The 144179-nt window shown below is 43.7% G+C and overlaps 6 protein-coding genes across 6 annotated transcripts in view; all 6 read left to right on the forward strand.

Moving 5' to 3' along the window:
* The first annotated feature begins 5066 nt into the window (after nucleotides 1-5066).
* On the forward strand, nucleotides 5067-21759 carry LOC311310682 (apolipoprotein B-100-like). The gene is made up of 28 exons (XM_084440202.1): nucleotides 5067-5184; nucleotides 5432-5470; nucleotides 5669-5781; nucleotides 5882-6027; nucleotides 7279-7426; nucleotides 7766-7918; nucleotides 8021-8145; nucleotides 8238-8323; nucleotides 9306-9756; nucleotides 9886-10000; nucleotides 10855-11001; nucleotides 11227-11438; nucleotides 11581-11776; nucleotides 11889-12068; nucleotides 12181-12384; nucleotides 12490-12648; nucleotides 12756-12958; nucleotides 13050-13232; nucleotides 13349-13464; nucleotides 13611-13818; nucleotides 13919-14091; nucleotides 14235-14398; nucleotides 14890-14999; nucleotides 15318-15691; nucleotides 15933-20036; nucleotides 20142-20253; nucleotides 20448-20637; nucleotides 20739-21759. Exons 1-28 carry the CDS (start codon nucleotides 5133-5135, stop codon nucleotides 21552-21554), a joined length of 9279 nt encoding a protein of 3092 aa, XP_084296328.1. The 5' UTR covers nucleotides 5067-5132; the 3' UTR covers nucleotides 21555-21759.
* A 6047-nt stretch (nucleotides 21760-27806) lies between these two features.
* On the forward strand, nucleotides 27807-44588 carry LOC311310639 (apolipoprotein B-100-like). The gene is made up of 28 exons (XM_084440149.1): nucleotides 27807-27882; nucleotides 28859-28897; nucleotides 29064-29176; nucleotides 29277-29422; nucleotides 30744-30891; nucleotides 31290-31442; nucleotides 31545-31669; nucleotides 31762-31847; nucleotides 32135-32585; nucleotides 32715-32829; nucleotides 33684-33830; nucleotides 34056-34267; nucleotides 34410-34605; nucleotides 34718-34897; nucleotides 35010-35213; nucleotides 35319-35477; nucleotides 35585-35787; nucleotides 35879-36061; nucleotides 36178-36293; nucleotides 36440-36647; nucleotides 36748-36920; nucleotides 37064-37227; nucleotides 37719-37828; nucleotides 38147-38520; nucleotides 38762-42865; nucleotides 42971-43082; nucleotides 43277-43466; nucleotides 43568-44588. The coding sequence occupies exons 1-28, from the start codon at nucleotides 27831-27833 to the stop codon at nucleotides 44381-44383; spliced, it is 9279 nt and encodes a 3092-aa protein (XP_084296275.1). The 5' UTR covers nucleotides 27807-27830; the 3' UTR covers nucleotides 44384-44588.
* A 6147-nt stretch (nucleotides 44589-50735) lies between these two features.
* LOC311310640 (apolipoprotein B-100-like) lies at nucleotides 50736-67320 on the forward strand (the record flags this gene model as incomplete). The annotated part of the gene is made up of 28 exons (XM_084440150.1): nucleotides 50736-50787; nucleotides 51970-52082; nucleotides 52183-52328; nucleotides 53583-53730; nucleotides 54076-54228; nucleotides 54331-54455; nucleotides 54548-54633; nucleotides 54921-55371; nucleotides 55501-55615; nucleotides 56481-56627; nucleotides 56718-56929; nucleotides 57072-57267; nucleotides 57380-57559; nucleotides 57672-57875; nucleotides 57981-58139; nucleotides 58247-58449; nucleotides 58541-58723; nucleotides 58840-58970; nucleotides 59062-59272; nucleotides 59373-59545; nucleotides 59694-59857; nucleotides 60337-60446; nucleotides 60770-61143; nucleotides 61385-64566; nucleotides 65116-65803; nucleotides 65909-66020; nucleotides 66214-66403; nucleotides 66505-67320. The coding sequence occupies 28 exons, from the start codon at nucleotides 50736-50738 to the stop codon at nucleotides 67318-67320; spliced, it is 9024 nt and encodes a 3007-aa protein (XP_084296276.1).
* Nucleotides 67321-75094: 7774 nt separating this feature from the next.
* On the forward strand, nucleotides 75095-92459 carry LOC311310641 (apolipoprotein B-100-like; the record flags this gene model as incomplete). The annotated part of the gene is made up of 28 exons (XM_084440151.1): nucleotides 75095-75146; nucleotides 76329-76441; nucleotides 76542-76687; nucleotides 77932-78079; nucleotides 78421-78573; nucleotides 78676-78800; nucleotides 78893-78978; nucleotides 80056-80506; nucleotides 80636-80750; nucleotides 81615-81761; nucleotides 81852-82063; nucleotides 82206-82401; nucleotides 82514-82693; nucleotides 82806-83009; nucleotides 83115-83273; nucleotides 83381-83583; nucleotides 83675-83857; nucleotides 83974-84104; nucleotides 84196-84406; nucleotides 84507-84679; nucleotides 84828-84991; nucleotides 85471-85580; nucleotides 85904-86277; nucleotides 86519-89709; nucleotides 90259-90946; nucleotides 91052-91163; nucleotides 91356-91545; nucleotides 91647-92459. 28 exons carry the CDS (start codon nucleotides 75095-75097, stop codon nucleotides 92457-92459), a joined length of 9030 nt encoding a protein of 3009 aa, XP_084296277.1.
* A 6885-nt stretch (nucleotides 92460-99344) lies between these two features.
* Nucleotides 99345-114499, forward strand: LOC311310642 (apolipoprotein B-100-like; the record flags this gene model as incomplete). Its single annotated transcript, XM_084440152.1, has 28 exons — nucleotides 99345-99399; nucleotides 99902-100014; nucleotides 100133-100278; nucleotides 100466-100613; nucleotides 100782-100934; nucleotides 101261-101385; nucleotides 101548-101633; nucleotides 101765-102215; nucleotides 102335-102449; nucleotides 102542-102688; nucleotides 102808-103019; nucleotides 103145-103340; nucleotides 103427-103606; nucleotides 103720-103923; nucleotides 104017-104187; nucleotides 104316-104518; nucleotides 104610-104792; nucleotides 104909-105039; nucleotides 105131-105341; nucleotides 105442-105614; nucleotides 105739-105902; nucleotides 105989-106098; nucleotides 106201-106574; nucleotides 106710-112739; nucleotides 112839-112950; nucleotides 113079-113102; nucleotides 113207-113393; nucleotides 113507-114499. 28 exons carry the CDS (start codon nucleotides 99345-99347, stop codon nucleotides 114497-114499), a joined length of 11397 nt encoding a protein of 3798 aa, XP_084296278.1.
* Nucleotides 114500-125179: 10680 nt separating this feature from the next.
* LOC311310681 (apolipoprotein B-100-like) overlaps nucleotides 125180-144179 on the forward strand; it is a 21210-nt gene continuing 2210 nt past the window's right edge. The window contains exons 1-25 of the mRNA XM_084440201.1: nucleotides 125180-125287; nucleotides 126119-126163; nucleotides 126800-126912; nucleotides 127032-127177; nucleotides 127668-127812; nucleotides 128320-128472; nucleotides 129409-129533; nucleotides 129888-129970; nucleotides 130104-130554; nucleotides 130910-131027; nucleotides 131140-131286; nucleotides 131878-132089; nucleotides 132203-132422; nucleotides 132529-132708; nucleotides 132834-133037; nucleotides 133517-133684; nucleotides 133783-133988; nucleotides 134609-134797; nucleotides 136969-137099; nucleotides 137986-138187; nucleotides 138523-138695; nucleotides 138938-139116; nucleotides 139250-139365; nucleotides 139572-139945; nucleotides 140222-144179. The exon at nucleotides 140222-144179 is cut by the window's right edge and continues 739 nt beyond it. Coding sequence (XP_084296327.1) covers nucleotides 125233-125287; nucleotides 126119-126163; nucleotides 126800-126912; nucleotides 127032-127177; nucleotides 127668-127812; nucleotides 128320-128472; nucleotides 129409-129533; nucleotides 129888-129970; nucleotides 130104-130554; nucleotides 130910-131027; nucleotides 131140-131286; nucleotides 131878-132089; nucleotides 132203-132422; nucleotides 132529-132708; nucleotides 132834-133037; nucleotides 133517-133684; nucleotides 133783-133988; nucleotides 134609-134797; nucleotides 136969-137099; nucleotides 137986-138187; nucleotides 138523-138695; nucleotides 138938-139116; nucleotides 139250-139365; nucleotides 139572-139945; nucleotides 140222-144179 — 8093 coding nt within the window. The 5' untranslated portion in view covers nucleotides 125180-125232. The remainder of the gene's footprint in view (nucleotides 125288-126118; nucleotides 126164-126799; nucleotides 126913-127031; nucleotides 127178-127667; nucleotides 127813-128319; nucleotides 128473-129408; nucleotides 129534-129887; nucleotides 129971-130103; nucleotides 130555-130909; nucleotides 131028-131139; nucleotides 131287-131877; nucleotides 132090-132202; nucleotides 132423-132528; nucleotides 132709-132833; nucleotides 133038-133516; nucleotides 133685-133782; nucleotides 133989-134608; nucleotides 134798-136968; nucleotides 137100-137985; nucleotides 138188-138522; nucleotides 138696-138937; nucleotides 139117-139249; nucleotides 139366-139571; nucleotides 139946-140221) is intronic.

Raw genomic sequence — 144179 nt, forward strand, 5'->3', positions numbered from 1 at the left:
CTTCATAGACTTATTTTCGGTATTTGTAACTCACTGTTGCTTGTAGAATGTGATTTTTGCAAGCTAGCGCCAAAAGGAAGTGGGTGTGTACAGCATGTGGGTTGTTTTGGTATAAACATGATGCTGATTGGCCTTGAGTTGATCAAACCATTTTTACAATCAGGCTACTTACTTACTCCTCTTGGTTCTTTGAGGACCATGAGGCTGTGACTATCTGCTTCCATTTGGTTGTGAACCGGGAGGAGAGGATCTACTGGTCAATATGTGTGTGTGTGTGTGTGTGTGTGTGTGTGTGTGTGTGTGTGTGTGTGTGTGTGTGTGTGTGTGTGTGTGTGTGTGTGTATTTGTGTGTTCTGTTCTGCATTGAACATCATACAGTATCATGCTCTCTCCCACTCTCTCTGTCTCTCTCCCACTCCCTCTCTCTCTCTCTCACTCCATCTCTCTCTCACTCCCTCTCCCTCCCTCTCTCTCACTCCCTCTTTCTCTCTCTCCCACTCCCTCTCTCTCTCTCACTCCCTCTCTCCCACTCCCTCTCTCTTTCTCTCTCTCTCTCTCACTCCCTCTCTCTCCCTCTCCCTCCCTCTCTCTCTCACTCCCTCTTTCTCTCTCTCCCACTCCCTCTCTCTCTCTCACTCCCTCTCTCCCACTCCCTCTCTCTTTCTCTCTCTCTCCCCCTATCTCTCTCTCCATCTCGCTCTGTCTCTCTCTCCCTCTCTCTCTCTCTCTCTCTCTCTAGGGATGCAGACATGGGGACAGGACTGTTTACAGGGGACTGGCCCACAACAGAGGTCTGGTTGGACAGCTGATACACCAGAAAGAGGCAAAGGAAAAATAAGACAGCTTAAATAAATTCTTGATCATAATCAATAAAGATTTAAATTACATTTATATTTTCAAATTGGTCATGTGTGTTTTCGGACTGTTGGACCAAGAGTGGGTTAAATGCATAGACAGAGGAAGTTGGGCAGACCAGCATTATGAGAAAATAACCAAATCATATGCATGCAAAGGATGGTAACAGTATTTCCAACCATGCAGACAGTTCTATACATCCAGCTGCTTCCATAAATCACCCACCTGCACATTGAACAGACAAGATAACATAAAATATCTCTCATCATCATTTTATATCCTATATCACCAAATAAAAATATAGAGATAAAATCCCACCCTGAACCCATTGCTAACATAAAAAGAACTGACACAGCATTGCCCCACTTACCCTGCATAGTATGGTGTCTAGAGCAATATGAATAGAGGCTTTAGTTAATCATTATAATCAACTTCACTATTAAGAAATCACATCCTTCATTAAAACCATTCCAAAAGCTTTGTTTTGCTCAACATGATAATAATCTGAATGGAATTGTAAAACATAGTTTGTGGTACAATATCTACATGTATTTATGTATGTTCTGCACAGAGAGAGCTGCGTAACCTGCACATTTTACCCAACATGCACCAGCACACAGATCAGAAAATTTTGACAAGGATGGTGCAACGGGATTCATCAAAACTCTTTACTCAAATACTGTAAAATGATATTGATAGAACATACTGTATATTTACTAAATGTATTTATCTTACATTGTTTAACAAGATGTATGATGTTTATCATGCACCCTTTGAGGGGGGAATGCACTTTAGATTCTAACCCGTCAACAATTCTTTTTGATGGAATCTAAGGAGAAAATCAGAAAAGAGTCGTTTTAGAGCATGACAGAATTACGATGGTGTCATTCTTTCTTTTCTCCAGGTCATGAGAAGTGAAACTGATCCCTATACCTGAGAAGTGCTTGCATAATGTCATCATATCTCATAATAACGTTTATCTTTTTAGAGCAGCTGATAAAACAATGGCCTTTACTCGGCATGATTTATATGGCCAGAGGGGTCAGCCATTGTGCTCTGTTGTGGAGAGGACTGGACATGCCTGTCTGCTAGTGCCACCCTGTATCAGTATGGGTCATATCAATTGGAGGGCAGCTGTTTGATTGTGTCACAGTGAGTGATACTGTCGTTTCATCAGTGAACTCTTTGGCACTTCTTTGCAACTGTTAAAAATAATTGATTATCCAGCTGACCACCTAGCTAGTCAAATAACACATGACACAACCTTCTGGGTTCAGCAAGCCTGCTTTCTGTCCCCAGAGTTAAAACAAAACATGAAGAAGCAGTGTTCAGCTTTTATGCTCCACATATCTGGAACAAACTTCCAGAAAACTGCAGGTCTGCTGCAACTCTCAGTTTTTTTTAAATCAAGATTGAAGACTTTTCTTTTTGCTGCTGCTTTTTATTAAATCAAATAATTATTAATTCATACACTGCACTGTAACGTTTATTCTTGTATTTTATTTTTCCTGCATTTTGTTTTAAATGTCTTTTTTTTTACATTTCGTTTTATATGACCTTTTATGTGTTTCTTGCACTTTGTCTTGATGTCTCATGTAAAGCACTTTGAATTGCCTTGTTGCTGAAATGTGCTCTACAAATAAACTTGCCTTGACTTACATAATATACTGAACTGCAATATACTGAACTGCCTTACTGCTCTGTATGGAAATGTGTTAGTGTACATTGATGTCTAACAGATTGGTTCCCAGACGATTCTGGAGTAAAACAAGGATGTGTTTTATCTCCTATCCTCTTCTCCATGTACATAAACCATCGATCTCTGGCAGTCAAGGCCTTAGGCAATGGCATCTTTATAGATAATGAAAAAATATCCATCCTTCTATATGCAGATGATATTGTTTTAATTCCTGAAACTGAAAGAGTTACAAGCGATGCTCTAGCTGGTTTCAAGATTGGACATTTTACATAAATGTTGACAAAACAAAGGTGATGCATTTTAGAAATCCATCAGCGCCCCTAACTATGGTATGTTCAGCTTTTCCTGTGGACTGTTTCCACTGGAGGTTGTTAATGAGTATAAATATTTGGGGCTGATCATAACACAGTTCTGACATTATAACCAAACCGTCAAGCATCTAGCAATGCAGACAGAGCAGTGGGTGCAGTCACAGCCAAATGTAAATGAAGGAATGAAGTTGTGCAATAGTCAAGGTGTTTTCTTCTCTTCTTTTCACTGGGGCAAGTGCAATGTGGGTTGTGTGCAATAGTCTATGTATGTGCAATGTGTTGTGTATGTGCAATGTGTTGTGTATGTACAATGTGTTGTGAGTAATATGTGTAATGGGTTTTGTATGTGCAATATGTTGTGGACAACGTGTTGTGTGTAGTATATGTATGTGAGACATGTGATGTGTTGTGTGTAGTATATGTATGTGAGACATGTGATGTGTTGTCCTCCTCTGTTTCTATGTATAGAGTTGATTTGTGCAGCAAACGAGTCCAAGACAAATTTCCCTGAGGGGACAATAAAGTATATTCTATTCTATTCTATTCTAAATCTATGGGCGGCTTTCCCTTGAAATGTTATACTAAACTGTTTGAGTCCTGACATGCTGCTGCTATCTGGGGCTACAAAAACGATTCTTGTATTAATGCTGTTTTTAACCGGGCTTGTTGTTTTTATAAATGTTCTTAGCCGGTAGACAAACATCCAGGAGCTTGCTTGATCGCCTCGTTGAGAGGGGTCAGGGAAGAATTTTTACAGCTCACTTATCTGGCCTCTGGGTGATACTGTTTTTTTTGCTTCCCTCTGGAATATGTAGAGAGTGGGTCGTATGCCCACCTCCCTTGTTCTCTGTAAAGCGCATTGTGTTGCCTCTGGGTATGAAATGCGCTATACAAATAAAGCTTTGATTGATTGATTGATTGATTGATTGATTGATCTACGTTGCCACCAAATCTTTAGTCTGCAGTTGCTTAGCGTGGCGTGTGTTGTGCTGCAGTTTACGCTAGATCATGTGACTTCAGCTGCATCTCACCCAGAGGAGGTATTATGGTACCACACACACACACCGAACACAGAGAGACTCAGGAAGAGCTTCTTTCCGCAGGCCATCTGGCACCTGAATGACCCTAGCTAGTGTACAGTATACAGTACAGTGTCACCATATCTACAGTAGTGTACTTATCTACCACACATGTAAATGCAAATGTAAACACAGATGACAACATATCTCACGACCGGATTTCCACTGATCTATGCTGTAGTTATAGCATAATAGCAAAATACATCCATGCTTGTAATTACCTGTAACTTTGAGCACATCACAGAGCCGTGATCTCAGAACAGAACATTTCACTGTGATTGTGCACAAAGATATGAATCTGGCCAATGCTCTTGTTGGCATATGCCTAAGAGGATGGCCCTAAGGCCTGTGTGCGTGTGTGGGTGCGTGTGTGTGGGTGTGTGTGTGTGTGCGTGGGTGTGTGTGTGTGTGTGTGTGTGTGTGTGTGTGTGTGTGTGTGTGTGTGCATGCTGCATGCATGCATGCATGGATGGATGTTTGACTGTACTTTGCAATTCATTACATCTTTCTTCTAGACACTGACTCCCTAATGATGAATGATGTCATAATACTGTATCCCGATGACAAAATACATTTTAAGACCTAAATGATTTAACCACTACAATCTGCTTTGAAACCTCTCAAGTATTAGTTTTTTTTTTCCATCCAAAGGTCAATGACCTTTCTCAAAGGTCAATGACCTTTCTCTGAGCGCAAGCATTAATCTCCTCTGTATCTTGTTCGAGAAAAAAGAGAGCTAAGACTGTACAACAGAGGTTCCCTCAGCAACACACGATCAGTCCTTTTAAAGCAAAAGCAGGACTAAACATTTTGTCTGCAGCTCATTTCATGGCAATTTGATAGGAACGATTGTGGAATTGCATTTATCGATTTTTATAACACAGTTATAACAATTACGATTAGTATATTTCTTTTTAAGAAGAATCCTCCATTTTGTCTTAGCTGCACAAAAACGTCTAGTTCTGAAATCCAGCCGCTGTGCTCCTCAGTGACCTTACTGCACCGCTTGCCTTTGTCCCTCCACACAGGCCGGACAGGTGGACTTTGGAGTTGGGGCAGTGCTTTTCTCCGGGACTCCTACTCTCCTCCCCACGGGCAGCGCTGAGAGGTATAAAATCCCACCGCTGGACCTGAGGAATATGTCCTGTCTGAGTACTCGCCAGAGGAGAGAGCTACAGCGAACCCATCATGGGGGACACCAAGCTCGGCCTTTTGCTTCTCAGCACCCTTGTCTTGGCTTGTGAGTACCACTCTGACCTCTGCTACCTTAAGAGGAAATCTTCAGTTTTACGTTATTTTATATCATATATCACCGAATAATATTTTGTAGTCTTTGATTGCAAGATGTAGGCGTATTTCACCTTGAGAATCTGAATTTACAGTGTAGTAATGTTATGTGTTAGTGTAATGTGTATCAGATTTATTCTACGATTTATACATTTTGAATTGCATTGCTTTGGTCTCTGATTATGCTTTTCTCCTCTCAGATGCTCAAGAAGAGCACAAAGATCAACCAACATGCTTGTGTAAGTTGTAACACATCTTAGTTACCTTAGTAGTAAGTTGTAACACATTTTAGTTACCTTAGTAGTACAAGGCATTCCAGAAACATTATTTACATAAAATATACAGGGAGTATACATCAGTGTCCGAAAAGTAGATGGGTGGCTTAGGTGGATCATTTTCACAATTTGAACACAGTTATCCTTGTGATTCTCCTCTAGTGGCACAAAGGTACAAGGCCTTCCATAAGTATGAATACCAGTATGAGGCCGAGTCCCTGAATGCCATCAACGGAGCTTCCCAGCTCAGGACTGGACCTAAGGGCTCTTGCAAGGTACAGTAGATGCCTCACAGGCCGTTCACCTGAATATAACCTTAGCTGGCACCAACATAGTCATCAGGCAACAGTCTAAAATCTGTGCCTTCCTCTACAGGTGGAGATCGAAGTCCCTCAGAGTTGCAGTTACATCCTGCGCACCACAGGCTGTAGCCTGAGTGAGGTGGTCGACACGGACGCAGAGGGCCACCCTGTGTTTGGACCTGCTGCCGGCTCCGATGCCTTCGCTGCTGCCATGGAGAAGTATGCATCTCTGTCACTTCCTGTTTTGCACCTAAGCCCTGCCTATACTGTCAGTCTTGTGCAGACACATCGTAATACATTTCCAACATAGCCTATAGAGTGATGAGGTCTGAAGTCACTCGCTGGCATTGTGGGGTGTTGTCCAAAATCCCTATGGACAAAATGAGTGGGATTTGTGAAAAATTCTGAAAATAAGGTATGTGTTTAACAGACACTCCCAGAAAAGAGTTTTGTTCTAAAAGTTTAAATACATCATTGGCGATGGGTTTTGTGAATTTTGAAGCCCTTAATGTAATTGGCCCTGAAGTTGATGTTGCTAGGGATAAGCCAACCATATTTGAAGCTGGACTACATGAGTCAAATGTCTTTCGGACATGCCACAATTTTTACTGTGCTACACTGAAGCTATGAAAATGCATAAAAATGAAATTCACATTCATGATAATTAAATCTGTCCATGGATAAAAAAAAATCCAGCAGATATCTCAGTTACAACAAGATTGAGCTAGCAAGGCAGTTTTGTGTTTATTAATTACAGGACTACAGGGTATTCAGTTATTCAGTTCGGGAAATCCCCACGATATCTAGGACTAGCTCAGGCTATGAAAAAATGGCGGCCATTCGACTATTGTAGTCTAGTTTCAATAATAATCTAGTTAGCATAACTCAACAACATCGACCTCAGAATCAACTAAGGGCTTCAAAATTCACAAAACTCATCTTCAATGATGTATTTGAACTTTTTGAACAAAAGGTACTCTATTCTGGGAGTCTCTGTTAAACACAACTTATTTTCAGCATTTTTCGCAAATCATATTCATTTTTCCATAGGGATTTTGGACTACACCCCACAATGGTAAAGCCTATAAAAAATAAAGTCTATAAAATGACATCACCTCACCACTCTACTCTCTATGGAAGAGCATTAGGGCCAACAACTGAGTTTATTATTTTTTTAAGCTTCTGAGTTTAAAGTCAGAATTTCTGACTTTAAAGTCAGAATTTCTGAGAAAAAAGTCAGAAATAACTTCTGAGATTAAAGTCAGAATTTCTGAGATTAAAGTCAGAATTTCTGAGAAAAAAACTCAGAATTTCTGATTTTAAATTTTAAAAAAAAAGAAAAAAAAGGGCAGTTGGCCCTTATGCTCTTCCATAACTCTCTCAGTCTTGTGTGGGCCCATCATAATACAATTCCAGAAGTAAACTGCATTTCCTGAAGTAAATGACAATTCTCTTCCCGCTCTTGTCCAGGTATCCTCTGAAGGTTGTGGTTGAGGGAGTGTACGATGTGAAACTGTATCCTGAGGAGGACGAGTCCATCACCATCCTGAACATCAAGAGAGGAATCGTCTCTGCCCTCGCTGTGCCCCTGCTGGAGGAGGACAAGAACAAGGAGCTGGTACGTCCATCGGATTCATCAAGCCAGTTGTCTGTTCTCCATCCACCCTCCTATACGTCCATCTCCCTTTGCCCTCTGACCTCTACTGTCCTCGTTTTTATTTGCCCTTACTGTTGTTGTACTTTTTACTGTATATATGCTTTATACACGACTTTGAGTGTCCTGAAAGACATCTTTAAATAAAATGTTTTTTTATTATTATTATTATTATTATTATTATTATTATTATTTATAGTCCATACTTATCTCATCTAATGTGCCTAATGACCACTAATTCTAAAAGTGAACATCGGTCAGAATATCACTGACCTCTGACCTTTTCTGTTAACCCTCCTTCAGCCCACCATCCACGGCATGTGCAAGACCATCTCCTCTGTCAACGCTAGGGAGGACATCGCCACTGAAATCATCCTCTCCAGAGACCTCTCAAAATGCGACAGCTTCATCCCCCAGAGGGATCACACCAGCCCCCTGGCTCTCATCTCTGGCATGGTGAGACTACCAGACAGCAATACCTATTGGCTGCATTGTGAAATTCAACTCAACCCCTCACTATAATCCAAAACAATATCAATTGCATTTGTCCTCCTACAGCACTACCCTCTTGCCCAGCTGGTCAGGAGCTCCCAGACCTGCAACTACAAGTTTGACAATGATAAGAAGCACATGACCTCTGGCACCTGCACTGAGAAGCACATCCTGGTGCCTTTCTCTCACAAGTGAGTCCCATCCGCCCCAATATCCCACTAAATGCTTTCAAAGAAGTGACATTCAGTATACCATGTATATACCATCTGTCGTCTTCCTACAGAGGAGAATATGGGGTTACCAACACTGGCAAACAGACTCTGACTCTGCTGGAGGTGTCCGCCTACAATGACAGAGTCTTCGACCGCAGTAAGTATGATCTCAGAAGTCATGTCATTATTGGGATAGATAGTAGATCTCTCTCGGGAGTTCTCAGACGACCCCTTCATCCAGTCGCCCCGATCCTCCATACATCAGACTTGTTTGCCGGCTCCTGCATCTTCCTTAAGTATGTCCACATATGTTGGTGTGGGACAACTTCGTGACCGATGCACGTGTCTTGGCTCCTACAGCACCATAAAGATACTTGTTGGTAACATGCTCGCTCTTGTTGATGTTAAGTACTACACATAGCATTCTGGTGCAGCAGCCATCTAGGGACATCTGCAGGGTGGGCTTAAGGGTCCAGCATTCACAGCTATATAGGACCGTTGCGTTGAAGAAGCTGAGTTTGATTTGTCAGGGGAGGTTGGAGTTCCACACACTGACCATGCCGTTCAGGCCCCTCCAAGCAAACGATTCCTCACTTTAAGGTCTTGCACTGACAAGTTGACCCATGAGTCCAGGTATTTGAAGTCATTGACTTCCCTCAGAGCAACGCCTCCTGTTGCTGTTAGAGGTGGATGGTCCGGGAGGATGGAAGCCAACCTTGGCACACTCGACCACACTACGTGGTCGGAGAGCAGGCTGATGTCATACGTGTAGTCCAGGTCAGTTAGGTGGGGTGTCGTCTCGACCTCCTACTGTAGGTGTTATAGTGAGGCCGAGTGCCTGCTCCCGTCCACTGATGGCCTTCCTGAGTCCAGCACTATGATGAAGAGGAAGGGGGAGAGGGCGTCCCCTTGCAACACCCCAGCCAGGATGTCCAATTCCTCACTGTTGCCATCTGGGGTCGCCATCTTGACTCTTGTACCTGTGTACATGGTCTCTATGGCCCGATTGGAAGGGACACCGTAGGCCTTAAGTATCTTGATCATCGCGCCTCTGTGTATCGAGTCAAATGCCTTTTTGAAATCGATGACAGAAAAGTATGATTTACATCATGCCTAACCTGCTCTTTGCCTTTCTGCAGATGAGGCCAACCTCAAGGGTCTGACCATGGAGGCTGCTGAAGACATGGATGCCGTCCAGGACAAGGGTGCTGCTCTGGACATCCTGAGAGAACTGGCCACTCTGTCCCAGACCAACAATGGAGAGAAGAGGGCCCACCTCTTCCAGAAGCTTGTGAGCATGGTCCGTAGAATGAAGTCTGAGACCCTGAGCCCTGCAATCCCAGAAGCCCTGGAGGTTTCCGGACCCCTGACATACCAGGTTCTGGCCCAGTGCGGCACCCCAGAGTGCAGCAGCGCTATCATGCAGATCCTCCGGACCTTTGATGACTCTGCCATTGAGGTTGATGCCGCGGTGTTCGCCATGGGCCTGCTGCCCCACCCCTCTGCCCTCCTGGTCAAGGACATGCTGGCTATGGCTCAGTACAAGCAGAGCAGGCCCATCATGTATGCCCTGAGCAACGCTGTCAAAAGGTGAGTGAACAACTCCCTAAAACAAATTATGAAGTAATTTCTGAAAGGACATCTATTGTATTAGAATCGTTGGACTATGAGTTCCTTGATTGTTTTTCTGATTTCAAATGTCATTGTGTTCTTCACCAGTTTCTATAAGGCTGAAGGAAAAGTGACCCCTGAGATCTACAGTGTTGCTGAGTTCATGGTCACCCAGTTGGGTGACTGCTCTGGTGACAAGGAACAGACCTTCATGACCCTGAGGGTGAGCAGCTGATCGTTGGCTTTTTTATAGGGCTGTCAATTAATTAAAAATGTTAATTGAGTTAATGACAATAATAAGCTGTGATTAATCATGATTAATCACAAGTTTAAAATACTAGTATTTACTTGTATTTTGGGGGGAAGATGAAACAAATAGCCTATATGGTGTTCGGAAAAAAAAAAGCAAAACAAAGTAGGTAGTAGCCTAACATCCTAACCAATTTTGAAATCGGGTTGCATCACACACATAAGGAGAATCTTAACAGATATTCTTCTCGCAAATCTCAAACAAGCATTACCGTGCATTACCGTGCCCGAAGGAGCAACAAACCACTGTCTCGCTTGTAAAGTACTGACGGTGCTAATCTAAATATCAAACAACTTTGATATTATCGGGTCGGCCCTGATGGGTCTGCGAGCCGACCGGAAGGTTTAAGATTAGATCTGTAAACCCCTCACATTACAAGATCATCTGGGCCGAACATCGGTAACGACCAACGGTCCAGACCAGATCTCTCCTCCTGAAGTGTGAGCTCGGCATTAGTGGAGGAATCAAGAGTTGTTGTTTTTACTTAACTTGCTTCGGTGGAAAGACATCACTGCAATATGCAATACGTTTTTTTTTAAATCTAAACTTCCATCTTGAAGCTTTTTGAAACTAAATTCACCATGCCGAATGTGAACGTCTTATATTAATTATATATTATTAAATTAACACATTTAAAGTTTCCACATTAATCACGAGCGTTAACGCGTTAACGTTGACAGCCCTACTTTTGTCACTGTAACTTCCCCCTGTGTGTTCCATCACTGGGACAGGATGATAATAAATTGACTTTTTGCTCCACTTCCCAGGTTATTGGTAACATGGCTGCTGCCATGGGAGCTGCCAGCCCGGCCCTGAGGACCGCTGTGATCCAGTGTGTGAACCAGCCCGCCGCCTCCCCGGAGGTCCAGCAGGCGGCCATCCAGGCCTACAAACTGACCCCTGTCCCTGAGGAGGTGAGTTAAACTAAAAGAAAAATCAACAAACGAGAACACAACTTTTGTTCTTACCATTCCTACATCACCAAATGATTCCCGAGCGCGGCACCGCTGCTGCTCACCGCTCCCCCAGGGGATCGGTCAAATGCGGAGAACAAATTTCACACACTCAGGTGTGTGATAATCAGTGGAACTTAGTCTTAGTCTTAGTCCTAACTATTCTATTTTATTTCCTTGTCACAGGGGAGAAAGGTGCTCATGCAGGTGCTTTTGGATGGTGCTAGCCCCCTGCAGAAGCGTGTTGCTTCCTATCTGGTGCTGATGAAGGACCCCCAGCCAAGTGAACTGGCTCAACTGGCCGCAGCCCTGCCCATTGAGGAGAACCAGCAGGCTAAGAGCTTTGTCATCTCCCATTTGACCAACATCCTGGCCTCCACCACACCTGAAACCCTACAGTATGTGAAAATGCTACAGTGTACCTATCGAAATATATAATACAGTAACAAACTCCAGCTACTCTATCTTAGCCTTTCTTATTTTATTGTTTCTTTGCCATCATTACTTTGCTCAAACAATCCATCCTTCCTTCTCTTACAGGCTGAGACAGAAGATCCTTGATGCTCTGCAGGGCAATGAGGCTGGAACCGTCATGGACGCCACCAAGTTCTCCCGCAACTACCAGATCGGATCTGTGAAAGGCAACATGATTTTTGAGGGCACCAGCTACCTTCCCCAGGAAGTCATGCTCGAGATGACCCTGAAGGCATTCGGCTTTGATATTGACATAATGGAGGTAAAAAAACGAAATAAAAAAGTGGTTTAGCATTCCCTGCTCCCTTTCTTTAGGGAGTTTTAGCAACTTTTTGACTTTAATATCAACAATACTTTCTCTGTTTACTTTTAAGGTTGGCATTGAGGGCAAAGGACTGGAGCCTACCGTGGAGACCCTGTTTGGCGAGGATGGCTTCTTTCCTGACATAGCATTGAAGACAATCTACTTTGTTTCTGATAAGATGCCCCAGATGGTCAATGAGGTTTTGAAGACCGTGCTTCCCACTCTGAAGGCTGACAGGCAGAAGAGACAAGTATTGAAAATCAGTCTGTCCTCATTCTGGTTCCTTATCAAATGACCCTAATTATTGCAAGAAACATATCAATGTAACTAACTGACTTGTGTACTGATATGCTCCGTTGTAGGCCTCTCAGAATCTCATGAGGGAAATCGGTAACAACGTCAACAAACTGGTGAAGAACCTGAAGGCTCAGGAATCCCCTGAGGCTATGGTTTACCTGAGACTGCTGGGAAATGAGCTGGGATACCTCAAGCCCAAAGACATGGAGGAGATGGCCTTCTCTGCTGGTCTCATGATGGACAACTTGATCAAGATGTTCCGCAATGGTGTATGTACAATTCCTCCAATATCCCAGAACAACTACGATTGTGGCAATTTTACCATGACAAAACCATGTGTCTGTGAATTAACTCTATCTAATTTCTACTTGTAGCTGATGACCAAGGAGGAAAATGAAATCTTTGTTCACTACATGTTCATGGACAACGAATTCTTCCTGCCAACTGCCACTGGTGTGCCTCTGAGGATTGCCCTGTCTGGTACCTTCACCCCTGGTGTCAAGGGAGGCATGGCTCTGAATGGCCCTGATATGGTAATTTCAAACATAATTCGGTGAATTTGGTGAAAGCACTTATCGCTGTCATTTTATACAACATATTCTATTTGTTTGACACATTGTGCCTGGTTTCTTTCCTACAGGCGTTCTCCTTCATGCCCTCTGCTGGAGTTGAGTTTGTGACCCAGGTTGGCTCTCACATCCCTGAGTACGTCATGTCTGGACTGGAGATGCACACTAACCTGTACCATGAGAGTGGCCTCAGAGCTAAGATCGCCATGTCTGGAAGCGAGGTCAAGCTGACCATCCCTGCTCCCCAGAGCCCTACCAAGCTCATCAGCGTCACGTAAGTCTCAATACCAATCTGAGAAAACTGATGGAAACCAACGTCAACCAATAACAGCATGAATTCAAACCTTTCTCTACCTCATTTACAGCAACTCCCTGGTGGCCGTGACCTCTGCTGAGGTGAAGACCATCCCCCCTATGGTGGAGGATAGAGTAGATGTTTCTGAGTGCTCCCCTGTCATCGCTGGAATGAAGTACTGCTCTGTCCTGCAATACACTGATGCTAGCTCTCACGCTACTGCCCCCTACTTCCCCTTCACTGGTGACAGCAAGTAAGTACTAGAAATGACCAATCCACATGATTTCTAAACACATACTGCATTCATAATATTTTCCTCATTTGAATGAGAAAATGTCTGTATTCTAAATCGAAACCAATACTTCTAAGGTTTGCTGTGGAGCTCCACCCCACTGGAGATGTGTCTGAATACTCTGCCACCATCGCCTACGAACTCCTCATGGAGGAGAAGGTTGACAATGTGAAGATGGTCCTGAAGGCAGAAGGTATAACTTAAAATCATGCCTTCAAATGAGGAAATAAAATACTTTTACAGATGTTTTATCACAGGACTATGAAATAGGAATACAATCAGACTCCTGAATACATTAAATTTTTTCACTGAACCCTTTCATTTTTAATCCGGAAACAGGTATGCCCACAGAGGCCACAGCGACCGTGAAGTACAACCGCAGGAAGAACGTCCTCACCACTGACATCCAGATCCCCGACTATGACCTGGAGGCTGGACTCAGACTGGGCATTGTCGATGGCAACACCAAGGGCCACGGAACCCACTCCATCTCCATTGACCTCATCAACAAGAACATCCCTCAGCTGTCTCTGGTTGGCCGTGCCAAGTAAGCTGACTGTGCAGTCCAACACCTTTCTGCAGTCCTTTGGATCAGTTTGTGTTTCGTTATCACCCAGAATAGAAGCTCATGGTTTTCTTTCCTCCAGAATTCAGGCCATGAAGGATGCTATGCTACAGGTCCAGCTGCTTGTCCCTTCACTTCACACTGATGCCACGGTCACAGCCAATCTGAAGGGTGATGAGGCACTGGAACTGGTGCTCCAGAGTGACATCAAGCTCCCAGTGACCACCTCAGTGCAGAAGATCTCCCTGAAATATGGTAGAACTTTCACATTCACTCCATCTACTAACTTATTTCCCTGATGTGAACTATCAACTTCATTATACAAATCAGAAGTAATATACACAGCAACATTCCTCTTGGGTTCATTTTATTTAAATTTGAATTCTATAATTTTCTAGATGACAGCAAGATTGAAGCTGAGGTCAAGTCTGACATGAACTCACAGATCCAGAAGACTCTTCCTCAGGCTGAGGCAATTGAGAAGTTGGTCAATGGTGTCCTTGATATGGAGGTGGGGGAGGCTGACAGAAAGGTCCGTCATATCCTCACCAAGTCTGTGGAGGTAAATATAAAATCTAGTATTTAACAATCCCTTGCTTTCAATGACTACTTTATTTATTATTAAAAAGATTTATGCTTAAGATTAAAAGATTTAAGATGTATGCCCGGATGAAGTAAATGGACAGCACTTATATAGCGCTTTTCCACCTTAGCGGCACTCAAAGTGCTTTACAATGGCCTCTCATTCACCCATTCAAAGCGGTAGCTGCCATGCAAGGTGCTAACCTGCTCATTGGGAGCAATTTGGGGTTAGGTGTCTTGCTCAAGGACACTTCAACATGTGGACAGTCAGAGCTGGGATTCAAACCACTGACCCTTCGAACACTGAACGACCCGCTCTACTAACTGAGCTACAGCCGCCCGTCATAGACTGAAAGCTTGGCTATTAGGCTTTTAAATGATACTTGCATGGACTTAAGTGTGCGGAACCTTTTTGTCTCTATTATTAAAAAGATTGAAATATATGTTAAACAAGTAGTATTTCTTAAACAGGCAACCAACGACTACTTGGAGAGATACGCCGCTGATGTCCCTTACTTGCAGAACCTGAGAATACCTGCGATGCCGGAGCTTTCTCTGCCTGAGAACCTGTTCCTGAACGCGTAAGTTACATTTATGAAAAAATTAGAAAAATGCTGACTTGGTGGGTGCTCCCTCACCTAAGAATAACCCATGAACCTAAATGTAATAAAAATATAAGCAGTAGCTTCTTTTTGAATGGTTTATATTTAAAAGCTTTTATATATTCATTAAAAGGATTGTGAGGTTTAATGGACATATTGCATGATATTGTTATGTATCCCTCTCTTTATACAAGCAAACAATAAGCATAACAGCATAATGTATCAATGTAGCTGTACACATGTTCAGAAATCAAATTCATTTATAATTGACGATATTGTTCTAACATTATCTTTCAGTGAGGCCAAAGCTGCCTATTACTTCAACGATGCCCGCATCACCTTTGCACTTCCCCTGCCTCTTGGAGGAAAATCAACAGATGAGCTGAACTTCCCCCTTGCCCTGACTACCCCACACCTGTCTCTGCCCCAGTTTGGCCTTGAGCTTCCCTCCATGCAGATCCCCATCCCTGAGCTCGACATCCCTGAGACCCTTACAGTGTTTGTGCCTCTCTTTGGCAAAGCTGAGGTTTCCACCAAGGTGCACTGCAACCTGTATGATCTGGAGGCTTCTGTATCTGCTGGCAAAGATGCCGTTGAGACACCAAGCTACTCGGCCAAGTTTGATGTGACTGGCAGCTCCCAGGTGGACATTCTCTCCATCCGGATTAAAGGTACTAATAAAGTATGCAAAGGACATGGTTGAACACATCATTTAGTTGGTCTTGTGCTAATGATGTATCCAAGAAGAACTTGATCAAGAAGAATGGTCTGTCTTTTTTCATGTGCATAAATAGCTGAGTGATTGAGCTTTGATTCTATTTTTGTGTGAGACATTATACAGTATAATTATTCATCTTTCATTTTTGTCTGAATGTGAATTAATGTATTAGTTTACTTTTCTCTTCTGTATAGGCTCTGGACTGCTTGCTAGCTCCCCTGACAACTCCATCAAGGCCGAGATAATGAGCTCTGTGGCGCATACGCTTATTGATGCCAGCATCAGTATTACGGAAGTTGCAACACTGGGAGACACGATCAATGTGAAATCCAGCGGCAATATTAAAGCAACAAGTCCCATTGGCCTGAATGTAGATCTTCAGGCTCAGAATACCATCACAGCAAAGGTAGCCTATAGGGAGCTGTCTGTTGTGTCCAACACCAATGCATTTGAAGACGTCTTGACCCAGGTTGCTGAACTTTCCTTCAAGGAGAACCAGCTGTCCCTGAAATGTGACACAAATGTACTTGCTCTTGGCATGAATATCCGCAACCAAGCTGAGGCCTCTGCTGGTGCTGGAGGAGTCACTCTGAAGATGGAGACCAATTCTGACCATGCTGAGGATCACATCTACTCTCTAGTCACTGCCTCCGTGGATTTCGATGGCCTGGCTGTGAACACTGCCTCTATGAATGTGAACAATAACTTCAAATTGCTGGGTGCCAGCCTGGTCAATGAAGCTCAGTTGAAGGCAGAGCCCTACAAGATGGACCTCACGGGAAGCCTGAAAGCCACCTACAATGAGGAGGAGATCAAGCACACCTATGAGATCAACTATGCTGACCTGACTGCCAATGCTAAGTGCAGCACCACTGGGAAGCTGCTTGGAAGTCACATGAGCCATAACACAGAGCTCGAAGTTGTTGGTCTTGCTGCCAGGATCCACAGTAATGCCCGCTTCAACTCCCAGCCACTCCGCTTCGACCACGCCATCCGTGCCAGTGTCATTCCCTTCGACTTCAACCTTGATGCCATCTTCAGTGCTGATGGTGACCTGACCCTGTACGGAATGCATGGCGCTCAGCTCTATGGTAAATTACTCCTGAAAGCACAGCCCTTGGCTTTGGCCAGCTCCCACGAATACAGAGCCTCAGTCACCCAACAGTTGGATAATGGCTTTTCTCTGGAGACCACAGTTGACAACAAGATGGACACACTTATTACTCCCCAGGAGCAGACGGCTACATTTAGGTTGAAGTCCAAGGTGAACAACCATGCCCTCAACCAGGCAGTGAGTGCCTACAACAATGCTGAAAGGCTTGGACTGGAAGTGTCTGGCACGCTCCTCACTGACCTCCTGAACACAGAAGCCAGTGAAAACCAGGAATTTACCATCTCTAGTTTCCTGAAGTACGATAAGAACACAGAGAGACATATGATTCAGCTACCATTGATTAACAGTTTGTCAGTAATCCTGGAAAGCATCAAGATTACTGTTGTGAGCATGGCAGAAGCACTTCAGAACTACCTCAACAATGAGGATATCAAGGCTAAGCTTGAGGAATTTTATGGAATTTCGACAGATTTTATTGTCAATTTGGAAGCCAAAATTGATGAAATTATTCAGGTGGCCATCAGCTACCTGAGAAATACTGAGATGAAGCAGGTGATTGTGCATCTGAACGAATATCTTGATTCAGTGGTCCAGAAAATGAAGTCTTTCAACTACAATACCAATGTGGATGATGCCAACCAGATGATCAGTGAATATATCACTTACCTGAATGAGATGATAAAGACAATTGAAATCACCCTTCCAGAGATCTCTTTCCCTGCCCTCCCCACTGTCCCTGTTGAGAAGCTCCTGGAGATTCCTATCCTTCAGATCCCTGGGTACCACCTGCCAACCATCAGCAGTGAGGTCTTAGTCCCATGCTTCGGTAAACTGTATGGTGAGATCAAAGTCAACACTCCCATCTACAGCATCAAGACCTCAGCTGAGCTTAAGAATGCAACTCAAAATGCGATGATGCCTCAGTTTACTGCTGCCCTAACCTCACAGGCCACATCTCCCAGCTTTGAGATCCTCAACTACAACATGGACTCAACTGTGCGTGTTGCTATCCCTAAAATGAGCCGTGTGATTGTTGCAGAGACCCTGAAGTTCACCCATTCTGCTGCTGCAGTTGACCACCAGGCATCGGTTACCCTCTATGGCCTGTCTGCCCAGGCCTTAGCTAAGACCACAGTGAAGGTCACTACTTATCCCTACACTGCTGACTTTGTTAACAATGCCTTTTTCGCTATGAATGGTGGGATGACTGCCTCTCTTGATACAACCTACAACCACCGAATTAACATCCCAATTATTGATTTCACCAGTGAGGCCTCTCTGACACAGAAGGCTGTTCTTCGCCAAGAGACCTTCACAGTTATACTAAATATTGGAAACGAGGGCTCTGCCAAGATCAACTCTCAGGAGAGCACCCACAAGAGCGACTTGCAGTTTAATATCAATCCCAGCACTATCAAGTTGATATTCGCTGGTGTCACAGACATAGATGTTGTGAAGATGAAGCAAACATTGTCTGTTGATGGCGTCATACCCAGTTACATCAAATTTGATGCCCGTTCTGAGGCAGAGGGCCCAGCCATCAAGAGCAGCTTGGTGGTGGCATCTGGACATGTTAGTCTGAGTGACATGAGGGTTCAGATGAAGGTAAACCACGACACAGAGCTTGTTGGTGATATCAGTGGAGTCCTGTCTAACGCAATCAATGTTCTGATTCGTCCTGCGGAGGTTGTCTTCGACTTCCAGAATAAGGGAACTACCAAGATTAGCATCCCGTATACCCTGAATGCCAAGATTGATCTCCAGAATGACTACTCTGCCACCATCAACCCTGATGTTCAACACATCAACACAATGGCACTTGCTCGCTTCAACCAGTACAAATATTCCTACAACTTCACCATTGACAACAATGAGAAGGAGGCCAGTATCCACGCTGCTGTGGATGGTGAAGTTTATGTTGAGTTCCTGACCAAGCCAATTGACATCCCCGAGATCGACCTGCCCTTCATAGACTTCCACACCCCAGCTATCAATGATCTGAACCTGTATGAGTATACTGGCATGAAGCACATCTTGACCACCCCTGAGCAGAATGTTGGTGTGGATGCCAAGATTGCGTACCAGAAGAGCAACTTTGCCCCCATTCTTGTCATGGGTCTAATCCGAATCCCTTCACTGGGCAACATGATCACGGAACTGTCATTCAAGTCTGCCATCTTTAATCTGAATGCCAATGCTGGACTCACTGCTGAGGATGACCTTGTTTTCCGCCTAGGTGCAACCTCTACTTCTGTGTTTGAAGCCCTGAAGGCCAAGCTTGATGGCACCACCAGCCTGACCACCAAGAGAGGGCTGAAGTTGGCCACTGCTCTGTCCCTGGAGAACCCCCACATTGAGGGAAAACATAGCAGCTCAATCAGCCTGAACACAGACAACATGGAGGCTGATGTCTCTGTGTCTACAGTTGCTAAAGTCGCCCTGCCCAGCCTCAACCTTGAGGTCAACCAACAGTTTGTTGCTGACACCAAGAGCAAGGTAAATGCTGCTTCCACCTTGAAGCTGAAGGGTGATTTCAACCTGCCCTTGATCAATGCAGTTGGTAAGGCAGCGGCTGACCACAGCCTGAAGCTGGATGGAACCCTTGACTACATCTCCATGGAGACTTTCACCAAGAGCAACCTTGATGGCACAATGCTGGACCACTGCCTCATTCTGGCCACTCTGGACAATGAGGCTAACATGTACTTGAATGCTGATGGTCTGCGCTCCACTTCTAAGATCATTGCCAATGCTAAACTCAACAATGATGAGACCAAGATCCTTGATTTTGATGTGGATGAGAACCTGGCTGTGGAGGCTTCCCTGAGTCGTGTGTATGCAATTCTGAAGTTCACCAGCAACAACAAGGTCAACTTGCACCCCTTCACCACCTATGGAAGGCATGTTGCACAGGCCACCATTGACTTGGCACCAACCTCGCTGACTGCCAATTATGAGATCAACATGATTCAGCCAACCTTATTGATGTACATTTCCTACTTTGAGAAGACAATTGTTGAGTTGTCAGCCTTCAAACAGAAGATGTCTTCCACTGCCAAGATTGTCACTCCTATGTACACCACAAGCATGGCAGTTGACTTTGAGAGAGCTGTCCCTGACATGAAAGTGACACTTAAATCCTCTACTACCTCTCCCATTGTCTTCCTGGATTATGACATGGATGGTGAGTAAAATCCCAATTTAACTGACATTCTTTGTTATAAAATAGCCACACACCTGCTAATGCATCTTTGAAAAATAACATGATTTTCATAATTTCCTTCCGAAGGATCCATCAGCCTCACTGAGATTGAGGATGTCCTGAGCATGACTGGCAAGTTTATCCTGACTCTCTCTGATCTGACCATGGATATTCAGCAAGTTCTTACTGAACCTTTGAGGTAATACATCAATGCATTTTACAGTGCAGCATTTACAGTATACCTATTTTTTGTTTTCGCTTGAGTGTGATTTTTTTTTCTCCTTTGTACATACAGTATCAGGAAAAAAAAGTGCATGAAGTAGAATCTTCATCATACAAATTAGTACAGTATTCACGGTTTGATGGACATCCACACATTTTGCATCTTTTCAGTGTCTCCCAACGCAACACCCTGAACGTGGACATCACCAGCCCCACCTTCACTGACATGAACGTCCGCTACACTGCCCATAGAAATGGATTCAGCGCTTCCATCTCTACTCCATCCACTGGGTTCCTGGGTCTCCAGCTCCAGGGCAGAACTCCAGCTCAGCTGAACGCTAGACTCTACAGCCGTTACGCTGTGAGTACCTTTTAAATGTCACATCACCACAGACCCGGTCTCTGATTCAATTTCATCTTGTTTTTGCTTTGTGCTCACTGTATTTCTCCTCTATCCTACAGTCTGCCCCTGAGGATGATGTTGAAATCCTGATCATCAGAACGTCTCTTCAGGATGCTGACATGATGAACCTCCATGTTGCCTACAATATGGAAGCCACCGATGACATGCTTCAGGGCCTTAAGGAGAGACTGCCTGCCATCACATCCACCCTGACCAACTTTGACGACAAGCATTCGATCACTAAAAATGTCAAGGAACTGACGGGGTTTACTGTCTCATTTATTGGAGAGGTCTACAACTATTTCATCAACTCCCATATCAGACAGAGTTTTGTGATCATCCAATCCATCATTAACGCATACTACAGAGAAGTTAGGAACATACTGGATGATTCATTCAATTACCTGAAAGACATCCAATTCAAGCTGCCGGGCTCAGAGGAAATGACCAATCTCCTTGAAGTACTCAAGAAGGTAAACACAGGCATTGCTAACTTGCTTTTGAAGATCACCCACGCGATGTCTGCCAACCTGAAGGTGAACATCAATATTCTGGTTGAGATGATCAACAACATCGAGATCAATATGCCAACTGGTGAAGTTATGACTGGAGGCCAGATCCTGGAACAGGTGATCACCAACCTGAAAAACATCTATAACAGGCTTCTGGATCTGCTGTGGGATCAGAAGAGCCTACATGTAGACATGAGTGTCCTGAATATTGAACTTGAGTACATCGTGGACATGGTTATGTCTGTAGTAAGCCAGTTCAACAACACCATGTCTGGTTTCCTGCAGCAGGCTTCTGTGGAGGCCCAAGCTCATGGAAAAGTGAGCGGAAGAAAGCTTGAGATCAACCTACCCTTCCGCCAGTGAGTTGCCCTCATAAACTAAGACCCTAGTCTGTTAAACACTGCCACCTGTCCTATCACTTCCAACTGTACTCTTTTGGGAGTAACAAATGAACACTTACGTTTCTGCATGTCTATAGTAGTCAAGTTAACATCCACCTTGTTTTAAAAGTTGTTTTGTTGTTTTTATGTGAATGACTTCTTGTGTATACCAACCAAAAATGCTAACTTTATTGAGTCCCACTTCCCTTTGTCTTCAACAAACAAGATGTAAGAAGTGATGAGTATCAATAAAGCCCATATATCATACTGTACAGTGTGTGATTAATATGTTTTATTATCTAACATACTTTATCAATAACAATGGGAAAAAAACAAACATACATTTTGTCATTTTTTTACAGACCGCTGGGACAGACATATAGCCCTTTACACACACAGTTCCCTGTACATTACTGTGATATAATATCCGGGGCCGTGAGTGATTTTAGCCATTCATGAGTCAAGTTCCACGACAGTCCCGCGTTGCGTCTTTACAAACACGACAGTCAAGAGAGAGGACATTAAGGCACAGTCCAGCAGATGGGCTAGGCTAAGCAATCGCGAAGCTTATTGTTACAAAAATAATAGAATATTATAGAATATATAACTACAGTAAAATAGAATTACTTCCTAAATTATATGGTTCATATTAAAACATAATTTTTATGGCATAAGGCACCATTTATTTTAACAGCCACAGGACAGAAGCCCAAGTCCGTCAAAGAAAATTAAGCTAGGCTAGTATTATTCTTACAATTTGAAAGTATATGTATATATATTTTTAAAAATAATTTTTAATCATATGTTGTTTATTTAATAGGCTACATTTTGCAATCTGGAGAAATGCAGAACGCATTTGCCATGATCAGGTATAAATGTGCTTTTTAAACATTGGATTATTACATATAGGCCCCCAATAAAGATGATTGTTATACATTTTAATGATGTACCTAATGGCAGTACATGCAATTAAATCATCATTTGGATGCATGGATGCTTAATTTCCATGGTATAGGGAAACTATAGATCGGAGCCGACTTACTGGGCCTATAGACATACATAAGAAAATACATAAGAATAATCAGCCTATTTAAAGGCCTTAGAGGAAACTAGACCAAGCCCAGCCTGGTTTATGGGCTGAGGCCAGCTTGTTTCTCCTCAGGACTGGTTAGTAGGATGGAACCAGCTAGCCATGCTGCAAATAACTGTGAACTGAAATGACATGTAATCTAACATCTGTTAAATTAAGATCTCTTGTCTCCTGGTCACATCAGCTCCAATGCTTCCAATGCTAATCCAGCACAATAAGACCATGATAGCCATTTAGCTCATGAGCTCATAACTAGCAGCAGCTTCCATAATATTAACTGTAGCTGTCGATGGCTAAAGCAGTGATGCAGTGATGATTCCTGTAACTAGATATTTTGCTGCTGTTGGTTCAACTTCTGTTTCTCGGGCATAAACGGATACAAAATCAAACTCGCATTAGCAGCAAAACAGCTAACATTACAGAAATCATTGTAACGTTAGTTGCAGATGTCCAGCCAGCTCTTCCTACCTCTGTGTTTGTTAAACCATCACAATAACACCCTGATAGCCAGCGATTGTATTTATTGATTTATAACACAGGTCTTATAGCAGTTCCCGTGTACGAATGAATAATTATTTGATTTAATAAAAAGCAGCGGCAAAAAGAAAAGTATTCAGTCTTGATTTAAAAGAACTGAGAGTTGCAGCAGACCTGCAGTTTTCTGGAAGTTTGTTCCAGATATGTGGAGCATAAAAACTGAACGCTGCTTCTCCATGTTTTGTTTTAACTCTGGGGACAGAAAGCAGTCCTGTGCCAGATGACCTGAGAGGTCTGGATGGTTCATAACGTAGCAGCAGATCAGAAATATATTTTGTTCCTAAACCATTCAGTGCTTTATAAACCAAAAGCAACATTTTAACGTCAATTCTTTGCCAAGGATAGGGAGGTGAATAACACACAGGAGATTTTTCTTATTCTTTTTTAATTTAACCTTTATTTAACCAGGCAAGCATTTAAGAACAAGTTCTTATTTACAAAGGCGGCCTGGCAAAAATCAAAAGCCTCTTTAGGGAAGGGGGTTAGGGGGGTTAGGGGGGTTCGAATCCGGCCCACGCCCTTTGCTGCATGTCTCTCTCTCTCTCTCTCTCCCACCTTTCCTGTCTGTCACCTACACTGTCCTCTCGTAATAAAGCCTTAAAATATCTTTATAAAAGAGGGATCATAAATGTACAGGGCCATACAAACCCCTGATATCCCAGGAGACCAGAATAATTTGATATTCCTCAAGTGTCAATACTTATTAATAAATTGGTTAATGGGGTGCAGTTGTAGATACATTCTTGTTATTGAACCAGTTAAATCATTATTATTTTTCAGTAATTATGAAATAATGATGTTACCAAACGTGGGGAGACGGATTCTGCGTTTCCTCACATGGTTCATGAAGACTTTGGAACAGGAGGGTGATGTCGGAGGAAAGTCCATGGGGCCATGTTCAATGAAGGGAAAACAGAACAGAATGAAATGTCCTGCCAAAAATCTACATCAGCTATGACTTGTTCTACTAAAGTGTTTTTCCTGTTTGAGTGTTCAGCTGTATGTGTCTAATTAAGGGTCAACAGAGAAATAAACTGAGGTCAGCATAATGTTGAGGATGGCATTATGTGTTCAATTCAAACATACACATTCTGCAACTTATCTGTATCCTAGATGTGTGTCTGCCTACTGCATGTCTTCATTGAGGAGAACCATAGGTCTACTGAAATACTTATTGTGGAAATTACTCATTGAGGCACAAAAAATCTTTAAAGTCAAAGGTGGTCATACTGGGTAAAATGTATTTTCTTTTCATTTCTTATAATGGTTTTATTGATATCTGATTTTTTATATTGTACCCCAGACCCCAGGAAGAATAGTCGCTACTGAGGCAGTGACTAATGGGCATCTGAAATAAAGAATAAAGAATAAAGGAACAATTATGCATCAAAATACATTTTGTAGAAATCAATATAGTGATAACAGGGCCAACGTGGCATAATGGCCTACTATTCAAGCTGGAGTATTTTGAAAATAGGATCAGTAGGTCTTATGGTTTAATTAAAACAATCGAATACTTTTAATGAATCATTCCAAATCAGGCTGAAGCTAAAATAAGAGCTGAATAACTTAATTAGGTCATTGAGCTACATTACATGGACATTTTTGTTTTAGCTTCAACCTTATTTTAACCTGAACCTTACAGGATTTTAAATGTATTTCTTGACTTTTTATGGTGTTATTTCGAACATAGTGAGAAGATATAACTACTGCTTTTACTTTACATTTTTCCATTTCAATATTATTCCATTAGGCCCCTATACATTTACATTCAAATGTTATGCATTTTCTGCATTTAACATTACATTTACAGTCATTCGAAAGACTATTCTATCCCAGACGACGGCATTCAATGTAGTCAAGTGTACTACTACTCACCAGAACTCGTCTTTTTAAACAGGCATCTAAGAGCCTAACCTTGTGCTGAGCTAAACGTGTGCTAGGAGGTCGGGTCAGGGCAGTAACCTACTTCTTGAGGTGAGTTTTCAGCCTGCGGCGAAAGATGGGCAATGACTCCAGTGTCCTGGTGTCAGTGGACACATAACTTACAGGATGAGTTAAAAACTTTGGAGACCACATGATCTTTGTTTGACAATGTACAGTATTTATGAACATTAGCCTAAATCTTGTAATATGTGGAAAATAATGCTGACTAAAGCGGAATTGCACCACAATTTAAAGAAAATAAAAGAAATGTCTATACTCTGATAGTAGCCTACTTCATTTCTGTAAGAAAGACTTCAGTCTGGACCTCATGATGGAATAGGCCTACAGTGAAATTTGGCCAACTAGCTATGCTGTTTTATTGCCATCTGGTGGTTGTATGTTCTCGTGGACAATTAAACAGGATTTTCAATTTCAATTTCAATTTTCAAGAGCCGGAGATTATCATGGGAACACAAGTTAATTTGTTAAATCTTACATTGTTTAACAAGATGTATGATGTTTGTCATGCACCTTTTGAGGGGGGAATGCACTTTAGATTCTAACCCGTCAACAATTGTTTTTAATGGAATCAAAGCAGAAAATCAGAAAAGAGTCGTTTTAGAGCATGACAGAATTACGATGGTGTCATTCTTTCTTTTCTCCAGGTCATGAGAAGTGAAACTGATCCCTATACCTGAGAAGTGCTTGCATAATGTCATCATATCTCATAATAACGTTTATCTTTTTAGAGCAGCTGATAAAACAATGGCCTTTACTCGGCATGATTTATATGGCCAGAGGGGTCAGCCATTGTGCTCTGTTGTGGAGAGGACTGGACATGCCTGTCTGCTAGTGCCACCCTGTATCAGTATGGGTCATATCAATTGGAGGGCAGCTGTTTGATTGTGTCACAGTGAGTGATACTGTCGTTTCATCAGTGAACTCTTTGGCACTTCTTTGCAACTGTTAAAAATAATTGATTATCCAGCTGACCACCTAGCTAGTCAAATAACACATGACACAACCTTCTGGGTTCAGCAAGCCTGCTTTCTGTCCCCAGAGTTAAAACAAAACATGAAGAAGCAGTGTTCAGCTTTTATGCTCCACATATCTGGAACAAACTTCCAGAAAAACTGCAGGTCTGCTGCAACTCTCAGTTCTTTAAAAATCAAGATTGAAGACTTTTCTTTTTGCAGCTGCTTTTTATTAAATCAAATAATTATTAATTCATACACTGCACTGTAATGTTTATTCTTGTATTTTATTTTTCCTGCAATTTGTTTTAAATGTCATTTTTTTACATTTCGTTTTATATGACCTTTTATGTGTTTCTTGCACTTTGTCTTGATGTCTCATGTAAAGCACTTTGAATTGCCTTGTTGCTGAAATGTGCTCTAAAAATAAACTTGCCTTGACTTACGTAATATACTGAACTGCAATATACTGAACTGCCTTACTGCTCTGTATGGAAATGTGTTCGTGTACATTGATGTCTAACAGATTGGTTCCCAGACGATTCTGGAGTAAAACAAGGATGTGTTTTATCTCCTATCCTCTTCTCCATGTACATAAACCATCGATCTCTGGCAGTCAAGGCCTTAGGCAATGGCATCTTTATAGATAATGAAAAAATATCCATCCTTCTATATGCAGATGATATTGTTTTAATTCCTGAAACTGAAAGAGTTACAAGCGATGCTCTAGCTGGTGTCAAGATTGGACATTTTACATAAATGTTGACAAAACAAAGGTGGTGCATTTTAGAAATCCATCAGCACCCCTAACTATGGTATGTTCAGCTTTTCCTGTGGACTGTTTCCACTGGAGGTTGTTAATGAGTATAAATATTTGGGGCTGATCATAACACAGTTCTGACATTATAACCAAACCGTCAAGCATCTAGCAATGCAGACAGAGCAGTGGGTGCAGTCACAGCCAAATGTAAATCTATGGGCGGCTTTCCCTTGAAATGTTATACTAAAGTGTTTGAGTCCTGACATCCTGCTGCTATCTGGGGCTACAAAAACGATTCTTGTATTAATGCTGTTTTTAACCGGGCTTGTTGTTTTTATAAATGTTCTTAGCCGGTAGACAAACATCCAGGAGCTTGCTCGATCGCCTCGTTGAGAGGGGTCAGGGAAGAATTTTTACAGCTCACTTATCCGGCCCCTGGGTGATACTTTTTTTTTTCTTATGACCTTTGTCTGAGCGCAAGCATTAATCTCCTCTGTATCTTGTTCGAGAAAAAAGAGAGCTAAAACTGTACAACAGAGGTTCCCTCAGCAACACACGATCAGTCCTTTTAAAGCAAAAGCAGTACTAAACATTTTGTCTGCAGCTCATTTCATGGCAATTTGATAGGAACGTTTGTGGAATTGCATTTATCGATTTTTATAACACAGTTATAACAATTACGATTAGTATATTTCTTTTTAAGAAGAATCCTCCATTTTGTCTTAGCTGCACAAAAACGTCTAGTTCTGAAATCCAGCCGCTGTGCTCCTCAGTGACCTTACTGCACTGCGGGCCTTTGTCCCTCCACACAGGCCGGACAGGTGGACTTTGGAGTTGGGGCAGTGCTTTTCTCCGGGACTCCTACTCTCCTCCCCATGGGCAGCGCTGAGAGGTATAAAATCCCACCGCTGGACCTGAGGAATCTGTCCTGCCTGAGTACTCGCCAGAGGAGAGAGCTTCAGTGAACCCATCATGGGGGACACCAAGCTCGGCCTTTTGCTTCTCAGCACCCTTGTCTTGGCTTGTGAGTTACACTCTGACCTCTGCTACCTTAAAGGACAATGCTCGTTTTTGACAACCTGGACCTTATTTACGACATATTATAAGACGTTTGACTCACCGAGATCACTTTGGTGTAGTTCAGAGGCATGTAGAAGAAATTTAAAATCCAGCGCGAGCCAGTATATCCATGTAATGGCGGTGGTCGGGGCACTTAGAATGCAGTTTCTAAAAATCAATTTTCTGCCGCGAAACGGTTGTTTTCATCAATCTGTCTTGATGAATCGCTAGTTGTGCTTACATAGAGCATATAGGCCTGTTGTGGTTTTTCACATGCCTCTGTAATATGATGTATATGATGTAATGCTCCAGCACTAATGCGCACAGCGCGCAATCGTTGCTCCAGCACGCTGTGCGCATGCGTGCTGGAGCAAGTGAGGAAGCTATTTCGTGTCTAAAGACGTTTCTAAAGATCATATTACAGAGGCATGTGAAAAACCACAACAGGCCTATATGCTCTATGTAAGCACAGCTAGCGATTCATCAAGACAGATTAATGAAAACAACCGTTTTGCGGCAGAAAATAGATTTTTTAGAAACTGCATTCTAAGTGCCCCGACCACCGCCATTACATGGATATACTGGCTCGCGCTGGATTTTAAATTTCTTCTACATGGCTCCGAACTACACCAAAGTGATCTCGGTGAGTCAAACGTCTTATAATATGTCATAAATAAGGTCCAGGTTGTCAAAAACGAGCATTGTCCTTTAAGAGGAAATCTTCAGTTTTACGTTATTTTATATCATATATCACCGAATAATATTTTGTAGTCTTTGATTGCAAGATGAAGGCGTATTTCACCTTGATGTTTTCATTTGAGAATCTGAATTTACAGTGTAGTAATGTTATGTGTTAGTGTAATGTGTATCAGATTTATTCTACGATTTATACATTTTGAATTGCATTGCTTTGGTCTCTGATTATGCTTTTCTCCTCTCAGATGCTCAGGAAGAGCACAAAGATCAACCAACATGCTTGTGTAAGTTGTAACACATTTTAGTTACCTTAGTAGTACAAGGCATTCCAGAAACATTATTTACATAAAATATACAGGGAGTATACATCAGTGTCTGAAATGTAGATGGGTGGCTTAGGTGGATAATTTTCACAATTTGAACACAGTTATCCTTGTGATTCTCCTCTAGTGGCACAAAGGTACAAGGCCTTCCGTAAGTATGAATACCAGTATGAGGCCGAGTCCCTGAATGCCATCAACGGAGCTTCCCAGCTCAGGACTGGACCTAAGGGCTCTTGCAAGGTACAGTAGATGCCTCACAGGCCGTTCACCTGAATATAACCTTAGCTGGCACCAACATAGTCATCAGGCAACAGTCTAAAATCTGTGCCTTCCTCTACAGGTGGAGATCGAAGTCCCTCAGAGTTGCAGTTACATCCTGCGCACCACAGGCTGTAGCCTGAGTGAGGTGGTCGACACGGACGCAGAGGGCCACCCTGTGTTTGGACCTGCTGCCGGCTCCGATGCCTTCGCTGCTGCCATGGAGAAGTATGCATCTCTGTCACTTCCTGTTTTGCACCTAAACCCTGCCTATTCTGTCAGTCTTGTGCAGACACATCGTAATATATCGTGCCTATAGAGTGGGGAGGTCTGACGTCACTTGCTGGCATTGTGGGGTGTTGTCCAAAATCCCTATGGACAAAATGAGTGGGATTTGTGAACAATTCTGAAAATAAGGTATGTATTTAACAGACACTCCCAGAAAAGAGTTTTGTTCTAAAAGTTCAAATACATCATTGGCGATGGGTTTTGTGGATTTTGAAGCCTTTAATGTAATTGGCCCTGAAGTTGATGTTGCTAGGGATAAGCCAACCATATTTGAAGCTGGACTACATGAGTCAAATGTCTTTCGGACATGCCACAATTTTTACTGTGCTACACTGTAGCTATGAAAATGCATAAAAATGAAATTCACGTTCATGATAATTAAATCTGTCCATGGATTTAAAAAAATCCAGCAGATATCTTAGTTACAACAAGATTGAGCTAGCAAGGCAGTTTTGTGTTTATTAATTACAGGACTACAGGGTATTCAGTTATTCAGTTTGGGAAATCCCTACGATATCTAGGACTAGCTCAGGCTATGAAAAAATGGCGGCCATTCGACTATTGTAGTCTAGTTTCAATAATAATCTAGTTAGCATAACTCAACAACATCGACCTCAGAATCAACTAAGGGCTTCAAAATTCACAAAACTCATCTTCAATGATGTATTTGAAGTTTTTGAACAAAAGGTACTCTATTCTGGGAGTCTCTGTTAAACACAACTTATTTTCAGCATTTTTCGCAAATCATATTAATTTTTCCATAGGGATTTTGGACTACACCCCACAATGGTAAAGCCTATAAAAAACATAAAGTCTATAAAATGACATCACCTCACCACTCTACTCTCTACGGAAGAGCATTAGGGCCAACAACTGAGTTTTTTTTTTTTTTAAGCTTCTGAGTTTAAAGTCAGAATTTCTGACTTTAAAGTCAGAATTTCTGAAGAAAAAGTCAGAAATAACTTCTGAGATTAAAGTCAGAATTTCTGAGATTAAAGTCAGAATTTCTGAGAAAAAACCTCAGGATTTCTGATTTTAAAGTCAGAATGTCTGAGAAAAAAGTCAGAAATAACTTCTGAGAAAAAAGTAAGAATTCCTGACTTTAAACTCAGAAGCTTAAAAAAAAACAAAAAAACTGGGCTGTTGGCCCTAATGCTCTTCCATAACTCTCTCAGTCTTGTGTGGGCCCATCATAATACAATTCCAGAAGTAAACTGCATTTCCTGAAGTAAATGACAATTCTCTTCCCACTCTTGTCCAGGTATCCTCTGAAGGTTGTGGTTGAGGGAGTGTACGATGTGAAACTGTATCCTGAGGAGGACGAGTCCATCACCATCCTGAACATCAAGAGAGGAATCGTCTCTGCCCTCGCTGTGCCCCTGCTGGAGGAGGACAAGAACAAGGAGCTGGTACGTCCATCGGATTCATCAAATAAATCTTTATTGCACCACACTGTTTTGTTTCTTTCCAATTGTCTGTTCTCCATCCACCCTCCTATACGTCCGTCTCCCTTTGCCCTCTGACCTCTACTGTCCTCGTTTTTATTTGCCTTACTGTTGTTGTACTTTTTACTGTATATATTATCATGCTTTATACACGACTTTGAGTGTCCTGAAAGACATCTTTAAATACAATGTTTTATTATTATTATTATTATTATTATTATTATTATTATTATTATTATTATTATTTATAGTCCATACTTATCTCATCTAATGTGCCTAATGACCACTAATTCTAAAAGTGAACATCGGTCAAAATATCACTGACCCTTGACCTCTGACCTTTTCTGTTAACCCTCCTTCAGCCCACCATCCATGGCATGTGCAAGACCATCTCCTCTGTCAACGCTAGGGAGGCCATCGCCACTGAAATCATCCTCTCCAGAGACCTCTCAAAATGCGACAGCTTCATCCCCCAGAGGGATCACACCAGCCCCCTGGCTCTCATCTCTGGCATGGTTAGACTACCAGACAGCAATACCTATTGGCTGCATTGTGAAATTCAACTCCACCCCTCACTATAATCCAAAACAATATCAATTGCATTTTCCCTCCTACAGCACTACCCTCTAGCCCAGCTGGTCAGGAGCTCCCAGACCTGCAACTACAAGTTTGACAATAATAAGAAGCACATGACCTCTGCCACCTGCACTGAGAAGCACATCCTGGTGCCTTTCTCTCACAAGTGAGTCCCATCCGCCCCAATATCCCACTAAATGCTTTCAAAGAAGTGCCATTCAGTATACCATGTATTTACCATCTGTCGTCTTCCTACAGAGGAGAATATGGGGTTACCAACACTGGCAAACAGACTCTGACTCTGCTGGAGGTGTCCGCCTACAATGACAGAGTCTTCGACCGCAGTAAGTATGATCTCAGAAGTCATGTCATTATTGGGATAGATAGTAGAAGGCGTCCCCTTGCAACACCCCAGTCAGGATGTCCAACTCCTCACTGTTGCCATCTAGGGTCGCCATCTTGACTCTTGTACCTGTGTACATGGTCTCTATGGCCCGATTGGAAGGGACACCGTAGGCCTTAAGTATCTTGATCATCGCGCCTCTGTGTATCGAGTCAAATGCCTTTTTGAAATCGATGACAGAAAAGTATGATTTACATCATGCCTAACCTGCTCTTTGCCTTTCTGCAGATGAGGCCAACCTCAAGGGTCTGACCATGGAGGCTGCTGAAGACATGGATGCCGTCCAGGACAAGGATGCTGCTCTGGACATCCTGAGAGAACTGGCCACTCTGTCCCAGACCAACAACGGAGAGAAGAGGGCCCACCTCTTCCAGAAGCTTGTGAGCATGGTCCGTAGAATGAAGTCTGAGACCCTGAGCCCTGCAATCCCAGAAGCCCTGGAGGTTTCCGGACCCCTGGCATACCAGGTTCTGGCCCAGTGTGGCACCCCAGAGTGCAGCAGCGCTATCATGCAGATCCTCCGGACCTTTGATGACTCTGCCATTGAGGTTGATGCCGCGGTGTTCGCCATGGGCCTGCTGCCCCACCCCTCTGCCCTCCTGGTCAAGGACATGCTGGCTATGGCTCAGTACAAGCAGAGCAGGCCCATCATGTATGCCCTGAGCAACGCTGTCAAAAGGTGAGTGAACAACTCCCTAAAACAAATTATGAAGTAATTTCTGAAAGGACATCTATTGTATTAGAATCGTTGGACTATGAGTTCCTTGATTGTTTTTCTGATTTCAAATGTCATTGTGTTCTTCACCAGTTTCTATAAGGCTGAAGGAAAAGTGACCCCTGAGATCTACAGTGTTGCTGAGTTCATGGTCACCCAGTTGGGTGACTGCTCTGGTGACAAGGAACAGACCTTCATGACCCTGAGGGTGAGCAGCTGATCGTTGGCTTTTTTATAGGGCTGTCAATTAATTAAAAATGTTAATTGAGTTAATGACAATAATAAGCTGTGATTAATCATGATTAATCACAAGTTTAAAATACTAGTATTTACTTGTATTTTCGGGGGAAGATGAAACAAATAGCCTATATGGTGTTCGGAAAAAAAAAAGCAAAACAAAGTAGGTAGTAGCCTAACATCCTAACCAATTTTGAAATCGGGTTGCATCACACACATAAGGAGAATCTTAACAGATATTCTTCTCGCAAATCTCAAACAAGCATTACCGTGCATTACCGTGCCCGAAGGAGCAACAAACCACTGTCTCGCTTGTAAAGTACTGACGGTGCTAATCTAAATATCAAACAACTTTGATATTATCGGGTCGGCCCTGATGGGTCTGCGAGCCGACCGGAAGGTTTAAGATTAGATCTGTAAACCCCTCACATTACAAGATCATCTGGGCCGAACATCGGTACCGACCAACGGTCCAGACCAGATCTCTCCTCCTGAAGTGTGAGCTCGGCATTAGTGGAGGAATCAAGAGTTGTTGTTTTTACTTAACTTGCTTCGGTGGAAAGACATCACTGCAATATGCAATACGTTTTTTTTTAAATCTAAACTTCCATCTTGAAGCTTTTTGAAACTAAATTCACCATGCCGAATGTGAACGTCTTATATTAATTATATATTATTAAATTAACACATTTAAAGTTTCCACATTAATCACGAGCGTTAACGCGTTAACGTTGACAGCCCTACTTTTGTCACTGTAACTTCCCCCTGTGTGTTCCATCACTGGGACAGGATGATAATAAATTGACTTTTTGCTCCACTTCCCAGGTTATTGGTAACATGGCTGCTGCCATGGGAGCTGCCAGCCCGGCCCTGAGGACCGCTGTGATCCAGTGTGTGAACCAGCCCGCCGCCTCCCCGGAGGTCCAGCAGGCGGCCATCCAGGCCTACAAACTGACCCCTGTCCCTGAGGAGGTGAGTTAAACTAAAAGAAAAATCAACAAACGAGAACACAACTTTTGTTCTTACCATTCCTACATCACCAAATGATTCCCGAGCGCGGCACCGCTGCTGCTCACCGCTCCCCCAGGGGATCGGTCAAATGCGGAGAACAAATTTCACACACTCAGGTGTGTGATAATCAGTGGAACTTAGTCTTAGTCTTAGTCCTAACTATTCTATTTTATTTCCTTGTCACAGGGGAGAAAGGTGCTCATGCAGGTGCTTTTGGATGGTGCTAGCCCCCTGCAGAAGCGTGTTGCTTCCTATCTGGTGCTGATGAAGGACCCCCAGCCAAGTGAACTGGCTCAACTGGCCGCAGCCCTGCCCATTGAGGAGAACCAGCAGGCTAAGAGCTTTGTCATCTCCCATTTGACCAACATCCTGGCCTCCACCACACCTGAAACCCTACAGTATGTGAAAATGCTACAGTGTACCTATCGAAATATATAATACAGTAACAAACTCCAGCTACTCTATCTTAGCCTTTCTTATTTTATTGTTTCTTTGCCATCATTACTTTGCTCAAACAATCCATCCTTCCTTCTCTTACAGGCTGAGACAGAAGATCCTTGATGCTCTGCAGGGCAATGAGGTTGGAACCGTCATGGACGCCACCAAGTTCTCCCGCAACTACCAGATCGGATCTGTGAAAGGCAACATGATTTTTGAGGGCACCAGCTACCTTCCCCAGGAAGTCATGCTCGAGATGACCCTGAAGGCATTCGGCTTTGATATTGACATAATGGAGGTAAAAAAACGAAATAAAAAAGTGGTTTAGCATTCCCTGCTCCCTTTCTTTAGGGAGTTTTAGCAACTTTTTGACTTTAATATCAACAATACTTTCTCTGTTTACTTTTAAGGTTGGCATTGAGGGCAAAGGACTGGAGCCTACCGTGGAGACCCTGTTTGGCAAGGATGGCTTCTTTCCTGACATAGCATTGAAGACAATCTACTTTGTTTCTGATAAGATGCCCCAGATGGTCAATGAGGTTTTGAAGACCGTGCTTCCCACTCTGAAGGCTGACAGGCAGAAGAGACAAGTATTGAAAATCATTCTGTCCTCATTCTGGTTCCTTATCAAATGACCCTAATTATTGCAAGAAACAGATCAATGTAACTAACTGACTTGTGTACTGATATGCTCCGTTGTAGGCCTCTCAGAATCTCATGAGGGAAATCGGTAACAACGTCAACAAACTGGTGAAGAACCTGAAGGCTCAGGAATCCCCTGAGGCTATGGTTTACCTGAGACTGCTGGGAAATGAGCTGGGATACCTCAAGACCAAAGACATGGAGGAGATGGCCTTCTCTGCTGGTCTCATGATGGACAACTTGATCAAGATGTTCCGCAATGGTGTATGTACAATTCCTCCAATATCCCAGAACAACTACGATTGTGGCAATTTTACCATGACAAAACCATGTGTCTGTGAATTAACTCTATCTTATTTCTACTTGTAGCTGATGACCAAGGAGGAAAATGAAATCTTTGTTCACTACATGTTCATGGACAACGAATTCTTCCTGCCAACTGCCACTGGTGTGCCTCTGAGGATTGCCCTGTCTGGTACCTTCACCCCTGGTGTCAAGGGAGGCATGGCTCTGAATGGCCCTGATAGGGTAATTTCAAACATAATTTGGTGAATTTGGTGAAAGCACTTATCGCTGTCATTTTTTACAACATATTCTATTTGTTTGACACATTGTGCCTGGTTTCTTTCCTACAGGCGTTCTCCTTCATGCCCTCTGCTGGAGTTGAGTTTGTGACCCAGGTTGGCTCTCACATCCCTGAGTACGTCATGTCTGGACTGGAGATGCACACTAACCTGTACCATGAGAGTGGCCTCAGAGCTAAGATCGCCATGTCTGGAAGCGAGGTCAAGCTGACCATCCCTGCTCCCCAGAGCCCTACCAAGCTCATCAGCGTCACGTAAGTCTCAATACCAATCTGAGAAAATGGGTGGAAACCAACATTAACCAATAACAGCATGAACTCAAACCTTTCTCTACCTCATTTACAGCAACTCCCTGGTAGCCGTGACCTCTGCTGAGGTGAAGACCATCCCCCCTATGGTGGAGGATAGAGTAGATGTTTCTGAGTGCTCCCCTGTCATCGCTGGAATGAAGTACTGCACTGTCCTGCAATACACTGATGCTAGCTCTCACGCTACTGCCCCATACTTCCCCTTCACTGGTGACAGCAAGTAAGTACTAGAAATGACCAATCCACATGATTTCCAAACACATACTGCATTCATAATATTTTCCTCATTTGAATGAGAAAATGTCTGTATTCTAAATCGAAACCAATACTTCTAAGGTTTGCTGTGGAGCTCCACCCCACTGGAGATGTGTCTGAATACTCTGCCACCATCGCCTACGAACTCCTCATGGAGGAGAAGGTTGACAATGTGAAGATGGTCCTGAAGGCAGAAGGTATAACTTAAAATCATGCCTTCAAATGAGGAAATAAAATACTTTTACAGATGTTTTATCACAGGACTATGAAATAGGAATACAATCAGACTCCTGAATACATTGAATTTTTTCACTGAACCCTTTAATTTTTAATCCGGAAACAGGTATGCCCACAGAGGCCACAGCGACCGTGAAGTACAACCGCAGGAAGAACGTCCTCACCACTGACATCCAGATCCCCGACTATGACCTGGAGGCTGGACTCAGACTGGGCATTGTCGATGGCAACACCAAGGGCCACGGAACACACTCCATCTCCATTGACCTCATCAACAAGAACATCCCTCAGCTGTCTCTGGTTGGCCGTGCCAAGTAAGCTGACTGTGCAGTCCAACACCTTTCTGCAGTCCTTTGGATCAGTTTGTGTTTCGTTATCACCCAGAATAGAAGCTCATGGTTTTCTTTCCTCCAGAATTCAGGCCATGAAGGACGCTATGCTGCAGGTGCAGCTGCTTGTCCCTTCACTTCACACTGATGCCACGGTCACAGCCAATCTGAAGGGTGATGAGGCACTGGAACTGGTGCTCCAGAGTGACATCAAGCTCCCAGTGACCACCTCAGTGCAGAAGATCTCCCTGAAATATGGTAGAACTTTCACATTCACTCCATCTACTAACTTATTTCCCTGATGTGAACTATCAACTTCATTATACAAATCAGAAGTAATATACACAGCAACATTCCTCTTGGGTTCATTTTATTTAAATTTGAATTCTATAATTTTCTAGATGACAGCAAGATTGAAGCTGAGGTCAAGTCTGACATGAACTCACAGATCCAAAAGACTCTTCCTCAGGCTGAGGCAATTGAGAAGTTGGTCAATGGTGTCCTTGATATGGAGGTGGGGGAGGCGGACAGAAAGGTCCGTCATATCCTCACCAAGTCTGTGGAGGTAAATATAAAATGTAGTATTTAACAATCCCTTGCTTTCAATGACTACTTTATTTATTATTAAAAAGATTTATGCTTAAGATTAAAAGATTTAAGATGTATGCCCGGATGAAGTAAATGGACAGCACTTATATAGCGCTTTTCCACCTTAGCGGCACTCAAAGTGCTTTACAATGGCCTCTCATTCACCCATTCAAAGCGGTAGCTGCCATGCAAGGTGCTAACCTGCTCATTGGGAGCAATTTGGGGTTAGGTGTCTTGCTCAAGGACACTTCAACATGTGGACAGTCAGAGCTGGGATTCAAACCACTGACCCTTCGAACACTGAACGACCCGCTCTACCAACTGAGCTACAGCCGCCCGTCATAGACTGAAAGCTTGGCTATTAGGCTTTTAAATGATACTTGCATGGACTTAAGTGTGCGGAACCTTTTTGTCTCTATTATTAAAAAGATTGAAATATGTGTTAAACAAGTAGTATTTCTTAAACAGGCAACCAACGACTACTTGGAGAGATACGCCGCTGATGTCCCTTACTTGCAGAACCTGAGAATACCTGCGATGCCGGAGCTTTCTCTGCCTGAGAACCTGTTCCTGAACGCGTAAGTTACATTTATGAAAAAATTAGAAAAATGCTGACTTGGTGGGTGCTCCCTCACCTAAGAATAACCCATGAACCTAAATGTAATAAAAATATAAGCAGTAGCTTCTTTTTGAATGGTTTATATTTAAAAGCTTTTATATATTCATTAAAAGGATTGTGAGGTTTAATGGACATATTGCATGATATTGTTATGTATCCCTCTCTTTATACAAGCAAACAATAAGCATAACAGCATAATGTATCAATGTAGCTGTACACATGTTCAGAAATCAAATTCATTTATAATTGACGATATTGTTCTAACATTATCTTGCAGTGAGGCCAAAGCTGCCTATTACTTCAACGATGCCCGCATCACCTTTGCACTTCCCCTGCCTCTTGGAGGAAAATTAACAGAGGAGCTGAACTTCCCCCTTGCCCTGACCACCCCACACCTGTCTCTGCCCCAGTTTGGCCTTGAGCTTCCCTCCATGCAGATCCCCATCCCTGAGCTCGACATCCCTGAGACCGTTACAGTGTTTGTGCCTCTCTTTGGCAAAGCTGAGGTTTCCACCAAGGTGCACTGCAACCTGTATGATCTGGAGGCTTCTGTATCTGCTGGCAAAGATGCTGTTGAGACACCAAGCTACTCGGCCAAGTTTGATGTGACTGGCAGCTCCCAGGTGGACATTCTCTCCATCCGGATTAAAGGTACTAATAAAGTATGCAAAGGACATGGTTGAACACATCATTTAGTTGGTCTTGTGCTTATGATGTATCCAAGAAGAACTTGATCAAGAAGAATGGTCTGTCTTTTTTCATGTGCATAAATAGCTGAGTGAGTGAGCTTTGATTCTATTTTTGTGTGAGACATTATACAGTATAATTATTCATCTTTCATTTTTGTCTGAATGTGAATTAATGTATTAGTTTACTTTTCTCTTCTGTATAGGCTCTGGACTGCTTGCTAGCTCCCCTGACAACTCCATCAAGGCCGAGATAATGAGCTCTGTGGCGCATACGCTTATTGATGCCAGCATCAGTATTACGGAAGTTGCAACACTGGGAGACACGATCAATGTGAAATCCAGCGGCAATATTAAAGCAACAAGTCCCATTGGCCTGAATGTAGATCTTCAGGCTCAGAATACCATCACAGCAAAGGTAGCCTATAGGGAGCTGTCTGTTGTGTCCAACACCAATGCATTTGAAGACGTCTTGACCCAGGTTGCTGAACTTTCCTTCAAGGAGAACCAGCTGTCCCTGAAATGTGACACAAATGTACTTGCTCTTGGCATGAATATCCGCAACCAGGCTGAGGCCTCTGCTGGTGCTGGAGGAGTCACTCTGAAGATGGAGACCAATTCTGACCATGCTGAGGATCACATCTACTCTCTAGTCACTGCCTCCGTGGATTTCGATGGCCTGGCTGTGAACACTGCCTCTATGAATGTGAACAATAACTTCAAATTGCTGGGTGCCAGCCTGGTCAATGAAGCTCAGTTGAAGGCAGAGCCCTACAAGATGGACCTCACGGGAAGCCTGAAGGCCACCTACAATGAGGAGGAGATCAAGCACACCTATGAGATCAACTATGCTGACCTGACTGCCAACGCTAAGTGCAGCACCACTGGGAAGCTGCTTGGAAGTCACATGAGCCATAACACAGAGCTCGAAGTTGTTGGTCTTGCTGCCAGGATCCACAGTAATGCCCGCTTCAACTCCCAGCCACTCCGCTTCGACCACGCCATCCGTGCCAGTGTCATTCCCTTCGACTTCAACCTTGATGCCATCTTCAGTGCTGATGGTGACCTGACCCTGTACGGAATGCATGGCGCTCAGCTCTATGGTAAATTACTCCTGAAAGCACAGCCCTTGGCTTTGGCCAGCTCCCACGAATACAGAGCCTCAGTCACCCAACAGTTGGATAATGGCTTTTCTCTGGAGACCACAGTTGACAACAAGATGGACACACTTATTACTCCCCAGGAGCAGACGGCTACATTTAGGTTGAAGTCCAAGGTGAACAACCATGCCCTCAACCAGGCAGTGAGTGCCTACAACAATGCTGAAAGGCTTGGACTGGAAGTGTCTGGCACGCTCCTCACTGACCTCCTGAACACAGAAGCCAGTGAAAACCAGGAATTTACCATCTCTAGTTTCCTGAAGTACGATAAGAACACAGAGAGACATATGATTCAGCTACCATTGATTAACAGTTTGTCAGTAATCCTGGAAAGCATCAAGATTACTGTTGTGAGCATGGCAGAAGCACTTCAGAACTACCTCAACAATGAGGATATCAAGGCTAAGCTTGAGGAATTTTATGGAATTTCGACAGATTTTATTGTCAATTTGGAAGCCAAAATTGATGAAATTATTCAGGTGGCCATCAGCTACCTGAGAAATACTGAGATGAAGCAGGTGATTGTGCATCTGAACGAATATCTTGATTCAGTGGTCCAGAAAATGAAGTCTTTCAACTACAATACCAATGTGGATGATGCCAACCAGATGATCAGTGAATATATCACTTACCTGAATGAGATGATAAAGACAATTGAAATCACCCTTCCAGAGATCTCTTTCCCTGCCCTCCCCACTGTCCCTGTTGAGAAGCTCCTGGAGATTCCTATCCTTCAGATCCCTGGGTACCACCTGCCAACCATCAGCAGTGAGGTCTTAGTCCCATGCTTCGGTAAACTGTATGGTGAGATCAAAGTCAACACTCCCATCTACAGCATCAAGACCTCAGCTGAGCTTAAGAATGCAACTCAAAATGCGATGATGCCTCAGTTTACTGCTGCCCTAACCTCACAGGCCACATCTCCCAGCTTTGAGATCCTCAACTACAACATGGACTCAACTGTGCGTGTTGCTATCCCTAAAATGAGCCGTGTGATTGTTGCAGAGACCCTGAAGTTCACCCATTCTGCTGCTGCAGTTGACCACCAGGCATCGGTTACCCTCTATGGCCTGTCTGCCCAGGCCTTAGCTAAGACCACAGTGAAGGTCACTACTTATCCCTACACTGCTGACTTTGTTAACAATGCCTTTTTCGCTATGAATGGTGGGATGACTGCCTCTCTTGATACAACCTACAACCACCGAATTAACATCCCAATTATTGATTTCACCAGTGAGGCCTCTCTGACACAGAAGGCTGTTCTTCGCCAAGAGACCTTCACAGTTATACTAAATATTGGAAACGAGGGCTCTGCCAAGATCAACTCTCAGGAGAGCACCCACAAGAGCGACTTGCAGTTTAATATCAATCCCAGCACTATCAAGTTGATATTCGCTGGTGTCACAGACATAGATGTTGTGAAGATGAAGCAAACATTGTCTGTTGATGGCGTCATACCCAGTTACATCAAATTTGATGCCCGTTCTGAGGCAGAGGGCCCAGCCATCAAGAGCAGCTTGGTGGTGGCATCTGGACATGTTAGTCTGAGTGACATGAGGGTTCAGATGAAGGTAAACCACGACACAGAGCTTGTTGGTGATATCAGTGGAGTCCTGTCTAACGCAATCAATGTTCTGATTCGTCCTGCGGAGGTTGTCTTCGACTTCCAGAATAAGGGAACTACCAAGATTAGCATCCCGTATACCTTGAATGCCAAGATTGATCTCCAGAATGACTACTCTGCCACCATCAACCCTGATGTTCAACACATCAACACAATGGCACTTGCTCGCTTCAACCAGTACAAATATTCCTACAACTTCACCATTGACAACAATGAGAAGGAGGCCAGTATCCACGCTGCTGTGGATGGTGAAGTTTATGTTGAGTTCCTGACCAAGCCAATTGACATCCCCGAGATCGACCTGCCCTTCATAGACTTCCACACCCCAGCTATCAATGATCTGAACCTGTATGAGTATACTGGCATGAAGCACATCTTGACCACCCCTGAGCAGAATGTTGGTGTGGATGCCAAGATTGCGTACCAGAAGAGCAACTTTGCCCCCATTCTTGTCATGGGTCTAATCCGAATCCCTTCACTGGGCAACATGATCACGGAACTGTCATTCAAGTCTGCCATCTTTAATCTGAATGCCAATGCTGGACTCACTGCTGAGGATGACCTTGTTTTCCGCCTAGGTGCAACCTCTACTTCTGTGTTTGAAGCCCTGAAGGCCAAGCTTGATGGCACCACCAGCCTGACCACCAAGAGAGGGCTGAAGTTGGCCACTGCTCTGTCCCTGGAGAACCCCCATATTGAGGGAAAACATAGCAGCTCAATCAGCCTGAACACAGACAACATGGAGGCTGATGTCTCTGTGTCTACAGTTGCTAAAGTTGCCCTGCCCAGCCTCAACCTTGAGGTCAACCAACAGTTTGTTGCTGACACCAAGAGCAAGGTAAATGCTGCTTCCACCTTGAAGCTAAAGGGTGATTTCAACCTGCCCTTGATCAATGCAGTTGGCAAGGCAGCGGCTGACCACAGCCTGAAGCTGGATGGAACCCTTGACTACATCTCCATGGAGACTTTCACCAAGAGCAACCTTGATGGCACAATGCTGGACCACTGCCTCATTCTGGCCACTCTGGACAATGAGGCTAACATGTACTTGAATGCTGATGGTCTGCGCTCCACTTCTAAGATCATTGCCAATGCTAAACTCAACAATGATGAGACCAAGATCCTTGATTTTGATGTGGATGAGAACCTGGCTGTGGAGGCTTCCCTGAGTCGTGTGTATGCAATTCTGAAGTTCACCAGCAACAACAAGGTCAACTTGCACCCCTTCACCACCTATGGAAGGCATGTTGCACAGGCCACCATTGACTTGGCACCAACCTCGCTGACTGCCAATTATGAGATCAACATGATTCAGCCAACCTTATTGATGTACATTTCCTACTTTGAGAAGACAATTGTTGAGTTGTCAGCCTTCAAACAGAAGATGTCTTCCACTGCCAAGATTGTCACTCCTATGTACACCACAAGCATGGCAGTTGACTTTGAGAGAGCTGTCCCTGACATGAAAGTGACACTTAAATCCTCTACTACCTCTCCCATTGTCTTCCTGGATTATGACATGGATGGTGAGTAAAATCCCAATTTAACTGACATTCTTTGTTATAAAATAGCCACACACCTGCTAATGCATCTTTGAAAAATAACATGATTTTCATAATTTCCTTCCGAAGGATCCATCAGCCTCACTGAGATTGAGGATGTCCTGAGCATGACTGGCAAGTTTATCCTGACTCTCTCTGATCTGACCATGGATATTCAGCAAGTTCTTACTGAACCTTTGAGGTAATACATCAATGCATTTTACAGTGCAGCATTTACAGTATACCTATTTTTTGTTTTCGCTTGAGTGTGATTTTTTTTTCTCCTTTGTACATACAGTATCAGGAAAAAAAAGTGCATGAAGTAGAATCTTCATCATACAAATTAGTACAGTATTCACGGTTTGATGGACATCCACACATTTTGCATCTTTTCAGTGTCTCCCAACGCAACACCCTGAACGTGGACATCACCAGCCCCACCTTCACTGACATGAACGTCCGCTACACTGCCCATAGAAATGGATTCAGCGCTTCCATCTCTACTCCATCCACTGGGTTCCTGGGTCTCCAGCTCCAGGGCAGAACTCCAGCTCAGCTGAACGCTAGACTCTACAGCCGTTACGCTGTGAGTACCTTTTAAATGTCACATCACCACAGACCCGGTCTCTGATTCAATTTCATCTTGTTTTTGCTTTGTGCTCACTGTATTTCTCCTCTATCCTACAGTCTGCCCCTGAGGATGATGTTGAAATCCTGATCATCAGAACGTCTCTTCAGGATGCTGACATGATGAACCTCCATGTTGCCTACAATATGGAAGCCACCGATGACATGCTTCAGGGCCTTAAGGAGAGACTGCCTGCCATCACATCCACCCTGACCAACTTTGACGACAAGCATTCGATCACTAAAAATGTCAAGGAACTGACGGGGTTTACTGTCTCATTTATTGGAGAGGTCTACAACTATTTCATCAACTCCCATATCAGACAGAGTTTTGTGATCATCCAATCCATCATTAACGCATACTACAGAGAAGTTAGGAACATACTGGATGATTCATTCAATTACCTGAAAGACATCCAATTCAAGCTGCCGGGCTCAGAGGAAATGACCAATCTCCTTGAAGTACTCAAGAAGGTAAACACAGGCATTGCTAACTTGCTTTTGAAGATCACCCACGCGATGTCTGCCAACCTGAAGGTGAACATCAATATTCTGGTTGAGATGATCAACAACATCGAGATCAATATGCCAACTGGTGAAGTTATGACTGGAGGCCAGATCCTGGAACAGGTGATCACCAACCTGAAAAACATCTATAACAGGCTTCTGGATCTGCTGTGGGATCAGAAGAGCCTACATGTAGACATGAGTGTCCTGAATATTGAACTTGAGTACATCGTGGACATGGTTATGTCTGTAGTAAGCCAGTTCAACAACACCATGTCTGGTTTCCTGCAGCAGGCTTCTGTGGAGGCCCAAGCTCATGGAAAAGTGAGCGGAAGAAAGCTTGAGATCAACCTACCCTTCCGCCAGTGAGTTGCCCTCATAAACTAAGACCCTAGTCTGTTAAACACTGCCACCTGTCCTATCACTTCCAACTGTACTCTTTTGGGAGTAACAAATGAACACTTACGTTTCTGCATGTCTATAGTAGTCAAGTTAACATCCACCTTGTTTTAAAAGTTGTTTTGTTGTTTTTATGTGAATGACTTCTTGTGTATACCAACCAAAAATGCTAACTTTATTGAGTCCCACTTCCCTTTGTCTTCAACAAACAAGATGTAAGAAGTGATGAGTATCAATAAAGCCCATATATCATACTGTACAGTGTGTGATTAATATGTTTTATTATCTAACATACTTTATCAATAACAGTGGGAAAAAAACAAACATACATTTTGTCATTTTTTTACAGACCGCTGGGACAGACATATAGCCCTTTACACACACAGTTCCCTGTACATTACTGTGATATCCTATCCGGGGCCGTGAGTGATTTTAGCCATTCATGAGTCAAGTTCCACGACAGTCCCGCGTTGCGTCTTTACAAACACGACAGTCAAGAGAGAGGACATTAAGGCACAGTCCAGCAGATGGGCTAGGCTAAGCAATCGCGAAGCTTATTGTTACAAAAATAATAGAATATTATAGAATATATAACTACAGTAAAATAGAATTACTTCCTAAATTATATGGTTCATATTAAAACATAATTTTTATGGCATAAGGCACCATTTATTTTAACAGCCACAGGACAGAAGCCCAAGTCCGTCAAAGAAAATTAAGCTAGGCTAGTATTATTCTTACAATTTGAAAGTATATGTATATATATTTTTAAAAATAATTTTTAATCATATGTTGTTTATTTAATAGGCTACATTTTGCAATCTGGAGAAATGCAGAACGCATTTGCCATGATCAGGTATAAATGTGCTTTTTAAACATTGGATTATTACATATAGGCCCCCAATAAAGATGATTGTTATAAATTTTAATGATGTACCTAATGGCAGTACATGCAATTAAATCATCATTTGGATGCATGGATGCTTAATTTCCAAGGTATAGGGAAACTATAGATCGGAGCCGACTTACTGGGCCTATAGACATACATAAGAAAATACATAAGAATAATCAGCCTATTTAAAGGCCTTAGAGGAAACTAGACCAAGCCCAGCCTGGTTTATGGGCTGAGGCCAGCTTGTTTCTCCTCAGGACTGGTTAGTAGGATGGAACCAGCTAGCCATGCTGCAAATAACTGTGAACTGAAATGACATGTAATCTAACATCTGTTAAATTAAGATCTCTTGTCTCCTGGTCACATCAGCTCCAATGCTTCCAATGCTAATCCAGCACAATAAGACCATGATAGCCATTTAGCTCATGAGCTCATAACTAGCAGCAGCTTCCATAATATTAACTGTAGCTGTCGATGGCTAAAGCAGTGATGCAGTGATGATTCCTGTAACTAGATATTTTGCTGCTGTTGGTTCAACTTCTGTTTCTCGGGCATAAACGGATACAAAATCAAACTCGCATTAGCAGCAAAACAGCTAACATTACAGAAATCATTGTAACGTTAGTTGCAGATGTCCAGCCAGCTCTTCCTACCTCTGTGTTTGTTAAACCATCACAATAACACCCTGATAGCCAGCGATTGTATTTATTGATTTATAACACAGGTCTTATAGCAGTTCCCGTGTACGAATGAATAATTATTTGATTTAATAAAAAGCAGCGGCAAAAAGAAAAGTATTCAGTCTTGATTTAAAAGAACTGAGAGTTGCAGCAGACCTGCAGTTTTCTGGAAGTTTGTTCCAGATATGTGGAGCATAAAAACTGAACGCTGCTTCTCCATGTTTTGTTTTAACTCTGGGGACAGAAAGCAGTCCTGTGCCAGACGACCTGAGAGGTCTGGATGGTTCATAACGTAGCAGCAGATCAGAAATATATTTTGTTCCTAAACCATTCAGTGCTTTATAAACCAAAAGCAACATTTTAACGTCAATTCTTTGCCAAGGATAGGGAGGTGAATAACACACAGGAGATTTTTCTTATTCTTTTTTAATTTAACCTTTATTTAACCAGGCAAGCATTTAAGAACAAGTTCTTATTTACAAAGGCGGCCTGGCAAAAATCAAAAGCCTCTTTAGGGAAGGGGGTTAGGGGGGTTAGGGGGGTTCGAATCCGGCCCACGCCCTTTGCTGCATGTCTCTCTCTCTCTCTCTCTCCCACCTTTCCTGTCTGTCACCTACACTGTCCTCTCGTAATAAAGCCTTAAAATATCTTTATAAAAGAGGGATCATAAATGTACAGGGCCATACAAACCCCTGATATCCCAGGAGACCAGAATAATTTGATATTCCTCAAGTGTCAATACTTATTAATACATTGGTTAATGGGGTGCAGTTGTAGATACATTCTTGTTATTGAACCAGTTAAATCATTATTATTTTTCAGTAATTATGAAATAATGATGTTACCAAACGTGGGGAGACGGATTCTGCGTTTCCTCACATGGTTCATGAAGACTTTGGAACAGGAGGGTGATGTCGGAGGAAAGTCCATGGGGCCATGTTCAATGAAGGGAAAACAGAACAGAATGAAATGTCCTGCCAAAAATCTACATCAGCTATGACTTGTTCTACTAAAGTGTTTTTCCTGTTTGAGTGTTCAGCTGTATGTGTCTAATTAAGGGTCAACAGAGAAATAAACTGAGGTCAGCATAATGTTGAGGATGGCATTATGTGTTCAATTCAAACATACACATTCTGCAACTTATCTGTATCCTAGATGTGTGTCTGCCTACTGCATGTCTTCATTGAGGAGAACCATAGGTCTACTGAAATACTTATTGTGGAAATTACTCATTGAGGCACAAAAAATCTTTAAAGTCAAAGGTGGTCATACTGGGTAAAATGTATTTTCTTTTCATTTCTTATAATGGTTTTATTGATATCTGATTTTTTATATTGTACCCCAGACCCCAGGAAGAATAGTCGCTACTGAGGCAGTGACTAATGGGCATCTGAAATAAAGAATAAAGAATAAAGGAACAATTATGCATCAAAATACATTTTGTAGAAATCGATATAGTGATAACAGGGCCAACGTGGCATAATGGCCTACTATTCAAGCTGGAGTATTTTGAAAATAGGATCAGTAGGTCTTATGGTTTAATTAAAACAATCGAATACTTTTAATGAATCATTCCAAATCAGGCTGAAGCTAAAATAAGAGCTGAATAACTTAATTAGGTCATTGAGCTACATTACATGGACATTTTTGTTTTAGCTTCAACCTGATTTTAACCTGAACCTTACAGGATTTTAAATGTATTTCTTGACTTTTTATGGTGTTATTTCGAACATAGTAGTGAGAAGATATAACTACTGCTTTTACTTTACATTTTTCTATTTCAATATTATGCCCTTAGGCCCCTATACATTTACATTCAAATGTTATGCATTTTCTGCATTTAACATTACATTTACAGTCATTCAAAAGACTATTCTATCCCAGACGACGGCATTCAATGTAGTCAAGTGTACTACTACTCACCAGAACTCATCTTTTTAAACAGGCATCTAAGAGCCTAACCTTGTGCTGAGCTAAACGTGTGCTAGGAGGTCGGGTCAGGGCCGTAACCTACTTCTTGAGGTGAGTTTTCAGCCTGCGGCGAAAGATGGGCAATGACTCCACTGTCCTGGTGTCAGTGGACACATAACTTACAGGATGAGTTAAAAACATTGGAGACCACATGATCTTTGTTTGACAATGTACAGTATTTATGAACATTAGCCTAAATCTTGTAATATGTGGAAAATAATGCTGACTAAAGCGGAATTGCACCACAATTTAAAGGAAAATGCTCGTTTTTGACAACCTGGACCTTATTTACGACATATTATAAGAAGTTTGACTCACCGAGATCACTTTGGTGTAGTTCGGAGGCCTGTAGAAGAAATTTAAAATCCAGCGCGAGCCAGTATATCCATGTAATGGCGGCGCACGGGGCACTGAGAATGCAGTTTCTCAAAATCCATTTTCGGCCGCTAAACGGTTGTTTTCATCAATCAGATTGCATGAATCGACAGTTGAGATTCCTCTACGCGAGCCATTCTTTCGGTTTTCAAATACGTGGTCTGTAGCCTCTGTAATATGATCTTTACACGCCTCTCCCCTCTGCGCTACGATCGGATTGTTGCTGACGAATGACGACGACAATATTCTCGGCACCAACTACGATCGTAGCGCAGAGAATGTGAGGGAGAATAGCCAGTCTGCGCGCTGGCCTGTTCGCATGCGTGCTGGAGCAAGTGGGGGAGAGGCGTGTAAAGATCATATTACAGAGGCTACAGACCACGTATTTGAAAACCGAAAGAATGGCTCGCGTAGAGGAAATCTACGCGATCAGAAATCAGAAATCAGGAAATCAGAAAAGAGTCGTTTTAGAGCATGACAGAATTACGATGGTGTCATTCTTTCTTTTCTCCAGGTCATGAGAAGTGAAACTGATCCCTATACCTGAGAAGTGCTTGCATAATGTCATCATATCTCATAATAACGTTTATCTTTTTAGAGCAGCTGATAAAACAATGGCCTTTACTCGGCATGATTTATATGGCCAGAGGGGTCAGCCATTGTGCTCTGTTGTGGAGAGGACTGGACATGCCTGTCTGCTAGTGCCACCCTGTATCAGTATGGGTCATATCAATTGGAGGGCAGCTGTTTGATTGTGTCACAGTGAGTGATACTGTCGTTTCATCAGTGAACTCTTTGGCGCTTCTTTGCAACTGTTAAAAATAATTGATTATCCAGCTGACCACCTAGCTAGTCAAATAACACATGACACAACCTTCTGGGTTCAGCAAGCCTGCTTTCTGTCCCCAGAGTTAAAACAAAACATGAAGAAGCAGTGTTCAGCTTTTATGCTCCACATATCTGGAACAAACTTCCAGAAAAACTGCAGGTCTGCTGCAACTCTCAGTTTTTAAAAAATCAAGATTGAAGACTTTTCTTTTTGCTGCTGCTTTTTATTAAATCAAATAATTATTAATTCATACACTGCACTGTAATGTTTATTCTTGTATTTTATTTTTCCTGCAATTTGTTTTAAATGTCATTTTTTTACATTTCGTTTTATATGACCTTTTATGTGTTTCTTGCACTTTGTCTTGATGTCTCATGTAAAGCACTTTGAATTGCCTTGTTGCTGAAATGTGCTCTACAAATAAACTTGCCTTGACTTACGTAATATACTGAACTGCAATATACTGAACTGCCTTACTGCTCTGTATGGAAATGTGTTCGTTTACATTGATGTCTAACAGATTGGTTCCCAGACGATTCTGGAGTAAAAGTAAAATTACAAGCGATGCTCTAGCTGGTGTCAAGATTGGACATTTTACATAAATGTTGACAAAACAAAGGTGGTGCATTTTAGAAATCCATCAGCGCCCCTAACTATGGTATGTTCAGCTTTTCCTGACGACTGTTTCCACTGGAGGTTGTTAATGAGTATAAATATTTGGGGCTGATCATAACACAGTTCTGACATTATAACCAAACCGTCAAGCATCTAGCAATGCAGACAGAGCAGTGGGTGCAGTCACAGCCAAATGTAAATCTATGGGCGGCTTTCCCTTGAAATGTTATACTAAACTGTTTGAGTCCTGACATCCTGCTGCTATCTGGGGCTACAAAAACGATTCTTGTATTAATGCTGTTTTTAACCGGGCTTGTTGTTTTTATAAATGTTCTTAGCCGGTAGACAAACATCCAGGAGCTTGCTCGATCGCCTCGTTGAGAGGGGTCAGGGAAGAATTTTTACAGCTCACTTATCCGGCCCCTGGGTGATACTTTTTTTTTTCTTATGACCTTTGTCTGAGCGCAAGCATTAATCTCCTCTGTATCTTGTTCGAGAAAAAAGAGAGCTAAGACTGTACAACAGAGGTTCCCTCAGCAACACACGATCAGTCCTTTTAAAGCAAAAGCAGTACTAAACATTTTGTCTGCAGCTCATTTCATGGCAATTTGATAGGAACGTTTGTGGAATTGCATTTATCGATTTTTATAACACAGTTATAACAATTACGATTAGTATATTTCTTTTTAAGAAGAATCCTCCATTTTGTCTTAGCTGCACAAAAACGTCTAGTTCTGAAATCCAGCCGCTGTGCTCCTCAGTGACCTTACTGCACCGCTTGCCTTTTTCCCTCCACACAGGCCGGACAGGTGGACTTTGGAGTTGGGGCAGTGCTTTTCTCCGGGACTCCTACTCTCCTCCCCACGGGCAGCGCTGAGAGGTATAAAATCCCACCGCTGGACCTGAGGAATCTGTCCTGCCTGAGTACTCGCCAGAGGAGAGAGCTTCAGTGAACCCATCATGGGGGACACCAAGCTCGGCCTTTTGCTTCTTAGCACCCTTGTCTTGGCTTGTGAGTTACACTCTGACCTCTGCTACCTTAAAGGACAATGCTCGTTTTTGACAACCTGGACCTTATTTACGACATATTATAAGACGTTTGACTCACCGAGATCACTTTGGTGTAGTTCGGAGGCATGTAGAAGAAATTTAAAATCCAGCGCGAGCCAGTATATCCATGTAATGGCGGTGGTCGGGGCACTTAGAATGCAGTTTCTAAAAATCTATTTTCTGCCGCGAAACGGTTGTTTTCATCAATCTGTCTTGATGAATCGCTAGTTGTGCTTACATAGAGCATATAGGCCTGTTGTGGTTTTTCACATGCCTCTGTAATATGATGTAATATGATGTAATGCTCCAGCACTAATGCGCACAGCGCGCAATCGTTGCTCCAGCACGCTGTGCGCATGCGTGCTGGAGCAAGTGAGGAAGCTATTTCGTGTCTAAAGACGTTTCTAAAGATCATATTACAGAGGCATGTGAAAAACCACAACAGGCCTATATGCTCTATGTAAGCACAGCTAGCGATTCATCAAGACAGATTAATGAAAACAACCGTTTCGCGGCAGAAAATAGATTTTTTAGAAACTGCATTCTAAGTGCCCCGACCACCGCCATTACATGGATATACTGGCTCGCGCTGGATTTTAAATTTCTTCTACATGGCTCCGAACTACACCAAAGTGATCACGGTGAGTCAAACGTCTTATAATATGTCATAAATAAGGTCCAGGTTGTCAAAAACGAGCATTGTCCTTTAAGAGGAAATCTTCAGTTTTACCTTATTTTATATCATATATCACCGAATAATATTTTGTAGTCTTTGATTGCAAGGTGAAGGCGTATTTCACCTTGATGTTTTCATTTGAGAATCTGAATTTACAGTGTAGTAATGTTATGTGTTAGTGTAATGTGTATCAGATTTATTCTACGATTTATACATTTTGAATTGCATTGCTTTGGTCTCTGATTATGCTTTTCTCCTCTCAGATGCTCAGGAAGAGCACAAAGATCAACCAACATGCTTGTGTAAGTTGTAACACATTTTAGTTACCTTAGTAGTACAAGGCATTCCAGAAACATTATTTACATAAAATATACAGGGAGTATACATCAGTGTCTGAAATGTAGATGGGTGGCTTAGGTGGATAATTTTCACAATTTGAACACAGTTATCCTTGTGATTCTCCTCTAGTGGCACAAAGGTACAAGGCCTTCCGTAAGTATGAATACCAGTATGAGGCCGAGTCCCTGAATGCCATCAACGGAGCTTCCCAGCTCAGGACTGGACCTAAGGGCTCTTGCAAGGTAGAGTAGATGCCTCACAGGCCGTTCACCTGAATATAACCTTAGCTGGCACCAACATAGTCATCAGGCAACAGTCTAAAATCTGTGCCTTCCTCTACAGGTGGAGATCGAAGTCCCTCAGAGTTGCAGTTACATCCTGCGCACCACAGGCTGTAGCCTGAGTGAGGTGGTCGACACGGACGCAGAGGGCCACCCTGTGTTTGGACCTGCTGCCGGCTCCGATGCCTTTGCTGCTGCCATGGAGAAGTATGCATCTCTGTCACTTCCTGTTTTGCACCTAAACCCTGCCTATTCTGTCAGTCTTGTGCAGACACATCGTCATATATCGTGCCTATAGAGTGGGGAGGTCTGACGTCACTTGCTGGAATTGTGGGGTGTTGTCCAAAATCCCTATGGACAAAATGAGTGGGATTTGTGAACAATTCTGAAAATAAGGTATGTGTTTAACAGACACTCCCAGAAAAGAGTTTTGTTCTAAAAGTTTAAATACATCATTGGCGATGGGTTTTGTGAATTTTGAAGCCTTTAATGTAATTGGCCCTGAAGTTGATGTTGCTAGGGATAAGCCAACCATATTTGAAGCTGGACTACATGAGTCAAATGTCTTTCGGACATGCCACAATTTTTACTGTGCTACACTGTAGCTATGAAAATGCATAAAAATGAAATTCACGTTCATGATAATTAAATCTGCCCATGGATAAAAAAAATTCCAGCAGATATCTTAGTTACAACAAGATTGAGCTAGCAAGGCAGTTTTGTGTTTATTAATTACAGGACTACAGGGTATTCAGTTATTCAGTTCGGGAAATCCCCACGATATCTAGGACTAGCTCAGGCTATGAAAATATGGCGGCCATTCGACTATTGTAGTCTAGTTTCAATAATAATCTAGTTAGCATAACTCAACAACATCGACCTCAGAATCAACTAAGGGCTTCAAAATTCACAAAACTCATCTTCAATGATGTATTTGAAGTTTTTGAACAAAAGGTACTCTATTCTGGGAGTCTCTGTTAAACACAACTTATTTTTAGCATTTTTCGCAAATCATATTCATTTTTCCATAGGGATTTTGGACTACACCCCACAATGGTAAAGCCTATAAAAAAAAAAAAGTCTATAAAATGACATCACCTGACCACTCTACTCTCTACGGAAGAGCATTAGGGCCAACAACTGAGTTTACATTTTTTTTAAGCTTCTGAGATTAAAGTCAGAATTTCTGAGATTAAAATCAGAATTTCTGAGAAAAAACCTCAGGATTTCTGATTTTAAAGACAGAATGTCTGAGAAAAAAGTCAGAAATAACTTCTGAGAAAAAAGTAAGAATTCCTGACTTTAAACTCAGAAGCTTAAAAAAAAAAAAAAAAACTGGGCTGTTGGCCCTAATGCTCTTCCATAACTCTCTCAGTCTTGTGTGGGCCCATCATAATACAATTCCAGAAGTAAACTGCATTTCCTGAAGTAAATGACAATTCTCTTCCCACTCTTGTCCAGGTATCCTCTGAAGGTTGTGGTTGAGGGAGTGTACGATGTGAAACTGTATCCTGAGGAGGACGAGTCCATCACCATCCTGAACATCAAGAGAGGAATCGTCTCTGCCCTCGCTGTGCCCCTGCTGGAGGAGGACAAGAACAAGGAGCTGGTACGTCCATCTGATTCATCAAGCCAGTTGTCTGTTCTCCATCCCCCCTCCTAAATGTCCGTCTCCCTTTGCCCTCTGACCTCTACTGTCCTCGTTTTTATTTGCCTTACTGTTGTTGTACTTTTTACTGTATATATTATCATGCTTTATACACGACTTTGAGTGTCCTGAAAGACATCTTTAAATACAATGTTTTATTATTATTATTATTATTATTATTATTATTATTTATAGTCCATACTTATCTCATCTAATGTGCCTAATGACCACTAATTCTAAAAGTGAACATCGGTCAAAATATCACTGACCCCTGACCTCTGACCTTTTCTGTTAACCCTCCTTCAGCCCACCATCCACGGCATGTGCAAGACCATCTCCTCTGTCAACGCTAGGGAGGCCATCGCCACTGAAATCATCCTCTCCAGAGACCTCTCAAAATGCGACAGCTTCATCCCCCAGAGGGATCACACCAGCCCCCTGGCTCTCATCTCTGGCATGGTGAGACTACCAGACAGCAATACCTATTGGCTGCATTGTGAAATTCAACTCCACCCCTCACTATAATCCAAAACAATATCAATTGCATTTTCCCTCCTACAGCACTACCCTCTTGCCCAGCTGGTCAGGAGCTCCCAGACCTGCAACTACAAGTTTGACAATAATAAGAAGCACATGACCTCTGGCACCTGCACTGAGAAGCACATCCTGGTGCCTTTCTCTCACAAGTGAGTCCCATCCGCCCCAATATCCCACTAAATGCTTTCAAAGAAGTGCCATTCAGTATACCATGTATTTACCATCTGTCGTCTTCCTACAGAGGAGAATATGGGGTTACCAACACTGGCAAACAGACTCTGACTCTGCTGGAGGTGTCCAAATACAATGACAGAGTCTTTGACCGCAGTAAGTATGATCTCAGAAGTCATGTCATTATTGGGATAGATAGTAGAAGGCGTCCCCTTGCAACACCCCAGTCAGGACGTCCAACTCCTCACTGTTGCCATCTAGGGTCGCCATCTTGACTCTTGTACCTGTGTACATGGTCTCTATGGCCCGATTGGAAGGGACACCGTAGGCCTTAAGTATCTTGATCATCGCGCCTCTGTGTATCGAGTCAAATGCCTTTTTGAAATCGATGACAGAAAAGTATGATTTACATCATGCCTAACCTGCTCTTTGCCTTTCTGCAGATGAGGCCAACCTTAAGGGTCTGACCATGGAGGCTGCTGAAGACATGGATGCCGTCCAGGACAAGGATGCTGCTCTGGACATCCTGAGAGAACTGGCCACTCTGTCCAAGACCAACAATGGAGAGAAGAGGGCCCACCTCTTCCAGAAGCTTGTGAGCATGGTCCGTAGAATGAAGTCTGAGACCCTGAGCCCTGCAATCCCAGAAGCCCTGGAGGTTTCCGGACCCCTGACATACCAGGTTCTGGCCCAGTGCGGCACCCCAGAGTGCAGAAGTGCTATCATGCAGATCCTCCGGACCTTTGATGACTCTGCCATTGAGGTTGATGCCGCGGTGTTCGCCATGGGCCTGCTGCCCCACCCCTCTGCCCTCCTGGTCAAGGACATGCTGGCTATGGCTCAGTACAAGCAGAGCAGGTCCATCATGTATGCCCTGAGCAACGCTGTCAAAAGGTGAGTGAACAACTCCCTAAAACAAATTATGAAGTAATTTCTGAAAGGACATCTATTGTATTAGAATCGTTGGACTATGAGTTCCTTGATTGTTTTTCTGATTTCAAATGTCATTGTGTTCTTCACCAGTTTCTATAAGGCTGAAGGAAAAGTGACCCCTGAGATCTACAGTGTTGCTGAGTTCATGGTCACCCAGTTGGGTGACTGCTCTGGTGACAAGGAACAGACCTTCATGACCCTGAGGGTGAGCAGCTGATCGTTGGCTTTTTTATAGGGCTGTCAATTAATTAAAAATGTTAATTGAGTTAATGACAATAATAAGCTGTGATTAATCATGATTAATCACAAGTTTAAAATACTAGTATTTACTTGTATTTTGGGGGGAAGATGAAACAAATAGCCTATATGGTGTTCGGAAAAAAAAAAGCAAAACAAAGTAGGTAGTAGCCTAACATCCTAACCAATTTTGAAATCGGGTTGCATCACACACATAAGGAGAATCTTAACAGATATTCTTCTCGCAAATCCCAAAGAAGCACACACTAAAAGATTTTAAAATAACATCTCATCACACACTACAGGATATTTCCGTGCCCGAAGGAGCAACAAACCACTGTCTCGCTTGTAAAGTACTGACGGTGATAATCTAAATATCAAACAACTTTCGGAAGGTTTAAGATTAGATCTGTAAACCCCTCACATTAAAAGATCATCTGGGCCGAACATCGGTACCGACCAACGGTCCAGACCAGATCTCTCCTCCTGAAGTGTGAGCTCGGCATTAGTGGAGGAATCAAGAGTTGTTGTTTTTACTTAACTTGCTTCGGTGGAAAGACATCACTGCAATATTTAATACGTTTTTTTTTTAAATCTAAACTTCCATCTTTAAGCTTTTTGAAACTAAATTCACCATGCCGAATGTGAACGTCTTATATTCATTATATATTATTAAATTACATTTATTTTTAACACATTTAAAGTTTCCACATTAATCACGAGCGTTAACGCGTTAACGTTGACAGCTCTACTTTTGTCACTGTAACTTCCCCCTGTGTGTTCCATCACTGGGACAGGATGATAATAAATTGACTTTTTGCTCCACTTCCCAGGTTATTGGTAACATGGCTGCTGCCATGGGAGCTGCCAGCCCGGCCCTGAGGACCGCTGTGATCCAGTGTGTGAACCAGCCCGCCGCCTCCCCGGAGGTCCAGCAGGCGGCCATCCAGGCCTACAAACTGACCCCTGTCCCTGCGGAGGTGAGTTAAACTAAAAGAAAAATCAACAAACGAGAACACAACTTTTGTTCTTACCATTCCTAACTATTCTATTTTATTTCCTTGTCACAGGGGAGAAAGGTGCTCATGCAGGTGCTTTTGGATGGTGCTAGCCCCCTGCAGAAGCGTGTTGCTGCCTATCTGGTGCTGATGAAGGACCCCCAGCCAAGTGAACTGGCTCAACTGGCCGCAGCCCTGCCCATTGAGGAGAACCAGCAGGCTAAGAGCTTTGTCATCTCCCATTTGACCAACATCCTGGCCTCCACCACACCTGAAACCCTACAGTATGTGAAAATGCTACAGTGTACCTATCGAAATATATAATACAGTAACAAACTCCAGCTACTCTATCTTAGCCTTTCTTATTTTATTGTTTCTTTGCCATCATTACTTTGCTCAAACAATCCATCCTTCCTTCTCTTACAGGCTGAGACAGAAGATCCTTGATGCTCTGCAGGGCAATGAGGTTGGAACCGTCATGGACGCCACCAAGTTCTCCCGCAACTACCAGATCGGATCTGTGAAAGGCAACATGATTTTTGAGGGCACCAGCTACCTTCCCCAGGAAGTCATGCTCGAGATGACCCTGAAGGCATTCGGCTTTGATATTGACATAATGGAGGTAAAAAAACGAAATAAAAAAGTGGTTTAGCATTCCCTGCTCCCTTTCTTTAGGGAGTTTTAGCAACTTTTTGACTTTAATATCAACAATACTTTCTCTGTTTACTTTTAAGGTTGGCATTGAGGGCAAAGGACTGGAGCCTACCGTGGAGACCCTGTTTGGCAAGGATGGCTTCTTTCCTGACATAGCATTGAAGACAATCTACTTTGTTTCTGATAAGATGCCCCAGATGGTCAATGAGGTTTTGAAGACCGTGCTTCCCACTCTGAAGGCTGACAGGCAGAAGAGACAAGTATTGAAAATCATTCTGTCCTCATTCTGGTTCCTTATCAAATGACCCTAATTATTGCAAGAAACAGATCAATGTAACTAACTGACTTCTGTACTGATATGCTTTGTTGTACGCCTCTCAGAATCTCATGAGGGAAATCGCTAAAAACGTCAAAAAACTGGTGAAGAACCTGAAGGCTCAGGAATCCCCTGAGGCTATGGTTTACCTGAGACTGCTGGGAAATGAGCTGGGATACCTCAAGACCAAAGACATGGAGGAGATGGCCTTCTCTGCTGGTCTCATGATGGACAACTTGATCAAGATGTTCCGCAATGAAGTATGTACAATTCCTCCAATATCCCAGAACAACTACGATTGTGGCAATTTTACCATGACAAAACCATGTGTCTGTGAATTACCTCTATCTAATTTCTACTTGTAGCTGATGACCAAGGAGGAAAATGAAATCTTTGTTCACTACATGTTCATGGACAACGAATTCTTCCTGCCAACTGCCACTGGTGTGCCTCTGAGGATTGCCCTGTCTGGTACCTTCACCCCTGGTGTCAAGGGAGGCATGGCTCTGAATGGCCCTGATATGGTAATTTCAAACATAATTCGGTGAATTTGGTGAAAGCACTTATCGCTGTCATTTTTTACAACATATTCTATTTGTTTGACACATTGTGCCTGGTTTCTTTCCTACAGGCGTTCTCCTTCATGCCCTCTGCTGGAGTTGAGTTTGTGACCCAGGTTGGCTCTCACATCCCTGAGTACGTCATGTCTGGACTGGAGATGCACACTAACCTGTACCATGAGAGTGGCCTCAGAGCTAAGATCGCCATGTCTGGAAGCGAGGTCAAGCTGACCATCCCTGCTCCCCAGAGCCCTACCAAGCTCATCAGCGTCACGTAAGTCTCAATACCAATCTGAGAAAACGGGTGGAAACCAACATTAACCAATAACAGCATGAACTCAAACCTTTCTCTACCTCATTTACAGCAACTCCCTGGTAGCCGTGACCTCTGCTGAGGTGAAGACCATCCCCCCTATGGTGGAGGATAGAGTAGATGTTTCTGAGTGCTCCCCTGTCATCGCTGGAATGAAGTACTGCACTGTCCTGCAATACACTGATGCTAGCTCTCACGCTACTGCCCCCTACTTCCCCTTCACTGGTGACAGCAAGTAAGTACTAGAAATGACCAATCCACATGATTTCCAAACACATACTGTATTCATAATGTGTTCCTCATTTGAATGAGAAAATGTCTGTATTCTAAATTGAAACCAATTCTTCTAAGGCTTTCTGTGGAGCTCCACCCCACTGGAGATGTGTCTGAATACACTGCCACCATTGCCTACGCACTCCTCATGGAGGGAGATGAAGGTCTCCAGAAGGTTGACACTGTGAAGATGGTCCTGAAGGCAGAAGGTATAACTTTCAAAATGTGAAATACAATTAATCCAACATATGCATTGTATTTGTTGGTGACTGAATCCTTTCATTTTAAACCTGGAAACAGGTGCTGAGCCCACAGAGGCCACAGCGACCGTGAAGTACAACCGCAGGAAGAACGTCCTCACCACTGACATCCAGATCCCCGACTATGACGTGGAGGCTGGACTCAGACTGGGCGTTGTCGATGGCAACACCAAGGGCCACGGAACCCACTCCATCTCCATTGACCTTATCAACAAGAACATCCCTCAGCTGTCTCTGGTTGGCCGTGCCAAGTAAGCTGACTGTGCACTCCAACACCTTTCTGCAGTCCTTTGGATCGGTTTGTGTTTCGTTATCACCCAGAATAGAAGCTCATGGTTTTCCTTCCTCCAGAATTCAGGCCATGAGGGACGCTATGCTACAGGTCCAGCTGCTTGTCCCTTCACTTCACGCTGATGCCACGGTCACGGCCAATCTGAAGGGTGATGAGGCACTGGAACTGGTGCTCCAGAGTGACATCAAGCTCCCAGTGACCACCTCAGTGCAGAAGATCTCCCTGAAATATGGTAGAACTTTCACATTCACTCCATCTACTAACTTATTTCCCTGATGTGAACTATCAACTTTATATCATTATACAAATCAGAAGTAATATACACAGCAACATTCCTCTTGTGTTCATTTTATTTGAATTTGAATTCTATAATTTTCTAGATGACAGCAAGATTGAAGCTGAGGTCAAGTCTGACATGAACTCACAGATCCAGAAGACTCTTCCTCAGGCTGAGGCAATTGAGAAGTTGGTCAATGGTGTCCTTGATATGGAGGTGGGGGAGGCTGACAGAAAGGTCCGTCATATCCTCACCAAGTCTGTGGAGGTAAATATAAAATGTAGTATTTAAGAATCCCTTTCAATGACTACTTTATTTATTATTATAAAGATTTATGCTTAAGATTAAAAGATTTAAGATGTATGCCCGGATGAAGTAAATGGACAGCACTTACATAGCGCTTTTCCACCTTAGCGGCACTCAAAGCGCTTTACAATGGCCTCTCATTCACGGCGGTAGCTGCCATGGAAGGTGCTAACATGCTCATTGGGAGCAATTTGGGGTTAGGTGTATTGCTCAAGGACACTTCAACATGTGGACAGTCAGAGCTGGGATTCAAACCACTGACCCTTCAATCACTGGACGACCCGCTCTACCAACTGAGCTACAGACGCCCGTCATAGACCGAAAGCTTGGCTATTAGGCTTTTAAATGATACTTGCATGGACTTAAGTGTGCAGAACCTTTTTGTCTCTATTATTAAAAAGATTGAAATATGTGTTAAACAAGTAGTATTTCTTAAACAGGCAACCAACGACTACTTGGAGGGATACGCCGCTGATGTCCCTTACTTGCAGAACCTGAGAATACCTGCGATGCCGGAGCTTTCTCTGCCTGAGAACCTGTTCCTGAACGCGTAAGTTACATTTATGACAAAATTAGAAAAATGCTGACTTGGGGGGTGCTGCCTCACCTAAGAATAACCCATGAACCTAAATGTAATAAAAATATAAGCAGTAGCTTCTTTTTGAATGGTTTATTTTTAAAAGCTTTTATATATTAATATATTTAAAAGGATTGTGGGGTTTAATAGACATATTGCATAATATTGCTATGTGTCCCTCTCTTTATACAAGCAAACAATAAGTATAACAGCATAATGTACCAATGTAGCTGTACACATGTTCAGAAATCAAATTCATTTATAATTGACGATATTGTTCTAACATTATCTTGCAGTGAGGCCAAAGCTGCCTATTACTTCAACGATGCCCGCATCACCTTTGCACTTCCCCTGCCTCTTGGAGGAAAATCAACAGAGGAGCTGAACTTCCCCCTTGCCCTGACTACCCCACACCTGTCTCTGCCCCAGTTTGGCCTTGAGCTTCCCTCCATGCAGATCCCCATCCCTGAGCTCTACGTCCCTGAGACCGTTACAGTGTTTGTGCCTCTCTTTGGCAAAGCTGAGGTTTCCACCAAGGTGCACTGCAACCTGTATGATCTGGAGGCTTCTGTATCTGCTGGCAAAGATGCCGTTGAGACACCAAGCTACTCAGCCAAGTTTGATGTGACTGGCAGCTCCCAGGTGGACATTCTCTCCATCCGGATTAAAGGTACTAATAAAGTATGCAAAGGACATGGTTGAACACATCATTTAGTTGGTCTTGTGCTTATGATGTATCCAAGAAGAACTTGATCAAGAAGAATGGTCTGTCTTTTTTCATGTGCATAAATAGCTGAGTGAGTGAGCTTTGATTCTATTTTTGTGTGAGACATTATACAGTATAATTATTCATCTTTCATTTTTGTCTGAATGTGAATTAATGTATTAGTTTACTTTTCTCTTCTGTATAGGCTCTGGACTGCTTGCTAGCTCCCCTGACAACTCCATCAAGGCCGAGATAATGAGCTCTGTGGCGCATACGCTTATTGATGCCAGCATCAGTATTACGGAAGTTGCAACACTGGGAGACACGATCAATGTGAAATCCAGCGGCAATATTAAAGCAACAAGTCCCATTGGCCTGAATGTAGATCTTCAGGCTCAGAATACCATCACAGCAAAGGTAGCCTATAGGGAGCTGTCTGTTGTGTCCAACACCAATGCATTTGAAGACGTCTTGACCCAGGTTGCTGAACTTTCCTTCAAGGAGAACCAGCTGTCCCTGAAATGTGACACAAATGTACTTGCTCTTGGCATGAATATCCGCAACCAGGCTGAGGCCTCTGCTGGTGCTGGAGGAGTCACTCTGAAGATGGAGACCAATTCTGACCGTGCTCACATCCAGTCTCTAGTCACTGCCTCCGTGGATTTCGATGGCCTGGCTGTGAACACTGCCTCTATGAATGTGAACAATAACTTCAAATTGCTGGGTGCCAGCCTGGTCAATGAAGCTCAGTTGAAGGCAGAGCCCTACAAGATGGACCTCACGGGAAGCCTGAATGGCACCTACAATGAGGAGGAGATCAAGCACACCTATGAGATCAACTATGCTGACCTGACTGCCAACGCTAAGTGCAGCACCACTGGGAAGCTGCTTGGAAGTCACATGAGCCATAACCTAGAGATCGAAGTTGTTGGTCTTGCTGCCACGATCTACAGTGATGCCCGCTTCAACTCCCAGCGACTCCGCTTCGACCACACCATCCATGCCAGTGTCATTCCCTTCAACTTCAACCTTGATGCCATCTTCAATGCTGATGGTGACCTGACCCTGTACGGAATGCATGGCGCTCAGCTCTATGGCAAATTACTCCTGAAAGCACAGCCCTTGGCTTTGGCCAGCTCCCACGAATACAAAGCCTCAGTCACCCAACAGTTGGATAATGGCTTTTCTCTGGAGACCACAGTTGAGAACAAGATGGACACACTTATTACTCCCCAGGAGCAGACGGCTACATTTAGGTTGAAGTCCAAGGTGAACAACCATGCCCTCAACCAGGCAGTGAGTGCCTACAACAATGCTGAAAGGCTTGGACTGGAAGTGTCTGGCACGCTCCTCACTGACCTCCTGAACACAGAAGCCAGTGAAAACCAGAAATTCACCATCTCCAGTTTCCTGAAGTACGATAAGAACACAGAGAGACATATGATTCAGCTACCATTGATTAACAGTTTGTCAGTAATCCTGGAAAGCATCAAGATTAATGTTGTGAGCATGGCAGAAGTACTTCAGAACTTCCTCAACAATGAGGATATCAAGGCTAAGCTTGAGGAATTTTATGGAATTTCGACAGATTTTATTGTCAATTTGGAAGCCAAAACTGATGAAATTATTCAGGTGGCCATCAGCTACCTGAGAAATACTGAGATGAAGCAGGTGATTGTGCATCTGAATGAATATCTTGATTCAGTGGTCCAGAAAATGAAGTCTTTCAACTACAATGCCAATGTGGATGATGCCAACCAGATGATCAGTGAATATATCCCTTACCTGAATGAGATGATAAAGACAATTGAAATCACCCTTCCAGAGATCTCTTTCCCTGCCCTCCCCACTGTCCCTGTTGAGAAGCTCCTGGAGATTCCTACCCTTCAGATCCCTGGGTACCAGCTGCCAACCATCAGCAGTGAGGTCTTAGTCCCATACTTCGGTAAACTGTATGGTGAGATCAAAGTCAACACTCCCATCTACAGCGTTAAGACCTCAGCTGAGCTTAAGAATGCAACTCAAAATGCGATGACGCCTCAGTTTACTGCTGCCCTAACCTCACAGGCCACATCTCCCAGCTTTGAGATCCTCAACTACAACCTGGACTCAACTATGCGTGTTGCTATCCCTAAAATGAGCCGTGTGATTGTTGCAGAGACCCTGAAGTTCACCCATTCTGCTGCTGCAGTTGAACACCAGGCATCGGTTACCCTCTATGGCCTGTCTGCCCAGGCCTCAGCTAAGACCACAGTGAAGGTCACTATTTATCCCTACACTGCTGACTTTGTTAACAATGCCCTTTTCGCTATGAATGGTGGGATGACTGCCTCTCTTGATACAACCTACAACCACCGAATTAACATCCCAATTATTGATTTCACTAATGAGGCCTCTCTGACACAGAAGGCTGTTCTTCGCCAAGAGGCCTTCACAGTTATACTTAATATTGGAAACGAGGGCTCTGCCAAGATCAACTCTCAGGAGAGCACCCACAAGAGCGACTTGCAATTTAATATCAATCCCCGCACTATCAAGTTGATATTCTCTGGTGTCACAGACATAGATGTTGTGAAAATGAAGCATACATTGTCTGTTGATGGCGTCATACCCAGTTACATCAAATTTGATGCCCGTTCTGAGGCAGATGGCCCAGCAATCAAGAGCAGCTTGGTGGTGGCATCTGGAGATGCTAGTCTGAGTGACATGAGGGTTCAGATGAAGGTAAACCACGACACAGAGCTTGTTGGTGATATGAGTGGAGTCCTGTCTAACGCAATCAATGTTCTGATTCGTCCTGCGGAGGTTGTCTTCGACTTCCAGAATAAGGGAACTACCGAGATCCTGAATGCCGAGATTGATCTCCAGAATGACTACTCTGCCACCATCAACCATGGTGTTCAACACATCAACACAATGGCACTTGCTCGCTTCAAAAATTACAACGAATATATACAAATATCCTACAACCTCACCATTGACAACAATGGGAAGGAGGCCAGTATCCATGCTGCTGTGGATGGTGAAGCTAATGTTGAGAATGTTGATGTGCATGGCAAGATCAACATCTTTAATCTGAATGCCAATGCTGGACTCAGTGCTGAGGATGACCTTGTTTTCCGCCTAGGTGCAACCTCTACTTCTGTGTTTGAAACCCTGAAGGCCAAGCTTGATGGCACCACCAGCCTGACCACCAAGAGAGGGCTGAAGTTGGCCACTGCTCTGTCCCTGGAGAACCCCCACATTGAGGGAAAACATAGCAGCTCAATCAGCCTGAACACAGACAACATGGAGGCTGATTTCTCTGTGTCTACAGTTGCTAAAGTCGCCCTGCCCAGCCTCAACCTTGAGGTCAACCAACAGTTTGTTGCTGACACCAAGAGCAAGGTAAATGCTGCTTCCACCTTGAAGCTGAAGGGTGATCTCAACCTGCCCTTGATCAATGCAGTTGGCAAGGCAGCGGCTGACCACAGCCTGAAGCTGGATGGAACCCTTGACTACATCTCCATGGAGACTTTCACCATGGGCTACCTTGATGGCACAATGCTGGACCACTGCCTCATTCTGGCCAATGAGGCTAACGTGTACTTGAATGCTGATGGTCTGCACTCCACTTCTAAGATCATTGCCAATGCTAAACTGCTGAGTGCTGAGGATTACCTTGTTTTACGCCTAGGTGCAACCTCTACTTCTGTGTGTGAAGCCCTGAAGGCCAAGCTTGATGGCACCACCAGCCTGACCACCAAGAGAGGGCTAAAGTTGGCCACTGCTCTGTCCCTGGAGAACCCCCAAATTGAGGGAACACATAGCAGCTCAATCAGCCTGAACACAGACAACATGGAGGCTGATGTCTCTGTGTCTACAGTTGCTAAAGTTGCACTGCACAGCCTCAACCTTGAGGTCAACCAACAGTTTGTTGCTGACACCAAGAGCAAGGTAATTGCTGCTTCCACCTTGAAGCTAAAGGGTGATTTCAACCTGCCCTTGATCAATGCAGTTGGCAAGGCAGCGGCTGACCACAGCCTGAAGCTGGATGGAACCCTTGACTACATCTCCATGGAGACTTTCACCAAGGGCTACCTTGATGGCACAATGCTGGACCACGGCCTCATTCTGGCCACTCTGGACAATGAGGCTAACGTGTACTTGAATGTTGATGGTCTGCGCTCCACTTCTAAGATCATTGCCAATGCTAAACTCAACAATGATGAGACCAAGATCCTTGATTTTGATGTGGATGAGAACCTGGCTGTGGAGGCTTCCCTGAGTCGTGTGTATGCAATTCTGAAGTTCACCAGCAACAATGAGGTCAACTTGCACCCCTTCACCACCTATGGAAGGCATGTTGCACAGGCCACCATTGACTTGGCACCAACCTCGCTGACCGCCAATTATGAGATCAACATGATTCAGCCAACCTTATCGATGAACATTTCCTACTTTGAGAAGACAATTGTTGAGTTGTCAGCCTTCAAACAGAAGATGTCTTCCACTGCCAAGATTGTCACTCCTATGTACACCACAAGCATGGCAGTTGACTTTGAGAGAGCTGTCCCTGACATGAAAGTGACACTTAAATCCTCTACTACTTCTCTCAGTGTCTTCCCGGATTATGACATGGATGGTGAGTAAAATCCCAACTTAACTGACATTCTTTGTTATAAAATAGCCACACACCTGCTAATGCATCTTTGAAATATAACATGATTTTCATAATTTCCTTCCGAAGGATCCATCAGCCTCACTGAGATTGAGGATGTCCTGAGCATGACTGGCAAGTTTATCCTGACTCTCTCTGATCTGACCATGGATATTCAGCAAGTTCTTACTGAACCTTTGAGGTAATACATCAATGCATTTTACAGTGCAGCATTTACAGTATACCTATTTTTTGTTTTCGCTTGAGTGTGATTTTTTTTCTCCTTTGTACATACAGTATCAGGAAAAAAAAGTGCATGAAGTAGAATCTTCATCATACAAATTAGTACAGTATTCACGGTTTGATGGACATCCACACATTTTGCATCTTTTCAGTGTCTCCCAACGCAACACCCTGAACATGGACATCACCAGCCTCACCTTCACTGACATGAACGTCCGCTACACTGCCCATAGAAATGGATTCAGCGCTTCCATCTCTACTCCATCCACTGGGTTCCTGGGTCTCCAGCTCCAGGGCAGAACTCCAGCTCAGCTGAACGCTAGACTCTACAGCCGTTACGCTGTGAGTACCTTTTAAATGTCACATCACCACAGACCCGGTCTCTGATTCAATTTCATCTTGTTTTTGCTTTGTGCTCACTGTATTTCTCCTCTATCCTACAGTCTGCCCCTGAGGATGATGTTGAAATCCTGATCATCAGAACGTCTCTTCAGGATGCTGACATGATGAACCTCCATGTTGCCTACAATATGGAAGCCACCGATGACATGCTTCAGGGCCTTAAGGAGAGACTGCCTGCCATCACATCCACCCTGACCAACTTTGAAGACAAGCATTCGATCACTAAAAATGTCAAGGAACTGACGAGGTTGACTGTCTTATTGGTCAGCACCACTTATATCTACGATATCAGTTTTTTGATCATCCAATCCATCATTAACACATACATCAGTGTAGTTAGGGACATACTGTATGATTCATTCAATTACCTGAAAGACATCCAATTCAAGCTGCCGGGCTCAGAGGAAATGACCAATCTCCTTGAAGTACTCAAGAAGGTAAACACAGGCATTGCTAACTTGCTTTTGAAGATCACCCACGCGATGTCTGCCAACCTGAAGGTGAACATCAATATTCTGGTTGAGATGATCAACAACATCGAGATCAATATGCCAACTGGTGAAGTTATGACTGTAGGCCAGATCCTGGAACAGGTGAACACGTCTATATACATCTATAACAGGCGTCTGGATCTGCTGAGGTATTGGACACTCGATGTAGTCAGCAGTGTCCTTAAGAGCCTAGACACGAGTGTCCTGAATATTGAACTTGAGGACATCGTGGACATGGTTATGTCTGTAGTAAGCCAGTTCAACAACACCATGTCTGGTTTCCTGCAGCAGGCTTCTGTGGAGGCCCAAGCTTATGGAAAAGTGAGCGGAAGAAAGCTTGAGATCAACCTACCCTTCCGCCAGTGAGTTGCCCTCATAAACTAAGACCCTAGTCTGTTAAACACTGCCACCTGTCCTATCACTTCCAACTGTACTCTTTTGGGAGTAACAAATGAACACTTACGTTTCTGCATGTCTATAGTAGTCAAGTTAACATCCACCTTGTTTTAAAAGTTGTTTTGTTCTTTTTATGTGAATGACTTCTTGTGTATACCAACCAAAAATGCTAACTTTATTGAGTCCCACTTCCCTTTGTCTTCAACACACAAGATGTAAGAAGTGATGAGTATCAATAAAGCCCATATATCATACTGTACAGTGTGTGATTAATATGTTTTATTATCTAACATACTTTATCAATAACAATGGGAAAAAAACAAACATACATTTTGTCATTTTTTTACAGACCGCTGGGACAGACATATAGCCCTTTACACACACAGTTCCCTGTACATTACTGTGATATCCTATCCGGGGCCGTGAGTGATTTAGCCATTCATGAGTCAAGTTCCACGACATTCCCGCGTTGCGTCTTTACAAACACGACAGTCAAGAGAGAGGACATTAAGGCACAGTCCAGCAGATGGGCTAGGCTGAGCAATCGCGAAGCTTATTGTTACAAAAAAGAATATATAACTACAGTAAAATAGAATTACTTCCTAAATTATATGGTTCATATTAAAACATCATTTTTATGGCATAAGGCACCATTTATTTTAACAGCCACAGAACAGAAGCCCAAGTCCGTCAAAGAAAATTAGGCTAGGCTAGTATTATTCTTACAATTTGAAAGTATATGTATATATATTTTTTTAAATAATTTTTAATCATATGTTGTTTATTTAATAGGCTACATTTTGCAATCTGGAGAAATGCAGAACGCATTTGCCATGATCAGGTATAAATGTGCTTTTTAAACGTTGGATTATTACATATAGGCCCCCAATAAAGATGATTGTTATAAATTTAAATGATGTACCTAATGGCAGTACATGCAATTAAGTCATCATTTGGATGGATGGATGCTTCATTTCCATGGTACAGGGAAACTATAGATCGGAGCCGACTTACTGGGCCTATAGACATACATAAGAAAATACATAAGAATAATCAGCCTATTTATAGGCCTTAGAGGAAACTAGACCAAGCCCAACCTGGTTTATGGGCTGAGGCCAGATTGTTTCTCCTCAGGACTGGTTAGTAGGATGGAACCAGCTAGCCATGCTGCAAATAGCTGTGAACTGAAATGACATGAAATCTAACATCTGTTAAATTAAGATCTCTTGTCTCCTGGTCACATCAGCTCCAATGCTTCCAATGCTAATCCAGCACAATAAGACCATGATAGCCATTTAGCTCATGAGCTCATAACTAGCAGCAGCTTCCATAATATTAACTGTAGCTGCCGATGGCTAAAGCAGTGATGATTCTGTATCTACTGTAACTATATATTTTACTGCTGTTGGTTCAACTTCTGTTTCTCGGGCATAAACGGATACAAAATCAAACTCGCATTAGCAGCAAAACAGCTAACATTACAGAAATCATTGTAAGGCAAGGCAAGGCAAGTTTATTTATATAGCACATTTCAGCCACAGGGCAATTCAATGTGCTTTACATGAGACATTAAAAGCATTAAAACAAAAATCAAGACATTATAGACATTTAAAACAAAAGGCAGGACAAATTAAAAGCATTAAAACAAAAAGCAAGTCATTATAGACATTGTAACGTTAGTTGCAGATGTCCAGCCAGCTCTTCCTACCTCTGTGTTTGTTAAACCAGCACAATAAGACCGTGATAGCCAGCGATTGTATTTATCGATTTATAACACAGGTCTTATAGCAGTTATAGTACTTTATATATTTTTTGTTAATCATCTCCTTTTTGCCTTAGCTGCACAAAAACATCTGGTTCTTCAATCCAGCCCCTGGACTGAGGAACCTTACTACACCTTGTCTCCCCCTCCCCATTTTTCAAGGTGCCCACCCACATCCATTGTATGACCAAAACGGTGGTAGAGCAATTATAAACTTTCTCAAAAGTGCTAGTTTTGTCAACGTTTTGATCTGAACCATTGTATATGATCATAAGTAACCTTAAAAGAGGGCTAAACATGCATTTTCCCTTTACTACTCCTTTAAAGAGGGAAACGCTGTATTGAGTTCATAAACCAAACATGCTTCATAGATGCAGAACTTTAAAGACTTGTTACGGCTACACTGCCTGCCCCCTCCACGGACGAGCTCTTCTTCTCCTGCTCCCGACCTGACCCCTATACGGACGAGCTCTTCCTCTTTTGCTCATTACATGACATGACATTACAGTCATTTAGCAGACACTTTTATCCAAAGCGACTAACAATAATTGCATTTAACGTAGGAAAAGCCAATTTACTACTACCCACCAGAACTCACAAGTGCATCTCCTTTCTAAAACAAGTGACTAAGAGCATAATCTAGTGCTGAAGGCAAAGTGCAAGAATAGCAATCAGATATACAGTGCAATACAATACAATAAAATACAATAGGTGCTTAAGAGGGAGGATTGTTGTAGTACTTCTTGAAGAGATGAGTTTTGAGCCTGCGACGAAAGATGGGCAGTGACTCTGCTGTCCTGACATCAGTGGCCAGTTCATTCCACCACTGCGGGGCCAGGACAGAGAAGAGCCGTGACCGTGGGGCCAGGACAGAGAAGAGCCGTGACCGTGGGGCCAGGACAGAGAAGAGCCGTGACCGTGGGGCCAGGACAGAGAAGAGCCGTGACCGTGGGGCCAGGACAGAGAAGAGCCGTGACCGTGGGGCCAGGACAGAGAAGAGCCGTGACCGTGTCGATCGACCGCAGGGGCCTCGGAGTGACGGGGCAACCAATCGCCTCGAGGTAGCAGAGCGTAGCGGTCGGGAGGGGGTGTAGGGTTTGACCATGCTCCCAGTCACTCTTAAAGGCAAGGCAAGTTTATTTGTAGAGCACATTTCAGCAACAAGGCAATTCAAAGTGCTTCACATGAGACATTAACAGTATCAAGACAAAGTGCAAGAAACACACTATACAAGCTCATATAAAACAAAAATCACATTATAAAATGACATTTAAAACAAAATGCAGGACAGAAAAAAAACAAGAATAAAAGTTACAGTGCAGTGTACGAATTAATAATTATTTGATTTAATAAAAAGCAGCGGCAAAAAGAAAAGTCTTCAGTCTTGATTTAAAAGAACTGAGTTGCAGCAGACCTGCAGTTTTCTGGAAGTTTGTTCCAGATATGTGGAGCATAAAAACTGAACGCTGCTTCTCCATGTTTTGTTTTAACTCTGGGGACAGAAAGCAGTCCTGTGCCAGATGACCTGAGAGGTCTGGATGGTTCATAACGTAGCAGCAGATCAGAAATATATTTTGTTCCTAAACCATTCAGTGCTTTATAAACCAAAAGCAATATTTTAACGTCAATTCTTTGCCAAGGATAGGGAGGTGAATAACACACAGGAGATTTTTCTGATTCTTTTTTAATTTAACCTTTATTTAACCAGGCAAGCATTTAAGAACAAGTTCTTATTTACAAAGGCGGCCTGGCAAAAATCAAAAGCCTCTTTAGGGAAGGGGGTTAGGGGGGTTAGGGGGGTTCGAATCCGGCCCACGCCCTTTGCTGCATGTCTCTCTCTCTCTCTCTCTCCCACCTTTCCTGTCTGTCACCTACACTGTCCTCTCGTAATAAAGCCTTAAAATATCTTTATAAAAGAGGGATCATAAATGTACAGGCTCATACAAACCCCTGATATCCCAGGAGACCAGAATAATTTGATATTCCTCAAGTGTCAATACTTATTAATAAATTGGTTAATGGGGTGCAGTTGTAGATACATTCTTGTTATTGAACCAGTTAAATCATTATTATTTTTCAGTAATTATGAAATAATGATGTTACCAAACGTGGGGAGACGGATTCTGCGTTTCCTCACATGGTTCATGAAGACTTTGGAACAGGAGGGTGATGTCGGAGGAAAGTCCATGGGGCCATGTTCAATGAAGGGAAAACAGAACAGAATGAAATGTCCTGCCAAAAATCTACATCAGCTATGACTTGTTCTACTAAAGTGTTTTTCCTGTTTGAGTGTTCAGCTGTATGTGTCTAATTAAGGGTCAACAGAGAAATAAACTGAGGTCAGCATAATGTTGAGGATGGCATTATGTGTTCAATTCAAACATACACATTCTGCAACTTATCTGTATCCTAGATGTGTGTCTGCCTACTGCATGTCTTCATTGAGGAGAACCATAGGTCTACTGAAATACTTATTGTGGAAATTACTCATTGAGGCACAAAAAATCTTTAAAGTCAAAGGTGGTCATACTGGGTAAAATGTATTTTCTTTTCATTTCTTATAATGGTTTTATTGATATCTGATTTTTTATATTGTACCCCAGACCCCAAGAAGAATAGTCGCTACTGAGGCAGTGACTAATGGGCATCTGAAATAAAGAATAAAGAATAAAGGAACAATTATGCATCAAAATACATTTTGTAGAAATCAGTATAGTGATAACAGGGCCAACGTGGCATAATGGCCTACTATTCAAGCTGGAGTATTTTGAAAATAGGATCAGTAGGTCTTATGGTTTAATTAAAACAATCGAAAACTTTTAATGAATCATTCCAAATCAGGCTGAAGCTAAAATAAGAGCTGAATAACTTAATTAGGTCATTGAGCTACATTACATGGACATTTTTGTTTTAGCTTCAACCTGATTTTAACCTGAACCTTACAGGATTTTAAATGTATTTCTTGACTTTTTATGGTGTTATTTCGAACATAGTGAGAAGATATAACTACTGCTTTTACTTTACATTTTTCCATTTCAATATTATTCCATTAGGCCCCTATACATTTACATTCAAATGTTATGCATTTTCTGCATTTAACATTACATTTACAGTCATTCGAAAGACTATTCTATCCCAGACGACGGCATTCAATGTAGTCAAGTGTACTACTACTCACCAGAACTCGTCTTTTTAAACAGGCATCTAAGAGCCTAACCTTGTGCTGAGCTAAACGTGTGCTAGGAGGTCGGGTCAGGGCAGTAACCTACTTCTTGAGGTGAGTTTTCAGCCTGCGGCGAAAGATGGGCAATGACTCCAGTGTCCTGGTGTCAGTGGACACATAACTTACAGGATGAGTTAAAAACTTTGGAGACCACATGATCTTTGTTTGACAATGTACAGTATTTATGAACATTAGCCTAAATCTTGTAATATGTGGAAAATAATGCTGACTAAAGCGGAATTGCACCACAATTTAAAGAAAATAAAAGAAATGTCTATACTCTGATAGTAGCCTACTTCATTTCTGTAAGAAAGACTTCAGTCTGGACCTCATGATGGAATAGGCCTACAGTGAAATTTGGCCAACTAGCTATGCTGTTTTATTGCCATCTGGTGGTTGTATGTTCTCGTGGACAATTAAACAGGATTTTCAATTTCAATTACAATTTTCAAGAGCCGGAGATTATCATGGGAACACAAGTTAATTTGTTAAATCTTACATTGTTTAACAAGATGTATGATGTTTGTCATGCACCTTTTGAGGGGGGAATGCACTTTAGATTCTAACCCGTCAACAATTGTTTTTAATGGAATCAAAGGAGAAAATCAGAAAAGAGTAGTTTTAGAGCATGACAGAATTACGATGCTGTCATTCTTTCTTTTCTCCAGGTCATGAGAAGTGAAACTGATCCCTATACCTGAGAAGTGCTTGCATAATGTCATCATATCTCATAATAACGTTTATCTTTTTAGAGCAGCTGATAAAACAATGGCCTTTACTCGGCATGATTTATATGGCCAGAGGGGTCAGCCATTGTGCTCTGTTGTGGAGAGGACTGGACATGCCTGTCTGCTAGTGCCACCCTGTATCAGTATGGGTCATATCAATTGGAGGGCAGCTGTTTGATTGTGTCACAGTGAGTGATACTGTCGTTTCATCAGTGAACTCTTTGGCGCTTCTTTGCAACTGTTAAAAATAATTGATTATCCAGCTGACCACCTAGCTAGTCAAATAACACATGACACAACCTTCTGGGTTCAGCAAGCCTGCTTTCTGTCCCCAGAGTTAAAACAAAACATGAAGAAGCAGTGTTCAGCTTTTATGCTCCACATATCTGGAACAAACTTCCAGAAAACTGCAGGTCTGCTGCAACTCTCAGTTTTAAAAAAAATCAAGATTGAAAACTTTTCTTTTTGCTGCTGCTTTTTATTAAATCAAATAATTATTAATTCATACACTGCACTGTGATGTTTATTCTTGTATTTTATTTTTCCTGCAATTTGTTTTAAATGTCTTTTTTTTTTACATTTCGTTTTATATGACCTTTTATGTGTTTCTTGCACTTTGTCTTGATGTCTCATGTAAAGCACTTTGAATTGCCTTGTTGCTGAAATGTGCTCTACAAATAAACTTGCCTTGACTTACGTAATATACTGAACTGCAATATACTGAACTGCCTTACTGCTCTGTATGGAAATGTGTTCGTGTACATTGATGTCTAACAGATTGGTTCCCAGACGATTCTGGAGTAAAACAAGGATGTGTTTTATCTCCTATCCTCTTCTCCATGTACATAAACAAGGATGTGTTTTATCTCCTATCCTCTTCTCCATGTACATAAACCATCGATCTCTGGCAGTCAAGGCCTTAGGCAATGGCATCTTTATAGATAATGAAAAAATATCCATCCTTCTATATGCAGATGATATTGTTTTAATTCCTGAAACTGAAAGAGTTACAAGCGATGCTCTAGCTGGTGTCAAGATTGGACATTTTACATAAATGTTGACAAAACAAAGGTGATGCATTTTAGAAATCCATCAGCACCCCTAACTATGGTATGTTCAGCTTTTCCTGTGGACTGTTTCCACTGGAGGTTGTTAATGAGTATAAATATTTGGGGCTGATCATAACACAGTTCTGACATTATAACCAAACCGTCAAGCATCTAGCAATGCAGACAGAGCAGTGGGTGCAGTCACAGCCAAATGTAAATCTATGGGCGGCTTTCCATTGAAATGTTATACTAAAGTGTTTGAGTCCTGACATCCTGCTGCTATCTGGGGCTACAAAAACGATTCTTGTATTAATGCTGTTTTTAACCGGGCTTGTTGTTTTTATAAATGTTCTTAGCCGGTAGACAAACATCCAGGAGCTTGCTCGATCGCCTCGTTGAGAGGGGTCAGGGAAGAATTTTTACAGCTCAATTATCCGGCCCCTGGGTGATACTTTTTTTTTTCTTATGACCTTTGTCTGAGCGCAAGCATTAATCTCCTCTGTATCTTGTTCGAGAAAAAAGAGAGCTAAGACTGTACAACAGAGGTTCCCTCAGCAACACACGATCAGTCCTTTTAAAGCAAAAGCAGGACTAAACATTTTGTCTGCAGCTCATTTCATTCAATTCAATTTGATAGGAACGTTTGTGGAATTGCATTTATCGATTTTTATAACACAGTTATAACAATTACGATTAGTATATTTCTTTTTAAGAAGAATCCTCCATTTTGTCTTAGCTGCACAAAAACGTCTAGTTCTGAAATCCAGCCGCTGTGCTCCTCAGTGACCTTACTGCACTGCGGGCCTTTGTCCCTCCACACAGGCCGGACAGGTGGACTTTGGAGTTGGGGCAGTGCTTTTCTCCGGGACTCCTACTCTCCTCCCCACGGGCAGCGCTGAGAGGTATAAAATCCCACCGCTGGACCTGAGGAATATGTCCTGTCTGAGTACTCGCCAGAGGAGAGAGCTTCAGCGAACCCATCATGGGGGACACCAAGCTCGGCCTTTTGCTTCTCAGCACCCTTGTCTTGGCTTGTGAGTTACACTCTGACCTCTGCTACCTTAAAGGACAATGCTCGTTTTTGACAACCTGGACCTTATTTACGACATATTATAAGACGTTTGACTCACCGAGATCACTTTGGTGTAGTTCGGAGGCATGTAGAAGAAATTTAAAATCCAGCGCGAGCCAGTATATCCATGTAATAGCGGTGGTCGGGGCACTTAGAATGCAGTTTCTAAAAATCAATTTTCTGCCGCGAAACGGTTGTTTTCATCAATCTGTCTTGATGAATCGCTAGTTGTGCTTACATAGAGCGTATAGGCCTGTTGTGGTTTTTCACATGCCTCTGTAATATGATGTAATATGATGTAATGCTCCAGCACTAATGCGCACAGCGCGCAATCGTTGCTCCAGCACGCTGTGCGCATGCGTGCTGGAGCAAGTGAGGAAGCTATTTCATGTCTAAAGACGTTTCTAAAGATCATATTACAGAGGCATGTGAAAAACCACAACAGGCGTATATGCTCTATGTAAGCACAGCTAGCGATTCATCAAGACAGATTATTGAAAACAACCGTTTCGCGGCAGAAAATAATTTTTTTAGAAACTGCATTCTAAGTGCCCCGACCACCGCCATTACATGGATATACTGGCTCGCGCTGGATTTTAAATTTCTTCTACATGGCTCCGAACTACACCAAAGTGATCTCGGTGAGTCAAACGTCTTATAATATGTCATAAATAAGGTCCAGGTTGTCAAAAACGAGCATTGTCCTTTAAGAGGAAATCTTCAGTTTTACGTTATTTTATATCATATATCACCGAATAATATTTTGTAGTCTTTGATTGCAAGATGAAGGCGTATTTCACCTTGATGTTTTCATTTGAGAATCTGAATTTACAGTGTAGTAATGTTATGTGTTAGTGTAATGTGTATCAGATTTATTCTACGATTTATACATTTTGAATTGCATTGCTTTGGTCTCTGATTATGCTTTTCTCCTCTCAGATGCTCAGGAAGAGCACAAAGATCAACCAACATGCTTGTGTAAGTTGTAACACATTTTAGTTACCTTAGTAGTACAAGGCATTCCAGAAACATTATTTACATAGAATATACAGGGAGTATACATCAGTGTCTGAAATGTAGATGGGTGGCTTAGGTGGATAATTTTCACAATTTGAACACAGTTATCCTTGTGATTCTCCTCTAGTGGCACAAAGGTACAAGGCCTTCCGTAAGTATGAATACCAGTATGAGGCCGAGTCCCTGAATGCCATCAACGGAGCTTCCCAGCTCAGGACTGGACCTAAGGGCTCTTGCAAGGTAGAGTAGATGCCTCACAGGCCGTTCACCTGAATATAACCTTGGCTGGCACCAACATAGTCATCAGGCAACAGTCTAAAATCTGTGCCTTCCTCTACAGGTGGAGATCGAAGTCCCTCAGACTTGTAGTTACATCCTGCGCACCACAGGCTGTAGCCTGAGTGAGGTGGTCGACACGGACGCAGAGGGCCACCCTGTGTTTGGACCTGCTGCCGGCTCCGATGCCTTCGCTGCTGCCATGGAGAAGTATGCATCTCTGTCACTTCCTGTTTTGCACCTAAACCCTGCCTATTCTGTCAGTCTTGTGCAAACACATCGTAATATATCGTGCCTATAGAGTGGGGAGGTCTGACGTCACTCGCTGGCATTGTGGGGTGTTGTCCAAAATCCCTATGGACAAAATGAGTGGGATTTGTGAACAATTCTGAAAATAAGGTATGTATTTAACAGACACTCCCAGAAAAGAGTTTTGTTCTAAAAGTTTAAATACATCATTGGCGATGGGTTTTGTGGATTTTGAAGCCTTTAATGTAATTGGCCCTGAAGTTGATGTTGCTAGGGATAAGCCAACCATATTTGAAGCTGGACTACATGAGTCAAATGTCTTTCGGACATGCCACAATTTTTACTGTGCTACACTGTAGCTATGAAAATGCATAAAAATGAAATTCACGTTCATGATAATTAAATCTGTCCATGGATTAAAAAAAATCCAGCAGATATCTTAGTTACAACAAGATTGAGCTAGCAAGGCAGTTTTGTGTTTATTAATTACAGGACTACAGGGTATTCAGTTATTCAGTTCGGGAAATCCCCACGATATCTAGGACTAGCTCAGGCTATGAAAAAATGGCGGCCATTCGACTATTGTAGTCTAGTTTCAATAATAATCTAGTTAGCATAACTCAACAACATCGACCTCAGAATCAACTAAGGGCTTCAAAATTCACAAAACTCATCTTCAATGATGTATTTGAACTTTTTGAACAAAAGGTACTCTATTCTGGGAGTCTCTGTTAAACACAACTTATTTTCAGCATTTTTCGCAAATCATATTCATTTTTCCATAGGGATTTTGGACTACACCCCACAATGGTAAAGCCTATAAAAAATAAAGTCTATAAAATGACATCACCTCACCACTCTACTCTCTATGGAAGAGCATTAGGGCCAACAACTGAGTTTATTATTTTTTTAAGCTTCTGAGTTTAAAGTCAGAATTTCTGACTTTAAAGTCAGAATTTCTGAGAAAAAAGTCAGAAATAACTTCTGAGATTAAAGTCAGAATTTCTGAGATTAAAGTCAGAATTTCTGAGAAAAAAACTCAGAATTTCTGATTTTAAATTTAAAAAAAAAAGAAAAAAAAGGGCAGTTGGCCCTTATGCTCTTCCATAACTCTCTCAGTCTTGTGTGGGCCCATCATAATACAATTCCAGAAGTAAACTGCATTTCCTGAAGTAAATGACAATTCTCTTCCCACTCTTGTCCAGGTATCCTCTGAAGGTTGTGGTTGAGGGAGTGTACGATGTGAAACTGTATCCTGAGGAGGACGAGTCCATCACCATCCTGAACATCAAGAGAGGAATCGTCTCTGCCCTCGCTGTGCCCCTGCTGGAGGAGGACAAGAACAAGGAGCTGGTACGTCCATCTGATTCATCAAGCCAGTTGTCTGTTCTCCATCCACCCTCCTATACGTCCGTCTCCCTTTGCCCTCTGACCTCTACCGTCCTCGTTTTTATTTGCCCTTACTGTTGTTGTACTTTTTACTGTAGGCTATATATGCTTTATACACGACTTTGAGTGTCCTGAAAGACATCTTTAAATAAAATGTTTTTTTATTATTATTATTATTATTATTATTATTATTATTTATAGTCCATACTTATCTCATCTAATGTGCCTAATGACCACTAATTCTAAAAGTGAACATCGGTCAGAATATCACTGACCTCTGACCTTTTCTGTTAACCCTCCTTCAGCCCACCATCCACGGCATGTGCAAGACCATCTCCTCTGTCAACGCTAGGGAGGACATCGCCACTGAAATCATCCTCTCCAGAGACCTCTCAAAATGCGACAGCTTCATCCCCCAGAGGGATCACACCAGCCCCCTGGCTCTCATCTCTGGCATGGTGAGACTACCAGACTGCAATACCTATTGGCTGCATTGTGAAATTCAACTCAACCCCTCACTATAATCCAAAACAATATCAATTGCATTTGTCCTCCTACAGCACTACCCTCTTGCCCAGCTGGTCAGGAGCTCCCAGACCTGCAACTACAAGTTTGACAATGATAAGAAGCACATGACCTCTGGCACCTGCACTGAGAAGCACATCCTGGTGCCTTTCTCTCACAAGTGAGTCCCATCCGCCCCAATATCCCACTAAATGCTTTCAAAGAAGTGACATTCAGTATACCATGTATATACCATCTGTCGTCTTCCTACAGAGGAGAATATGGGGTTACCAACACTGGCAAACAGACTCTGACTCTGCTGGAGGTGTCCGCCTACAATGACAGAGTCTTCGACCGCAGTAAGTATGATCTCAGAAGTCATGTCATTATTGGGATAGATAGTAGATCTCTCTCGGGAGTTCTCAGACGACCCCTTCATCCAGTCGCCCCGATCCTCCATACATCAGACTTGTTTGCCGGCTCCTGCATCTTCCTTAAGTATGTCCACATATGTTGGTGTGGGACAACTTCGTGACCGATGCACGTGTCTTGGCTCCTACAGCACCAGTTTACTGGCTGGCAGCTCCTGGTGTCTCTGGCAGTGACCAGCCAGCCTAATTCTCATGGGTGCTATTTTCTCACTCACCCCTGGTGACCCCCCATAAAGATACTTGTTGGTAACATGCTCGCTCTTGTTGATGTTAAGTACTACACATAGCATTCTGGTGCAGCAGCCATCTAGGGACATCTGCAGGGTGGGCTTAAGGGTCCAGCATTCACAGCTATATAGGACCGTTGCGTTGAAGAAGCTGAGTTTGATTTGTCAGGGGAGTTTGGAGTTCCACACACTGACCATGCCGTTCAGGCCCCTCCAAGCAAACGATTCCTCACTTTAAGGTCTTGCACTGACAAGTTGACCCATGAGTCCAGGTATTTGAAGTCATTGACTTCCCTCAGAGCAACGCCTCCTGTTGCTGTTAGAGGTGGATGGTCCGGGAGGATGGAAGCCAACCTTGGCACACTCGACCACACTACGTGGTCGGAGAGCAGGCTGATGTCATACGTGTAGTCCAGGTCAGTTAGGTGGGGTGTCGTCTCGACCTCCTACTGTAGGTGTTATAGTGAGGCCGAGTGCCTGCTCCCGTCCACTGATGGCCTTCCTGAGTCCAGCACTATGATGAAGAGGAAGGGGGAGAGGGCGTCCCCTTGCAACACCCCAGCCAGGATGTCCAATTCCTCACTGTTGCCATCTGGGGTCGCCATCTTGACTCTTGTACCTGTGTACATGGTCTCTATGGCCCGATTGGAAGGGACACCGTAGGCCTTAAGTATCTTGATCATCGCGCCTCTGTGTATCGAGTCAAATGCCTTTTTGAAATCGATGACAGAAAAGTATGATTTACATCATGCCTAACCTGCTCTTTGCCTTTCTGCAGATGAGGCCAACCTCAAGGGTCTGACCATGGAGGCTGCTGAAGACATGGATGCCGTCCAGGACAAGGATGCTGCTCTGGACATCCTGAGAGAACTGGCCACTCTGTCCCAGACCAACAACGGAGAGAAGAGGGCCCACCTCTTCCAGAAGCTTGTGAGCATGGTCCGTAGAATGAAGTCTGAGACCCTGAGCCCTGCAATCCCAGAAGCCCTGGAGGTTTCCGGACCCCTGGCATACCAGGTTCTGGCCCAGTGTGGCACCCCAGAGTGCAGCAGCGCTATCATGCAGATCCTCCGGACCTTTGATGACTCTGCCATTGAGGTTGATGCCGCGGTGTTCGCCATGGGCCTGCTGCCCCACCCCTCTGCCCTCCTGATCAAGGACATGCTGGCTATGGCTCAGTACAAGCAGAGCAGGCCCATCATGTATGCCCTGAGCAACGCTGTCAAAAGGTGAGTGAACAACTCCCTAAAACAAATTATGAAGTAATTTCTGAAAGGACATCTATTGTATTAGAATCGTTGGACTATGAGTTCCTTGATTGTTTTTCTGATTTCAAATGTCATTGTGTTCTTCACCAGTTTCTATAAGGCTGAAGGAAAAGTGACCCCTGAGATCTACAGTGTTGCTGAGTTCATGGTCACCCAGTTGGGTGACTGCTCTGGTGACAAGGAACAGACCTTCATGACCCTGAGGGTGAGCAGCTGATCGTTGGCTTTTTTATAGGGCTGTCAATTAATTAAAAATGTTAATTGAGTTAATGACAATAATAAGCTGTGATTAATCATGATTAATCACAAGTTTAAAATACTAGTATTTACTTGTATTTTGGGGGGAAGATGAAACAAATAGCCTATATGGTGTTCGGAAAAAAAAAAGCAAAACAAAGTAGGTAGTAGCCTAACATCCTAACCAATTTTGAAATCGGGTTGCATCACACACATAAGGAGAATCTTAACAGATATTCTTCTCGCAAATCCCAAAGAAGCACACACTAAAAGATTTTAAAATAACATCTCATCACACACTACAGGATATTTCCGTGCCCGAAGGAGCAACAAACCACTGTCTCGCTTGTAAAGTACTGACGGTGATAATCTAAATATCAAACAACTTTCGGAAGGTTTAAGATTAGATCTGTAAACCCCTCACATTAAAAGATCATCTGGGCCGAACATCGGTACCGACCAACGGTCCAGACCAGATCTCTCCTCCTGAAGTGTGAGCTCGGCATTAGTGGAGGAATCAAGAGTTGTTGTTTTTACTTAACTTGCTTCGGTGGAAAGACATCACTGCAATATTTAATACGTTTTTTTTTAAATCTAAACTTCCATCTTTAAGCTTTTTGAAACTAAATTCACCATGCCGAATGTGAACGTCTTATATTCATTATATATTATTAAATTACATTTATTTTTAACACATTTAAAGTTTCCACATTAATCACGAGCGTTAACGCGTTAACGTTGACAGCTCTACTTTTGTCACTGTAACTTCCCCCTGTGTGTTCCATCACTGGGACAGGATGATAATAAATTGACTTTTTGCTCCACTTCCCAGGTTATTGGTAACATGGCTGCTGCCATGGGAGCTGCCAGCCCGGCCCTGAGGACCGCTGTGATCCAGTGTGTGAACCAGCCCGCCGCCTCCCCGGAGGTCCAGCAGGCGGCCATCCAGGCTTACAAACTGACCCCTGTCCCTGCGGAGGTGAGTTAAACTAAAAGAAAAATCAACAAACGAGAACACAACTTTTGTTCTTACCATTCCTAACTATTCTATTTTATTTCCTTGTCACAGGGGAGAAAGGTGCTCATGCAGGTGCTTTTGGATGGTGCTAGCCCCCTGCAGAAGCGTGTTGCTGCCTATCTGGTGCTGATGAAGGACCCCCAGCCAAGTGAACTGGCTCAACTGGCCGCAGCCCTGCCCATTGAGGAGAACCAGCAGGCTAAGAGCTTTGTCATCTCCCATTTGACCAACATCCTGGCCTCCACCACACCTGAAACCCTACAGTATGTGAAAATGCTACAGTGTACCTATCGAAATATATAATACAGTAACAAACTCCAGCTACTCTATCTTAGCCTTTCTTATTTTATTGTTTCTTTGCCATCATTACTTTGCTCAAACAATCCATCCTTCCTTCTCTTACAGGCTGAGACAGAAGATCCTTGATGCTCTGCAGGGCAATGAGGTTGGAACCGTCATGGACGCCACCAAGTTCTCCCGCAACTACCAGATCGGATCTGTGAAAGGCAACATGATTTTTGAGGGCACCAGCTACCTTCCCCAGGAAGTCATGCTCGAGATGACCCTGAAGGCATTCGGCTTTGATATTGACATAATGGAGGTAAAAAAACGAAATAAAAAAGTGGTTTAGCATTCCCTGCTCCCTTTCTTTAGGGAGTTTTAGCAACTTTTTGACTTTAATATCAACAATACTTTCTCTGTTTACTTTTAAGGTTGGCATTGAGGGCAAAGGACTGGAGCCTACCGTGGAGACCCTGTTTGGCGAGGATGGCTTCTTTCCTGACATAGCATTGAAGACAATCTACTTTGTTTCTGATAAGATGCCCCAGATGGTCAATGAGGTTTTGAAGACCGTGCTTCCCACTCTGAAGGCTGACAGGCAGAAGAGACAAGTATTGAAAATCATTCTGTCCTCATTCTGGTTCCTTATCAAATGACCCTAATTATTGCAAGAAACAGATCAATGTAACTAACTGACTTCTGTACTGATATGCTTTGTTGTACGCCTCTCAGAATCTCATGAGGGAAATCGCTAAAAACGTCAAAAAACTGGTGAAGAACCTGAAGGCTCAGGAATCCCCTGAGGCTATGGTTTACCTGAGACTGCTGGGAAATGAGCTGGGATACCTCAAGACCAAAGACATGGAGGAGATGGCCTTCTCTGCTGGTCTCATGATGGACAACTTGATCAAGATGTTCCGCAATGAAGTATGTACAATTCCTCCAATATCCCAGAACAACTACGATTGTGGCAATTTTACCATGACAAAACCATGTGTCTGTGAATTACCTCTATCTAATTTCTACTTGTAGCTGATGACCAAGGAGGAAAATGAAATCTTTGTTCACTACATGTTCATGGACAACGAATTCTTCCTGCCAACTGCCACTGGTGTGCCTCTGAGGATTGCCCTGTCTGGTACCTTCACCCCTGGTGTCAAGGGAGGCATGGCTCTGAATGGCCCTGATATGGTAATTTCAAACATAATTCTGTGAATTTGGTGAAAGCACTTATCGCTGTCATTTTTTACAACATATTCTATTTGTTTGACACATTGTGCCTGGTTTCTTTCCTACAGGCGTTCTCCTTCATGCCCTCTGCTGGAGTTGAGTTTGTGACCCAGGTTGGCTCTCACATCCCTGAGTACGTCATGTCTGGACTGGAGATGCACACTAACCTGTACCATGAGAGTGGCCTCAGAGCTAAGATCGCCATGTCTGGAAGCGAGGTCAAGCTGACCATCCCTGCTCCCCAGAGCCCTACCAAGCTCATCAGCGTCACGTAAGTCTCAATACCAATCTGAGAAAACGGGTGGAAACCAACATTAACCAATAACAGCATGAACTCAAACCTTTCTCTACCTCATTTACAGCAACTCCCTGGTAGCCGTGACCTCTGCTGAGGTGAAGACCATCCCCCCTATGGTGGAGGATAGAGTAGATGTTTCTGAGTGCTCCCCTGTCATCGCTGGAATGAAGTACTGCACTGTCCTGCAATACACTGATGCTAGCTCTCACGCTACTGCCCCCTACTTCCCCTTCACTGGTGACAGCAAGTAAGTACTAGAAATGACCAATCCACATGATTTCCAAACACATACTGTATTCATAATGTGTTCCTCATTTGAATGAGAAAATGTCTGTATTCTAAATTGAAACCAATTCTTCTAAGGCTTTCTGTGGAGCTCCACCCCACTGGAGATGTGTCTGAATACACTGCCACCATTGCCTACGCACTCCTCATGGAGGGAGATGAAGGTCTCCAGAAGGTTGACACTGTGAAGATGGTCCTGAAGGCAGAAGGTATAACTTTCAAAATGTGAAATACAATTAATCCAACATATGCATTGTATTTGTTGGTGACTGAATCCTTTCATTTTAAACCTGGAAACAGGTGCTGAGCCCACAGAGGCCACAGCGACCGTGAAGTACAACCGCAGGAAGAACGTCCTCACCACTGACATCCAGATCCCCGACTATGACGTGGAGGCTGGACTCAGACTGGGCGTTGTCGATGGCAACACCAAGGGCCACGGAACCCACTCCATCTCCATTGACCTTATCAACAAGAACATCCCTCAGCTGTCTCTGGTTGGCCGTGCCAAGTAAGCTGACTGTGCACTCCAACACCTTTCTGCAGTCCTTTGGATCGGTTTGTGTTTCGTTATCACCCAGAATAGAAGCTCATGGTTTTCCTTCCTCCAGAATTCAGGCCATGAGGGACGCTATGCTACAGGTCCAGCTGCTTGTCCCTTCACTTCACGCTGATGCCACGGTCACGGCCAATCTGAAGGGTGATGAGGCACTGGAACTGGTGCTCCAGAGTGACATCAAGCTCCCAGTGACCACCTCAGTGCAGAAGATCTCCCTGAAATATGGTAGAACTTTCACATTCACTCCATCTACTAACTTATTTCCCTGATGTGAACTATCAACTTTATATCATTATACAAATCAGAAGTAATATACACAGCAACATTCCTCTTGTGTTCATTTTATTTGAATTTGAATTCTATAATTTTCTAGATGACAGCAAGATTGAAGCTGAGGTCAAGTCTGACATGAACTCACAGATCCAGAAGACTCTTCCTCAGGCTGAGGCAATTGAGAAGTTGGTCAATGGTGTCCTTGATATGGAGGTGGGGGAGGCTGACAGAAAGGTCCGTCATATCCTCACCAAGTCTGTGGAGGTAAATATAAAATGTAGTATTTAAGAATCCCTTTCAATGACTACTTTATTTATTATTATAAAGATTTATGCTTAAGATTAAAAGATTTAAGATGTATGCCCGGATGAAGTAAATGGACAGCACTTACATAGCGCTTTTCCACCTTAGCGGCACTCAAAGCGCTTTACAATGGCCTCTCATTCACGGCGGTAGCTGCCATGGAAGGTGCTAACATGCTCATTGGGAGCAATTTGGGGTTAGGTGTATTGCTCAAGGACACTTCAACATGTGGACAGTCAGAGCTGGGATTCAAACCACTGACCCTTCAATCACTGGACGACCCGCTCTACCAACTGAGCTACAGACGCCCGTCATAGACCGAAAGCTTGGCTATTAGGCTTTTAAATGATACTTGCATGGACTTAAGTGTGCAGAACCTTTTTGTCTCTATTATTAAAAAGATTGAAATATGTGTTAAACAAGTAGTATTTCTTAAACAGGCAACCAACGACTACTTGGAGGGATACGCCGCTGATGTCCCTTACTTGCAGAACCTGAGAATACCTGCGATGCCGGAGCTTTCTCTGCCTGAGAACCTGTTCCTGAACGCGTAAGTTACATTTATGACAAAATTAGAAAAATGCTGACTTGGGGGGTGCTGCCTCACCTAAGAATAACCCATGAACCTAAATGTAATAAAAATATAAGCAGTAGCTTCTTTTTGAATGGTTTATTTTTAAAAGCTTTTATATATTCATATATTTAAAAGGATTGTGGGGTTTAATAGACATATTGCATAATATTGCTATGTGTCCCTCTCTTTATACAAGCAAACAATAAGTATAACAGCATAATGTACCAATGTAGCTGTACACATGTTCAGAAATCAAATTCATTTATAATTGACGATATTGTTCTAACATTATCTTGCAGTGAGGCCAAAGCTGCCTATTACTTCAACGATGCCCGCATCACCTTTGCACTTCCCCTGCCTCTTGGAGGAAAATCAACAGAGGAGCTGAACTTCCCCCTTGCCCTGACTACCCCACACCTGTCTCTGCCCCAGTTTGGCCTTGAGCTTCCCTCCATGCAGATCCCCATCCCTGAGCTCTACGTCCCTGAGACCGTTACAGTGTTTGTGCCTCTCTTTGGCAAAGCTGAGGTTTCCACCAAGGTGCACTGCAACCTGTATGATCTGGAGGCTTCTGTATCTGCTGGCAAAGATGCCGTTGAGACACCAAGCTACTCAGCCAAGTTTGATGTGACTGGCAGCTCCCAGGTGGACATTCTCTCCATCCGGATTAAAGGTACTAATAAAGTATGCAAAGGACATGGTTGAACACATCATTTAGTTGGTCTTGTGCTTATGATGTATCCAAGAAGAACTTGATCAAGAAGAATGGTCTGTCTTTTTTCATGTGCATAAATAGCTGAGTGAGTGAGCTTTGATTCTATTTTTGTGTGAGACATTATACAGTATAATTATTCATCTTTCATTTTTGTCTGAATGTGAATTAATGTATTAGTTTACTTTTCTCTTCTGTATAGGCTCTGGACTGCTTGCTAGCTCCCCTGACAACTCCATCAAGGCCAAGATAATGAGCTCTGTGGCGCATACGCTTATTGATGCCAGCATCAGTATTACGGAAGTTGCAACACTGGGAGACACGATCAATGTGAAATCCAGCGGCAATATTAAAGCAACAAGTCCCATTGGCCTGAATGTAGATCTTCAGGCTCAGAATACCATCACAGCAAAGGTAGCCTATAGGGAGCTGTCTGTTGTGTCCAACACCAATGCATTTGAAGACGTCTTGACCCAGGTTGCTGAACTTTCCTTCAAGGAGAACCAGCTGTCCCTGAAATGTGACACAAATGTACTTGCTCTTGGCATGAATATCCGCAACCAGGCTGAGGCCTCTGCTGGTGCTGGAGGAGTCACTCTGAAGATGGAGACCAATTCTGACCGTGCTCACATCCAGTCTCTAGTCACTGCCTCCGTGGATTTCGATGGCCTGGCTGTGAACACTGCCTCTATGAATGTGAACAATAACTTCAAATTGCTGGGTGCCAGCCTGGTCAATGAAGCTCAGTTGAAGGCAGAGCCCTACAAGATGGACCTCACGGGAAGCCTGAATGGCACCTACAATGAGGAGGAGATCAAGCACACCTATGAGATCAACTATGCTGACCTGACTGCCAACGCTAAGTGCAGCACCACTGGGAAGCTGCTTGGAAGTCACATGAGCCATAACCTAGAGATCGAAGTTGTTGGTCTTGCTGCCACGATCTACAGTGATGCCCGCTTCAACTCCCAGCGACTCCGCTTCGACCACACCATCCATGCCAGTGTCATTCCCTTCAACTTCAACCTTGATGCCATCTTCAATGCTGATGGTGACCTGACCCTGTACGGAATGCATGGCGCTCAGCTCTATGGCAAATTACTCCTGAAAGCACAGCCCTTGGCTTTGGCCAGCTCCCACGAATACAAAGCCTCAGTCACCCAACAGTTGGATAATGGCTTTTCTCTGGAGACCACAGTTGAGAACAAGATGGACACACTTATTACTCCCCAGGAGCAGACGGCTACATTTAGGTTGAAGTCCAAGGTGAACAACCATGCCCTCAACCAGGCAGTGAGTGCCTACAACAATGCTGAAAGGCTTGGACTGGAAGTGTCTGGCACGCTCCTCACTGACCTCCTGAACACAGAAGCCAGTGAAAACCAGAAATTCACCATCTCCAGTTTCCTGAAGTACGATAAGAACACAGAGAGACATATGATTCAGCTACCATTGATTAACAGTTTGTCAGTAATCCTGGAAAGCATCAAGATTAATGTTGTGAGCATGGCAGAAGTACTTCAGAACTTCCTCAACAATGAGGATATCAAGGCTAAGCTTGAGGAATTTTATGGAATTTCGACAGATTTTATTGTCAATTTGGAAGCCAAAACTGATGAAATTATTCAGGTGGCCATCAGCTACCTGAGAAATACTGAGATGAAGCAGGTGATTGTGCATCTGAATGAATATCTTGATTCAGTGTTCCAGAAAATGAAGTCTTTCAACTACAATGCCAATGTGGATGATGCCAACCAGATGATCAGTGAATATATCCCTTACCTGAATGAGATGATAAAGACAATTGAAATCACCCTTCCAGAGATCTCTTTCCCTGCCCTCCCCACTGTCCCTGTTGAGAAGCTCCTGGAGATTCCTACCCTTCAGATCCCTGGGTACCAGCTGCCAACCATCAGCAGTGAGGTCTTAGTCCCATGCTTCGGTAAACTGTATGGTGAGATCAAAGTCAACACTCCCATCTACAGCGTTAAGACCTCAGCTGAGCTTAAGAATGCAACTCAAAATGCGATGACGCCTCAGTTTACTGCTGCCCTAACCTCACAGGCCACATCTCCCAGCTTTGAGATCCTCAACTACAACCTGGACTCAACTATGCGTGTTGCTATCCCTAAAATGAGCCGTGTGATTGTTGCAGAGACCCTGAAGTTCACCCATTCTGCTGCTGCAGTTGAACACCAGGCATCGGTTACCCTCGATGGCCTGTCTTCCCAGGCCTCAGCTAAGACCACAGTGAAGGTCACTATTTATCCCTACACTGCTGACTTTGTTAACAATGCCCTTTTCGCTATGAATGGTGGGATGACTGCCTCTCTTGATACAACCTACAACCACCGAATTAACATTCCAATTAAAGATTTCACCAGTGAGGCCTCTCTGACACAGAAGGCTGTTCTTCGCCAAGAGGCCTTCACAGTTATACTTAATATTGGAAACGAGGGCTCTGCCAAGATCAACTCTCAGGAGAGCACCCACAAGAGCGACTTGCAATTTAATATCAATCCCCGCACTATCAAGTTGATATTCTCTGGTGTCACAGACATAGATGTTGTGAAAATGAAGCAAACATTGTCTGTTGATGGCGTCATACCCAGTTACATCAAATTTGATGCCCGTTCTGAGGCAGATGGCCCAGCAATCAAGAGCAGCTTGGTGGTGGCATCTGGAGATGCTAGTCTGAGTGACATGAGGGTTCAGATGAAGGTAAACCACGACACAGAGCTTGTTGGTGATATGAGTGGAGTCCTGTCTAACGCAATCAATGTTCTGATTCGTCCTGCGGAGGTTGTCTTCGACTTCCAGAATAAGGGAACTACCGAGATCCAGAATGTCGAGATTGATCTCCAGAATGACTACTCTGCCACCATCAACCATGGTGTTCAACACATCAACACAATGGCACTTGCTCGCTTCAACCAGTACAACGAATATATACAAATATCCTACAACCTCACCATTGACAACAATGGGAAGGAGGCCAGTATCCATGCTGCTGTGGATGGTGAAGATAATGTTGAGAATGTTGGTGTGCATGCCAAGATCAACAAGTATGCTATCTTTAATCTGAATGCCAATGCTGGACTCAGTGCTGAGGATGACCTTGTTTTACGCCTAGGTGCAACCTCTACTTCTATGTTTGAAGCCCTGAAGGCCAAGCTTGATGGCACCACCAGCCTGACCACCAAGAGAGGGCTGAAGTTGGCCACTGCTCTGTCCCTGGAGAACCCCCACATTGAGGGAAAACATAGCAGCTCAATCAGCCTGAACACAGACAACATGGAGGCTGATGTCTCTGTGTCTACAGTTGCTAAAGTCGCCCTGCCCAGCCTCAACCTTGAGGTCAACCAACAGTTTGTTTTTGACACCAAGAGCAAGGTAAATGCTGCTTCCACCTTGAAGCTGAAGGGTGATTTCAACCTGCCCTTGATCAATGCAGTTGGCAAGGCAGCGGCTGACCACAGCCTGAAGCTGGATGGAACCCTTGACTGCATCTCCATGGAGACTTTCACCAAGGGCTACCTTGATGGCACAATGCTGGACCACTGCCTCATTCTGGCCACTGAGGCTAACGTGTACTTGAATGCTGATGGTCTGCACTCCACTTCTAAGATCATTGCCAATGCTAAACTGCTGAGTGCTGAGGATTACCTTGTTTTACGCCTAGGTGCAACCTCTACTTCTGTGTGTGAAGCCCTGAAGGCCAAGCTTGATGGCACCACCAGCCTGACCACCAAGAGAGGGCTGAAGTTGGCCACTGCTCTGTCCCTGGAGAACCCCCAAATTGAGGGAACACATAGCAGCTCAATCAGCCTGAACACAGACAACATGGAGGCTGATGTCTCTGTGTCTACAGTTGCTAAAGTTGCCCTGCACAGCCTCAACCTTGAGGTCAACCAACAGTTTGTTGCTGACACCAAGAGCAAGGTAAATGCTGCTTCCACCTTGAAGCTAAAGGGTGATTTCAACCTGCCCTTGATCAATGCAGTTGGCAAGGCAGCGGCTGACCACAGCCTGAAGCTGGATGGAACCCTTGACTACATCTCCATGGAGACTTTCACCAAGGGCAACCTTGATGGCACAATGCTGGACCACGGCCTCATTCTGGCCACTCTGGACAATGAGGCTAACGTGTACTTGAATGCTGATGGTCTGCGCTCCACTTCTAAGATCATTGCCAATGCTAAACTCAACAATGATGGGACCAAGATCCTTGATTTTGATGTGGATGAGAACCTGGCTGTGGAGGCTTCCCTGAGTCGTGTGTATGCAATTCTGAAGTTCACCAGCAACAACGAGGTCAACTTGCACCCCTTCACCACCTATGGAAGGCATGTTGCACAGGCCACCATTGACTTGGCACCAACCTCGCTGACCGCCAATTATGAGATCAACATGATTCAGCCAACCTTATCGATGTACATTTCCTACTTTGAGAAGACAATTGTTGAGTTGTCAGCCTTCAAACAGAATATGTCTTCCACTGCCAAGATTGTCACTCCTATGTACACCACAAGCATGGCAGTTGACTTTGAGAGAGCTGTCCCTGACATGAAAGTGACACTTAAATCCTCTACTACCTCTCCCATTGTCTTCCTGGATTATGACATGGATGGTGAGTAAAATCCCAACTTAACTGACATTCTTTGTTATAAAATAGCCACACACCTGCTAATGCATCTTTGAAATATAACATGATTTTCATAATTTCCTTCCGAAGGATCCATCAGCCTCACTGAGATTGAGGATGTCCTGAGCATGACTGGCAAGTTTATCCTGACTCTCTCTGATCTGACCATGGATATTCAGCAAGTTCTTACTGAACCTTTGAGGTAATACATCAATGCATTTTACAGTGCAGCATTTACAGTATACCTATTTTTTGTTGGCTTGAGTGTGATTTTTTTTTCTCCTTTGTACATACAGTATCAGAAAAAAAAAGTGCATAAAGTAGAATCTTCATCATACAAATTAGTACAGTATTCACGGTTTGATGGACATCCACACATTTTGCATCTTTTCAGTCTCTCCCAACGCAACACCCTGAACGTGGACATCACCAGCCCCACCTTCACTGACGTGAAAGTCCGCTACACTGCCCATAGAAATGGATTCAGCGCTTCCATCTCTACTCCATCCACTGGGTTCCTGGGTCTCCAGCTCCAGGGCAGAACTCCAGCTCAGCTGAACGCTAGACTCTACAGCCGTTACGCTGTGAGTACCTTTTAAATGTCACATCACCACAGACCCGGTCTCTGATTCAATTTCATCTTGTTATTGCTTTGTGCTCACTGTATTTCTCCTCTATCCTACAGTCTTCCCCTGAGGATGATGTTGAAATCCTGATCATCAGAACGTCTCTTCAGGATGCTGACATGATGAACCTCCATGTTGCCTACAATATGGAAGCCACCGATGACATGCTTCAGGGCCTTAAGGAGAGACTGCCTGCCATCACATCCACCCTGACCAACTTTGACGACAAGCATTCGATCACTAAAAATGTCAAGGAACTGACGAGGTTGACTGTCTTATTGATTGAAGATGTCAACAAAAATTTCATCAACTCCGATAATGTCCGCTTTGTGATCATCCAATCCATCATTAACGCATACCACAGTGTAGTTAGGAACATACTGGATGATTCATTCAATTACCTGAAAGACATCCAATTCAAGCTGCGGGGCTCAGAGGAAATGACCAATCTCCTAGAAGTACTCAAGCAGGAAAACACAGGCAGTTACTTGCTTTTCACTATCCCCCACGTGTTGTCTCACTTGGTGTCTGCCAACCTGAGAAATATTCTGGTTGAGATGATCAACAACATCGAGATCAATATGCCAACTGGTGAAGTTATGACTGGAGGCCAGATCCTGGAACAGGGGAACACCAACCTGAAAAACATCTATAACAGGCTTCTGGATCTGCTGAGGGATTGGAAGAGCTTACATGTAGACATGAGTGTCCTGAATATTGAACTTGAGTACATCGTGGACATGGTTATGTCTGTAGTAAGCCAGTTCAACAACACCATGTCTGGTTTCCTGCAGCAGGCTTCTGAGGAGACCCAAGCTTATGGAAAAGTGAGCGGAAGAAAGCTTGAGATCAACCTACCCTTCCGCCTGTGAGTTGCCCTCATAAACTAAGACCCTAGTCTGTTAAACACTGCCACCTGTCCTATCACTTCCAACTGTACTCTTTTGGGAGTAACAAATGAACACTTACGTTTCTGCATGTCTATAGTAGTCAAGTTAACATCCACCTTGTTTTAAAAGTTGTTTTGTTCTTTTTATGTGAATGACTTCTTGTGTATACCAACCAAAAATGCTAACTTTATTGAGTCCCACTTCCCTTTGTCTTCAACACACAAGATGTAAGAAGTGATGAGTATCAATAAAGCCCATATATCATACTGTACAGTGTGTGATTAATATGTTTTATTATCTAACATACTTTATCAATAACAATGGGAAAAAAACAAACATACATTTTGTCATTTTTTTACAGACCGCTGGGACAGACATATAGCCCTTTACACACACAGTTCCCTGTACATTACTGTGATATCATATCCGGGGCCGTGAGTGATTTTAGCCATTCATGAGTCAAGTTCCACGACATTCCCGCGTTGCGTCTTTACAAACACGACAGTCAAGAGAGAGGACATTAAGGCACAGTCCAGCAGATGGGCTAGGCTGAGCAATCGCGAAGCTTATTGTTACAAAAAAGAATATATAACTACAGTAAAATAGAATTACTTCCTAAATTATATGGTTCATATTAAAACATCATTTTTATGGCATAAGGCACCATTTATTTTAACAGCCACAGAACAGAAGCCCAAGTCCGTCAAAGAAAATTAGGCTAGGCTAGTATTATTCTTACAATTTGAAAGTATATGTATATATTTTTTTTTAAATAATTTTTAATCATATGTTGTTTATTTAATAGGCTACATTTTGCAATCTGGAGAAATGCAGAACGCATTTGCCATGATCAGGTATAAATGTGCTTTTTAAACGTTGGATTATTACATATAGGCCCCCAATAAAGATGATTGTTATAAATTTAAATGATGTACCTAATGGCAGTACATGCAATTGTCATCATTTGGATGGATGGATGCTTCATTTCCATGGTATAGGGAAACTATAGATCGGAGCCGACTTACTGGGCCTATAGACATACATAAGAAAATACATAAGAATAATCAGCCTATTTATAGGCCTTAGAGGAAACTAGACCAAGCCCAACCTGGTTTATGGGCTGAGGCCAGATTGTTTCTCCTCAGGACTGGTTAGTAGGATGGAACCAGCTAGCCATGCTGCAAATAGCTGTGAACTGAAATGACATGAAATCTAACATCTGTTAAATTAAGATCTCTTGTCTCCTGGTCACATCAGCTCCAATGCTTCCAATGCTAATCCAGCACAATAAGACCATGATAGCCATTTAGCTCATGAGCTCATAACTAGCAGCAGCTTCCATAATATTAACTGTAGCTGCCGATGGCTAAAGCAGTGATGATTCTGTATCTACTGTAACTATATATTTTACTGCTGTTGGTTCAACTTCTGTTTCTCGGGCATAAACGGATACAAAATCAAACTCGCATTAGCAGCAAAACAGCTAACATTACAGAAATCATTGTAAGGCAAGGCAAGGCAAGTTTATTTATATAGCACATTTCAGCCACAGGGCAATTCAATGTGCTTTACATGAGACATTAAAAGCATTAAAACAAAAATCAAGACATTATAGACATTTAAAACAAAAGGCAGGACAAATTAAAAGCATTAAAACAAAAAGCAAGTCATTATAGACATTGTAACGTTAGTTGCAGATGTCCAGCCAGCTCTTCCTACCTCTGTGTTTGTTAAACCAGCACAATAAGACCGTGATAGCCAGCGATTGTATTTATCGATTTATAACACAGGTCTTATAGCAGTTATAGTACTTTATATATTTTTTGTTAATTATCTCCTTTTTGCCTTAGCTGCACAAAAACATCTGGTTCTTCAATCCAGCCCCTGGACTGAGGAACCTTACTACACCTTGTCTCCCCCTCCCCATTTTTCAAGGTGCCCATCCACATCCATTGTATGACCAAAACGGTGGTAGAGCAATTATAAACTTTCTCAAAAGTGCTAGTTTTGTCAACGTTTTGATCTGAACCATTGTATATGATCATAAGTAACCTTAAAACAGGGCTAAACATGCATTTTCCCTTTACTACTCCTTTAAAGAGGGAAACGCTGTATTGAGTTCATAAACCAAACATGCTTCATAGATGCAGAACTTTAAAGACTTGTTACGGCTACACTGCCTGCCCCCTCCACGGACGAGCTCTTCTTCTCCTGCTCCCGGCCTGACCCCTATACGGACGAGCTCTTCCTCTTTTGCTCATTACATGACATGACATTACAGTCATTTAGCAGACGCTTTTATCCAAAGCGACTAACAATAATTGCATTTAACGTAGGAAAAGCCAATTTACTACTACCCACCAGAACTCACAAGTGCATCTCCTTTCTAAAACAAGTGACTAAGAGCATAATCTAGTGCTGAAGGCAAAGTGCAAGAATAGCAATCAGATATACAGTGCAATACAATACAATAAAATACAATAGGTGCTTAAGAGGGAGGATTGTTGTAGTACTTCTTGAAGAGATGAGTTTTGAGCCTGCGACGAAAGATGGGCAGTGACTCTGCTGTCCTGACATCAGTGGCCAGTTCATTCCACCACTGCGGGGCCAGGACAGAGAAGAGCCGTGACCGTGGGGCCAGGACAGAGAAGAGCCGTGACCGTGGGGCCAGGACAGAGAAGAGCCGTGACCGTGTCGATCGACCGCAGGGGCCTCGGAGTGACGGGGCAACCAATCGCCCCGAGGTAGCAGAGCGTAGCGGTCGGGAGGGGGTGTAGGGTTTGACCATGCTCCCAGTCACTCTTAAAGGCAAGGCAAGTTTATTTGTAGAGCACATTTCAGCAACAAGGCAATTCAAAGTGCTTCACATGAGACATTAACAGTATCAAGACAAAGTGCAAGAAACACACTATACAAGCTCATATAAAACAAAAATCACATTATAAAAGGACATTTAAAACAAAATGCAGGACAGAAAAAAAACAAGAATAAAAGTTACAGTGCAGTGTACGAATTAATAATTATTTGATTTAATAAAAAGCAGCGGCAAAAAGAAAAGTCTTCAGTCTTGATTTAAAAGAACTGAGAGTTGCAGCAGACCTGCAGTTTTCTGGAAGTTTGTTCCAGATATGTGGAGCATAAAAACTGAACGCTGCTTCTCCATGTTTTGTTTTAACTCTGGGGACAGAAAGCAGTCCTGTGCCAGACGACCTGAGAGGTCTGGATGGTTCATAACGTAGCAGCAGATCAGAAATATATTTTGTTCCTAAACCATTCAGTGCTTTATAAACCAAAAGCAATATTTTAACGTCAATTCTTTGCCAAGGATAGGGAGGTGAATAACACACAGGAGATTTTTCTTATTCTTTTTTAATTTAACCTTTATTTAACCAGGCAAGCATTTAAGAACAAGTTCTTATTTACAAAGGCGGCCTGGCAAAAATCAAAAGCCTCTTTAGGGGGTTAGGGGGGTTAGGGGGGTTTGAATCCGGCCCACGCCCTTTGCTGCATGTCTCTCTCTCTCTCTCTCCCACCTTTCCTGTCTGTCACCTACACTGTCCTCTCGTAATAAAGCCTTAAAATATCTTTATAAAAGAGGGATCATAAATGTACAGGGCCATACAAACCCCTGATATCCCAGGAGACCAGAATTATTTGATATTCCTCAAGTGTCAATACTTATTAATAAATTGGTTAATGGGGTGCAGTTGTAGATACATTCTTGTTATTGAACCAGTTAAATCATTATTATTTTTCAGTAATTATGAAATAATGATGTTACCAAACGTGGGGAGACGGATTCTGCGTTTCCTCACATGGTTCATGAAGACTTTGGAACAGGAGGGTGATGTCGGAGGAAAGTCCATGGGGCCATGTTCAATGAAGGGAAAACAGAACAGAATGAAATGTCCTGCCAAAAATCTACATCAGCTATGACTTGTTCTACTAAAGTGTTTTTCCTGTTTGAGTGTTCAGCTGTATGTGTCTAATTAAGGGTCAACAGAGAAATAAACTGAGGTCAGCATAATGTTGAGGATGGCATTATGTGTTCAATTCAAACATACACATTCTGCAACTTATCTGTATCCTAGATGTGTGTCTGCCTACTGCATGTCTTCATTGAGGAGAACCATAGGTCTACTGAAATACTTATTGTGGAAATTACTCATTGAGGCACAAAAAATATTTAAAGTCAAAGGTGGTCATACTGGGTAAAATGTATTTTCTTTTCATTTCTTATAATGGTTTTATTGATATCTGATTTTTTATATTGTACCCCAGACCCCAGGAAGAATAGTCGCTACTGAGGCAGTGACTAATGGGCATCTGAAATAAAGAATAAAGGAACAATTATGCATCAAAATACATTTTGTAGAAATCAATATAGTGATAACAGGGCCAACGTGGCATAATGGCCTACTATTCAAGCTGGAGTATTTTGAAAATAGGATCAGTAGGTCTTATGGTTTAATTAAAACAATCGAATACTTTTAATGAATCATTCCAAATCAGGCTGAAGCTAAAATAAGAGCTGAATAACTTAATTAGGTCATTGAGCTACATTACATGGACATTTTTGTTTTAGCTTCAACCTGATTTTAACCTGAACCTTACAGGATTTTAAATGTATTTCTTGACTTTTTATGGTGTTATTTCGAACATAGTGAGAAGATATAACTACTGCTTTTACTTTACATTTTTCCATTTCAATATTATGCCATTAGGCCCCTATACATTTACATTCAAATGTTATGCATTTTCTGCATTTAACATTACATTTACAGTCATTCGAAAGACTATTCTATCCCAGACGACGGCATTCAATGTAGTCAAGTGTACTACTACTCACCAGAACTCGTCTTTTTAAACAGGCATCTAAGAACCTTGTGCTGAGCTAAACGTGTGCTAGGAGGTCGGGTCAGGGCAGTAACCTACTTCTTGAGGTGAGTTTTCAGCCTGCGGCGAAAGATGGGCAATGACTCCACTGTCCTGGTGTCAGTGGACACATAACTTACAGGATGAGTTAAAAACATTGGAGACCACATGATCTTTGTTTGACAATGTACAGTATTTATGAACATTAGCCTAAATCTTGTAATATGTGGAAAATAATGCTGACTAAAGCGGAATTGCACCACAATTTAAAGAAAATAAAAGAAATGTCTATACTCTGATAGTAGCCTACTTCATTTCTGTAAGAAAGACTTCAGTCTGGACCTCATGATGGAATAGGCCTACAGTGAAATTTGGCCAACTAGCTATGCTGTTTTATTGCCATCTGGTGGTTGTATGTTCTCGTGGACAATTAAACAGGATTTTCAATTTCAATTTCAATTTTCAAGAGCCCACCATACAATTAGAGAAGAATATTATGGCCTCGGCTATAGGTCCATATACGACTAGTAGCACCTGCATACTTACATGCTTAGGGTAAATGTAAGCCTTACAGGTTATTGTGAAGACGCAGAAACTTCGAGGTGTCCACAGGGGTATTTTTGAAAATGGTGATTCACATCTATTGTCTGGTTCCAATACGAGTCGCCCCGCCTACTCTCTGTCCAGCAGGAGATTATCATGGGAACACAAGTTAATTTGTTACTGTCCATGATGCGCTCATCGCTTTTAAAAACGTGCAAAGGCCTACTGGGTTTTCAAGTGGGCTATTGAGTGAAATGCAGATCACTGAGCCACATTTACTACATAATATTTATTGAATAACTGCTAAGCGTGTAGTCATCCAATTAACTTAATTTGGAATAGCCTATGAATCATAGTGCATGTTTGGTGTAAAAAAACAACGCATGTAATATAAGAATTGCACTAACCAGATAGCGTGCACGTACTGTACATCCTAAGTGGCATGTCCAAAAAGACAAACGATAAGGTTGATAACGAGCAACACATGACAAATAATCTAACCTGTTATCATACAGCCTACCTGGAACACTGACTTTATCATGTTTTACACGTCAGTGAATGATGTCGTCATGTTTTTCATGGATTATAATTTAATTATATTCTTGACTGAAATTGCATTTTGTCACTATTATCTGTGCTGACTCTATTATATATGTTGTTGTTGTTTTTTTTTAAACTTATTTTATTAACCACAAAATGGGCCACAAAAATTGTGCAATAAAAGTCTTGTTTGGACTTCAGCCTTGCGTCTGGACTGTCTGTACCCAGAGACCCCAACTAGTTCTGATATGTGCTTCTCTATTCCATATTCAGTATTCACTAAGAAACCCTTTGTCCTTCTTTACCAAACAACCACAATGTAATTAGGCTATACAGTAGGCCCACAGAACAAAATACACATTTTTGAAAATGCTCAATACATTTAGTGTTCCAGTCTGTCCATTAAAACGATAGGGAATACATTCCCTTTTGAAATCCCTGTGAGTGAGTGCTATTAATTCATAATTCTTCTGTAACAATGCACACTATTGTGAAATGTGTGTAGATCAGATGGCTTTAAGTATGCAATGTGCATAAAGGGCATGTTGTATAGATAACTGTTCTTCATCTGTGGGGTCAGCCGTGCTAATGAAATCAGTATAATATAATATAGAGTGTGTGGAAAAACTACTCAGAGTTTATATGTGTGAACATATGTGCCAGGCCGTCTAGAAAAAAAAAAAGACTGATTCTGCAAGTTAGCTATCATATCCATGGAGAGCTTTATGGAACGAGTTGCCTTTGTCCCTCCACACAGACGTATGGCATGGACTTTGGAGCTGGGCCTGCAACTCCCCCTCCCCTCCCTATAGAATACCTGGGGTATAAAAGGCCCAGCCTGGGGCAGAGAAAGTAGTCTCGTTTGAGTACTCGCCGAACCCCAAAGGAGAGAGCTACAACGAACCCATCATGGGTGCCGCCAAGCTCTGCCTTTTCTTGCTTTTAAGCACTCTCGTCTTGACCTGTAAGTACCACTCTGCTAAAGCCTACGGTTCAACTTGTGTAGAGTGTAGATTTTCGCATTTTCTTTTAGTGTGGGTGTTTTTCATTTCCAATAATATTATTATTATTTAATATAAACTATGAAATACTATAAAATAGATTCTATTTTTCCAGTCAGAAACATTTAAACTAAATCATTTGATTGATGTTTTCATAGATGTAATGTTGATTCTTTGCATTTTATTATTCACAGATGCTCATGAAACAGACGAAGTACATGAGCATGCACCCGTAGAGGAACTACATGAGCATGCATCCTGCTTGCGTAAGTCCCTACAATTTGTCATGTCTTATTAATGACCAACAGTGCTTCTTACAGGGGCAACTTTTATGAATGAAAACTGTTTCAAGTAAAAAATTAAAAAATAAAACAGAAAGTAAAAGCTTGTTGAGTTGTTGCCCTTTGCATGGGCCTATGATTACATGTCTGACAGTATAAATAAATACATTATCTTCTCCTTTAGTGGCACAAAGGTACAAGGCCTTCCATAAGTATGAATACCAGTATGAGGCCGAGTCCCTGAATGCCATCAATGGAGCTTCCCAGCTCAGGACTGGACCTAAGGGCTCTTGCAAGGTAGATGTCATACTTCAGACCTCACAACCCTTTTTTCAGTCCATCAATAGTCACTCATATCAATATTCAATGTGGTTGTGTGCTAACAGTTTTAAAAACCCACTGCCTTCCTCTACAGGTGGAGATCGAAGTCCCTCAGACTTGTAGTTACATCCTGCGCACCACAGGCTGTAGCCTGAGTGAGGTGGTCGACACGGACGCAGAGGGCCACCCTGTGTTTGGACCTGCTGCCGGCTCCGATGCCTTCGCTGCTGCCATGGAGAAGTATGCATCTCTGTCACTTCCTGTTTTGCACCTTAATCTTTCCAATTCTAGTCGGGGTGGGCCCTGTCAGTAATTTAACACCGTAACTGTCACTATAATTGGACCAAATTATGGTTTTGTTTGTCATAATTGCGATTATATATTGGTGTACTGACCACAACTATCTTCTTGTGCTCTCTTTGCACAGACATCCTCTGAAGGTTGTGGTTGAGGGAGTGTACGATGTGAAACTGTATCCTGAGGAGGACGAGTCCATCACCATCCTGAACATCAAGAGAGGAATCGTCTCTGCCCTCGCTGTGCCCCTGCTGGAGGAGGACAAGAACAAGGAGCTGGTAGGTCCATCTGCTCTACAACATCCTAAAACAGAATATCCATTCATGTGATTTGATTCGTGGTATGTTGTTGTTCTTTTGAGTTTGTACATATTTTCAATATAGTAATAAAGTGAATTTACATCAAACTGGAAAAGATCTGATTTCGGTGTCATCGACCACCTTTAGCCCACCATCCACGGCATGTGCAAGACCGACAACACCGTCAACGCCAGGGAGGACATCGCCACCGACATCACCCTCACCAGAGACCTGTCCAAATGCGACAGCTTCGTCCCCCACAAGGAGAACACTAGCCCCCTGGCTCTCATCTCTGGCATGGTAAGACTATGAGACAATGATGGCTGTTAGGTGCACTGTGAAATACCAATACTCACTACATGTGGTAGAGCGGGTCGTCCAATGATCGTAGGGTCAGCGGTTCCTCCTCCTGTCCACATGTCGAAGTGTCCTTGGGCAAGACACTGAACCCCAAATTGCTTCCAATGAGCAGGCTAGCACCTTGCATGGCAGCTGCCGCCATTGGTGTGTGAATGGGTGAATGAGAGGCCATTGTAAAGCGCTTTGGATAAAAGCGCTATATAAGTGCAGTCCATTTACCATTACTATAATCCAAAACAATAACAATGACATTTTCCCTCCTACAGCACTACCCTCTCTCCCAGCTGGTCAGGAGCTCCCAGACCTGCAACTACAAGTTTGACAATGAGAACAAGCACATGATCTCTGGTGCCTGCACTGAGAACCACATCCTGGTGCCTTTCTCTCACAAGTAAGTCTGTAAATTGATGAATAGTATTTATCAGACAATCTAAACACACATATACAGCAAATGCATCATAGCAGTACATCAATACAGCTCCACAATTCCAATAAAATAATATAAATACATATTCAGTATATTGTGTATTTATAATCTATTGTCTTCCCACAGGGGAGAATATGGAGTTACCAATGTTGGCAAGCAGTCTTTGACTTTGCTGGAGCGTTCCACCTACAATGAGAGAGTCTTTGAACACAGTATGCATTTTCTTTGTTTTCTAATTGTAATTCATGTGATTTATTCACACATAAAATAGATAGAGCTCCGATTTCAACTCTGCAACTCAAACATTCATGATGATCCAAACCTGCTCTTTGACTATTTGCAGATGAGGCCAACCTCAAGGGTCTGGCCATGGAGGCTGACGATGACAAGAGCGCTGTCCAGGACAAGGATGCTGCTCTGGACATCCTGAGAGAACTGGCCACTCTGTCCCAGACCAACCACGGAGAGAAGAGGGCCCACCTCTTCCAGAAGCTTGTGATAATGGTTCGTGAGATGAAGCATGAGACCCTGAGCGCTGCTATCCCAGAGGCCCTGGTAGTTTCCGGACCCCTGACATACCAGGTTCTGGCCCAGTGCGGCACCCCAGAGTGCAGCAGTGGCGTCATGCAGATCCTCCGGACCTTCGACACCTCTGCCGTTGAGGTTGACGCTGCTGTGTTCGCCATGGGCCTGCTGCCCAACCCCTCTGCCCTCCTGGTCCATGACATGCTGGCTATGGCTCAGTACAAGCAGAGCAGGCCCATCATGTATGCGCTGAGCAACGCTGTCAAGAGGTGAGTGAATACTTACAGTAACCCTATAGAACGATTATGTTGTCTTGACAGACCTCTAGAGGTGAGCATCATAGTTTTTATCTAAGCTGTCTATAAATGTTTATTGTTTTCCTCACCAGGTTCTACGCGGCTGAAGGAAAACTGACCCCTGAGATCCACGCCGTTGCTGAATTCATGGCTGCCCAGTTGGGTGACTGCTCTGGTGACCAGGCACAAACCTTCCTGACCCTGAGGGTGAGCAGCAGACTAAGCCAAATAGCAAACTCAGTTTTACTCCCTTTTGTCTTGAGATCAGAATGAAAGAATTGTCCCGCTCTGTTTGACAGGTTATTGGTAACATGGCCACTGCCATGGGAGCTGCCAGCCCGGCCCTGAGGACCGCTGTGATCCAGTGTGTGAACCAGCCCGCCGCCTCCCCGGAGGTCCAGCAGGCGGCCATCCAGGCCTACAGACTGACCCCGGTCCCTGAGGAGGTGAGTGACGTGATGAACTTAAACTAAAGATAAAACATTCTAAAAAAAACAACCATAGACAACTCTGGCTCTTTGTTCATTGCATCCCTAATGAAGCAACTGTGTCTTCCTTGTCACAGGGGAGGGAGGTGCTCATGCAGGTGCTTTTGGATGGTGCTAGCCCCCTGCAGAAGCGTGTTGCTGCCTATCTGGTGCTGATGAAGGACCCCCAGCCAAGTGAACTGGCTCAACTGGCCGCAGCCCTGCCCATTGAGGAGAACCAGCAGGCTAAGAGCTTTGTCATCTCCCATTTGACCAACATCCTGGCCTCCACAGAGCCTGCAACTCTGGAGTACGTGAAAATGTCATCAAATACAGTCAAATAACTCATTAATATGAATAGGCTTTCTCTGTCTATCGCACCTTCCATAACATAAATTTAACCTTTCATTCCATTAATTCTTCCTTCTCTTACAGGCTGAGACAGAAGATCCTTGATGCTCTGCATGGCAATGAGGTTGGAACCGTCATGGACGCCACCAAGTTCTCACGCAACTACCAGTTTGGATCTGTGGAAGGCAACATGATCTTTGAGGGCGCCAGCTACCTCCCCAAGGAAGTCATGTTGGACCTGACACTGAAGGCCTTTGGCTTTGAAGTTGACATGGTTGAGGTAAAACATTTATGTGTTTTTCTTTGGGGGACATTTCTGAAAATATGTAAGTTCACATTTCTGACAGTTTATTCTTCCCTTCTAAGGTTGGCATGGAGGGTACAGGACTGGAGCCAACTGTTGAGGCCCTTTTCGGAGAGCATGGCTTCTTCCCAGACACAGTGCTGAAGACCATCTACTTCGTTTCTGACAAGATGCCTCGTGAGATCACTAACGTACTGAAGACCATGCTGCCCAAACTGAAGACAGACAGGAAGAAAAGACAGGTATTCAAAACAATGCTCCATAACTTTCACTATCGTAATTTATAGTTTATTTTAATGCTAGATTTTTTTAATCTCGGAAATTAACAGTATGACATGAAATCCATTTTTTCTAGACTTATCAGAATCTCATGAGGGAAATTGGCCGCAACGTCAACAAACTGGTGAGGGAACTGAAGGCTCAGGAATCCCCTGAGGCTATGGTTTACCTGAGACTGCTGGGAAATGAGCTGGGATACCTCAAGACCAAAGACATGGAGGAGATGGCCTACTCTGCTGCTCTCATGATTGACAACATGCTTAAGATGTTCCCCACTGATGTATGTACAATTCCTCCAATATCACAGAACAACTACAATTGCGGCTATTTAGAAACCACGTGTCTGTGAATTAACTCTAATTTCTACTTGTAGCTGATCACGGGACTGATGACCAAGGAGGACAACGAAATCTTTGCCCACTACATGTTCATGGACAACGAATTCTTCCTGCCAACTGCCACTGGTGTGCCTCTGAGGATTGCCCTGTCTGGTACCTTCACCCCTGGTGTCAAGGGAGGCATGGCTCTGAATGGCCCTGATATGGTAATTTCAAACATAAATCAACTATTTGGTGAAAACACTTTTTCACAGAAAATTTCAATAAAATCACTGTAATTTTTCTATTTCTTCTCTACTTGTTTGACACATTGTGCCTGGTTTCTTTCCTACAGGCGTTCTCCTTCATGCCCTCTGCTGGAGTTGAGTTTGTGACCCAGGTTGGCTCTCACATCCCTGAGTACGTCATGTCTGGACTGGAGATGCACACTAACCTGTACCATGAGAGTGGCCTCAGAGCTAAGATCGCCATGTCTGGAAGCGAGGTCAAGCTGACCATCCCTGCTCCCCAGAGCCCTACCAAGCTCATCAGCGTCACGTAAGTCTCAATACCAATCTGAGAAAATGGGTGGAAACCAACATTAACCAATAACAGCATGAACTCAAACCTTTCTCTACCTCATTTACAGCAACTCCCTGGTAGCCGTGACCTCTGCTGAGGTGAAGACCATCCCCCCTATGGTGGAGGATAGAGTAGATGTTTCTGAGTGCTCCCCTGTCATCGCTGGAATGAAGTACTGCACTGTCCTGCAATACACTGATGCTAGCTCTCACGCTACTGCCCCCTACTTCCCCTTCACTGGTGACAGCAAGTAAGTACTAGAAATGACCAATCCACATGATTTCCAAACACATACTGTATTCATAATGTGTTCCTCATTTGAATGAGAAAATGTCTGTATTCTAAATTGAAACCAATTCTTCTAAGGCTTTCTGTGGAGCTCCACCCCACTGGAGATGTGTCTGAATACACTGCCACCATTGCCTACGCACTCCTCATGGAGGGAGATGAAGGTCTCCAGAAGGTTGACACTGTGAAGATGGTCCTGAAGGCAGAAGGTATAACTTTCAAAATGTGAAATACAATTAATCCAACATATGCATTGTATTTGTTGGTGACTGAATCCTTTAATTTTAAACCTGGAAACAGGTGCTGAGCCCACAGAGGCCACAGCGACCGTGAAGTACAACCGCAGGAAGAACGTCCTCACCACTGACATCCAGATCCCCGACTATGACCTGGAGGCTGGACTCAGACTGGGCGTTGTCGATGGCAACACCAAGGGCCACGGAACCCACTCCATCTCCATTGACCTTATCAACAAGAACATCCCTCAGCTGTCTCTGGTTGGCCGTGCCAAGTAAGCTGACTGTGCACTCCAACACCTTTCTGCAGTCCTTTGGATCAGTTTGTGTTTCGTTATCACCCAGAATAGAAGCTCATGTTTTTCTTTCCTCCAGAATTCAGGCCATGAAGGACGCTATGCTGCAGGTCCAGCTGCTTGTCCCTTCACTTCACGCTGATGCCACGGTCACGGCCAATCTGAAGCGTGATGAGGAACTGGAACTGGAGCTCCAGAGTGACATCAAGCTCCCAGCGACCACCTCAGTGCAGAAGATCTCCCTGAAATATGGTACAAAGACATTGTACAATAGCTTAAATCGCTCAGTCCTTAGCCAAGTCATTCAAAAGTTCACAATTTCTCCAAACATCTCTGTTGATACATTGTATTTTATATTATATTCCCCATCCTTTAGATGACAGCAAGATTGAGGCTGAGGTCAAGTCTGACATGAACTCTGAGATCCTGAACATCCTTCCTAACGCTGAGGCAGTTAAGAAGTTGGTCGATGATGCCCTTGATATGCAGGTGGGCCAGACTGAGATGAAGGTCCGTGACATCCTCACCAAGTCTGTAGAGGTAAATAGCCAATCGTTTGGAATGCACAAACTTCATTGTTCATTTATTCTGAACTGACTGTCTAACAGAAGTTATTATCAACTCAGGTAACCAACAGCTACCTGGAGAAATATGCTGCAGATATTCCCTACATTCAGACCCTGAGAGTCCCTGAGATGCCAGAGATTGCTCTGCCTGAGAAACTTTTCCTGGATGTGTAAGTTACATTAAATGTTGCTCTCACATGTGGTTTCTATAAGAAATCTTTCATGTTATTTCATGTCACATTTATATTTTTTGCATTCTATTCCACCCGCAGTGATGCTAAAGCTGCCTATTACTTCAACGATGACCGCATCACCTTTGCACTTCCCCTGCCTCTTGGAGGAAAATCAACAGAGGAGCTGAACTTCCCCCCTGCCCTGACCACCCCACACCTGTCTCTGCCCCAGTTTGGCCTTGAGCTTCCCTCCATGCAGATCCCCATCCCTGAGCTCTACGTCCCTGAGACCGTTACAGTGTTTGTGCCTCTCTTTGGCAAAGCTGAGGTTTCCACCAAGGTGCACAGCAACCTGTATGATCTGGAGGCTTCTGTATCTGCTGGCAAAGATGCTGTTGAGACACCAAGCTACTCAGCCAAGATCGAAGTTGCAGGCAAATGTCCAGTGGAACTCCTGTCCATCAAGATAGAAGGTACAATTTTGAATATAAACATGTAATATTGAGTCAAATTCAATTTAAATTTGTGTACAGAATGACTCAAACCACTTTCTAAAACCATCAGTGGGGAATCAATATTCACTTTTATATACTCTCTTTTTTAAATAGGCTCTGGATTGATTGCTAGCACTCCTGCTGAGTCCATCAAGGCTAATGTGGAGACCTCTGTGAGCCACCAGCTCCTTCATGCCAGCATCAGCATCACAGAAGTTGGAACAGTGACAGACAAGATCAATGTGAAATCCAGCAGCAAGATTGAAGTAACAAGTCCTCTGGGCCTGAATGTAGCTCTGGCACACACCGGCCTGGTTGGCGTCAATGCTGAAGAGATCTCTGCTGAGAGCAACCTGGAGGGAACAGTCAAGGCAGGAATTGTCAACGGCAATGCAATCGCCACCCAGTCCTTTGCCGTCTTCCCATTCAGGCCAGAGGCCAAGATTGATTCTTTCCTTAAGATTGATTTACCCGTTGTTCGTGCCCAGAACACCCTTGTAGCAACCTTTGTCAATGGTGAGTTGTCTGTTGTGTCCAACACCAATGCATTTGAAGACCTCTTGACCCAGGCTACTAAGCTTTCCTTCAAGGAGAATCAGCTGTCCCTGAAAAGTGACACAAATGCACTTGCCTTTGGCATGAAGATCCACAACCAGGCTGAGGTCTCTGCTGGTGCCAGAGCAGTCACTCTGAAGATGGAGACCAATGCTGATGAAGCTGAAAATCGTGTCTACTCTCTGGTCACTGCCTCCCTGAATGTCGATGGCCTGGCTGTGAACAGTGATGCTAATGTTAAGCTGTCTGAGTATGAAGCTACCCACAAGGCTACCCTGACCATGAACAAGGATGGCTTGGCCACAAGTGGCACTACAACCCTCCAGAGCCCCGTGACTGTGGAAAACACCTTCAATGTCGGACTTGATGCTTCTAAGGCAACTCTGTCTATCGACACAAAGGCAGCATTGAATGACATTAAGGTAGAGAATGCCAATGCTTTGACCATCACTGCCTCCTCCATGGCCTTCACCTCAAAGGCTGAAGCCATCGTCACTGAGAGCACCTCCTACATTCATGATATCACCATTGACCTGCACCCCTACACTCTCTCTGCAAATGTAAACAACCTCCTGAAGGTGATGGATGCCAATCTGGTCAATGAGGCTCATTTGAAGGCAGAGAACTACAAAGTGGACTTGACTGGAAGCCTGAAGGCTGTCTATGGTGAACAGGAGATCAAGCACACATATGAAATCAATTCTGTTGACCTGACTGCCGTGGCTAAGTGCAGCACCACTGGAAAAGTCTTTGGAACTCACATGAGCCAGAACACAGAGCTTGAAGTTGTTGGTCTTGCTGCCAGGATTGCTAACGATGCCCGCTTCAACTCCCAGCCACTCCGCTTTGACCACACCATTCGTGCCAGTGTCATTCCCTTCGACTTCAACCTTGACGCCATCTTCAATGCTGATGGTGACCTGACCCTGTACGGAAAGCAGAGTGCTCAGCTCTATGGCAAGTTCCTCCTGAAAGCACAGCCCTTGGCTTTGGTCAGCTCCCACGAATGCAGAGCCTCAGTCACACAACAGCTGGATAATGGCTTCTCTCTGGAGACAACAGTTGACAACAAGATGGATGCACTTGTGACTCCCCAGGAGCAGAAGGCCACTCTTATATTGAAGTCCAAGTTGAACAACCATGCCCTCAACCAAGAAGTGAGTGCCTACAACAATGCTGAAAGGCTTGGACTGGAAGTGTCTGGCACCCTCCTCACTGACCTCCTGAACACAGAAGCCAGTGAAAACCAGGAATTCACCATCTCCAGTTTCCTGAAGTACGATAAGAACACAGAGAGTCATATGATTCAGCTACCGTTGATTGAGAGTTTGCCAGCAGTCCTTGAAAACATCAAGATTGTTGTTGTGAGCATGGCAGAAGCACTTCAGAATTACCTCAACAATGAAGAAGTGAAGGCTAAGCTTGAGGCTCTGCCCCAGCAGGTGAGCGACTTTATTGTGCAACTGAACCTGGAGGGTAAGGCTGTCCAGCTCAAACAGGGCCTGATTGCCCTCACCCAGGAGTATGCTATCACTATCGAGGACTTGGAGGCCTGTCTGGCTAACCTTAAGTCTGCTGTTGAGGCAGTGCTGGTTGACATTGCATCCCGCATCCAGATCATTGTTGCTGCTACTAAGGAGATTATTGTGAGTGGAACCCTGTCCGAAACTGTCATCCAGAGAATCAACCAGGAGCTGCATGCCTTCTATGATGAGTATGACATCAGAGGTATGATTATTGCTGTGATCGAAACCATTGATGAGCTTATCAAGCAGATTGACACAGAGAAACTGAAGGACAGCAGTATTGCCTTCCTGCACAATCTTGACATCAAAGCTAAGGTGGAACACATTCTACATGCATTGAAGCAGGTTGTTGAGGGCTTTGACGCAACTGCATTCTTTGAGGGTGTGAAGAACTTTATTGCCTCCTTCAACCTGGAAGCCCACATTGAGGAGCTGATGGCTCAGATTCCCACTGAAATGATTAGCAAAATTGTGGAGTTTGTCAAGACAGTGATCCAGGACTTTGACATCATTGGCAAATTCAATGCTCTCCATGGAAAGTTGAGAGAGTTGATAGTCAAGTTGAATGCTGACATGAAGGTTGAGGCCCTCTTGGAAAAAGTCATGGAGCTCATTCAGCAGTTCAAGATTGATGAAACAGTTCAGGTGGTAGCTAACTATCTGAAATCCATCGACATCTCTGCCAAGGTGATGCCTATGCTGGAGGAGGCCATCAACTACCTAAAGGCTACTGAGATGAAGCAGGTGATTGACCATCTTAATGAATATCTTGATTCTCTTGTCCAGAAGCTTAAGTCATTTGACTACAATGCCCAAGTGGATGCAGTCAACATGATGATCAGTGAGTACACCACTTATCTGAATGAGCTGATCATGGTACTTGAGTTCCCACAGAAATTTGAGGCTGCAAGGCAGTTTGTGAACTTTGCTGTGTCATCTGTAATGAGCTCCATCGAACATCTGAGGGAAATCAAGATTGCAGATATGATTAAAAATGTGAAGGATGTTGTTGACCAGGTCATTGTTAATGACATGAAAGTCGTCTTTGAGAGTCTGAAGCAGAAAATCTCTGAAATGGATGTGAAAGCTGAGGTCCACTCCTACCTGCAGATAGTGAGCAGTTACTACACTAAGGCCATCACCATCATCACTGATGTGTTTGTCAGTGTGGTTGACGTTCTACAGAAGATGGTTCCTGAGCAGCCAATTGTCAGTGAGGTTAAGCAAATTGCTGAGGGCATTGTCAATGGACTGAAGCAAACTGAGCTGAACATCCCTTCATTCACCATCCCTCTCACCGACCTGGTTGTGCCCTCTTTGAAGATTACTCTTGAGACGCTTCAGGCGGTTGAGATTCCAACACAGCTTGATCTCCCTGAGTTCACCATCCTGGGCTTCCACACTGTACCAGCCATGACCCTTACAGTGGATGCTATCAAGCAGAGAATCGTTGAGCTCATAGATTTCATCATCAACTATGAGATCCCGATGACTACAGTGGAAGGTTTCTTTGGAGAACTAACCATGAACTACCTGCCTGCCCTCCCTGAGATTGTCCTTCCGGAGATCAGCCTTCCAGAGTTCTCTTTCCCTGCCCTTCCCACTGTCTCTGTTGAGAAGCTCCTGGAGATTCCTACCCTCCAGATCCCCGAGATCAAGCTGCCCACCATTCCCAGTGAGGTCAAGATCCCAGCCTTTGGCAAGCTCTACGGTGAGATCAGAGTCAGAACTCCCATCTACAGTCTCAGGACCTCAGCTGAACTCCAGAACACAACTGACAGTGACATGACTCCTCAGCTAACAGCTTTCCTGACCTCCCAGGCCACATCTCCCAGTTTTGAGATCCTCAGCTACAACCTGGATTCCACTGCTCGCATTGCTATCCCTAAGATGAGCCGTGTGATTGTTGCAGAGACCCTGAAGTTCACCCACTCTGCTCTTGCAGTTGAACACCAGGCATCAGTGACCCTTTATGGTGCAGCAGCTCAGGCCTCAGCAAAGACCACAGTCAAGGCCACAACTGTCATCTACGCTGCTGACATTGTGAACAATGCATTCTTCGCCACTGAGGGTGGTATGTCTGCCTCCGTCGACACCGCTTATAGCCACAAGCTGAATTTCCCAATCATTGGCCTCACCAGTGAGACGGCTCTGACTTCAAAGGCAGTTGCTCGCCAGGAGGGACTCCTAGTCATTTTGACCGTTGGAAATGAGGGAACTGTCAAATTCAACTCACATGATGGCACACACAAGAGCGACCTGCAGTTTACCATCAATCCCAGTACTGCCAAGCTGACCCTCACTAGTGACACGGACAGTGCCCTCCTGAAGATGAAGCAGAGCATGAATGCTGATGCTGTTATACCCAGCTCCATCAAATTTGATGCCCGTTCTGAGGCTGAGGGCCCAGTTGTCAAGAACTGCCTGGTGGTGGCATCTGGACAGGCTAACCTGCAAGATCTGAAGTTTGAGCTGAAGGCAAACCATGACACAGAGCTTGTTGGTGGCCTCAGTGGAATTCTCTCCAACTCTATCAATGTTGTGATTCATCCTGAAGAAGTGGTTCTTGACTTCCAGAATAAGGGAAACACCAAGCTGGCCTTCCATGAGTATCCTACCGCCAAGATTGATCTCCAGAATGATTACTCTGCCACCATCAAGCCAAATGCCCAACACATCAACACTGTGGCACTTGCCCGCTTGAACCAGTACAAAATGTCCTACAACTTCACCATTGACAACAACGAGAACGAGGCTGGCATCTTTGCTGCTGTGGATGGAGAGGCTAATCTTGATTTCCTTAAAACTCCCATCAGCATCCCTGAGATGAATCTGCCCTTCGGTAATGGACTGCGTACCCCAGTCATCAGTGATCTGAACCTGTATGAGAACACTGGCATTAGCCACATCTTGACCACCACTGAGCAGAATGTTGATGTGGATGCCAGGATTGTGTACCAGAAGAGCCACCATGCCCCCATTCTTAACATGGGTCTGATCCGAATCCCTTCGCTGGGCAACCTGATCACAGAGCTGTCATTCAAGTCTGCGATCTTTAATCTGAATGCCAATGCTGGACTCACTGCTGAGGATGACCTTGTGTTCCGCCTGGGTGTAACCTCTGCCTCTGTGTTTGAAGCCCTGAAGGCCAAGCTTGATGGCACCACCAGCCTGACCACCAAGAGAGGGCTGAAGTTGGCCACTGCTCTGTCCCTGGAGAACCCCCACATTGAGGCCACTCATGACAACTCAATCACCCTGAACACAGACAACTTGGAGGCTGATGTCTCTGTGTCTACAGTTGCTAAAGTTGCCCTGCCCATACTCAACCTTGAAGCCAACCAACAGTTTGTTGCTGCTTACAAGGACAAGGTAAATGCTGCTTGCACCTTGAAGCTGAAGGGTGATTTCCACCTGCCCTTGATCAATGCAGTTGGCAAAGCAGAGGCTGACCACAGCCTGAAGCTGGATGGAACCCTTGAGTACATCTCCATGGAGACTTTCAACAAGGGCCACCTTGATGGCACAATCCTGGACACTTACCCTGTTCTGGTCGCTCTGGACAATGAGGCTAACATGTACTTGAATGCTGATGGTCTGCGCTCCACTTCTAAGATCATTGCCAATGCTAAACTCAACAATGATGAGACCAAGATCCTTGAGATTGTTGTCGATGAGAACCTGGCTGTGGAGGCTTCCCTGAGCCGCGTGTATGCAATTCTGAAACTCAACAGCAACAACGAGGTCAACTTGGGGACCTTCCACACCAATGGAAAGCATGTTGCACAGGCCACCATTGACTTAGTACCAGCAAGTTCCCTGATTGCTGATGTTGAGATTGACATGTCTCAGCCAAGCAGCTTCGGTGACATTACCATCTTTGAGAAGACTATTGTTGAGCTGACAGCCCCCAAGCAGAAGATCTCTGCCACTGCCAAGGTTGTCACACCAGTTTACACCACAAGCGTGGCAGTTTACATTGAGGGTGATGCCCCTGTCTTCAAAGTCGCCGTCAAGTCCTCTGCTACCTCTTTCCTTGTCTTACTGGATTACGACCTGGATGGTGAGTATACAATTTGATCAGAATTACATTAAGACATTCATTACACTGCGTTTTATTTAACTGGAAAAATACTAACAAAGCAACTCATTGGTTTATCAGCTTCTGCCACTGTAAGCGTTGAGAACGCAATCCTGAACCTCGCTAGCAAGGCTGTCCTGACCCATGCTGACCTGACCATGGACATTCAGCATGTCCTTACCCAGGCTATGAGGTAAAATTTATCTACAGGCCTTAAATGTATAAATTGATTATTAAGGATCAATATAATCATGTTACTCATATAGGCAGAGATGGTCTCTTACCCTGACAATTAAAATAGACATACTTTTCCATTTACAGGAAGAAGCGCGAAGTAGAGGGAAGGTAAATATCCAATTACTTAAAATTGAAAATGTGTTAAGTTACCAAATCAAGTCTGATATGTACCTTTCCAACACTGAAGTGATAATACTTATATTGTTTTACAGTGACTCCAGACTCACACTGAACGTGGACATCACCAGCCCTACCTTCACTGATGTGCACGTGCGCTACTCGGCCCGCAAAGATGGAATCAGCACTTCCATCTCTACTCCATCCACTGGGTTCCTGGGTCTCCAGCTCCAGGGCAGAACTCCAGCTCAGCTGAACGCTAGACTCTACAGCCGTTACGCTGTGAGTACCTTTTAAATCTCCCATAAACATTGTGCTTAAAGTATTTGTCCTAGATAATAAATAAATAAAAAATGATCGATCGGTTCTTACTATGTGTCTCATCTATCCAACAGTCTGCCCCTGAGGATGATGTTGACATCCTGATCATCAGAGCCTCTGCTCACGAAGCTGAGAGGATTCACCTGAAGATTGCCTACAACATGGAAGCCCCCACTGACATGATCCATGGCCTGAAGGAAAGACTCCCCGCCATCACCTCCACCCTGAATGCCTTTGCTGACAAGTACAAACTCTTCGGGCAGGTGTCCAGTCTGAAGAGTGCCATTGTCCACCTCATCGACGAGGCCTACGCCACTGCTCACAGCCATGCCGAAGACTTGAGCCAGCTGTCTGTCCTCTTCAGGAACACCATTGTTCAGTATCAGAAAACCATCCAGGTCTTCCTTGATGCTGCTGTCAAGTTCCTGAGAGAGAGACAGTTCAAGCTGCCCGGCTCAGAGGAGATGACCACTCTCCCTGAGGTCCTCAAGGCGCTGACCACTGGCATCGCTACCTTGCTTGACAAGGCCATCCAGATGTTCCTTATTAACGTGGAACACGCCTTCAATAGTATGGTTGACATGATCAGCAATGTCCAGGTCACTCTGCCAATTGGTACAGTCATGTCTGGGGCTCAGGTCCTCGATGAGCTTAGGGCCAACATGAAGAGCATCCTTGCTGAGATTGTGGATCTGGTGAAGCATCTGGAGAGCCTGGACTTGGTCCTGGTGAAGCTGGGCGAGACACAGAAGGCCATCGTTGAGAAGGCCCAGGAGTTTGTCGACACACTGAAGTCTGATATCTTGGACGCTGTTGCCATCTACATCAATGCTCTCTATGGAAACGTAATCTCTGTGATAAAGAACGCCCTTGACTACGTCAGTGCCCTTGTCAACATGGAGCAGGTCAATAGCATCTTTGAATATGTCATGGAGCTTGTCAACTCCGTCATGAGCCAGATCAACCACACCGTCTCTGCTTTCTTGCAGAATGCTTCTGAGGAAGCTTACATGAAAGTTAGCGGAGGAAAGCTTGAGATTGATATTCCCCTCAACTTCCACCAGTAAACTGCTCTTGTGAACTGAAACTTACGTTTATTAAACACTACCATCTGTTTAATTATGCTTGCTCTGAAGGACAGTTCTGGACATTTAGTTTAAACAATTATTTCAGCATGTATTGAAATGCTCTCTGTTAACATTAAGCTATTGTATTGTTCTTGTGTACATGACAACTGATATACAACACCAACATGAACATGTAATTGAGGCCTGCTAGTCTGTTTGAAATGAGTGAGTATAAATAAAAACAACATTTATATTGCATTTTGTTTCATGTATCTTTTTATGTGAATATTTCTGAGTCCTTAATATTTCAACTGACTACTGTGTCATGGAAAGTGTAATTAGTTGGATGGTGGATGATGTGCAGAACAACCATGCAAATAGCCATGGAGATATTAATTAGCATTGTATGATGGAATCACATCACAAACATACAGTACATATTAAATGGTAAATGGACTGCACTTATATAGCGCTTTTCCACCATAGCGGCACTCAAAGCACTTTACAATGGCCTCTCATTCATCCATTCACACACCAATGGCGGTAGCTGCCATGCAAGGTGCTAACCTGCTCATTGGGAGCAATTTGGGGTTAGGTGTCTTGCTCAAGGACACTTTGACATGTGGACAGTCAGAGCTGGGATTCGAACCCCTGACCCTCCGATCACTGAACAACCCGCTCTACCAACTGAGCTACAGCCGCCCGGGCTGATATTTAAACCACAGTGACCTCTTTCCATACTTCGACATTGACAGTATAATAATCCAATTTCCATCTGTGCAGGCTTCTAGTGGGAAAACATATGCAGATATGTAGCCTACTAATGTGGTTGTTGAATGACAATTGGACAGAAGGTGGCAGCAGCTCCTACAATGTTGGTATCAAAGATGGCCCTCTGCGGAATGAAACACATGACACTTGCTGAAGTCCAACATTTGGGGTCTAATTTGTCAGCTGTAGCAGATTTTCCTCACCACTGTCCCACACTACCACAACCACTAATGACTCCTGTTCATCACTCATTTTGGATTTATTTAGCATTTTTGACCTCGAGGGACAACTAGGCGTTCTATGACCACCAATTCAACAAACGGCCTTGAGAGCCCTTATGTAGGCTGCACAATTATGGATTTTGAAACTGAGCGTCAAAATAACCGAACGAAGAGTTGTCATTATGAATGACAAGCGTTCATCTAATCCTCTCATTGTTAAACGCCCGGTCAGTAGCCTTGTTTTACCCGAACCTCATGCCCCAGCGAGCCTGGCAGGCTGCCTTTGCCTCCTGTCAAGATAGATAGATGGATAGACCAACGGATAGACAGATATACAGTAGATAGATATGAACTTTATCTACAGGGAAATTATTTTTGTTGCAGCAAAAAGTACACATAGCACACAACAATACAATACAATACAATGCAATAATAACACATAACAAAAGACACAGTGGCATGAAAGTGTACAAAAGAGGGGGGTGGGGGGTAGTGCAATAAGGCACAGAAAGGCCCAATATACAAGAGAGTACACACAATATACAGTGGAGTACACACAATATACAGTATAGTACACACAATATACAGTGGAGTACACACAATATACAGTATAGTACACAATATACAGTACAGGGTGTACAAAAAAGTACAAAAGAGTGAAAGATCCTTTCCAAAAAAGTAGAATAGAATATCATAGAAGTTCGTTTTGTTAGTTTCATAATTCCTTTCAAAAGTGAAATTTACATAGATTATACTGTAGATTTATTACCCACAAAGTATTGCAAGTATTTGTTTAACTTGTAATACGTTTGGCATCCAGCTCATAAAAAAACCCAAAACAGTATTTCAAGAAATTAAATATCACACATGACTTACAAACAATAATATATAATAATAATGACTTACAAACAATAATATATAATAATAATAATACAATACAAATAGACAGAACTCAGTACAAAATTACAAACTGTCAGTAGGCTACCAACCACCCAAACAACTATATCAAATTCAGACACAATAAAACCATAACAAAATTTAACTTTGGAGAAGCCCAGGGGACAGAAAGAAAAAGTGCTACACATCAAAGCAGGAGCAGCAGGTGGCAAGGATTTGTGATATTTTTTGTTTAAAACTGTGCAATGATATAAGAGTGGCCAGTTTAAGATGGGTCTGCAGGTCGTTCCAAGACCAGGGGCCAAAATAGAACAGGCTTCGTTTACTTGCCTCTATCCTTACGGGCGGCACTTTAAAGTGCACTCAAGCGTTGGATCTGAGGTGGAGGAAGGCTAGTTACCTAACACCTAGGTTTGTTAGCTGATTAGCGGCAGCTGGTGTCCTCACCTGCCAGGCCTGATTACGCAACTCAGCGCAGGTGGGAAGTAAGGTTGCCCAGGCAACCAGGAAGGTCCTGTAGATCACCTGTCACCTGGGGCACGCTGTCCATGGTGCTGAAACTGACTTTTAACCACAGCGGGGCCAAATTTGGGCCCTTTCGCACCCCTGCGATGCGTCCTTGTGACAGCCTCCCACCACCGTGTGTGTGTGTGTGTGTGTGTGTGTGTGTGTGTGTGTGTGTGTGCAAGAATTGTAAAAATCAATAAAGGTCCATGGCAAAGCTGATGTTGCCGGGAGCAGTTGACAACATTGAACCCCAAATCGGTCATGTGCGGCATGGTGGCAGTACCTAGTACTGTTGCCCCACAGCAAGAAGGTCTCCGGGCCTTTGTGTGCAGAGTTTGCATGTTCTCCCTGTGTTCACAAGGGTTTCCCCCATAAAGAACCCAATAGGAAAAACATGCAGAAGAACAGATGGCTAACGCTGTCTGTCCCTGGTGAAGACGGACAGGAGCGCTTGGTTTGGACCCCGGGCGCGTCCCAGCATGCACGCTGCCTACTGTCTGCTCCCAGCAGCCCTTGGGGGAAGGCCGACGGGATGGGTTAAGAGCAGAGAGAAGTTTATTGGTGGATTCTCCAGTCATTTGTGTGTGTGTGTGTGTGTGTGTGTGTGTGTGTGTGTGTGTGTGTGTGTGTGTGTGTGTGTGTGTGTGTGTGTGTGTGTGTTTCGCCACCTACACCGTGTGAAGTGCCGCCTCTCATCGGGTGATAAATAAAGATGTTTGTTTGTTTGTTTTTGTTGTTGTTTACTAACTGTCCTGACAAGACACAAGACACAACTGACGCCAGAGTGGCACATGTTAGGACTGTCAATGCCGTCAAGAGGTTTTTGAGGTTGCTTGCATCATCTCTACCATGGTACCTTTGGACGCTCGTCTTGGTCCATACCCAGAATGCATTGGTGCAGAAAAACACAGACGACCAACGCTGGCAGTCTCATGTTTTTACAAACGAAGAGCTTTCTTTTTAATCTTTTTGATCAGGCACAAAGAGGATTCCCACACAATGTCCTTTACTTCAAACTTGAATAAACAAGACCTTTGTGAATGATTATAGGAAAAGTCCCTGTGAATACACCACACACATTTAGACTTTGATCAATTTGTCTCCCAACGCAATGCTTGTTCTTTCATCTACTGTTAATAAACCCCAATACAGGAAGATTCGACTGTTGCCTCCTGCCTTATTCCTTGAAAGTTACAGTGTAAGACCTTTAACTTTTTTGACTCCAAGACTAATTTCTCCTCCAGGAGACAAATAAAGCCGAACCTTGAACCTTGAACCTCTGACATGGTCAGACCTGCTTGAAGGTATAAAGGATCTTAGAAGCAACTTCTTGATGACACCTTTGGGACCTTTAACTTTAAATCTGTATCCTTAGTTTACTCTGCCCTCACCTCATATGACCTTCCTGACCTTGTGAGCTCACGTTCTGTTTCTCTTGCCAAATAAATATTGGAAATATTGGAAGAATGCCAAAAAAGTATTTTTCTCTGAGAAACTCCACTAGTGCATACTCTTGTTGTTGTTCAATTGTTGTTATTGAGTCTATTTCTACAATAACTGCACTTAGGGCTGTGTTTACTCTACTAATGTTAACATGAATATTACCGATCTTTGCTTCAGTAGACTGTTTTGCCAGCGACCTGTTTTTAATTTTCACGCATTCCACTATAGGAACCAATCAGAGGCTGCATCCACTATAGGAACCAATCAGAGGCTGCATCCCCAATGGGGAGCAGAACAGCAGGTAAGGTGAAAGGTGAAAGGTGAAAGGTGAAAGGTGAAAGGTGTTCCAGAAACAAAAGGTGAAAAACCCACTTTCCTATCTTTGTAGTTCTAGCCAAGTTAGCCATTGTTAGCAATACCGGTTGATGACTAGAAATGGGGTTTAGAGAGCACAGATCTCTGCCCCTGAATGCATTCCGTGGCTTTGTGCAAACCAAAATTAAATGTGTTGTAAATTGGCCCATGCTACACCCCTCCACCGAGTTTCGTGAAAAGCAGTCTGGTAGTTTGTGTGTAATCCTAGTCCAAAAAATGAATGGAGGTGAATGGCCGTCCACGCTGTGTTTGGGTGGCTTGTGATTCACTGGGGCGGAGGTAAAAATGACAGGAGTAGGACAATCTCCACTGCACAAGTAGAGTAGTGGTGAGAGCATTGGACTCCCACCCGGGAGACTGGGGTTGAAGACCCGGTGGGGATGACTTTATGGGACTATACCCCAAACCTCCACATGTTCATCCTTTCACTCCAACCTTTACCCCTTGCCATATAGATCAGATCCTGTCCCAACCCCAACCCTTAATCTAATCCCTAACCCACACTAGGGACTGGAAGAAGGATACCAAAACCAACCTGCTGATCTCCACTGCACAAGTAGAGTAGTGGTGAGAGCATTGGACTCCTACCTGGGAGACCGGGGTTCAAGACCCAGTGGGGATGACTTTATGTTATCATCAGTATACCTGCTTTATCCACTGACAACTACCATTAATGTTATGGAAGCTGCTGCTAGTTGTTGTGAGCTCATGAGCTAACTGGCTATCCCGCTCTTATTGTGCTGGATTAGCATTGGAAGCATTGGAACTGATGTGTCCAGGGACAAGACCTATCTTAATTTATCTTAATTTCATCTCAATTCACAGCTATTTCAGTGGCATGACTAGCTTCCGTCCTACCAGTCCTGAACAGAAACAAGCCAGCCACGCACATAAGCCAGGCTGGACCTGGCCTGGTTTCCCTTCGACAGAAATACGACAATGAGCTATTTTCTCTCTCTCGCAACTGCCTTGATATACTAGCAGGCTATAATAGTAAGCACAAAGCAGGTGAGTCACTTCCTCTGTGCATGGGGGGGCGAGAGCATCTACCACCCTGTCTGAACGCCATCTACATTGGTAGTTCTAGGAAATAGAGCGCTCTAGGAGATTTCCCCTGGGATAAAGGCAAGGCAAGGCAAGTTTGTTTGTAGAGCACATTTCAGCAATAAGGCAATTCAAAGTGCTTCACATGAGACATTAAAAGCATCAAGACAAAGTGCAAGAAAGACATAAAAGGTCATATAAAACAAAATGCAGGAAAAATAAAATACAGGAATAAAAGTTAAAATGCAGTGTATGCATGAATAATTATTTGATTTAATGAAATAATTTTAAAAAATTAAAAAAGCAGATAAAGGGGTCTTGATGGGAGACTGGGGGCTTTTCTGTGAGCTGGAGGGGTTGGAGTGTGTTTAATGTGAGCTGGAGGGGTTGGAGGGTGTTTAATGTGAGCTGGAGGGGTTGGAGGGTGTTTAATGTGAGCTGGATGGGTTGGAGGGTGTTTAATGTGAGCTGGAGGGGTTGGATGGTGTTTAATGTGAGCTGGAGGGGTTGGAGGGTGTTTAATGTGAGCTGGAGGGGCTGGAGGGTGTTTAATGTGAGCTGGGTGGTGTTTAATGTGAGCTGGAGGGGTTGGAGGGTGTTTAATGTGAGCTGGAGGGGCTGGATGGTGTTTAATGTGAGCTGGATGGTGTTTAATGTGAGCTGGAGGGGTTGGAGGGTGTTTAATGTGAGCTGGAGGGGCTGGATGGTGTTTAATGTGAGCTGGAGGGGTTGGAGGGTGTTTAATGTGAGCTGGAGGGGCTGGATGGTGTTTAATGTGAGCTGGAGGGGTTGGAGGGTGTTTAATGTGAGCTGGAGGGGTTGGAGGGTGTTTAATATGAGCTGGAGGGGTTGGAGGGTGTTTAATGTGAGCTGGAGGGGTTGGAGGGTGTTTAATGTGAGCTGGAGGGGTTGGAGGGTGTTTAATGTGAGCTGGAGGGGTTGGAGGGTGTTTAATGTGAGCTGGAGGGTTGGAGGGTGTTTAATGTGAGCTGGAGGGGTTGGGTGGTGTTTAATGTGAGCTGGAGGGGTTGGATGGTGTTTAATGTGAGCTGGAGGGGTTGGATGGTGTTTAATGTGAGCTGGATGGTGTTTAATGTGAGCTGGAGGGGTTGGAGGGTGTTTAATGTGAGCTGGAGGGGTTGGAGGGTGTTTAATGTGAGCTGGAGGGGTTGGGTGGTGTTTAATGTGAGCTGGAGGGGTTGGAGGGTGTTTAATGTGAGCTGGAGGGGTTGGAGGGTGTTTAATGTGAGCTGGAGGGGTTGGGTGGTGTTTAATGTGAGCTGGAGGGGTTGGAGGGTGTTTAATGTGAGCTGGAGGGGTTGGAGGGTGTTTAATGTGAGCTGGAGGGGCTGGAGGGTGTTTAATGTGAGCTGGAGGGGTTGGAGGGTGTTTAATGTGAGCTGGATGGTGTTTAATGTGAGCTGGAGGGGTTGGAGGGTGTTTAATGTGAGCTGGAGGGGTTGGAGGGTGTTTAATGTGAGCTGGAGGGGTTGGAGGGTGTTTAATGTGAGCTGGAGGGGTTGGAGGGTTTTTAATGTGAGCTGGAGGGGTTGGAGGATGTTTAATGTGAGCTGGAGGGGTTGGAGGGTGTTTAATGTGAGCTGGAGGGGTTGGAGGGTGTTTAATGTGAGCTGGAGGGGTAGATGGTGTTTAATGTGAGCTGGAGGGGTTGGAGGGTGTTTAATGTGAGCTGGAGGGGTTGGAGGGTGTTTAATGTGAGCTGGAGGGGTTGGAGGGTGTTTAATGTGAGCTGGAGGGGTTGGAGGGTGTTTAATGTGAGCTGGAGGGGTTGGATGGTGTTTAATGTGAGCTGGAGGGGTTGGAGGGTGTTTAATGTGAGCTGGATGGTGTTTAATGTGAGCTGGAGGGGTTGGGTGGTGTTTAATGTGAGCTGGAGGGGTTGGAGGGTGTTTAATGTGAGCTGGAGGGGTTGGGTGGTGTTTAATGTGAGCTGGAGGGGTTGGAGGGTGTTTAATGTGAGCTGGAGGGGCTGGATGGTGTTTAATATGAGCTGGAGGGGTTGGAGGGTGTTTAATGTGAGCTGGAGGGGTTGGAGGGTGTTTAATGTGAGCTGGAGGGGTTGGAGGGTGTTTAATGTGAGCTGGAGGGGTTGGAGGGTGTTTAATGTGAGCTGGAGGGGTTGGAGGGTGTTTAATGTGAGCTGGAGGGGTTGGAGGGTGTTTAATGTGAGCTGGAGGGGTTGGGTGGTGTTTAATGTGAGCTGGAGGGGTTGGAGGGTGTTTAATGTGAGCTGGAGGGGTTGGAGGGTGTTTAATGTGAGCTGGAGGGGTTGGATGGTGTTTAATGTGAGCTGGAGGGGTTGGGTGGTGTTTAATGTGAGCTGGAGGGGTTGGAGGGTGTTTAATATGAGCTGGAGGGGTTGGGTGGTGTTTAATGTGAGCTGGAGGGGTTGGGTGGTGTTTAATGTGAGCTGGAGGGGTTGGATGGTGTTTAATGTGAGCTGGAGGGGTTGGGTGGTGTTTAATATGAGCTGGAGGGGTTGGAGGGTGTTTAATATGAGCTGGAGGGGCTGGAGGGTGTTTAATGTGAGCTGGAGGGGTTGGATGGTGTTTAATGTGAGCTGGAGGGGTTGGGTGGTGTTTAATGTGAGCTGGAGGGGTTGGAGGGTGTTTAATATGAGCTGGAGGGGTTGGGTGGTGTTTAATGTGAGCTGGAGGGGTTGGGTGGTGTTTAATGTGAGCTGGAGGGGTTGGAGGGTGTTTAATGTGAGCTGGAGGGGTTGGAGGGTGTTTAATGTGAGCTGGAGGGGTTGGAGGGTGTTTAATGTGAGCTGGAGGGGCTGGAGGGTGTTTAATGTGAGCTGGAGGGGTTGGAGGGTGTTTAATGTGAGCTGGAGGGGTTGGAGGGTGTTTAATGTGAGCTGGAGGGGTTGGAGGGTGTTTAATGTGAGCTGGAGGGGTTGGAGGGTGTTTAATGTGAGCTGGAGGGGTTGGAGGGTGTTTAATGTGAGCTGGAGGGGTTGGAGGGTGTTTAATGTGAGCTGGAGGGGCTGGGTGGTGTTTAATGCACCCTGGTTGTGGCAAATTTGGTTTTAAAAATAAGTAATAAAGTAATGCATGACAGGCTATAGTGAGTGAGTAGGAAAACACTGATTACACACTGACTGCACTACACAAGATAATAAATTGCTAATGAAACCTATTAAAAGCCTACTTACACACTTCTAGCCTAAAATAAAGACCCTACCATACTTTCTATTGACTATAGGTTCAGTATCGTACACAGTAAATCCATTGTGTAGCAATTGTATTTCATTCAATGTGAGCTGCACTTAGTAGAAATGAATGTCTAGGACTTGGCTATGAAAATGTGACGTGGTCAACTGATTCAGTCATGTTCAGTAGTGCCCTTAATAATAATGGTAACATCCTGATTGCTGTGTCAGAGCCAGCATTGCTAAGTTTTGGATTGGCTAATGGTATGTGTTTAAGAGCAATTACATATTTACTGTACAGCTATAGCATGCCAAGGGTGCACTGCACACAACAGGATAGGATCTATCAAATGCAGCCAATCTTTATGCAGTAGGGTTCAAGGATCACTGATGTTTATTTTTCATATTTATAGTACAAGACACTGTACAGGTACCATGTACTTCTGGAAGAATTTGAACCTGACATCAGGTTATGGCACAGTTGAACCTGTCCCTGATACTTCTATGAGTGTTCTGAGGGTTCGGGTTATAATAACTGTTATCTACAATGTAACCTCTGAGCTATAACCTATTGACACATTTCTATAGTCTTTAGTCTTTAGTCTGTAGGATCCTTTTAGGAGTTATGCAACTTCACACTGTGTTCTTCTGCCTGATTAAGTTATCTGCTAGCTGCTGGTGACCCCACTGAGAGAGGGCACTTCTGCTGTAATCACCATCAAAGAGCTTTAATCAATCTCAGTTTGGAGGTGAAAGGTATTTCTACATTATTTAAGCATGAATTGTACTGTATGTGACGACCATATAGAAATAAACATATTGCACTATTAAGCTCATGTTAAAGTGTGCATGGGGAAGGTTTATTTGGTGAACATTGTAGCCTTCTTTAACTGTAACTAAAAATGTATTCAAGGTTCTGTATTATGTAATAGTTCACACTGAACATGTTTGAATATCCTGGACACTTTGTTGAAGATCGCTCACCTTTTACTGCCTGCATTTGTTTAATAAAACCTCACCACTATAAACAATGATTTCCACAGTGCAACAAGACCTGGATTGGGTTACCCATCTTGAATATAATACACTATATTAATACTTATATTATATATATATATATATATATATATTAATATAATATTGTTATTAATAATATTAATTAGATTATATATGTTATATATGTAACTGTATTATATATGTTATATATGTAACTAGTTAGAAACTAGTCAGAAAGCACATCTTAAACATTCTTGAGCACTTTATTGTTGTCATTGTTCAGTCAAGTTTGATTCCGTGTTCGCCGTCGGCCATTTCAAGAGGATTTCTGGACCGCTTTCTACATCAGCTTTTCACATATTTCACGCCTATGAATTGCTTCATGTTTGACATCAACACAACACAATACAACAATCCTCCCGCCTAAGCACTTATTGTATTATATTATATTGCACTGTATTTTAGATTGCTATTGTTGCACTTTGCCTTCAGCACTAGATGATGCTCTTAGTCACTTGTTTTAGAGAGAAGATGCACTTGTGAGTTCTGGCAAGTAGTAGTACATTGGCTCTTCCTACGTTAAATGCAATTATTGTTAGTCGCTTTGGATAAAAGCGTCTGCTAAATGACTATAATGTAATGTAATATTACATCACAGGGCACTTCTTTTTTAATCAGATATCCAAAGATTAGTATCCGGTTGTTGTAGTTTCTGCTCATAGATGATCTAATGACAGAATTATACATTAGAATCACAGAAAACAATTGACAGAAAGACAATGTTTTTATAACCAGCTTAACCAACCACATTAGTCCAGTTAGTCGTTTATGGGGAATTTACAATAAAAGGATCCAGGTCAACGTTTCCTTCTGTGAAAACAGTAAAGGTCATTAATATTACACATTGTATACAATTAAGCCAGGTAACAATAATAATACACAATGAAGACTTGAGTCAAATGGCTCAGCTGCAGTCTCTGACTTTGGTCTCAGCGTGACATGAAGAATCAATCCAACATGGGTTTCGGACCAAATCTAATCTTAGTCACAGAGTCCCATCCAGCCCAATGCTGACTGACAGTCTTGAGACTTGGGACGGTTTGTGAAATGACGCACCTTTGGCCTGCCACAAGGACTGTCTGGACTTTGGAGTTGAGCATATCATAACACATTTGCAACTCTGATTGGTCTCACACAGTGAGATGGGGGAAGTATAAAAGGCCGGAGCCAACAGTGAGGATTCAGTCTTCACTGATAGAGGACTCCACTATCTCAAAGGCTTCCAGAGCTCCAGCTAACCCATCATGGGGGACACTAAGCTCTGCCTTCTGCTGCTGCTGAGCACCTATGCCTTGGCCCGTAAGTACCTCTCACGTTCTCTGGTTTCCATTGGGCAACTTCAGAAATGTAGAGACTTTTCATAGTGTTACTCTTATTTGATTTGATTTGAATCAAGAAAAGCCACTTTTTATATTTGCTTGGAATCACAGACTGAGAAACTAAGACCTACGAGTCTTTAAGTCTACATCGTCTTTTATAGCATCAGAAAAGAAAATATCATTATTAGTCTTTTGTTAAAACACTGACCAGTTGTTACAGTATATTGAATCAACTGCTGGAGGAACTGATTTGTGATCATTTCCAGTTTGTGTCTAGATGGGTCTCAACAATTATTTCAATATGTTATTTGGATTGAATTAGTTTAATAGATTTATGTTTATCATATTGATATTAAATCATGATATTATTCAAAAGGTGACAAAACAGCCGCTACACTGATTTAATTTCTTACTTGGGCAATTATCTAAGCATTATTACATTACATTACATTATAATACAGTTGTTAAGCAGACGTTTTTATTCAAAGCGACTAACAATAATTGCATTTAACTTAGGAGAAGCCAATTTACTACTACTCACCAGAACTCACAAGTGCCTCTTCTTTCTAAAACAAGTGACTAAGAGCATAATCTAGTGCTGAAGGCAAAGTGCAAGAATAGCAATGAAATTATATCACCAATATATATATAAATCAAAAGCAAACCAAAGTGGAAAATCATGCAGACAGCGGTAATCAAATTTCTCAATGGTCTTTATATACTGTACTTATGTTTTCTCATCTGTTCATAACCCCATTCCCTTCCATTCACCCCATTCCCTTCCATTCACCCCATTCCCTTCCATTCACAGAGCAGGATGTGGTGGATTCCGAGGGGCAAATTCCAACATGCCTTGGTAAGAATCAAACTCTTTTTTTTATTTCTAGATGAATTACAGAATTAGCAAAATGCCTGAATGATACATTTAAAACTAAACACAGCAAGATGTTTATAAGTGAGTGGGGACATTTGTGACAAATAATAATAATAATAATAATAATAATAATAATAATTTCTGTATTTTAATATTTTTCCAGCATTTTGTTTTATATAACCTTTTATTGTTGCACTGTCTTGATGCTTCTAATGTCTCATGTAAAGCACTTTGAATTGCCTTGTTGCTGAAATGTGCTATATAAATAAACTTGCCTTGCCTTGCCTTGCCTTGTCTAATAATAATAGATGCTGTAAATCTGTTTGGAAGAATAGGCATAGCCTGCTCACTCACTCACTACATGAGTTATGTAAATATTGCCCAAATTCACCTACTGAACATGGGCCACTCTAAGCTGAAAGGTGCAACTTTGAACCCTTAGTGGTGAGATCACCATTCCATATCAGTCCCCTTAGTCAACAGCACCCATGTTATCATGGGAAAACCTATACCAGAGTCCAGAACTACTTATCTACGTGGAGATAAGATGTGTTTTGACAGATCAAATCTTCCTACGTAATCTAACTGCAGAATGATTCATTTATTTCCTTTCTTTAGTGGCGAGAAGGTTCCAGAACTTCAAGAGGTATGTCTACGACTACGAAGCTGAGACCCATAATGGCGTGAACGGAGCCACCATCGTCAAGAATGGCCCCAAAGTTTACTGTAAAGTAAGAGTCACATTAAGAAACCAAAACCTTGCCTTTGCCAGGGCCTCACTGTGCTTATTGAATTCCCCATCCTTCCTCGCCACATAAAGCATGTTTTCTAATCCTTTTCTGTCTGGCAGGTTGAGGTGGATGCTGTCCAGACCTGCAGCTTCATCGTTCGTACCTCAGAGTGCAGCCTGAGCGAGATCGTCGACGTCGGACCGGAAGGTTCCCCTGTGTTCGGGCCTTCTGCCGACTCGGACTCATTCCGGGCTGCCATGGCGACGTAAGTCTCCATGTCAACTCTATCCCACCAAACCACTTCACCGTATCGAAGCATGGCTTGAGTCATGAGAAACAGCAAACGCAGCCCAGATAGCAAGTGGATCTGGGCCATATACAGGCCAGATCTGGCCCTTGTGGCTTAGTTCCGGCCCATATATGGCCCAGAATCATTACACATCCGCTTGCTATCTGGGAGGAAGCAAGAGTGCACCAATAGCCATGTTTCCATCCACCGGTGAACGTGCGTTTCCATCTAGAGCTTTAAATCGGATAAAGCATTTATCACAAAAGACTTTTATCAAACAAGAGAAAATCCGATGAGATCGACAGTACAAACTTTTTGTAGATTTTCCTGATTTTTAATCGAATTTTACTGTTTCCATAAGGCATTTTTAATTCGATATAACTTAATTCGCATAAAACGTGTGGATGGAAACATGGTGTGTGATACAAAGTGGAAACCAAGAGCCTTCCTGTTGTTGATTTTGCAGGAATCCCCTGAAGGTCATGGTTGAGGGAGGGTCAGAGGTGAAACTCTTCCCCGAGGAGGGCGAGACCACCACCATCCTGAACATCAAGAGGGGAATCGTGTCCGCCCTCCTCGTTCCTCTTCTGAAGAAGAAAAACGCAGAAATGGTAAGAGGTGACGACTTTTTCCGCCACTCAGAAATAGGAATCGATATATAACCAGTATAGCCAGGACTGTGTCATCAATTCTGATTTCTTCAAACATAACAAGTTATGCAATACGAAGATAAGAAGTCCAATGGTGTAGCTGAAGAAGTGGTTATACTCTATCAGCAAATGAAGTTTTATTAATGGTGGATAAGAATAAAGGGCAATGGGTAAACCTCCATATACCTTGATTATAGTACTGAAGAAGCCCCAATCTAGGGTGGTAAATACCGTTGTTCTCATAATGACTGTCCTCATCAGCAGGTCAAAGTTAGAGATATGTTTATCTTGTTGATGTGGCCTCACATGTTGTGTGTGTCATCATGTGTCATCATGTTTGGACTTTTCAGCTCAATAATCTTAGCCTGATTACGGCAATAAGTCGATAAAGCAGTGAATCGTTAATAATAAATCTTCCCTCTCCTGGATTTGACCCGTACACGTTTGCACACCTCTCAATTCTTTCAGGCCACCCTGCATGGAGTCTGTGAAACTGACATCACTATCAATGCTGGAGAGGATGTGGCCACTGACATCACCCTCACCAGGGACCTGTCCAAGTGCGACAGCTTCACCCCCCATAGGGAGCACACCAGCCCCCTGGCGCTCATCTCCGGCATGGTAAAAGCCTAAATCATGACCATCGACAAGTCAGGCATCCATAATATCAAAAGAAACTAAACTGAGAAATGAATTAGCATGAATTACCTCCGCCCCAGTGACAGCGCAGGGCGAGGGGTAATGTTTTCAGTGGAGTGTGTACGTGCGCATGTACATTACTACTGTGGGCAGGATTACGCAAAAACTACCAGACCGATTTTCATGAAACTCAGTGGAGGGGTGTAGCATGGGTCAACTTAGAACCCGTTAAATTTTGGTGCGGATCCGAATCACAGGGCGGTTCCACGAACCGTTTCTTGGTTTGTTTGTTTGTCTGTTAGCAGGATTACACAAAAACTACCAGACCGATTTTTCTGAAACTCGGGTCCGAATCACGGGACAGATCCACGAGCCGCCCAAATACGGCTCCGCTCGTTTTGTTGACCAGGTTTACGTTACATCTACCAGACTGATTTTCATGAAACTCGGTGGAGGGGTGTAGCATGGGTCAACTAACAACCCATTAAATCCTGGAGTGGATCCGAATCACGGGTCAGGTCCAAGAGCCACCCACACATGGCTGGGCCAGACATTCACCTCCATTCATTTTTTGGACTAGGATTACAGAAAATCGACTGCTTTTCATTAAACTCCGTGGAGGGGTGTAGAATGAGCCAATTTAGAACCCATTCAATTTTGGCTAATGCACACCCAGATAGCAAGCGGATCTGGGCCATATACAGGCCAGATCTGGCCCTTGTGGCTTAGTTCCGGCCCAAATATGGCCCAGATCCGCTTGCTATCTGGGCAGAGACACAAAATGCATTCAGGGACAGAGGTCTGTCCTCGCTGAGCACCATGTCTAGTTCTTAAAAGAGATGACTTTAGAGATTACATTTTTATTTCATCCCCATGATGTATGTTTATCTAGTAACAAAAATGTGTTCCTTTCAACAGCACCTCCCTCTGTCCAAGCTCATCAGCAGCACGCAGACCTGCAACTACAGGTTCTCCGCTGAGGAGAACCACATGGTCTCTGGAACCTGCACTGAGAAACACATCTACTTGCCTTTCTCTCACCAGTAAGTCCACAACCATGATTCATATCACGGTGCTTCTCCAGAATAACATACCACTACTACTAGAATAAGATTTTCTTCATCCTGCTCCTTCTCGACCGTGGGTGTGTAAAGCTTTATGTCAAGTTGACAAACACTGGCTTGTCTATTGTTGATGAAACGTACACATCCATGTAAGAAATAAAATACATTAAATAGAAAATAGAAAAAGAAGAAGAAAGAGAAGAGGGTTTTATTTATTTATAAAACATTGCATAACTAAAAACAGTGCATAACAGAAAACAATTAGATACAGAACGCATATAAAACAGTATAAACGTTTGTCATCAATCTTCTTGCATCCTTTTCTAAATACAGGAATGAGTATGGCGTTGGAACAACGGTGAAACAGACCCTGACTCTGGTTGAGTCTGAGAATATCAACGACAGAGTCTTCTCCGGTAAGAATTCCCTTTCCCTCGTTTGACACTCATCCTTTCCAGAAACGTATGAGTTCATGTGTCAGGCAGATGATTTTAAACGGCCCCTAAAACCCTCAGTAAACCTCTCTCTCTCTCTCTTTTTTTTTTTAAGTTGGTGCCAACCTTAAGTTCCTGCCCATGGAGGCTGTAGAGGACAAGACCCCCACTCAAAATAAGGACAGCGTTGTTGCCACCATGAGGGAGCTGAACTCCCTGTCTCAGACCAGCCAGGGGCACCAGCGTGCCAGCACCTTCCAGAAGCTGGTCTCACAGCTCCGTGGCCTGAAGGCCGAGACCATGAGCGCCCTTGTGGACTCCATGATGACTCTGTCCGGAGCTCTGACCTGGCAAGCCCTGGCCCAGTGCGGCACCCCGGAGTGCAGCAGCGGCATGCTCCAGGTCCTCAGGACCTTCGACACCGACGCCGTGGAGGTTGACGCCGCCGTCTACGCCCTCGGCATGCTGCCCAACCCCTCCCGCCTCCTGGTCAAGGACATGCTGGCGATGGCTCAGTACAAGCAGAGCAAGGCCATCATGTATGCGCTGAGCAACGCTGTCAGGAAGTGAGTAAGAAATACGTGTTTGGGCTCAGGAGCATTTGCAAATTGTTCTGCGCTTGCCAAGATTTAACATCTTAGATTTGGAAATATGGGATTAATTATGTTGTTTTAAAAGATATTTACTAGTTTCTATTTTATTTCTAGACTCGAACCAACTTATTTTAAGATTTTTTATCAAGTAAAATTATCTTGCTGCATGGACAGATAATTCCACTCGTATTAAGTAATTTCTCCTCAGATTCAGTATTTATTTCTTCTATTTTCACAAATATTTTTGCAGTGAGATTAAATACAAATATGCTACTGGTGAATGTTGGTTTCTGAGGTCAGAGTATTTACTACTGTTGTGTGTGACCAGACTCTACCAGGCTGAGGGCGAGGTGACCCCGGAGATCACCGCTGTGTCTGAGTTCATGACCTCCATTCTGGGCGCTGACTGCGCCGGGGAAAAGGAGCTGACCTTCATGACCCTGAGGGTACGTGACCTGTCGCTTAACCCCGCCTCTTTCCACTCCAGATGATCCTGACATACGCAGAGTGAGCCTCGTAGCTCATGTGTCTTTGTTGTTTCGTCATGCATGTGTCCAGGTTGTTGGCAACATGGGCAAGGCTATGGAAGCTGCGGACGCCAGCGTGAAGACCACCCTGCTGAAGTGCATGAGGCAGCCGACGACAACGCTGTCCGTTCAGCTCGCCGCCATCCAGGCCTTCAGAGGCATGACTGTGACTAGTGAGGTAACGCAAACTCCCTTTATACTTTCTTTTTTTTAATACTTTCTTTTTTATAGGCAAATATACAGTATAACAAGAAGACACAGAACAGTTGGTCATCCATGCATTCTCACATACAAATTATGTTGATGATAACATGAATCAGTTTACAATCATAATTCAGCAGATATCAACCACGGTTTCAAACCCTTTTAGCCAATATTTCCAAAATAACTGAACCTGTTGATTTAACTCCCTTTATACTTTCATTCAAAAATAATACTAATAGGCCCTTTTCCCAGCAGCCATTTTGACATGCCAGGTGTAATTGACAAAATTAAATGAATACTCTATTTAGGGTGTCACGGCCATTCCAGTGCGCCAGCATGCACAATATCAGTGGCCTAGTCTGCCTTAATCCTAAATGGGACAGGGCCATAATTACTGTTATTAATTAAACTTGTGTTTACCCTGTAGTGACACGTCAAAATGGCCGCTGTTGCATTAGAAGAGTTGGGCTGCTCCGCTATATGATCTACACTATCAAACACATATCATAACATAATCACAACAATATACAATTGTGAACAACTTCCTGGTTTGTGTCTGTTTCAGGTGCGCGCCAACCTCCAGAGAGTCAGCCAATACGGCAAGGGCGCCGTGCAGAAACGCCTAGCCGCTTACCTGATCCTGATGAGGGATCCCGAGGCCAGCGACCTGGAGCTGGTCAGGAAGGTGCTGATTCAAGAGCAGAACGCGCAAGTCAAGGCTTTCGTGACCTCCCACATCTACAACATCATCTCATCCAAGGACCCAGAGACCCAGAAGTAAGGACAAAATCCCGTCTACGACAGTTTTTTTTTTTACCATAGCGTTGACCACAGACCCACCGGTATTCATTGCGTGACTTAATCACTCCATGCTTTTCTTTCCACCTCAGGTTAGGCAAGAAGATCTTGGAAGTTATGGGGGGAAATGATGTGACCACTCACGGGGACTACACCACAATGGCCCGCAACTACAAAATGGAGACTGGCATGGATAACTTACTGACTGGTATGAAGGGCAACGTCATCTTTGACCCCAGCAGCCAGCTGCCCAGGGAGGTCATGTTTGAGACGACCTTGAACGCCTTTGGGTTCGATTTGGACATGATGGAGGTATGTAAAACAACAAAGAACTTTCCAGGAACTTGTGTCGTTTCTAGTGTTATTGTATAATACTCCAATAATCCACATTCATTCAACTTTTTTATTTTTACTGTAGGTTGGCATGGAGGGGAAGGGCTTTGATCCAACCGTTGAGCTTCTATTCGGAAAGAATGGATTCTTCCCAGACACCTTGTCCAAGACCATGTACTGGGCTGCAGATAAGATGCCAGACCAGATGAATGAGGTTCTGGAGAAATGGGCTGGGCCCTTGAGAAGGGAGAGACAGAAGAGACAGGTGATTCTTACATGCAAGCACACTATTATTTCTCTCTCCACAAAAATACGCTCACGCCCCCGTTAGCGTTGTGTCGTTCCTCTGCATTAGTTAGCCATTAGCATGAACCGAAACCTTCTGTTTAGGTGCCTGAGAACATCGTGAGGGAAATCGTCCGTAACGTCAACAAGCTGGCGAAGGACCTGCAGGCTCAGGAGACCCCGGAGGCCACCGCCTACCTGAGGATCATGGGAGCTGAGCTTGGCTACATCAAGGGCAGCGATCTGAAGGGCCTCGTGAACACAGCAGTGATGTACGCCGATGTCCTCTTCAGGATCATTCCCACTAAGGTACATAAAACGTGAACACAGTGCCCTAGGCCTGGGCCATAGCAAACACACACCAGTATTTGCAATGTCTCTCCTATGTTGTTTTTTAGCTTCTCTTACTCTGAAAATGTAATTTAATGTAATTTATTGCTTTATAAATGTTCTTAGCCGGTAGACAAACATACTCCAGGAGCTTGCTCGATCGTCTCGTTGAGAGGGGTCAGGGAAGAATTTTTACAGCTCACTTATCTGGCCCCCGGGTGATTACTGTTTTTTAGCTTCCCTCTGGAATATGTAGAGAGTGGGTCGTATACCCACCTCCCTTGTTCTTTGTAAAGCGCATTGTGTTGCCTCTGGGTATGAAATGCGCTATACAAATAAAGCTTTGATTGATAAAACAAAGCATTTGTTTTTCATCTGTGCTTAACTGTCAATCGATGCATTTGAAGTTATTCTTACTATGATTGATGGTTGTTATAACGTTGATTTTTTTGTTTCAGACCGTGGAGAAACTGATGTCAGGCACTGACAACGAGCTGTTCGCCCATTACATCTTCATGGACAACAGTTTCACCCTGCCGACTGCTGCTGGCTTCCCTCTGAAGTTCTCTCTGTCTGGTACCTTCGTCCCCGGAGCTAAGGGCGGACTGCGCATTGCACCAAACATGGTACACATCCTACCCCCTCCTCTCATATTGCCCCATCAATAAGCATTTATTCTGTGCCGTAATCATGATTCTCCCATCTTAACATTTTGTTACAACAGCAGGAGGTGTCCTTCATGCCCTCAGTGGGTGTGGAGTTCGTGACGCAGATGGGAGTCCACATCCCTGAGTTTGTTGTTTCGGCTATTGAGATGCACACCAACATGTACCACGAGAGCGCTCTCCATGCCAAGATCACCCTGGAGAAGAACCAGGTCAAGCTGAGCATCCCTGCTCCCCAGGGAACCACACAGCTCTTCAGAGTCAGGTAAAGACGTCTTACTCTACAAACAGGTTCAAAGGTCAATACACTGTAAAATAGGATACTTTTAAAAAAGTGAGGTAACCTGTTGTATTAGGGAAATTAAGTGAAGGAACTTATTTGTGAGAATAATTTTCGCAGGTACACAGATAATCAGTTTTATGTTAGATTTGAAAGTAGAATGAGCTCTCATCTCAATAAACTCGAGTCAAAATGGGTAATGTCAACTGAGCACCAAAAATTAAGTCTGTTTCTAAGTTAACAGGGCATCATATTTTACAGTGTAGGCTATGCTCAGTAAAATAACCAAAGACCTGTGAACTAATATGTTTAAAGGAGTAGTTTGGTATTTGCCATCATAAGCCCTGCTATAAGTTTCTTTATTCATTTATATAAATATTTTAACAAATTGTGCACTCTTGAGATATTAGTGCTCATTGCTTATGTCACAGCTAAGTACACAATGGATCTCTATGGGCGTATACTGTACAGTATGTCTTTTGACAGTCTGTCAAAAAATAGTATATGGCCTGTTGCATATGATCGCAAATAACCTTATAACAGAGTTCATGATGTTAAATACTAAGCTACTCCATTTTGTTTCTTCTGCTCTTCTCCAAAAACAGTAACCGCGTGCTGACCGTGACCACTGACCGTAACCACGTGTCCCTGGTTCCCCCCATGGATGAGAACCAGAGGACCAACGCTGTGAGCTGCTCCCCTCTCTTCTCCGGGGTGAAGCTGTGCACCACGGCGCGCTACTCCATCGCCAGCGGCAACGCCGCGCCCTACTTCCCCCTCAACGGAGAGACTAAGTAAGAGCAACCCTACCCTACTTGCCCCTCAACGGGGAGACTAAGTAAGAGCAACCCTACCCTACTTGCCCCTCAACGGGGAGACTAAGAGCAAACCTGCCCTACTTGCCCCTCAACGGGGAGACTAAGAGCAAACCTGCCCTACTTGCCCCTCAACGGGGAGACTAAGTAAGAGCAACCCTACCCTACTTGCCCCTCAACGGGGAGACTAAGAGCAAACCTGCCCTACTTGCCCCTCAACGGGGAGACTAAGTAAGAGCAACCCTACCCTACTTGCCCCTCAACGGGGAGACTAAGAGCAAACCTGCCCTACTTGCCCCTCAACGGAGAGACTAAGAGCAACCCTACCCTACTTGCCCCTCAACGGAGAGACTAAGAGCAACCCTACTCTACTTGCCCCTCAACGGAGAGACTAAGAGCAAACCTACCCTACTTGCCCCTCAACGGGGAGACTAAGTAAGAGCAACCCTACCCTACTTGCCCCTCAACGGAGAGACTAAGAGCAAACCTACCCTACTTGCCCCTCAACGGGGAGACTAAGAACAAACCTGCCCTACTTGCCCCTCAACGGGGAGACTAAGAGCAGACCTGACCTACTTGCCCCTCAACGGGGAGACTAAGTAAGAGCAACCCTACCCTACTTGCCCCTCAACGGAGAGACTAAGTAAGAGCAACCCTACCCTACTTGCCCCTCAACGGGGAGACTAAGTAAGAGCAACCCTACCCTACTTGCCCCTCAACGGAGAGACTAAGTAAGAGCAACCCTACCCTACTTGCCCCTCAACGGGGAGACTAAGTAAGAGCAACCCTACCCTACTTGCCCCTCAACGGGGAGACTAAGAGCAAACCTACCCTACTTGCCCCTCAACGGGGAGACTAAGAGCAAACCTGCCCTACTTGCCCCTCAACGGGGAGACTAAGTAAGAGCAACCCTACCCTACTTGCCCCTCAACGGGGAGACTAAGAGCAAACCTGCCCTACTTGCCCCTCAACGGGGAGACTAAGTAAGAGCAACCCTACCCTACTTGCCCCTCAACGGAGAGACTAAGTAAGAGCAACCCTACCCTACTTGCCCCTCAACGGGGAGACTAAGAGCAAACCTGCCCTACTTGCCCCTCAACGGGGAGACTAAGAGCAAACCTGCCCTACTTGCCCCTCAACGGGGTGACTAAGAGCAAACCTGCCCTACTTGCCCCTCAACGGGGTGACTGAGAGCAAACCTGCCCTACTTGCCCCTCAACGGGGAGACTAAGAGCAAACCTGACCTACTTGCCCCTCAACGGGGTGACTGAGAGCAAACCTACCCTACTTGCCCCTCAACGGGGAGACTAAGAGCAAACCTACCCTACTTGCCCCTCAACGGAGAGACTAAGAGCAAACCTGCCCTACTTGCCCCTCAACGGAGAGACTAAGAGCAAACCTGACCTACTTGCCCCTCAACGGGGTGACTGAGAGCAAACCTGACCTACTTGCCCCTCAACGGGGAGACTAAGAGCAAACCTACCCTACTTGCCCCTCAACGGAGAGACTAAGAGCAAACCTGCCCTACTTGCCCCTCAACGGAGAGACTAAGAGCAAACCTGACCTACTTGCCCCTCAACGGGGTGACTGAGAGCAAACCTGCCCTACTTGCCCCTCAACGGGGAGACTAAGAGCAAACCTGCCCTACTTGCCCCTCAACGGAGAGACTAAGAGCAAACCTGCCCTACTTGCCCCTCAACGGGGTGACTGAGAGCAAACCTGCCCTACTTGCCCCTCAACGGGGTGACTGAGAGCAAACCTGCCCTACTTGCCCCTCAACGGGGAGACTAAGTTAGAGCAAATCTGACCCTAAATTCCCTAAAAATGTCTTCCCTCCCTACTCTTAATCATTTTAAATCTATGCTTTCTGTATCTTGTTGTGATTGTTTTAGCAGAATCTCCTGATTTTTTATGTTTTTATCTTTTAACCGTTTTACTTTGTTTGCCTTAGTGTTATTGCGTTATCACTGTCTTCTGATTCTTGAGTTTTCCTACTCGTCGTCACTGAAAATGAGGGCAACCTCAATGGCCTTCAAGTATAAATAACGGCCATTGAATTGAATTGAATTATAAAGGAGTATGTTTACTATTGCTAATGCATCAGAAATTACGTTATACATTCTATATCTAAAATGGTGTTTAACCTATAGGTTTGCTGTGGACATCCAGCCCACCGGTTTGGTCTCAGAGTACACGGCCACCATCTCGTATGAGCTCCTCCACGAGGGCAAGGAGGGGCAACACATGGTTGACTCTCTGAAGATGAGCCTGAGAGCAGAGGGTATATGCCTTGTATTAGCATTGTATTAGCATTGTATTAGCATTGCATTAGCATTGTATTAGCATTGTATTAGCATTGTATTAGCACTGTATTAGCATTAGCATTAGTATTGCCTTTCACTAAACCTCCTATTACCCCTGGGGTCAATTTGACTCCATTCAATGTTTAACTGATTGACAAACATCGTACGTGATATGTTTTCAGTGACCTGTACACATTTGTACGCGTCTGTGTACTTTGGGGTCAGTTTGACCCCAGCAAACAATGTTCAAACATTTAGAAGGATTTTATTTGTAAAACAGAACATCATCAGCAGAACATCAGTACGGAACACATAACAGCTCTTTATTTTGAAAATATATTTCTTCTATGTTTTATACAGCTAAAACAGCCAGGTGTCAAAATGACACCAAAGAACACAAATCGTACAAAATATGTACAGGACATTCAAAACATATATTCATTTTATGTTTATCCTGTTGTTCCTAATAATACCAACTAATAGCACAAAGCCAATAACACCAAAAATATATTTCTTTCCAATTTGAGGTCAATCAGTATGATTTTATGCTGATTTGCATATTTTCCTATAGTCGCATAATATGTTTTCTGGTTGTATAGGATGGGGAGAAGTATTTAAAGGGCTATTTACATAGTCAACAAATAAACATAAAGTAACCCACTTAAACTTGGGTAACAATTTTAATTATAATCATTTTTTGGAGGTTTAAATTCCTGGGGTCAAGTCGACCCAAAGGAGAAAAAAAGTAAAAATGTTACAAAGTTTGTAAATGTGTGAGTATCAGAAGGGGTTCTCCTGCGTTGTGATTCTCTTTTCTCAGAGCCTGCGGGGTAAATCAATAACTCCTCTCTATCTCTTCCTCAGGTTCTGAGCCCACTGAGGCCACCGCCACCATGAAGTACAACCGGAACCGGCGCGTCTTCACCACCAGCGTCCAGATCCCCGACTACGACGTGGAGGCTGGCCTCAGGGTGGGCCTCGCTGACAGCAGCACCAAGGGCAAGTCCCTCACCATCACCGTCTCCAACAAGAACGTCCCTCAGCTGTCTCTGATTGGCCGTGCCAAGTAAGGAAACACAAGCACACTCACATTTATGTTTGGGAAGGGAAAAGGGAAAACACTGCACCCAACCATTAAAGGTGCAATAGGTAACATCTCTATGTTGTGCAGATTGTAGTGTGGGTGAGCGGTGTTATTTACAGTGAGCGCAGTGTGTGTGTGTGTGTGTGTGTGTGCCGTTAACAACACATACACATGTTATCTATATCACCTTTAATGCAATTTATTTATAAATATATGAAATAATAATATGTAAAAATATATGCAAATATGCATCAGGATGGACCCAGACGCATATATTGTTCAACGCGTTGATTGAACGGTCCCCCTCTGTCTGATAGGATGGAGGACATGACTGATGGCCTGCTGCAGGTGCAGCTGCTGGTCCCCTCACTGAAGACAGACGCCGCCGTCACTGCCACCCTCAGGAACGCAGAGGGACTCACCCTGGCCATCACCAGTGACATCAAGCTCCCAGAGACCTCTTCCGTGCAGGGAGTCACTTTCAAATACGGTACGTTCACATTTCAAGTTCCAGTTTCAGGTTTATTGTCATATACTCAATAACAATACAATATCATTTTCAGTAATGAAAATCTTTGGCTCAGAGCCGACTCGACTTTGCGTGATAAAATAAGACAAAAAAAACAAAAAGCATCACTATGTTGGGAGAACCTCTAATCTAGTCCTCTCTGGTTTGTCTTGAATCCAAAAAATAAAACGTTTAAAGTTTAACATAAATTCTGCCTCATGTAGGTGAGGACGAGGTTGAGGTTCAGCTAATGTCTGACATGAACACTGAGATCCAGAGCCTCTTGCCTTCCACGGCTGAGTCCATCCAGAACTGGCTGGTCCAGCTCTCGGAGGACATCCTGGACCAGAAAGTGGTCAAGACTGACATGAAACTGCGTCACATCTACACCAAGGCTCTTGAGGTAAACCGTAACCTTTTTCCACAGCTTTTTCATTTTATAAAATGTAACAGTAACTTTTTGTGAGAAAAGAGATTTTCGTGAGAAATTAAACATTCAAAAGAGACTTATAAGAGAGTGTGATATTTTCAAACAGGCAAGCAACATTTGGCTGGGCAAGATCATTGCTGATGTCCCTGCTATTGAGACACTGAAGAGCCGCCTGCCAGAGGTAGTACTTCCATCCATGCCTGACAAGCTGTTCCTGAAATCGTAAGTGAAGCTACTCAAACAGTAATAGTCATACATTCCAGCATGTTTTGTAATTACACACTTTAAGTGAAGGCATTCAACTCTATGTAATTAAGCAATAGAACAATAGAATACAGCAGCTTCCTGTAAAGTGTCTATCATTGCTGTATTATCCATAACAATGTCTGTTGCCATCTAACCTAAACGCACGGTCATCCATTCTCCAGTGAGAGCACATTCAAATACCAGTTCAACAAGGACCGCGTCACCATCACCATCCCCATGCCTTTCGGAGGAAAGTCATCTGAGGAGCTGAGGATCCCAGCCAGACTGACCACCCCACACCTGACCATGCCACAGATGGGTCTGGAGCTTCCCTCCAGAGAGATCCAGGTCCCCACCTTCTCCATCCCCTCCGGCTATGACATCACCCTTCCACTCTTTGGAATGGTGGAGGCATCTGCTAAGGTCAACAGCAACTACTACAACTGGGATGCCATGCTTTCTGCTGGCAACAACAGTGTGGAGTCCCCCAGCTACGTTGCCAAGTACAAAGTGGTGGTCGACAGTCCCATTGAACTCCTCTCCTACACAACTGAAGGTAACTTTCTCTCTCTTATACTCATCAATAATCAAATAGGGCATCTTGATATTGCTTCGATATAATGGTGAGAAATGTAGGTAAAATCTTGTAACAATCTTTGTACAGAGATCAAACCCCTTGCCCAAGTGTCTAGTGTAACAAAGTTATGTTAAAAGTTAAGCTATGTAAAAAACTTGACATTGAAATCATTGTTTCAAATTTCTGCTCCACAGTAGATGTTAAATATATTTATTTTTGAGTCTTTTTGACTAATCCACAAAATGGCTTCCACAGGAACTGCACTGATCGCTGACATTCCAGAGGATTCCATGAAGGCCATTATCAATGCTTCTCTGAACCACAAGCTCATTGACACCAGCTTTGACATCACGGAAAGTGTCATTGTTTCAGACAAAGTTAGGATAACGGGCAATTACAAGATCCAGGCCTTCAGTCCTCTGGGTCTGCAGACATCCTTGGAAGTCACCTCCCAATGCTCCCTGGACACTGACATTTTCATTGGTGATGCCAACATGGACGGAAGTGTGACCATCGGACCCATGGCTGCTAGCACCACCTACTCCCAGTCCTTCTCTGTTGAGCCTATGAAGAAAGAAGCAAGAGGTGAGTCCATGTTGCGGTTGGACGCTCCAATGCTAGAATTTGTGAACAAGATCAAGGCTGGATATGCTGACGAGAAGCTTCTCATTGAGTCCAACACCAACATGAACAACGACCCGATCAAGCACACCACCAAGTTTAGCATCGGCTACAAGGAAGCCCAGCTTACCATCCAGTCTGACTCTGTGACCAAGGCTGATGAGAAAATGCTCCGTAGCCAGGTAGACTTCACCGTCTCAAGAAACGAGGCCAGCATCAGGGTGGAGAACCAGGCGGATGATACGGAGAACCGCGCCTATTCTTTGCTCTCCGTGTCTCTGGACCCCTCTAGTATTGAGGTCAACGCTGACGCCTCCATCAATGTTCTGGCAAGCCGTGCCTCCCACAAAGCCACACTGACCCTGAACAAGGACGGCCTGGCCACCAGCTGCACCACGACTGCACAGAGCAGCCCAGTGACCTTCGAGAATGTCATCCACAGTGGAGTTGACACCACTGGGGCCAGCATAACCATCAACACCAAGGGAGCCATCCAGGAGAACACAGCAGAGCTCACAGTGGAGGGGAAAGCCAGCACGTCAGAGATCTACATGAACAGCATGTATAAGGGCAACCTCTTCGATGCCGACACCAGAAACAGAGTGAACTTCAGAATTAATGAAGATGGCTTGTTCTTCTCCAACAGCCTGGTTGCCTCTGTGTACGACATGAAAACTGACAACACACATTCCATGACTCTGCATCTTGGATCTCTGGCCGTCCGCTCCAAGACCGATAACATCATCAGTGACCGTAACTCCTACAAACATGACGTTAAAGTTGATGTTGAGCATTTCACTGCTTCTGTGGTTGCTAGCAGTGATGTGAAAATCATGGATGTCAGCTTTGTCAATGAAGCCCAATTCATGGCAGAACCTTACAAGATGGAGCTGACTGGCAGTGTGAAGGGAGCCTACTCAGAGCAGGAGATGATGCACACCTATGAGTTCAGCTTTGCTGACATGACCGCCAGTGCTAAGTGCCACACCAACGGAAAACTCATGGGATCTCAGATGTCTCACAATACCGACATAGAGCTTGCTGGTCTGTCCATGAAGTTCAACAGCATTGCAAACTTCAACTCTGCCTTCCTTCGTCTGGATAACACTATCCACGCAATGGCTGAACCCTTCACTCTTAATGTTGACGCCATCTTTAACTCCAACGGCGAGCTGAATCTGTATGGTAAGCAGAGCGGTGAAGTTTACAGCAAGTTCCTCCTGAAGGCCAAGCCTCTGGCTTTGTCTCACTCCCATGAATGCAGGGCCTCAACCACCCATCAGTTGGAAAGCGGAACATCCTTTGAGACCAACATGAACAACAAGTTCAACAGCCTGATCACAACTCAAGAGCAGAGTCTCACACTGAAGATGACATCCAAACTGAACAACCATGCCGTTGACCACGAGGTTATTGCCTACAACAACCCTGAGAAGATGGGAGTGGAAATGAAAGGAGCTGTCTCCACAACTCTGTTGAACAAAGCTAGTGAGAACCAGGACTATTCCATCTCCGGATTTGTCAAGTATGACAAGAACAGCGACAGCCATCTCCTCCAGATCCCTTTCATTGAGCACCTTCCCGCGGTCTTTGAACAAGTGACGATTACAGTGATGGGAGTGATGGACAACAGCATTGAGCTGCTGAAGGACATTGACACCAAGTATGAAATCAGGGCCAAGTTGCAGGACAAGGTAAACGAACTGAAGCAAGTCATTGACACCTTTGACATGGAGTTCTTCATTCAAGACATCAAGCTCTTTATCAACTCAGTAGTAGATCGCGTGACTGGTCTGATGGCCAGGCTTCCCCACAGAGAATTCAGCAATATGGTGAAATCACTAAAGGACACCATTTCAGACTTGTTCGTTAAATATAACATTTTTGGTAAGCTCAATGTCATCTACAACAACATGGAGGAGATCCTGTCCAACTATGAGGTTGAAAAGATGGTTGAGACCATCATGGATGAGGTTGTGGAGATGATGAAGCAGTACCATGTCAGGGAACGCATTCAGTCAGCAATTGCTGCGCTTAAGTCTATCGACGTCCAGGGTCTGGTCAACAAAGTCATGGCACCAGTGAAGGAGATTGTGAATCAGCTGAGCGCTTTTGACTTCAAGCAACTGTTTGATGACATGAGTGTCTATTTTGATAAACTGGTTGAGAAGATCAAGTCTTTTGATTATGACACATTCACCGAGGAGCTTAGGGAGAAAGTCACTGAAATGACCAAGATTCCCTGTTTCGGAAAGCTCCACGGGGAGTTCCGAATTATCTCACCTGACTACAGCCTTAGGACCACTGCTGAGTTGCAGAACTCTACCACTGACTCAGAATCGCCCGAGCTCACGGCCAACCTCATCTCTCAGGCCACATCTACCTCTGATCTCCTTGCCTACACACTGGATGCCACAGCACACGTTGTTCTGCACAAAATGAGCCAGCTTGCTCTCTCTGAGACCATGAAGATTGCTCACACTGCTTTCTCTGTTGACCACGAAGGAGCTGTTAATTTTCAGGGCCTATCAGCAGAGGCCTCCTCTAAGACCACCACCAAGGCTACAACTGAGCCCTACAAAGCTGAACTTGTGAGCAATGCATTCTTCACCACAAGAAATGGAGTCTCTGCCACTCTCGAGAATGTGTACACCCATGAGACGAACATGCCCCGTCTCGGACTCTTCAGTGAAACTTCACGGACCCAGAAGGCTGTTGCCCTCCTAGACAATGGTGCCATTACTCTGACTCTGACCAATGAGGGCAAAGGGAAATTTGAATTCAATCAGTTTGTAGATGAGGGAACCCAGAAGAGTGACATGGAAGTTGTCATCAATTCCCATGACATCAAACTGACCTTCACTGGCTCAACAAACACCAACAACATTAACATGAAGCAAAATGTGAATGCAGAGTTCTGCATTTACGGTCACATCGCAATTGATGCATCTGCTGAAACAAAGACCCCATTCATCACCAGCAGTGTTGCTACATTGAAAGGAGAAGCTAGGGTACGGGATCTGAAGATTGAGATAACTGCGTCCCACAACACTGATCTGGTTGGCAACATTGAGGGAACTCTCTCCAACTCTGTTACTGCTTTGGTCACACCTTATGAACTGATGTTTGACACCAAGAACAAGGAAAATGCCAAGGTGAGACTTCCCTTCACGCTGTCTGGAAAGATTGATCTTCAGAATGACTTTGCCATCACCCTCAACTCTGGAGTGCAGCAAGCTAGCTGGGTGGGTCTGGCTCGATTCAACCAGTACAAGTACTCCCACTACTTCTCGATGGACAATGGTGAGAAGGAAATTCACATCTTTGCACAGATGAATGGAGAAGCCAACCTTGATGTGTTGAAGGAGCCCTTCACCATTCCTGCAATGACTGTGCCATTTATTGGAGTGACAACACCAGCAGTGGAAGACTACTCTCTGTGGCAGCACTCCGGCCTAGGCCTGCTCTTGATCACAACTCAGCAGACCTTTGACATGGACTCCAAGGTTGTTTATAAGAAGAACCCTGAGATGTTCACCATTGATCTTGACTTGCAGCCCATCTTCAGTGCCATCAATAAGAATAGCAGAAT

This window comes from Borostomias antarcticus (genome assembly GCF_949987555.1).
Source record: "Borostomias antarcticus genome assembly, chromosome: 6".
Taxonomy (NCBI): domain Eukaryota; kingdom Metazoa; phylum Chordata; class Actinopteri; order Stomiiformes; family Stomiidae; genus Borostomias; species Borostomias antarcticus.

Bases quoted from the DNA above. Each gene is read 5' to 3' on its own strand.
- LOC311310639 (XM_084440149.1), top strand. From the start codon at position 27,831: ATGGGGGACACCAAGCTCGGCCTTTTGCTTCTCAGCACCCTTGTCTTG. The intron at 30,892-31,289 runs GTACGTCCATCG...ACCCTCCTTCAG, and splicing joins AGGACAAGAACAAGGAGCTG to CCCACCATCCATGGCATGTG. The intron at 36,648-36,747 runs GTAAGCTGACTG...TCTTTCCTCCAG, and splicing joins TCTCTGGTTGGCCGTGCCAA to AATTCAGGCCATGAAGGACG.
- LOC311310682 (XM_084440202.1), top strand. From the start codon at position 5,133: ATGGGGGACACCAAGCTCGGCCTTTTGCTTCTCAGCACCCTTGTCTTG. The intron at 12,069-12,180 runs GTATTGAAAATC...GCTCCGTTGTAG, and splicing joins CTGACAGGCAGAAGAGACAA to GCCTCTCAGAATCTCATGAG. The intron at 20,638-20,738 runs GTGAGTACCTTT...TCTATCCTACAG, and splicing joins GACTCTACAGCCGTTACGCT to TCTGCCCCTGAGGATGATGT.